Source organism: Glycine soja, chromosome 6, assembly GCF_004193775.1.
Source record: "Glycine soja cultivar W05 chromosome 6, ASM419377v2, whole genome shotgun sequence".
NCBI lineage: Eukaryota > Viridiplantae > Streptophyta > Magnoliopsida > Fabales > Fabaceae > Glycine > Glycine soja.
This window is the reverse complement of record NC_041007.1, coordinates 31,045,905-31,190,083: the sequence shown is the minus strand read 5'-3', so window position 1 is coordinate 31,190,083 and position 144,179 is coordinate 31,045,905. Positions and strand designations below refer to the sequence as shown.

Here is a 144,179-nt window from a genome sequence, read left to right as displayed (position 1 = left end):
ACCTTACCTAAATCAAATTTTATGTAAAAACAAGTTACATCAAACCTGCCAATTAGGGGTTTGTCGGCTCTTTGCAAATTGTTCCCAAGTTTTTAGATCCAGACTATACTTAGCAGATGGATCATGGTTATCTTCACCGTCTTTGTCAACATATTCATATTTAGTGGTAAGGGAGGACTTAAATTGCCTCCTTCTCGTGGCAACCGTCGACATGACCTTCTTTTTGGCAGTGGATCCTTCAGGGATGTCAAATTTACCCTACAATAATAAATTGTATTCAAACACTTACTCAACAACGACCTTTGCAACTTAATTAAACAAATAAAACTAAAATGGTTACTAAAGTGTACTTACCAAAATGTCATCCCATATTAGATTTTTTAGAGATTCGGGGACAACTTTCCAACTGGGATGTACAATAGGGATTTTTTCTTGTGCTACTACCTCTAGGTAACTATGGAATTTTTCTTTATGGGGGCCAGATCCTTTACCAATAATAGGGTTGACATTGACAGTAGGTCGTGGCTGATCCAAGCTTTTGCTAGTCAATCTTCTGAGCCGGGTAGTTTGTCTAGTCTTCTTTTTTGTAGTTGCGCTTGGAGCATCTAAAGGTGGAGGGGAACTCGGGGGTGTTGCCATGGCTCCTGCAAAAATTAAAATAAAAATGAAACACAAGTTAATTAGAACAACATGTAAGTATGAAATTGTAAATAAAGACAATTAATTGTAAATAAACCAAATATAAATTTTCAACATGTTAAACATTATTTGTGTATATACCGCAGTTATGTAGCCGTATTCTCCCATAAACCTTCATCATGATCATTACAATTTGCATGCACATCTTCCTCCTCATTTTCAACATTTCTGGAAGGCATCTGTGGGGAAAACATAGGCATCTCGTTAACATCAAGTGTTGAAGCATCAATATTGTAAGGGATACCACTTATTTTCCCTTGTAGAACAACTGACCATCTAGAGTCACTCGGATCTTGAACATAAAACACCTATCTTGCTTATGCTGTCATGATGAAAGGCTCATCCTTGTAACCAACCCTTTCAAGGTCAACCAAAGTAAACCCCATTTTGTCTTGACGGACACCCACATTTCCATTAACCTACTGGCACTTGAAGACAGACACTCGACATTCACCATAATCAAGCTCCCATATTTCTTGAATCACTCCAAAATAAGGCATGGACGCTCGAATCAGATTATTATCTAATGCACTACTAAAGTGATCCGAATGAGCATCAACGGTCACCCCACTATTCTGCATGGTACTTTTATCATCCTGTGACGTTGTGTAGAAGGAATAGTTGTTGATATCATATCCCTTCCAAGTGAGGACATTGAGATTTGGGCCAACAACTAACAATGTTAATGTTTTAGAAGCACTGTCATTAGCGAATATTGTTTTTCTAAACCAATTAATGAAAGTCCTATTGTGCTCTTGTAACACCCTCATCATTTTCATGTTTGGGTGAGTAGCTGCGACATTTTCTTTGTGAGAATGTATGTAAGGGATAACCTCTGCTGTATTGTTAGTACATATAGATGTGCTTGTGAGACCTACTGGTGATCCATGGTTACAACATTGAATCCTTGTGTTCCCCTACCTTGCCGTGTGGACTCATGACGACTTTCAGGAAGGCCGACAAGTGTAGCAGTTTCCATGTACTCAGAACAAAACTCAATAGCTTCTTCTGCGACATACCTTTCGATAATGCTAGCTTTCGGTTGATATTAATTCTTCGTATAACTTCTCAACACCTTCATGTACCGCTCAACCGGATACATCCACCGTAGAAAGACGGGTCCGCATAATCGTATCTCTCTTACAAGATGAACAACTAAGTGAATCATAATGTCAAAAAATGATGGTGGAAAATACATCTCCAATTGACAAATGATAATGCAAGCCTCATTTTCCAAATCATCCAATTGTTGAGGGTCGGTGACTTTGCTGTAGATCGCATTGAAGAAAAAAACACAATCGAGTTATGGCAACCCTAACTTTCTCAGGCAATATATCGCGAAGGGCTACAGACAATAATTGTTGCATTAAAACATGACAATCATGAGACTTCAACCCAACCAATTTCAGATCATTGACGGATACAAGGCTCTTGATATTTGAAGAGTATCCTTGTGGGACTTTAACATTTTTAAGACAATGAAAAAAACTTTTTTCTCTGTCATTGACATTGTATGACATGCTGGGGGCAAATATGTTCGATGACCTTTAGATACTGGATGCAACTATTGTCGTATACCCATTTCTACCAAATCTTGATGATATTTCAAACCATCTTTTGTCTTGCCTTTAATGTTAAGAAGAGTGCCAATTAAACCATCACACACATTTTTCTTGAGATGCATAACATCTAGACAATGTCGCACATGTAGATCGCACCAATAAGGCAGATCAAAGAATATTGACCTTTTCTTCCAAATGTTCTTGTCGAACCCATCCCTTTTTTGCGTCTTCCCAAACATAGGTATGATGTCCTTGACCCGATCAAAAACTTTGTGTCCACACAACAACTTTGGTGCACTATCAATCTCAGATGTTCCATTAAATGCTTTTTTCATTCGCTGATATGGGTGATAATGTTTTAGAAATCTTTGATGCCTTATATACAATGTCTTCTTTCCATGCTTTAGTTGGGTGATAAGGTTTTAGAAATCTTTGATGCCTTATATACAATGTCTTCTTCATTTGCCATCATACACATCAACCCCTTCTACCCATAATTTTGTCAGGTCATCAATCAAGGGAGCAAGATAGACATCAATGTCATTTCCTGACTGTCTTGGATCGGCTATCATCATAGACAACATAATGTATTTTCACTTGATGCACAACCAAGGAGGAAGGTTGTAAATCATCAACAAAACAGGCCATGAACTATGGCTGCAACTCAAGTTACCAAAAGGATTCATTCCATGGGAAGCAAGACCAAGCCTTAGTTTTCTTGGATCTTGTCCAAATTCCAAATACAATTGATCAATTGTCTTCAATTGGGGAGAATCAGCAGGATGACAGATCAATCCATCATTTATCCTCCCATCAGCATGCCATGTTAGGTTTTTTGCGTCATGTGCATGTTAGTCGTCTTATACGACTAACTTTTGTACAGAAAACTTTTACAAAATGTATATATTTTCCCCAATTTATGGTTCTTTTTGTAGGATTGTAAATAAATTTTGCTTTGTTTTTATCTATGCTCAGTAGAAGCCTTGTGTATGGAATTAATGTCAATTTCTCTTCAATTTCAGGCAAAAAGGAGTTATTTTGAAGAAGTGCTAAATTTGATGTCTCGCTAAGCGAGCTCAATGCGCTTAGCGTGTGAAATCTGCTAAGTGAGGCATCAACGCGCTTAGCGATTAGGAGGAATTTGGAAGGGAATCTGTCATGCAAGCATGCGCTCAGCGCGTCATCAACTCGCTTAGCGAATCGTTTGTCACCTTCCAGGCTTAGCACAAGTTTGGCACTGAGCGAAAGTTCACTTACTCGTGCTAAGCGCGAGAATGGGGCTAAGCGCGGTGTTGAGGTCAGTGAGCCCTTTTTAAGCTTGGAATAGCAAAAGAGAAAGGGGGGGGTGAAATAGAGAGCGCTGAATAGCCATCAGAGCTTGAAGAGTGAAATACACAGAGGCAAAGAACAGAGCAAAGAATCCAAGTTTTGATCTTTTAGGAAGATTTGTGAGTTTTTGAGTGATTGTGAGGTTCCTAGAGGTGGAGGAGACATCCCCACTCCTTTGTAAGCAAACATTTTCTCTTAATTCCTCTTCTTCATTGTAAAATGAGCTTCCTTGCTATGGAAGACTAAACCCTCAGTTGGGGATTCTTGTTGAGTAATTGATGTAAATTCTTTCCCTATCTAATTAAGGTTGTTTTATATGTTCATTGTTTCTATCGGTACTTTATTATTGCACGCTTGTGGTTTGGTCACCCATATGTGTGTACTGTTAGGGGCTTTAGCATTGAAAGATGTATTGTCTCCTTAGAACTTGATAGAGCAGGATTAGGTTACCGTATGTCTGGACACGGAGTGCGGTAATTTAGTTTTTATTATGTTGTGATCATAAAGCTGTTCAATTAAGCTAAGTTCAACAAGAGACATCTGTGAACGAAGTTTAATTAGAATTAGGCTAAACTCACGAGACATCGGTATTTAGTACTTGAGCCTTCAGCATAGAACACATAAACATCTTTAATTAGAGAAACATCCTTAATTGCATCAATTAGCTCAGTAAGGGGACCTGATGCCTTTAGATATCTATTTTCACTCTTGCTCACGTTTATTGCTTTGTAATTAGAATAGAACATACTTTTACTTTCAGTCACAATCATGATTTTTGTTTGCAAATGCCTGCTTATTGAACAAACCTTTACCAAATGAACAAGTTCCATAAGTTTGATACTCGGTTCACACCGTTTTAATTATTTACTTGACGACCCGGTGCACTTGCCGGTAGATTTCGCATCCACACAAATAAGTAGTATTCTGGAGAGTGAAACAGTGGATTAGTAAACAATCGCTTAAACCTTGGTATTACTAGAAGATACCAACACATTTTTGTTGGATGATCGCTGTATACGGTTGCATCATCATTGCATTTGTCATACTTCACTTTGTAGCATGACAGCCCACATGTAGGGCAGTTGCGCATTTGGGCAAACTGATTTCTATACAAAATACAATCATTAGGACAAGCATCTATTTTCTGGTATTTCATACCCACAGGACATAATATCTTTGCCTCGTAATGATTCTTCGGTAACGTGTTATCTATAGGAAGCATATTCTTCAATAACAAAAGTAATGCATTAAAGCTTTTGTCACTCCACCCAAATCTTGCCTTCAAATTCACCAAAGCTAACACCCCCGATAACCGTGTGAAGTTTGTGCATCCCTGATACAATGACTTCTTAGAATCAGTTTCTAATTTTTCATAATAAGGTGCATGTGCTTGCCTAAAACCCTCTTGTCCAAGATCGCATAGCATGTCTTCTATACGATCACTGACTTGTACATCAACTGCATTAGTCGGAGGGACTATTGACGTCTGTGGTAACTCACCATGCCATATCCATTTTGTATAAGTAGGACTGATACCATCACATATAAGATGTGTTTTAATGTTGTTCAATGATTGTCATCGCCCATTCATACATTTAACACATGGACACAAATATACTCCACCCATTTCTGGTGCATTTTGTTGGGCAAATTGCAAGAATTTTTCAACCCTGTTCTCATACTTGTGACTTATGCATGTTGCTTTCATCCAACTTCGATCCATCTTTTGTACTGTCATACGGGGTAGATTATCCGATATGCATGACAACCTCTCTTTTTCATAAAAAGGTGTGACCCTACCCCTTTCGGGAAGACAATTTTTTACTTGATTCACACAAACAAGTTAAGACGGTTATGTTAAATTTGACAAAATTTTGGCAGCATTTCGCTTTGCTCTCCAAGTACACGACATGAAAGTGGTGACATCAATTCACCATGATCATCTATGCACCCGGAGAACAAAGCAACATGCACTAAACCAAAATTTAGTCAATTTTAACACAACATACTTAACCTATAAGTAAGAACTAAGTAAAAATAATTAGTCTTCCCAAACTGTCCAAACAGACAATTCAAGATGGAATACAACAATTAATCCAAACTGTCCATATTAATCATTGTATTCAATCTCAAAGGAGGAACTATGGTTTGCTCACAATGTAGAAAAATGTAATATTAAACAATAGTCACATGTGAACAACAAATGTAATAATTAACGCCGATGATTAATAAATGAGTGTATCTTCAGTGAACCAAGAAAAAGTTATTTGGTAGCCTTAAGAGACGATAAACGGTTTAATAGTACTACCTACAAACAATACAAGTAGTTTAACACCAAAGTAGGAGTACAATTGTGAAAACAAAATTAATTCAAACACAGATGATATATGTGTTTGTCATCGACAAAAAGGAGTGGATATGGATTTTCAAAGAACGACATTTTTGTAACTAGACATTAAAATACAACAAATTATGTTAATAAGAAATACATATGACATAACTATTACTTGCCTTCCTTTATTATGTACAGTTATTGGTTTGTCATGATAAGATTACATACTTTTTGTTAACAAAGACAATAAAGCGATGACTCTTATGTCTAGTTCTATAAGTATATATATGTTATCTCAACTAGAATTATTTTTATTTTGTTGTTGTTAAGAAATTGGGGATTTTAATAAGGTGATCATCATTTCAACCTAATCTAATTAAAAAAAACTGTCTCACCAAATATGGCCATTTGTGTTAGACTAATGTGAGGCATGCTCAACCTACAAATAAAAGATTTACAAAAATAATGATAAGAACTAACAGATACTATAGAAGAGTGTGTGCACGAGACCAAAGTTTTAAAAGTAGAGGTAGCCTTCTATACATAACACAAGCAATAACACAGAAAAACACAAATGTGCACCTGATTCACTTTAGTCATCCTCTGCTGTTAATCCATTAAAAATAATTATGCCTATCATAATAAGGGGTCCAGCCACATTGCATATATATGTATGATTTCCCTATTCAATTGGATTAGTGATGATGAATCAACTGTGCAACAACAATGTCTTTCATGTATCATTGACACATGAGCATGGAATTATTGGTCAAGCAATTTTAATTCACATGGAAGTGATTTTATCTTGTAATACCTAATTCTCTGGTTATAGCTAAAGAAGCCATGAAGCTATGCAATCTGAAAAATATATTTAAAGGGTTTCTAGCTAGTAAATTGGGAGGAAGATGTATATATACTTGTGGGCTAGCCTTCTAGAATCTAGCTTGTCAACCAAAGATGTATACTATTATATTTTGGACTGGTTTTTCTTTGTTTATGATCAATCCTATAATTATGAGCAACAAGTTATCCACAACTGAACTCTTTTCTTCCACCAATCCTAACATACCTATGTCCTTGGTTATCCACAACCCCAAGAGCACGACCAAGATGGTGTGAAGCACCAAAGTTTGATACCGTAGTAAACAACATTTCTAGCTATTGTAGTGGTGAGACAGTGGTACCTCCAGCTTAAATCATATGCTTCAATCTACATAGCACATATGATAAGAGCTAAAGAGAAAAAGGCTGTTTTTGAGGACCAGTGACCTCCAAAACAGAAAAGAAAATAAGAAAAGGCAATTTCCATTCATAACATGCTTGATTATTACATGCTTATTTATACTATCCCTTGTAATAGAATTTGTAATCTTTGTGCCTAAGGGAATATTAACTTGTTATGCCTGCCTCCTAAGGTCTGACAAGCACCAAGCAAGAGGATCACTGATGATTTGTTGCTGAATTTCCCATCTCACCCTTCAGACAAAGTCCTTGAGGTAAGATGGCTTTGTTACTACCCTCTTGGGCCTTTCTACTTTTTGCACCTATGTTGCATGTTCTGCTACTCTTGTTTCTGCTTTAGCTAGTTCTTCTTCCTTATCACTCTGCTGTAGAAGCAAAGCTTCATGGTGAATCAAAGGTGATTCAAAGGAGTTTTGATGATAACAAAATATGATGACAAAGGTGATGACATAAAGCTCAAAGATCAATCAAAGAACAACTCAAGTAAATCAAAGAGCAATCAAGAACAATTCAAGAGTTCAAGATAAGAATCAAGAAGAATTCAAGACTCAAGAAGAAAGTCTAGAGACAAGAATCAAGATTCAAGATCTCAAGAATCAAGATCAAGATTCAAGACTCAAGATTCAAGGATGAAGAGAAGACTCAATCAAGATAAGTATTACAAAAATTTTCAAAACTTTGAATAGCACATGAGTTTTTGACAAAACCTTTTACCAAAGAGTTTTTACTCTCTGGTAATCGATTACCAGATTGTTGTAATCGATTACCAGTAGCAAAATTGTTTTGAAAAAGTTTTCAAATTGAATTTACAACGTTCCAATTATTTTCAAAAGGCTGTAATCGATTACAATGTTTTGGTAATCGATTACCAGTACCTTTGAACGTTGAAATTCAAATTCAAATGTGAAGAGTCACATCTTTTCACATAAAAGCTTTGTGTAATCGATTACACTGATTTGGTAATCGATTACCAGTGACTATTTCTGAATAAATCAAAAGATGTAACTCTTCAAAAGGGTTTTAACTTTTTCAAATTGGTTTTAAGTTTTTCTAAAAGTTATAACTCTTCTAAATGGTTGTCTTGACCAGACATGAAGAGTCTATAAAAGCAAGGCTTTGTTTTGCCTTTCAAAATACTTTTACACTTATTCAACAATCCTTTACAAGCCTTAACTCTTTTTGAATTTCTTTCTTCTTTGTACCAAAAGCTTTCTGAAGTTTTCTGGTTTTCCAAACCTTGAAAACTTGTGCTATTCATCTTTTCATTCTCTTCTCCCTTTGCCAAAAAGAATTCGCCAAGGACTAACCGCCTGAATTCTTTTTGTGTCTCTCTTCTCCCTTTTCCAAAAGAACAAAGGACTAACCGCCTGAATTCTTTTATGTCTCCCTTCTCCCTTGTCAAAGAATTCAATAAGACACAGTCTGAGAATTCTTTTGATTCTTCCCTTTCCCTAATACAAAAGTGTTCAATGGACTAACCGCCTGAGAATTCTTTTGTATCACCATTCACAAAGTATCAAGGGTTAACAGCCTGAGATCTTTGTCTCAACACATTGGAGGGTACATCCTTTGTGGTACAAGTAGAGGGTACATCTACTTGGGTTTGACTGAGAACAAGAGAGGGTACATCTCTTGTGGATCAGTTATAGTGGAGGGTACATCCACTAGGTTCAAAGAGAACAAGGGAGGGTACATCCCTTGTGGATCTTTGCTTGTAAAAGGATTTTTACAAGGTTGAAAGAAATCTCAAGGACCGCAGGTCGCTTGGGGACTGGATGTAGGCACGGGTTATTGCCGAACCAGTATAAAAACTCTTGTGTGTTTGTTTCCTTCTTCCCTACTCTTTTACTTTCTGCTGTGCATTTAATTTCCGCCTTTACTTTTTGTTAAGATTCTCTTCTACTCCTCATTCTCTTAACAATTTAGTAAAAGCCTTAAAAGAGTAATTTTTTAATTGGTAAAGGTTTAGGAATAATTAATTCAACCCCTCTTCTTAATTATTCTGAGGCCACTCGATCCAACATCTGTGGCCCTTGGAAAAGCACCTTGTCCTCAAGGTGGTAGGTATTCTTGACAAAACTGAGACCAATCCTCGCAGGAGGTGTCACCAGGTGATAATCCATGCCATTGGACCAATACCTCCCATGTAGCGTTGGGTGGGGGTTTAGTTCTTCGATAATCTAGGATTGCCATTGGAGCTATGATAGGTTTATGATTTATAATTTGATTTGGCAATGTGATTGGTGCATCTTCTGGGTCCCCATGAAATGGCTTCAGCATGGAGCAGTGAAAAATTGAGTGAATTCTTGCTTCTACCGGAAGTTTGAGATGATAAGCCACTTTGCCAATGTGTTCAATGATCAGAAAAGGGCCATAAAACCTTTTTGCTAGTTTACCCGAGAATGCTTGGGAGCCTTTGGCAGTGGATTGCCGGTGAGGATGCAGTTTCAACAATACCCACTCCCCAAGATGACAATTCACATCACGATGTCTCATGTCTGCTTGGTTCTTCATTGAAGCTTGTGCCTTCAATAGCCTCTTTCGAATTAGCTGAAATACTTCATCGCGGTTAGTCATCATGGTATCAACAACATCAAGGTTAGAGGTTCCGGTGATGTATGTCAGAAAATTGAATGGCTTTCGGCCAAATGTGACCTCATACGATGTGGTGCCTGTTGCTGAATTCCAAGACGTATTATAGGAGTACTCTGCCCATGCAAGAAACTTGCCCCAAGTCGATGGCCGGTGGTGAACAAAGGACCGCAAATATTGTTCAATTACGCGGTTTAGGACCTTAGTCTGGCCATCACTCTGAGGGTGTTAGGCTGAACTCATTATTAATTGTGTCCCATTTAGACGAAAAAGCTCCTGCCAGAACTTGCTGACGAATAACGGGTCTCTGTCGGAGACCAAACTCTGGGGTACCCCATGGATCTTCACAATTAGCTCCAAGAATAGATCAACTACAATGAGAATGACAGTGCTGCCGTGATAAGGTGGGAGACTGATGTGTCATCATTTTCCCCTATTTCTTAACCCTTTTTGTCACCATTTTAATTATTGATTAGCCTTAATTGTTAAATTAATTGTGTAGTTTTATCATTTGGGCCTACTGGACTAATTTTGTGTTTTTAATTTAATTTCAGGAGAATTATAAGCAATTGGAGTTGAATCCAGAATTGGGCTTGGACTTGAAGAGAGCAGACAATTTTATTTTATCAAATCTTATCTTATCCATATTTTATCTCATCTAGATATTATTTCATCCAATCTTATCTTATCTTATCTAGATTTTATTTCATCTAGATTTTATTTTATCAAATCTTATCTTATCTTGTCCATATTTTATTTTATTTATGGGCTTGGACTTAAAACAGATTTGTAAGCTTGGGGCTGAGAACCTATATGATAGCACCAAGGTTTTAGTTTAGGGAGTCATTTTCATTTAGAGAGAGGAGAATAATTTTAGGTTTTGAAATTCCATTTTTTACTGTTCATGCATACTATTCACATAGCAATAAAATTCGTTTTCTGCTTCATTCTACAATTTTGTTTTCTGCTTCAATCTGCAATTTCATTTTCTATTGATTAATGGAAGGCTAAGTCTCCAGTGTTGTTTTCTCTTAAGGATCAAGCACAACTCTCTTTAAGGTTTTATTATTACTATTGAATTCTGATCAGTTTTTCCTCTTCACCAATTACTCTATATTTGTTGCTATTAATCCATGCATGCTCAGTGCTTGATTAATTGTTTCTATGCTTAATTTACGTTCAAGCTTAATGATCAATTTTGTTCATGATTAATTGGTGTATGTGTTGCTTAATCACATAATGACAGCCTTATGTTAAATTTCGCTTAGTAATTTAATTTAGGGTTGGATTAAGTGGTTGAACTCATAAAGGATAAATTCTCTTAACTTAGGATAAGAGACTTGCTTGTGAATCAATGGGAAACGTGTTTTAATTCTGATATTTTCTAATTAAATTTGCTCGCTGTTTAATTTACAAAAACAAACAACCCCCCCCCCAATTCGTTACTGTTTAATTACTATATGTTATAAACGTTTGGTTGACCATTGCTCGTTGGGAGGCGACCTAGGATCACTTCCCAGATACTGCATTTTTAATGTTTATTTGATTCGGGTACGGTCTCGATCAGAGCCCTGTGATGAAATCCAGGGAGAGGTCTTCCCAGGGCCGATGCGGCACCGGCAGGGGACACAATAACCCAACAAGCTTCTTGGTCTCATATTTAGTGCACTGACAGTTGAGACACGTGGCTATGAATTGAGTGACTTCACTCCTCAGACCAGACCAGTAAAAGTTCTCAGAAATTCTCGCAATTGTCTTTGCGATCCCAACTTGTACTACAGTAGGAATAACATGATATTCTAGTAGCAACATGGGGATCATTGGGAGGTCCCGCAGAAGCCAAATTTGACCTTGGTGGAGAATCATGTTGTTGGCAATGGAGAAGTCAGAGTGGTTTGAGGGATTGTCACTGATTGCAATGCGTTGCTGGACATACCTTGAGTGAGCTTCTAGTTGGTGCCGAAGTTCTTCCAGGAAGGCCAAACAAGGAACCGAGAGGATCATAGAAATTGACGGTTCTTGCTCCAGCAATCTCGATAGCACATCCGCGGCTTGGTTGTGAGCACCGGTGCAGTACTGAATCTGGTAATCATAGTCCATAAACCTAGCCAAATACATGTGCTACTCAGGTGTTTGAATGACCTGAGTGAGCAGTTCCTTAAGGCTACGATGGTCAGTCAATATGATAAACTGATGACCAAGCAAATATTGACGCCATTTTTTGATGGTCGCGGTAATCACGGACAGCTCTCGCATGTATGTTGATGATCAGAGTAACTTGGCACTAAAAGGTTTGCTGAAAAATGCTATGAGGTGGCCTCGCTGTGAAAGAATGGCACCCATACCAACTCCTGACGCATCTGTCTCGACTGTGAAGGGAAGGTTGAAGTCTGGTAAAGCTAACACCGGAGCTGTTGACAAGGCATGTTTCAAAGTGTCAAAGGCTTCATGTGTCTCCGATGTCCAATGCAGGGGTTATTTGGTCGTGGCTTTGACTAATGGGGCCACAACAATGGCATATTTCTGAATGAACCTGCGATAAAAGCCAGCAAGGCCCAGGAAGCTCCTTACGGCCTTCGTTGTACGAGGAATTGGCCATTGCTGAATTGCAGTGACCTTTGATGCTAAGGGCTCCACTCCCCGATGCGAAACCAAATGTCCTAAGTACTCTACCTAAGACTGGGCAAAGAAACATTTTGAAAGCTTCAGAACAAATTGGTTTGCAAGCAATACTTGAAAGGTGAGCTCCAAATGCTTCAAGTCTTCATCAATGGATGCACTATAAATTAGTATATCATTAAAGAAGACGATGATGAAATGATGGAGGTACGGCCAAAAGATCATGTTAATAGTAGCCTAAAATGAGGAAGGCGCATTGCATAACCCAAATGGCATCACCTTGAACTCATAGTGACCATGGTGGGTTCGAAAAGCTGTTTTAGGGACGCCCTCAGAATGCATACTAATCTGATGGTACCCCTGCAACAGGTCGAGTTTGGAAAAACACCTTGCACCTCCTAATTCATGAGGAGTTCATCAATCATCAAAATTAGGAACCTGTCTCACACTGTCAGAGCGTTCAAAGCCCTATAGTCAACACAAAACCGCCATGCACCATCATGTTTTTTGAACAACAATACCGGAAAAGAAAATGGGTTGGTGCTGGGTTGGACGAGCCTTTTTTGTAGCATGGAATCAACTCAAGCTTTGATTTCTTGCTTTTGATAATGAGGGTATTGATATGGCTTGACATTGACTGGAGCTGCTTGAGGGAGAAAATGAATGTGATGATCAGTCTCGCGAGCCGGCGGCAATGTGTGTGGTGGCTGAAATAGAGCATCAAACTTGGTCAGTAGAGTGCAAATTGTGAGAGGGAGTTCCTGCGAAGTGGAATCATTGTCCGAAAAAAAGTGATGTGGTAATAAAGAGCATCACTATGTCTCTGGCAAAGCCGCTGAAACAAAGAGATAGAGCTAAGAGAAGCATCCATGTCACTCTGTAAAGTGACCAGGTTACCCTCATAGAAGAATTTCATTGCCAAGGTGTTGTAATCAGTCAAGACCGGCCCTAAGGACTTGAGCCACTGAACACCAAGCACCACGTTCGTGTCGGAAATGGGTAGGATGTAAAGGTCAACCCAAAATTATGTGGCCTGAATACTGATGGAAATAGCTTCACAAATAGAATTACAATCTAATTGTTGACCATTGCCAACCATAACATGTAAAGGGGTGGTGGGCCGAGAAGGGAGACCCAATTGGGTGACCAATTGCTGCTGAATAAAATTGTGGGTGCTTCCGCCATCCACCAGAAGCACCACGTCACGACCAAAGATGGTGGCGACAAAACAGAGTGTTTCAAGGGCAAGGTGGCCTGTCAGGGAGTTTAGACTTAGTTGGGCCGGGTACGGGTCATGGGTTATGGGCGGGTCAGGAATCGGGTCGAGGCTGGGGTCCAAATTGGCTATAAGAAGCGGGTCAAGCGGTTCGTCTTCTTTTGCTAGCAAAAGAAATACCCTAGAGGCACAGTGGTGACCTCTATGGTATTTCTTATTGCAGCTAAAGCAGAGCCCTCGCTCACGGTGAGAGGCAATTTCCTCAGAGGTCAGTCGTTTGAAGGGTGGTGGCAGGTTTGGTATTGGGGAAGAAGAGGGCATAGGTGGGGATTATCGAGGGGAAGGAGGAAGTAGGGTTAGGTGAGGGTTAGGGTGAAGGGGTCCAAGGTTTGTCAAGGAGGGTGGTCGAGGGCGAGGCGGGGGAGGTGATGGACGATGGTCAAAGAGCTTCTCCTCTTGGAGACGAGCCAAACTGGTGGCCTGAGTGAAGGTGAGAAGCTGATGAGCCTGCACCTCATGACGAATCTTTGGAGTGAGATCAGAGACAAAGCAGCTAAGGAGGAACGAAGGCACAACCCCCACAACGCGGTTGGCCAAATCTTCAAACTCCGACTGGTAAGCCACCGCTGATCCTTTCTGCGTAAGTTTACATAGGGCCCCAGTAGGGTCCTTGTACTCTGATGGTGCGAACCTCGTTGGCCAAGAAGTGAATTGACCATTGCTGGTCATCCACTGGAACCAGGCTAACACTCTGCCCTCCATGTAGAATGAGGCAATGGTGAGGCGATCATACTCTGGGGTACCATGGTACTCAAAGAATTGGTTGATCTTGAAGATCCAACCAAGGGGGTCAGTGCCATCGAAACACGATACATCTAATTTGAGTATGTAGTTTTGTGCAAGTGGAGTGACAGGGAAGGTGCGGGGAAGAGATGAAGGGAAGGTGGGAGCAGCGTGGAACGAAGGGGAAACATGTTGAATGAGGTCATTAATTTTGTTGGTTAAGGTGAGCAGTTTTTTGGTAAGGCTAATGAGGATATCCTCTAGCTTATCTGAAGAGGAAGACGATTTAGCAGGGTCGGCCATGGGGAGAACAACGAGAGCACCCGTTGATAAGAGCTAAAGAGAAAAGGGCTGGTTTCGAGGACCAGTGACCTCCAAAACAGAGAAGAAAATAAGAAAAGGCAATTTCCATTCATAACATGCTTGATTATTACATGCTTATTTATACTATCCCTTGTAATAGAATTTGTAATCTTTGTGCCCAAGGCAATATTAATTTGTTATGCCTACCTCCTAAGGTCCGAAAAGCACCAAGCAAGAGGATCACTGATGATTTGCTGCTGAATTTCCCATCTCACCCTTCAGACAAAGTCTTTGAGGTAAGATGGCTTTGTTACTGCCCTCTTGGGCCTTTCTACTTTTTGCACCTATGTTGCATGTTTTGCTACTCCTGTTTCTGCTTCAGCTAGTTCTTCTTCCTTATCAACATAATTACTATTCACAAAAAAGACAGAACCTTCATAATCTATTAAGAGTCAAAAGCCAATTGCATAAAAACCATCAAAATTTTGTAGTTGAAAAATAGAAAAGTCGGACAAAGAAGTCATTATTGTTTAAATATTTTAGCTCTTGATTCTTCCCATATAACTATATTCAAAAAAATGAAAAAAATAAAGCTGTGTATCTATTTATATGTTGTAATACTCACGAGCTAGACTGTCAGTATCATCATCCAGACTCTTAGTGTTCAATGAAGTGCTGATAGATGCTGCTTTATTTGTGCCAGCATTATCTGTAACAAGTTGAGATATGAATGATTATTAAGCCAAAACTAATAGAGATAATAATATGAATGATTATTTGTGACTTGTGGTTGTTATAATATGAATGATTATTAAGCCAAAACTAGTAGAGATAATAAATATTAGTCGGGCTCATGCATAAGTGATTATCCACAACTACTTAAATTTTTTTCGTAAAGATGATTAGAAGTTAATTTGTGGTTATTAATTGTAAGTAATTATTACCGTGTAGAGACGATTAAATAGTTCATGGTTACATTACTCTTGCTCATTTTTGGGTTAATATCTAGTCTTCCGAAATGACTTAATTCATCTATCTCTTCCCTTGTTTTTAATACAACCCAAAATGGGGCGAACGTGATAATTTTCCTCTAAAGGAGATAAAAAGAGAAACAAATGATGAAATAAGTAACTTAATAAACCAAAAATAAGCGTTATTAATTAAAAGGTGTGGTGTAAAAAGTATGAGTATGGTGCAAATGGTAGCAATTTATGCAAGAAGTTGCGCAGGATATATATGAAAAAATTAAAAATGCTTGTGCTGGAGACGAAACATGAAGCATGAAGTGATGGAATCGAATTAGCATTTAGAAGTTAGTAAATTAAGAGGAAACAAATAGGCATATGATAATATGGTGATGGAATTATCTATTATGAATTAATGCAAGGGAAGCAAATTGTTGATGAAAGAGAAAAGTAGTGTGTACGTACCGATGGAAGTGCTGAAACCACCCACGAATGAAAGTGCAACACCAAGCAACACCTGCAAATCCGTGACGCTAAGGAAGATAACATATGTTTTCTTTTTTATTAACCAGAATTGGAATGGAACACTGAAATGAATTTTGAAAAGGAAGGAGAAGAAACAAGTGCAACTAAATGTGGACTCCATGGAGACCAATATTTATACAGTTATCAAAGTTATCATTATATTATTTTTATTTTAAACGAAGGTCTCGGTGGAGGGAAAGCCAAACTAGAGGGAGAAGAAAAAACAACCAACTCAAATTAATTAAGAAAGAGATGAATTGCATCGTTGGTCCACGACACACAGCAACGCCAAAGTTCGAGTAAAAAGTCTATCCAAGCAATGTAAAGTTATTAATCCATGCACCACCACCAGTCATCTATCCAATCAATCTCATGCATCATTTAATTTAATTAATATAAAGTGAAGTATTGTTAGTAAGGTAATCTGAATCCTCCACAACCAAACCTCATCTTTCCATACAATGTAAGATATTATTTGGTCATTTAATTTTAAAAAATACAAAAATGGGTATTATTAGCAAGAATGGCACTACTACAAAATATAAATTTAACATGCACGATTAACATCGGTTTTTCAAAAAACCGATGTTAAGAAAAACACAATGGCATTTTTGTAAATAAGTTGAGTTAGTTAACATCGGTTTTGTCAAAACCGATATTAACATAATATAGTTAACATTGATATTTTAAAAACCGATGTTAACATCAACTGGTTAACATTGGTTATTGAAAAACTGATGTTAACATCAACTAGTTAACATCTGTCTTTTAAAAAATCAATGTTAACTAGTTGATGTTAACATCGGTTTATAAAACCGATGTTGGGTTATAGATAAATTAAAAGCCAGAAGGTTCTCCCCCCGCGCGCTAGCTCAGTCTCAGAAACAAAAGCCTCTTTCTCCCTCACCGTGAAGACCTATCATTGTGGTCTCCTCCACACCATCGTCGTCGCTGGGGTTCGTGACCGCCATCGGGGTTCGTGACCGCCATCGAGGTTTGTGATCGCTGGGGTCCGTTCACTATTAGAAAATACACTTTCAACATCGCTTATTTATGGCATTCTACATCGGTTTTAAAAATGATGTTGAAAGTACCGATATTGAATGTATTATTGTTAACATCAGTTTTTCAAAACCGATGTTAACATAAAAATGATAACATCGGTTTTCTAAATACCCGATGTTATATACAAAGAACTACAACAAAATAAGTGTATGCATGATAAACATTAACATCGGTTTTCTAATAAAATCGATGTTAATGTAATATATTAACATCGGTCGGTTTTACTAGAAAACCGATGTCAACGTTCATCATGCATACACTTATTTTGCTATTGTTCTTTGTATATAACATCGGTTATTTATAAATAACCGATGTTAAGGTGCATGTTGACATCGGTTTTTGTAAATAACCGATGTTGTTTACTATATTAACATCGGTTTTTGTTAATAATCGATGTTGTTTTCAAGTTTTTTTTTATATAAACTTTCTATTTTTACAATAAACCCAAAATTGTACTTGTAAAATGCAATTTTAGACCCATTTCATAGCAAATAAACATTTTATTCTGCTTTCAAGCAGTTTTAATCATAATAAACATTGAATAATTTATTTATCATAAACAACGATCAACAAATGAATTCAATGTTCAAATTACATAGGAAATGTCAAAAATGTTAAACCGAAGTAAACTAAGCTAAACTTAATGTCCCTAAATCCTAGGTCTGGTGTCTAACTCGGAGATAATACTGTGCCCACTGGATCCGCAATGCCTTTAATCTCTCTGGCTCCAATGGTCTAGGATCCTTAAAATACTGCATGATGAAATAAATGATAATAAGATAATAATGTAATACAAATTATAAAAAAAATCGAATTTGTTTGAAATAAACATATCGCTTCCCAGTTATTCCTAAAACTTTCTAAAATGATGGTGGACATCCAGTGCATGACATAATAGTCGCACTCAGTACTTCCTTTTTGTCTATTACACTAAATACATAATGAAATTTGGATATTAATTAAACAATTAGTGTACAGACACATAAAAAAATATATAAGTGAAAGTTTTATGTAAATGATGTACCTTGACGAAAATCCACCTAGCAGGAGCCTTTGATTTAGGCTGTGGAGCATCATCAAGACCTCTTAAAGCATTGTTCTAGGCGAGTAACAATTAAAAAGTGGTGTTGTTGAGGTATTTGAATGCAAATGCATTGAAAAGAACACTGACCTGTTAATTATCCCCTTAAGGTAGTTGTCTGGCCTGTTATGCAAGGAACAAAACCAGACAACTAGGTGTTCGTTGGGCACAACGACCACCATCTGCCAGTGTCCGCTGCAGTGGGGATGAATATGGGTTAGTATATCAGTAAACATTAATTAAATTCAATTATTTTGTGTGACTTACCCATTCACGTAGGCTCCAAGATAGACATTACGTTTTGAACTCTGCATCCAACTCTTTATGTAACTTTCAGTCTTAAACTGCGATTGCCCAGACCTCTGAATGGACTGTGGCTCGAGCAATCCATAGATATCAGATATCCCCGCTCGCATACTTGTTTCAGTCAGATGTCTGTTTATGTTAAGTCAAAGTTAAATATTTATGAATTGAAAGCAATAACTTAGGTAATTAAAACTAATCTAAAATTACTTACAGAATCCACAACTGTAACGCTGATATGCTGAGACATTGACCACCGTGTGCAATTTCAGAGAGGTCTTCATGCTTTATGTAGAGCGGGAAGTATGGATTAAAGACCCCGAACACAGTGGCATCCCATGTAACCTGGTAAGGCCTCAAGAAAAGCTCTGGGACGGTCAATGTCATCAGATAAAGCGGATCATCGACCTCCGAATCCGGCTTTTGAGGTGGTTTTGCTGGGGACATAGCTGTCTGTTTATGAAACAAAGTTAAATGGCCTAATTTGAGGCACGCTAAATGAATTAATTCAAAAAGAAGAAACATATAGTAAGAGTAAAGTATCTGCTATGATAAAGACTTGACCAGATGTGTCGGCCAAGCAAGGAAGGTGTGAATTGCCTGCCCCACTAAGGAAACCTCATCAGTGGGTACAGGAACTGGAGCATATGCATCTTTAACCTCCTCCACACCCACCTTTACTTGGCTAGGAAACAAAGGAGTGTTATGAACGACAGTGGATCCCTCATAAACTCTCCCTAAGGCAACCAGGCGGGCATGATCTACTTCGATGTACAAGCCGCACCTATCTGAGTCACCCGTCTTAGGATCATTTCCTGAGAGATCAACACAACTCCCTTTTGTGCTTACTCAAGGACCTGAGGGACCAACCAGAGGCTCTGGAGGCAGTGCAAGTCCCTGAGATTGCATCTGGGACTGCATCTGGCTAAACGATGCCATAAGCTGCCGCGTCAATTTTTCAGTGATGGACTCCTCCAGCTGGTCCTTGATTTGCTGGGTCAGTAGCTGCAATTCTTCAGGAGGCAGGGAGGAAGAGCTGCGGGACATCCGTGGAGCCGATCCGAAGTATTGCTTGATGATGACACCAACTCCAGCAGCACGGACACGTCTAGGGTGCTCTAGACATCCAATAGCAGCGGTGAGAACATCCTGACGTCCATGGGGGATGAAAGATCCCTGTGTCGCCTGCTCCTCAAAGGAATCCTACACAGAAAACACACAGTTGTGCATGGAATTCACAAAATATTGAAATATAATTCTAATGGTTAGTTGAAAATGACTTACGATCTTCTCAGTGATTTCCTTTGCGGCCTCAGCCGTCATCTCCCCTGTTTTCTTCGTGCGGGCCATCTTCCACTTCACGTGGCGTCTGACCGGGGATGAAGGGTCGATGACGCCATCATCTCTTACTGACTGTGCAGCTTCCTCTAGCTTCTTCTTGATCTTCTCAGCCAGGAGCTTCTGCTCCAAATATTCATAACCCCCACGAGACAAAATGTGGGGGGCAATGTTCTGTTTCTGGATGGCCTGTGCCTTTTTGCGCACATCCTGCAAAAATAAAAAAATAATCTTTCAAATTGCTAGAATGAAGTATAACAAGTTAATGTTTTTTGACAATAACAAATAAGGTTTATTTGTTACAACAATGTATTTTTTGGCTATTAATTAAACAACATCGAATAAGAAAAGAAAAATACCTGAATATCCTCCCAAATCAAGTCCTTCTGAGCAGTACGGACCTCCTTCCAGTTCTCGTACGTGACGTCCACCTTATCACACGCCACAGTCCCCAAATATGTTCTTAATTTCTTCTTGTGGGGATCATCGGCCTTGCTGGTAGTAGGATCAACGTGGACCACTGGTCTGTCAGCACCAGGTGGTCAGGTAGGCAAGGATCATAGACATGAGGCTTTGCGTGTCCGCTTCACAACAAACGGCGAAGCTGATGCGTCTGAAGGAGGAGGAGGAGGAGGCGAGGCAGGTGGAGAAGCCATGATCCTTTATACATCATGAAAATGTAAATTTCGATTACAGACAAATATCCACATCAACAGTTCTTTATGTAACTAAATTGGAAATCTGGGTTTCGGGGGTGCTTATGCTTTATTATTGTAGTTGGGTATGTGTCTTCTTTTGTGAATATGTTAGAGGTTTGACAGATTCATTTTATTTGTGATTCGTTGTTATCTGATGCTTTTGGATTGGAGAGGGACGGTCTCTCGCTCTGTGTGTGTGTGTGTCTCTATCTCTCTCTCTTTCTCTGTGTGTTTACTTACATTTTTATTAAAAGAAAAACTCAACTAATAATGAAGAGAAGTACACACCTTTGCCTACTTTAATATATTTTGTGATGATTTAAGAGTAAAGAACCATATTATGCTCCTCGCCATAATGAAATGACAAAGAAAGAACATATCAATTCTTTAAATAACAAGATGCATGATGTTAGGGGTCAAGTAGTCTAAAGGCCCAATTTAAGCAACAACAAATGGGTGGTACAAATCAATTGTGTCAACTAAGATTTGGCAAGAATATACTACAAAGGATGGGAAGGGAAAACAGCGAAGGTGACTCACAATTCACAAGTAACTAATGGAAAAAAGGTCTTGTATAAGACCCTTACAGGGAGGGAGGGAGGGAGGGAGAGGCTGCTTTGTGACTCTATTTCTGCATCTTGAGGCTGTAAGCTAGCCATAGGTGCAACTTCCCACCTCATTTTATTCTTCATTCATCTTGTTTTCCACTCTTTCAAACTTAAAAGCTAGATTGTGTGACTCAGTCCCTTTAAAACTCTAATTGCTTAAAATTATTCTAAATTTTTTGTAAAATTAGTCCTCTAGTTGTTAAATAATGTTCGAACACGACTCAATCAGAGTTTTGTCAAATATGTTATTTGTAGATGAAAATCATTGTACAAGCGCAGATTATAATTAAATCCTTAAACGAAAATTGCAAAAGAGCACAACATTCTATTTTAGCCTTCTCTCATTCAATCAGCTTGGCCTCCAGGATATTGCAAAAGACGAATAGAAACAAAAAATTGGTAATTCATACCTAGCAACAAAAAATGTGGTGACTAATATAGAATTGCAACTACCTAACTAAAAAGGTGAGCAACTCAATTAGCTTGCTCCTACCAAAAACTTAAAACCAAAGTTTGGATAAGAATTTAATCTATGTTTACACATTTAATCTATGGAAAATCAAAGAACAATATGTCAATAAGATTTATGTTGAGTAACCTGATTGCAAAAGCAGTGTGGGCAGCAAGGTCAATGTCTGGAGCTAACAAGAAGATGATTGAGGCACTAGCTGCTAGGAAGAAGGAAGAGTATCTGAAGAAGGAAGAGTACCTGCAACAATTTAAGATGAACAGGCATAAGTTCCATTTTCAAAGCTTTCATCAAATATATGCATGTTTTCAATAATGCAATTAGTAAACCAATCACACAAACCAATCATATAATAACCAATCACATATGATTGGTTTGTGTACACTCTATTTAGTTTCAATGTTTTATTCTAAATAGAAATCTAGTATTGATTTGCTCCATTTTATGGACTGATATTAAATGTCAATTAAATATTAATGAATTTGAATTATGTGTATGACTTATGTAAATGAATCTAGAAAAATCAAATATATAAATAGAAAATTACATTAGACGATGTTAATTAATTCTCCTTCATCATGATCATTATAATTAGCATGAACGCCATCACCTTCTTCTTCTCCGACAACGTTAGGAGTGATTTGTGCGGTCAAAGGACTAACATAGGTGTCCATGTATGAATCATCATCTTCTACATTAACACCAATTGTTTTGTCCTGGAGAACCACGCACCACCTTTCATCACAAGGGTCTTGCATGTAAAATACTTATCTAGCTTGTTCTGCCATGATGAAAGGGTCATTGTGGTAACCATGTTTCTTTAAGTCTACCAACGTAAATCCTATATCATCGGTGCACACACCGGTGTTGCTATCAACCCATTTACATTTGAAAACACATACAGTAAATTTCACATAGTTAAGCTCCCAAATTTCATCAATGAACCCAAAGTAAGGGATGGAAGCTACACAGGGATTGACGTCATGCACACTTGCGAAGTGTTGAGATTCTGCCATTAGGGTGATCCCGTTGTTATGCATTGTACTTTTGTCGTCTTGTGCTTTTGTGTAAAATGAATACCTGTTTATGTCATATCCTTGCCAAGTTATAACATTTCTTTTAGGCCCATCTGCTAGTTTTCTTAATGTTTCTGAAGCATTCTCATCTGCAAAGATTGTATCTTTAAACCAATCACAGAAAGTCTTGTTATGCTTTTTCAACACCCAATTCTTTGACATTTTTGGATTATTCTGTTTGACTAAAGCTTCATGCTTAAGTATGTATGGCAAAACTTCATTACTGTTGTACAAGACATACAAGTGAACTTGTAACAAATCTTCTAGACTTGGAGTGATCACATGCAGTCCTCTTGAACCCTTACCACCCACTATGTCATCATGCCGAGACTCAGGATGGCCAACAGGTTTAGCCTTCTCAATGTATTCTGAACAAAATTCAATGGCTTCTTCTGCAATGTACCTCTCAACAATAGATGCTTCTGGACGATATAGATTCTTTGTATACCCTTTTAAGATCTTCATGCATCGCTCAACTGGGTACATCCACCGCAGATAAATAGGACCATAACATTTGATTTCTCTTACCAGATGCACAATCAAGTGAATCATGATGTCAAAGAAAGCAGGGGGAAAATACATCTCCAACTAGCACAGTATAATTGCGGCCTCATTTTCCAGCTCATCAAACTATATAGGATCAACGACTTTGCTACATATGGCATGGAAGAAAAAACACAGGCGAGTTATGGCTAACCTGACTTTGTTTGGCAAGATGTCTCATATAGCCACGACTAACAATTGTTGCATGAGCACGTGACAATCGTGAGACTTTAACCCTACAAGCTTAAGCTCCTTCAACTGCACAAGGCTCTTAATATTTGAAGAGTATCCTTGTAGAACCTTCACCCGACAAAGACACTGACAAAAAGTGATGCAATCCTCCCTAGGAAGGGACCAGTCACTAGAGCCATGAGCAAGAGGCTCCAAGAGGATTGGGCTAGAGCTGCTGAAGAAGGCCCTAGGGTTCTCATGAACCTCAGGGTAGATTTCTGAGCCCATGGGCCAAGGTTGGGTCCTATTATCTTTGTACATATTAGACTAGTATGTCATTATATTTGGTCCTTGTATTTAGGGCTCCATAATGTAGGTAGGGTACCCTAGAAATATAGGATTTTTCAGCCCTTGTATTTTAGAGCACCTAGACTAGTTTTTGTATTAGAGGTAGTTTTGTAATTTCGCTCGTACTAAGTGAATATTTGATGTGTGTGTTGGGAAATAAATTTAATTGAATTGGTAGAAGCTCAATCCAATTAAATTTTAAAGGGGGAGGTGAGCATTTGCGTACTACATCCCATTGCCACATCATATAGTCACACTTTGTGCATGTCCTTCATGCTTTACATGCCTCATGACACCTAAGCACATTTAGTGGAGAATCTTGGAATTGATCTTGGATTAGTGGGTTAAACCATAACTGGAATTCACTAATCATAATTAGTGAAATTTTGGCTCCAAAGTTTGGCTCCACAAATTCAATTTAAAATTCAAGTGAAATTTGAATTGAAATTCAAATTTCCCTCCAATTTTGTGTGACACTTAGGCTATAAATAGAGGTCATGTGTGTGCATTTTTTGGGACTTTGATCATTTGAAAATTAAACTTCAGATTTCAAAGCTCTTTTAGAGCACAAAATTTTGTGTTCTTCTCTTCCTCTCCCTTCATTAATCTCTTTCTTCCTCCAAGCTCTTATTCATGGCCTCCTATGGTGGTGAGCTTCTTCTAGATTCATCTTGTCCTTGAAGTGGCATCTCCTCTCTCCCTTCCTTCTCCATTCTGCTGCCATTCATCTTCCAAGAAGCAAAGGAATCCATTGATGAAGAAGATCCTAGGCCTACAAGCTCCAATGAGGCTTACACCATGTGGTATCAAGAGCATCTTCATCTAGGTGATGTTCTTTTGTTTCCTCTATCTTTTTGTTCGGTGAATTATCTTTAATTCCTTGTTCTTCATCTTATTCTCCATGTATATCCTCCATTGTCTTGTGGTTTGGTGCTGTTTAGAGTAGATTAAAAAAACCGATTAAATCTTAGATCTACACTTGTTCTTGCATTTCTATGGTTCAAATTTTGTAGATCTACTCTTGAATCATGTTTTTGTGTTGATTTTAGGTTCTATCATTTTTCATTCATAATATTCTGGTGCTGAACCTGAGATCTAAATTTTCTTTCAAAATATTGATTAGAAAAAAAAAACACAAAAATCTAAGTGTAAATCACTTAATCCATGTTGTCTTAGAGTCATGTTTAGAGGGCAGAAAATAAGAAAAAAATAAGAAAAATCACACAATAACAAGTTGGCAGAAAAATCACACAAGTTGGCAGAAAAATCAGTGTCCAGGAAAAAAAAAGTGAAAGGGAAGTGTGCTTGTGGTTTTGGCTCAAAATTTGTTCTATAATTGGTGTCTATTTTATACCAATCCAGTTCTGAAATTTCAATTGAAAATTATTGTGAAAACAAGTGCCAAAACTAGAGGTTTCTTGAGTCTTTTTTTTTTAGTTTTTTCTACTCTACTCTAGAGCCATTCTAGGTTTCTCTTTGAGTCCTTGCTTGCTTTTGTGTGATTTTCATTGCTTTAATTGTTGAATAATCCTTGAAAATTTGTCTTGTTAAAAATCTATTGGTTTAGCTTTCATTTCATTTTTTTTTGTCTTTGGTTATTGCTTGTCTCTTTGTTTCCTTGCTTGTGAGTTGCCATATAGGGAATTGGAAAGGAGGATTGGTGCCATACCTTGAAGAATTTGAGTTAAGAAGCAAGGGGCCAACCACCTTAAGAGCTATTGGACTAAGAAGCACTCCAAATTGAGTGAAACACCAAAGAGAGAATAGCCACCACAATTGAGGACTTTTTTTTTTGTAATTTTGTAATTGCCAATTTGCTTTGCTTTCAAATTTTGTAACAAAGAGGCCTTTCATTGGAAGTAAGTTGGGAGCCTCCAATAGGTCACCCTACTTCCATTTGTGTGTAATAATTTTAGGCAATTTTCCCTTAGGATAGTGAGTGTTTTGTTGGGAACCTTAAATGAGGTCATCCAAACACTCTTAGGATCCGCCTAGTTTGCATTTCTTGCACTTTAATTTCTTGCTTACTTTCATAGCTTATTTTCTTTACTCTCCATTGTCAAACCGCCTAGATAGCTTGCCTTTTACCAATTAGTTTTTGCCTTATCTTTTGCACCTCTTTTAGTGTTTATTTTGGCTAGTTTCAACCATAGTTACTTTTACCTTTTGTTTTCAAACCCCCAACAAGAAAGAACCATCACTTAGGAACCAACATGAGTCTTCATTCTTCATCTAGTGTTAATGGTGAGGGTTCTACTCCTAAGGACCTCTTGTATAAGATATTAGATGAGTTGAGATCCCTTAACTTGTGGAAAGAAAAACAAGAGAGAGAAGAAAAAGGTAAAAAAAGAGTGGAAGAAATAAGTCAAGATGAAAGAGAGAAAATAAGAGAGGAAGAGAGAAGAAAAATAATGAAAGAAATGAAAAGAGAAAAACATGCCTCCTATAGTAGTCATGACTCTTGCAAGAGTTTAAGTGAAAAACTTAGCGACTATTATAGAGGGCGCCATAGTTCACATACTAAACATCACTCCCAAAGAAAAGAAAAGGATAGAAGGCCTCAAGAGGTTAACATTAGCCTCCCATATTTCCATGGAAAAGATAATGTTGAGGCCTGCTTAGATTGGGAAATGAAGGTTGAATAACTCTTTGCTTGCCATCATATTAGCGAAGAGAGAAAAGTTCCATTGGCTACCCTTAGCTTTCATGGGTATGCCCTCTATTGGTGGACTTCCCTTGTTAGGGAACAAAGGATTCATGGGGATCCTCCAGTAGAGTATTGGAATGATCTTAAGAGTTCCCTTAGGAAGAGGCACATTCCCTCCTACTATGAAAGGGAGCTTATGGACAAGCTCCAAAGATTTAGACAAGGGAGTATGAGTGTTGAAGAATATAGACAACAAATGGAACTACTCTTTTTAAGAGTTGGACTTAGGAAGGAGGAAAGAACAAGCATAGCTAGGTTCCTTAGTGGGCTTAATATGGAAGTGAAGGATAAGGTTGAACTTCTTCCATATAGGGACCTAGATGAGCTAGTCCAACTTTGTATAAGAGTGGAGCAACAAAGAAAGCCTTCTTCAAAATCTTATGGCTCTCACTCTTATCCAAGGAAGGACCAAGCCCATGGAATTTTGGGGGCTGCACCTTCAAAACCCAAGGAAGATAAGGGTAAGACCATAGAGAAATCCACCCCTAAGACTAGTTCCCAAGAAAGGACTAGCAACATTAAATGCTTCAAATGTCTTGGGATAGGTCACATTGCCTCTTAATGCCCCACAAAGAAAACTATGATTATGAGGGGTCAAGACATTTATAGTAGTCAAGAGGAGACTACTTCTTCCCTTTCCTCTAGTGGAAGTGAAGATGATGTAAGGGGTGAAGTGTCTAGTGAGGAAGTCTACCCCCATGAAGAAGGTGACCTCTTAATGGTTAGGAGGCTCCTTAAAGGTCAATCTTGTGATCTATCTCAATCCCAGAAAGAGAACATCTTTCATACAAGATGCAAAATTTTAGATATAACTTGTTCTCTCATTGTGGATAGTGGATCTTGTTGCAATTGTTGTAGCACAAGATTAGTTTCCAAGTTGAACCTCACTATCATTCCCCACCCAAAACCTTATAAACTTCAATGGCTCAATGAGCAAGGGGAAATGATAGTTAACTAACAAGTGAAGGTACCTTTCTCCATTGGGACATATAAGGATGAAGTTAATTGTGATATAGTTCCCATGGAGGCAGGACATATTCTTTTAGGAAGGCCGTGGCAATTTGATAGGAAGATCATTTACAATAGCCTAACTAATGAGATTACCCTCACCCATCTCGGCACTAAATTTGTGTTGCATCCTCAAACACCTTCACAGGTGGCCAAAGATCAACAAACTATGAAAGATAAGAGGGATGAGGAAGAAAAACTAGAAAAACAAAAGAAAAATAAGGATAGTAAGGCCTTGTCTTCAAAGGCCAAGGGGAAGGAAAAAGAGGGAAAGGATTCCTCCAAGAAGATTGTTAAGAAGGAAAATCATTTTGCAACAAAAGGTGATATTAAAAGAGCACTCCTTCTTAAACAATCTTTCTACCTTCTCCTATCAAGGGAAACATCCCTTAGCACTGCCACAATTCCTACATTTGAGACCTTACCCCCAAAGGTCCAAGAACTCTTGCATGAATTTAGTGATATATTTCCCAAAGAGATACCCTCTGGGCTACCTCTTTTAAGGGGAATAGAACACCAAATAGATTTAGTCCCAGGAGCAAGCCTTCCTAATAGGCCAGCCTATAGGACTAACCCTCTGGAGACTAAGGAGATAGAGTCTCAGGTTAAAGAATTGTTAGAGAAGGGCTGGGTCCAAGAGAACCTAAGCCCATATGTTGTGCCAGTGTTGTTGGTGCCCAAAAAGGATGGTACGTGGAGAATGTGTATAGATTGCAGGGCCATCAACAACATCACTGTAAAGTATAGGCACCCCATTCCTAGACTTGAAAGTGGTTATCACCAAATCAGGATGAAAAAGGGTGATGAGTGGAAAACCGCTTTCAAGACCAAGTTTGGTTTGTATGAATGGCTAGTGATGTCTTTTGGTCTCACTAATGCACCAAGCACCTTTATGAGGGTTATGCATCATGTCTTAAGGGATTTCATAGGTAGATTTGTAGTTGTTTATTTTGATGATATTTTAGTGTACAGTAGGAGCCTAGATGATCACTTAGGACATCTCAGGCAAGTTCTTTCAGTCCTTAGGAAAAACACCCTCTATGCAAATATAGAGAAGTGTATCTTTTGTGTAGATAATATAGTTTTCTTAGGTTTTGTAGTTGGTAGAAATGGGGTCCAAGTGGACCCTGAGAAAATCAAGGCCATCCAAGAATGGCCCACCACAAAAAGTGTGGGAGATATCAGGAGCTTCCATGGGTTAGCAAGCTTCTATAGAAGGTTCGCTCCTAATTTCTCTACAATTGCATCACCTTTCAATGAGATGGTGAAGAAGAATGTGGCATTTACCTGGGGTGAAAAACAAGATCAAGCCTTTGCTTTGCTCAAAGAAAAGCTTACTAAGGCACCTGTTCTAGCTCTTCCTGACTTTTCTAAAACTTTTGAGCTAGAATGTGATGCCTCTGGAGTGGGAGTTGGAGCTGTATTGTTACAAGGTGGGCACCCTATTTCTTATTTTAGTGAAAAACTTCATAGTGCCACCCTCAACTACCCCACCTATGATAAAGAGTTTTATGCCTTAATAAGAGCCCTCCAAACTTGGGAACATTACCTTGTTTCCAAGGAATTCGTCATTCATAGTGATCATCAATCACCTAAGTACATTAGAGGGCAAAGCAAGTTAAACAAAAGGCATGCAAAATGGGTAGAGTACCTAGAGCAATTTCCATATGTTATCAAATACAAAATGGGAAAAACAAATGTGGTAGTTGATGCCCTCTCTAGGAGACACACATTGTTTTGCTCCCTAGGAGCTCAAATTTTAGGATTTGATAATATTAGGGACTTGTATGCTTTAGATGAACCTTTCTCTCCCATTTGCAAGAGTTGTGGGAAAAAGGCCCAAGATGGATTCTATTTGGGTGAGGGGTATTTGTTCGAAGAGGGGAAGCTTTGCATACCCCAAGGATCCATTAGGAAATTACTTGTGAAAGAGAGCCATGAGGGTGGGCTCATGGGCCACTTTGGGATAGACAAGACCCTTGTCTTACTCAAAGAAAAGTTTTATTGGCCCCATATGAAGAAAAATGTCCATAAGCATTGCACTATGTGTGTGGCTTGTTTACAAGCCAAGTCTAGGGTGATGCCTTATGGGCTATACACACCCTTACCCATCCCCTCTGCACCTTGGGTAGACATTAGTATGGACTTTGTCCTTGGGCTTCCTAGAACCCAAAGAGGTGTAGACTCTATCTTTGTGGTGGTGGATAGGTTTAGCAAGATGGCACACTTTATACCATGCCACAAGGTGGATGATGCTTCCCACATCTCAAAACTCTTTTTAAGGGAAGTTGAGACTCCATGGTTTGCCTGGGACCATTGTGTCAGATAGAGATGCTAAGTTCCTTAGCCACTTCTGGAAAACCTTATGGGCTAAGCTAGGAACTAAACTTCTTTTCTCTACCACTTGTCATCCACAAACTGATGGGCAAACAGAGGTAGTGAATAGGTCTTTATCCACCCTTTTAAGGGCTCTTCTGAAAGGCAACCATAAGTCTTGGGATGAGTATCTTCCTCATGTAGAATTTGCCTACAACAGGGGGGTTCATAGAACCACCAAGCAGTCCCCTTTTGAGGTTGTCTATGGGTTCAATCCCCTAACACTGTTAGACCTCATTCCCCTCCCACTGGACACTTCTTTTATACATAAAGAAGGGGAATCTAGGTCAGAGTTTGTAAAGAAGTTGCATGAGAGGGTTAAGAACCAAATAGAGAACCAAACAAAGGTGTATTCAACTAAAGGCAATAGAGGAAGAAAAGAGCTAGTTCTTAATGAGGGTGACTGGGTTTGGCTCCGTCTTAGGAAGGATAGATTCCCTACTAAAAGGAAATCCAAGCTTAGCACTAGAGGGGATGGACCTTTTCAGGTTTTGGAGAGGATCAATAACAATGCCTATAGGTTGGACCTCCCAGAAGAGTATGGAGTCAGCACCACTTTTTACATTTCTGATTTAATTCCTTTTGCAGGTGGAGTTGATATTGAGGAGGAGGAACTAACAGATTTGAGGTCAAATCCTCTTTAAGGGGAAGGGGATGATGCAAATCTTCTAGACTTGGAGTGATCACATGCAGTCCTCTTGAACCCTTACCACCCACTTTGTCATCATGTCGAGACTCAGGAAGGCCAACAGGTTTAGCCTTCTCAATATATTCTGAACAAAATTCAATGGCTTCTTCTGCAATGTACCTCTCAACAATAGATGCTTCTGGACGATATAGATTCTTTGTATACCCTTTTAAGATCTTCATGTATCACTCAACCGGGTACATCCACCGTAGATAAACAGGACCACAACATTTGATTTCTCTAACCTGATGCACAATCAAGTGAATCATGATGTCAAAGAAAGCAGGGGGAAAATACATCTCCAACTAGCACAGTATAATTGCGGCCTCATTTTCCAGCTCATCAAACTATATAGGATCAACGACTTTGCTGCATATGGCATGGAAGAAGAAGCACAGGCGAGTTATGGTTAACCTGACTCTGTTTGGCAAGATGTCTCGTATAGACACGACTAACAATTGTTGCATGAGCACGTGACAATCGTGAGACTTTAACCCTACAAGCTTAAGCTCCTTCAATTGCACAAAGCTCTTAATATTTGAAGAGTATCCTTATGGAACCTTCACCCGACGAAGACACTGACAAAAAGTGATGCAATCCTCCCTAGGAAGGGACCAGTCACTAGAGCCATGAGCAAGAGGCTCCAAGTGGATTGGGCTAGAGCTGCTGAAGAAGGTCCTAGGGTTCTCATGAACCTCAAGGTAGATTTCTGAGCCCATGGGCCAAGGTTGGGTCCAATTATCTTTGTACATATTAGACTAGGATTTCAATATATTTGGTCCTTGTATTTAGAGTTCCATAATGTAGGTAGGGAACCCTAGAAATATAGGATTTTTTAGCCCTTGTATTTTAGGGCAGCTAGACTAGTTTTTGTATTAGGGGTAGTTTTGTAATTTCGCTTGCACTAAGTGAATATTTGATGTGTGTGTTGGGAAATAAATTTAATTGAATTGGTAGAAGCCCAATCCAATTAAATTTTAGAGGAGGAGGTGATCATTTGCTTACTACACCTCATTGCCATATCATATAGTCACACTTTGTGCATGTCCTTCATGCTTTACATGCCTCATGACACTTAAGCACACTTAGTGGAGAATCTTGGAATTGATCTTGGATTAGTGGGCTCAACCATAACTGAAATTCACTAATCATAATTAGTGAAATTTTGGCTCCAAAGTTTGGCTCCACAAATTCAATTTAAAATTCAAGTGAAATTTGAATTGAAATTCAAATTTCCCTCCAATTTTGTGTGACACTTAGGCTATAAATAGAGGTCATGTGTGTGCATTTTTTGGGTCTTTGATCATTTGAAAATTAAACTTCAGATTTCAAAGCTCTTTTAGAGCACAAAATTTTGTGCTCTTCTCTTCCTCTCCCTTCATTCATCTCCTTCTTCCTCCAAGCTCTTATCCATGGCCTTCTATGGTGGTGAACTTCTTCTAGACTCATCTTGTCCTTGAAGTGGCATCTCCTCTCTCCCTTCCTTCTCCATTCCGCTGCCATTCATCTTCCAAGAAGCAAAGGAATCCATTGATGAAGAATATCCTAGTCCTACAAGCTCGAATGGAGCTTACGTCAAAAAATTATCTTCTCCTTTTTGGACAAAGTATGGCAAGCTGGGGGCAAGTAAATTTTCTTCCCATCAGACCTTGGATGCAACTATTATCGTATCCTCATATCAACTAGATCTTGACGGGTATTCAAGCCATCCTTCGTCTTGCCTTGAATGTTAAGGAGCGTCCCAATCACACTGTCACAAACATTTTTCTCCACATGCATAACATCAATACAATGTCTAACTCCTAGAGCAGACCAGTACGGAAGATCAAAGAAAATGGACCTCTTCTTCCATATGTAACTCTTACTTTTATCCTTCTTTTGGGTCTTTCCAAATACAGTATTCAGTTGTTGAACCCGCTGGTATACCTGCTCACCAGTCAACGGTATCGGCGCAATATCGTGCTCTTGACTTCCATTAAAAGCTTTTTTTAGTCGTCTGTAAGGATAATTGGCTGTTAGAAAATGGTGATGCCTACTGTAGACTATTTTTCTTCCATGTTTTAGTTGTATTGCTCTTGTTTTCTTCACAGGTGGGGCATGCATGATGACCTTTAACACTATAACCGCTGAGATTCCCATATGTTGGAAATTCATTAATGGTACAAAAAAGCATTGCACGCATTTCAAACGTCTCCTTGCGAAACGCATCAAACACTAAAACCCCCTCGTCCCACAACTTTCTCAGGTCTTCAACCAACAGACTTAGATAAACATCAATGTCATTTCCTGGCTGTCTTGGGCCTGATATCGTCATAGACAACATCATGTATTTGCGCTTCATGCACAACCAAGGAGGAAAATTGTAAATTACTAGCAGAACTGGCCATGAATTGTGTTGAGTGCTTAAGGTGCCATATGGATTCATTCCATCACTGGCTAGTCCAAGTCTAAGATTTTGTGGCTCTTTCTCAAAATTTGGATACAAACCATCAATCTTCTTCCACTGCGAGCAATCAGCCGGATGACGGACGATTCCATCAGAAATCCTTCCATTTGCATGTCATGTAAGGTCTTTTGATCGTCCTCGTTAGCAAAAAGACGCTTAAACCTTGGAATGATTGGAAGATACCACAAAACCTTTGCTGGAGGGCCCTTCTTTGAGTTTTCATCAGAACTGCTTTCCTCTTCATCCTTCACTTTGTATCGTGAAGTCCCACATATAGGGCATTTCAACATTTCTTGGAATTCATGCCTGTACAGTATACAATCATTGTGACAAGCATGAATCTTCTGATACTCCATACCCATCAGACATAGTATCTTTTTCGCCTTATAGTAATTTTTATGCAGTGTGCTGTCCTCTGGAAGCAGATTGTGCACTACCTCAAGCAGTGTGGTAAAACTTTTGTCACTCCACCCATACATGGCCTTCACATTAACCATACTTAACACTGCAAACAACAGGGTTAAGGAATTCTTGCACCCTGTATACAAAGGCTTCTTTGAATTACTCTACAATCCTTCATACATAGGGGCGTGTGCTTGCTGAAAAGACTCTTGTCCAAGGTAACGAATCATGTCCTCCAAGTGATCTCCCATTTCTACATCAAACGATTCAGCTTAGAACCCACTCTGCATGTCTGTCACTTCACCATGCCATATCCACGTCGTGTAATTATTCTTAATCCCATCACACAATAGATGCTCAACGCCATCCTCATATTCTAGGCTCATGCGACTTTCATTCATCCAACTTCGATCCATCTAAGCAATTCCATGCATGAAAATCTCACTTTTATATTTATAGGTGTGGCCCTATCCCATTTAGGAAGACTGTCTTTTATGTTAGCTTTATACGTCAGGGTTAGCATTATTTTGAAACTTTTGACTAAATTTTGGCAGCATTTCGCATTGGTCTCCAAGTACACGACATGACATCGGTGAAAGTAATTTCCCGATAATCAAGTATGCACTCAGAGAACAACTTGAAATGCATTCAACCGAAATTTCATCAAATTAATCAAAATAATAATAACCTTAACAAATGAATCTAACATAAAAATACCAGTCTCCCCAAACTGTCCAAACAGACAATTCAAGACTAAATACAATGACTAATGCAAACTGTTCGCAAGAATAATTGCATTCAGTCTCAAACGGGAATCTAAGGTTCACTCGGCATGAAGAACAGTTGTTTATATAGCAAATTACATTGATGACGTACAACAACATACAAAATCTAAATTTCGATTAAAGACAAATATCGACATCAATAGTTGTTTGTATAGCATATAACATTCATGACATACAAGAACATACAAGGACATCAATAGTTGTCTGTGTGTGTCTCTGTGTGTGTGTGTAACTCTCTTTATGTGTTTGTGTGTGTGTTTGTGTGTGTGTGTGTGTGTGTGTGTGTGTGTGTGTGTTTGTTTATGTGTGTGTGTGTCTGTGTCTCTGTGTGTGTATGTGTGTTTGTCTGTGTGTGTGTGTGTGCTTGTGTATCTGTGTGTGTGTGTGTGTCTGTCTCTTTATGTGTGTGTGTGTGTGTGTGTATGTGTGTATGTGTGTGTGTGTGACTCTGTGTGTGTGTGTGTTTGTCTATGTGTGTGTGTCTATGTCTCTATGTGTGTGTGTGTGTGTTTGTCTGTGTGTGTGTGTGTGTGTTTGTGTATTTGTGTGTGTGTGTGTCTCTATGTGTGGGTGTGGCTGTGTGTGTATCTGCGTGTGTGGGGGGTCATTTGAGGGTACCAAAGGATCATCATATTCTAAACATCATCAGCCACACGATGCACTCCTATATTGAATAGTTACTAAACCAATGAGGCCAGAACAAGCATTGTAATCAATTCGCAGCAACATGAATTGACCTTCTTTGGAGGACACTACAATTATGCCATGTATTATGCAACTACCAACGGATAACACTCAGATTCTCAAAAGCTAAGTTAACAAGGATTCAATCACACTCCAACTATAAACACTTCCATCCATGCTCATGAGCAATTTCAATTGCTGGCATAGAGAGATTCCCAGAGAGAGAAACAGCTGCTACAATCTCTGAATTGATATGGTTTACAAAAAAGTCATATCCTATCAAATCAATTCTAATAGGTAACCCTAATGGGCTAATTCTGCTCGTTGTAAGAGTTATAGTTATTTAGTCATTGTTAGTTAACTTTCTAACAGAATGTGACAGAGATAGGCTACTAAATAGATTGGAAGAGAAGACTAGATTTTCCCTTATAGTAAGAGATTGGTCTTGGGAATGGTCTTGGACCCTCAAAATACTGACAATATACCAGAATGTTGTTGTTGCTGCTACAAAACCCTAAATAGATTGAGAGACTATTGAAGATCCGCAATGGCAAGTAGTGACTAATTAAGGTTGCAATCTTTAATGTTGGAAGTTCTGAATGCATTCTAGTTTACGTACAAACACAATTTTAGTATATGAAGCACTTGGTTCCTTTGTTCTATGGTCGTTGGACAGCATTGTTGCAGACCTTGCCAGTCATCATGGAGTTGTTAAGGGATATAAGAAGGCAGTCCAACAATCATCATCGAAACATTTGACAACAACAAATTGATCGATGAGGCAGCTTTCTTGTTGTGGACATGGCTGAGGCATTTGGAGAAGGATTTCTCTTTGCATTTTAACCAATGGTCTAGTAACCTTAGAGAAGGGATAGTGTACTAGTTAAGAATAGAACTTTTGATTAGCAGATTCTGTCACTAATATGGTGTGGCTTAGTTGTGGTTCCTAATAGACTCCATTTAGTCTAATCTGGAACCATTAGCTTGGGCAACAAAACATTTTTACTTCAGTACCTCTAGTACTCAATTATCTATATATATATATATATATTATTGTTGCTGATAAAAATAAATCATCGAAATCTCAGGTACCCTTTCAAATCATAACATTATATTTGGTGTAGTCCTTTTAAAGGTGTTGCATATAATATTTTAAATCAAACACCAGTATGCAACATTTTAAATCAAACACCAGTATATAACATTTTAAAGCAAACACCAGTATATAACATTTTAAATCAAACACCAGTATATACATACTAGTTCCTACGTACGTACCTGGAGTTGTTATAACCCTAAAGAGCTTCAACAACAATGCGAATTAAAAGTAGTATATGATAACCTGAAAAAAATTAACCATAGTCCAAGTGATACGTTTCAAATTGAAATCTAGTTATATAGATGATAAGGACAACCTTGCAATATACTATGTGGTCAATTATCCAATGCCTAATCAACTCTTATATAAGAAACTTTTTTTTTAACAACAAAACTGCAATTGGTGGAAAATGTAATTTATTCTGCAAACTTTTAGGGTACGATTGTGTTAAAAACAGTTTTGGAACTTCTTAAATTTATAAAATTATTAAGTTTATTATCTGTATGGTTATTATTAACTGTATTTATCTTTTCTTGCATAGAAACTACACCTCAAATCCTGAAACTAAAGTTTAGTTTATGATTGTTATTGTTGATTGATCGTACAGTTTTCTAGAAAAGAAGAAGGGAAGGGCATTGTTTGATTGTGTGCTCTGTCATTCCTGCAAGCTTGTTTGGCTTGATTACCTGTTCAAAAATAGATATTTTAATGTATGATTATGAGGACAGTGATTTTGGAGGCGTGCTTAGTTCAAATTTTTGTTTTTGAAATCTTTATTGAAGCTGTTCAAAAACAGATATTTTAATGTTTGATTTTGTGTTTATCTTGAAGCTATTTTTGTTCTCCCTTAGCTGCGGGTCATGAAGAACAGTAAGGTCTCAAAGATATACATTTCTTCCTTTTACCTTTTTCTTTATTATCTCTTGAATCTTTTAAATGGTGATTATGATGTGGTTATTACATATTCTTTTGCTAGTTAGTCTTCACTCTTCATAAATACAATTATCATTCAACTTTGCCTGTTAGTCTTTCTAAACAAAGTTGAACCATTCACAACACACTATGTTTTTGCTCTTGGAGTTTTTGGTTCTTGAGTTGTGCACATTGGATCCTCCAGGTTTGTCAAAATTTGAACTCCTCTAAGTTTTTATCACCTAATTCTGGAAATACATATATGGATTTATTGTAATATCCCAAAGATGTTTGGTATGGAGAATTTCATATTTAAAACATTGGCTCTACCGCTTGAATGTTTCTGTATGACACTTCTACTTAAAACTAATTTACCACACGACGATAGGGTTCTGATGGTTCCTAAGGAGAGTTGTTGCATAACAATTTTGGCATCAAGATCTTTGCATTGCTAGTTATATCTTTTGGCCTTGTCAACCATTAATATCCAATGATAGATAGGCCTACGATATACTTTGGCCTAGTTTTGATTACCTTTTACCTTATGTTAGCCTTTTAGTAGTAAAACTCTATAGGCCAAGAATGTCGAGCTCTATTATGTTGGTAGGTGTTTTCTTTTGATGTTGTGGATTCTGATGGTGGAGAAATTGGGGCAACTTGCTTCAATGCTGTGGCTGATCAGTTCTACAATGTTATTCAAGCTGGTAAGGTATATCTAATTTCCAGGGGAAGCATAAAGCCAGCTCAGAAGAATTTTAATCACCTTCGCAATGATCAAGAGCTGACCCTTGATGTGGCATCAATTATACAACCATTCCTTGATGATAATGACTTAATTACATCACAGACATTTAATTATCGGCCCATTAGTGAAATTGAAAGTTTGGAAAACAACAGCATTGTGGATGTGATTGGTGTGGTGACTTCTATTAGGCCTACAACATCAATCATGAGAAAAAATGGCACTGAAGTTCAGAAGAGAACTCTCCAGTTGAAAGACATGTCTGGCCGAAGTGTTGAGTTAACTCTATGGGGAAATTTTTGCATTGTAGAAGGACAAAGGTTGCAAACTATTTGTCATGCTAGGGAATTTCCAGTTTTGGCTACAAAAGCTGTCAGATTAAATGATTTCAATGGGAAGTCTGTCGAGACTATAGCCACTAGTCAGCTATATGTGGAGGTTGATTTTACTGTCCATGCAGATACAGGATCACACTTGCATAACATGGAATTGGATAAGTGTTCCTAGAGTTAAAACTTAAAATCTTGGTTCTTTGCCTTGCCTAACCAATTGAAGACATCCACTTATTTATTTAAATTCTCCAAGCTTGATTGAATCTGTATGTATAACGAATTCTTATTAATGGATTTCAATTTTAGGTAAGGTCTATAAGGGTACCATGACAAAGAATCTGAATGTTGCAATGAAGCACATAATCAATGATGATGGAAATGTGGACACTTTTGTCAGACTAATTACAAGCTTATCTCATGTTAGACACCCTAATATCAGCAGTTGCAAGCAATCACAGTTTACTTGGTGCCAACTTAAAGTGGAATTAAATAGGGAATATACTTAAAGTGCATAAAAAAGTTAAATAATGCTCAAAATAGGCAATCCTAGTTTAAATCTTACCCTTTCCTTGATGTCACCCAAATTCGGCAAGTACAGCTTATAGAATTCCTCTCTGAATGCAACCACAAACGTAAATAAAGTTTAGAAACCAACAAGAATAAGACAATTAGAATATGTGTCATTTGTATAAATTTAAGGGACAACAAGATACATCTACTATATTATAGTATTTTCACTTTTAAAGGACTAAAGACGAATTATTGATCATAATTGATATATTAGCATTTGTATATCACTAACTCGCTCTTACCTAGTCTGTCTCTCAACTTGCAATTACAAATTCATTGCAACTCAACATTTGTGTAGGCTTTAAATACCTGATATAGTTAACAAATGTATGATGGATCAAGCTTAAGCTTCTAAGTTCTAAGAACACGATGCAATGACGCAAATTTCATGATTCATATGCCTTATAACTAGTCAAACACGATTTGGAATACTACTATTTATCAACTGTACTGTACACTTAAATTTCTATAAATAGCACACACATTGTTTCCCTATCTGCACAGACAAACTAAATCTAACATAGTTTTACTCGGAGGAACAAGAGAATTTCAAAGAGTGACAGATGGAGAACTTCCCTGTGATCAACTTGGAGAATATCAATGGTGAGGAGAGAAAGACTATGTTGGACCAAATTCAACATGCTTGTCAGAACTGGGGATTTTTTGAGGTAACCAACAACCACAAACTTCTTTACAAAACCTTTGTCATACTCACTCAAATTTATTTATATCTATACATTTGCACCTAAACTTTTCTTAATGTTGTTCATTTTAATTATGTTAACTGTGTTGGTTTCCTCTAGGTTTTGAAAACCATAATACTTCACTAGTTTTTAAGTTAAACAGAGAATTATATGGGCTTAAGAAAGCACCAAGATAATGGTTTGATAGACTTAAAACCATTCTTTTGCATCTTGGCTTCTTTGCAAGCAAATGTGATTCATCTCTCTTTATCTTCAAAGATGATTCTCATATCATTTATGTTTTTGTGTATGTTGATGACATCATAATAATTGCTAGTTCTGCAACCTTAGTCCAACAGTTTACAACCAAGTTTCATTTTGATTTCTCTTAAACAACTTTGGAAGCTAGATTACTTCTTGGGTATTGAAGTCAATTCTATGGTTGATGGTTCTATTCTTGTAACTAAAAGATGGTGAAATCCACTAGATCCTTTGGTCATAATTGTTTGCAACGTGAATCAGTTTGAATCCCCTTTTTGGCAACGCATGAAAATTTCTTGATTGCTTCATATTAGACCACCCCATCCTTAGAAGCAGTGAATGAAATCCCCTGCTACGTAAATTACCTACAATATGTCTTTGATGAAGACAGAACTTACGTAGGGTTTCAGTCCATTTTTTTGCAAGAACAAATTGCAACCTCAGAAAAATCTTATTATTAGTTAGTGAAGACATATGAATAGTTTTTATATATCATCGTTTTGGCGTAGAAATTTTCTGTTTATTATATATCTGACCCCAACACTGGAGTGTCTATCTGAATTCAGTCTAAACATAGGTTATCACTTTTGGGATGTGTAATATTATTGTTTGATATTTTCTCTTTATGTCCAAAGTTTGAGAGAGGACTTATGCTCAAAGGAAAGGAGTGGAAGCTATTCTGGAGAGACCATAAAAAGGCAAAGGGGTTTTGACCTAGAAAGGCCTGCTGAGAGAGACATTTTTTATGGCGGCTATGATGAACATGAGGCAGGACTTACCTCCTACACTACACTAGAGAGATGCAAAATAAGCAGCAACAATGATGATGGTTATGATGAAGACATGGAAGTGGATTTGACTCTAAGCATAGGAGGAGGAAGCCAAGTTAATAATAGCAAGAATAGTAGTAGTAAGAAACCTTATCTGCTTCCATTAGGGTGCTCAGACTCACCCAATAGGAAAACTAAGGACCTAAATTCTTCTGTCTCTTTCCAATCCTACAGGGTGGGAGATTTCAGTGACCCTACCACCCCTATGAGCAGCTCAAGTGTGACATTTGATCAAGAGAGAAAGGGGCCACATTGGCTTTCTCAAGGTTTAAAGCTTAAATAGGAGACAATTTTAACTTGTTTGATTGTATTATGATGTATCCTTCCTCCTCTCTTAACTCTACATGGACCACTAAATTTTTATGGTTCATGTGTTCAGATTCCTAGACTAGATTTTCTTTTTTACTTTATTCCAATAAATGGATAACTTATACTCCCATTTCTAACTGTCCCTTTTGTAAATAGGTAGACAAAGTTTGATGTGCCTCTTAGTTCTTAAGTTACTTTCTTGTCCTACATATTATTTTCAAACCTAAATGCTATTTATTGTAAAAGCAGAACCTAGTACTACTTGGCACTATATGTGAATTTAAGTATACAAGGAGTGGCCTTTGTAATAAGACTATATCAAATCAAAATGGTTAAGGTTCCCTTTTGGCCCAAATTTTTGCTTTCAAAATCATGTTATTCTGAACCTTATTTTTGGAAATAAAAATAAATGCACCACCACCAAGTAGGATAAGAGAATCAAATGGCAAGTGGCAACTTCTCAAAAATGGATATCAACATCATTCAGTACCCAAAACACCAATGAATATCGTACGATTCATGAACAAAATCAATGAAAAACTTAAAAATAAATTATTCAGTACCCAAAACACCAAAACATTTGTTAACTAATACTTAAATTTCACATGTCATTAAGGAAATAGTAAACTCCAACATAAGGTATTATATTGTATTATGAGGCATTGTCATTATAGTCTTGTTTGCACAGTCAATTAATGCAGGTACTGAACTAAACTATGGGCTTTAAGTGTTCTTTTTTTTTCTGTTACAAAATTTCACATACAAAAAACCAACAACTATCATATTTGGGCTTGTAGAAGCTCTTGTTCATGGTCATAAGTATGATATTTGGGAATCCAGACCCTATAATAGAGACATACCTTCAGCCAATTGGTTCAACACTTGTTGTACAAGAGAAGTATGTTGCAAGTCCTTTGGCAGATAATCCAACAGTGGCTCAGATTACAAAGTGGAACGAAACATAACCTACAAATATAAACGCAAGACCTTGTGAATGCAAATAACTGATTAGAAAAGTTGAAATTGATGAAAGCATGCAAATAACTTTCAGAGTCTCAAAAGGCTTATTGTACTTACAGAATTGACTCTTTGTGCCTCAGATTTCCAATCTTCACCACTCCTCCCCAACGACAGGACACTTTAAACCTCAACCAAATTTGGTTAGGCTTGGCACCTCCTTCTATTGGTCAAGCATGTACTTTGACACTAAAGCTTTTGTTCGCAACTGCACTATTTGTCAGCAAAACCAATACCTGCCACACCAGAAGCCGGGTTACTTCACCAAAGCTTTTGTTTTCTGACCCAAAGTACACAAAGCCCTTTGTGTTCTCCTAACTCATCAAAATCCCCAAAACCATCCATTGTGCCTAACACCTCTAAAACCCTTCTGCCCGCATCTCCACCATTACATTCCCTTTCCCACTATCAAATAAATCTTATGGTTAGGAAAACAACTCACATATATAACCACCAGCCCCTACCCCATTATCAAAACATTGAATGAAAAAGCAACTGAATCTACGACACCCCAGGATAGTAGACCAACTGCAAATAATTTTCAAATAGATTCAAAAGAACAAAAAATGTGAAACGAGCAAAGCAAAAGAACAAATAGGTCAAACTACTTCCGATCAACAAGGTAACAGAGACCCGTACGCCAACCAAAAAAAAGTTCAATGACAACAATGTCCTTATAAAAAGCAAAGAAAACAGAGTCTAAATGCAATGAAAAAAATGAAGACATAAAGCTGACCTCGAGTGGCAGCCACAGGCAACTCAGAATGGGACTGAGAAAGAAGAGTCACGACCAGTTGTAGATGACAATAATGTGGTTGTAGTGACGATAGGGTTTCAGTGGCAGTCGTAGCTGACAACAATGTGGTTGCAGTCACGAGCAATTTGCGGCAGTCAGTGCTCAGGCGAAAGGAGAAAGGAGAAAGTAAGATAGGGTTTTAGCGCGCGGGAGGATGAAGTAATTCAGGTTTTTAATTTATCAACAACACAACATCAATTTTTTAAAAATAACCGATGTTGACCTAAGGTAGTTAACATCGATTTTCCAAAAACCGATGTTAACCGCAGGTAGTTAACATCAGGTTTAAAAAAACCGATGTTAAATACCCAACATTAACATCGGTTATTTAAATAACCGATGTTAACATCAGGTAGTTAACATCGGTTTTGACAAAACCGATGTTAACGAACTCGACTTATTTACAAAAATGCCACCGCGCTTTTGTTATCATCGGTTTTTTAAAAAACCGATGTTAATCTTCTGATGTTAATTCTATATTTTCTACTAGTGGTTGGAGTCCGACTTCAGCATTCAACACTAACACCAACACTGCAGTTTCAACATTTTAGGAACAAGAACAAGAATAGGAACCCTCATAGTTCATAGTTTCTCAGTTAGGTAATTCCTTATATGCAATTTCTTGAAATGAGTTTTGTTAAGTTAAACCCTATATGGTTGTTTTTTGTAACACCTTGAAATATTATAAGTTATAAATCGATGTTTAATTATATTTATTGTGTTGTTTGACTATATGATAGACTTGAATGAGTTGAAGTATGCCTTGAACTATTCATGTGTGAATTTCTTGATATGGATGTTGAATTATGTGGAGTTTTGTTGAGCTAAGTTGAAAGTATGAGATTTTAGATTTTGCCAAAACCTAGTTCAATGAAATCGCAATACCGGATTCGCTAACCATTGGATCGTCTTCAAATTTTGTCTGGATATCCATATGATATGTTTCTACAGTCTGACCGTTGAGATCTTGAAAATAATAACTTTTGGTCTCCCGCTAAGCGATAATGGTGCACTAAGTGCAATTCCAACCGAGGGGAATTGCGCTGAGCGGCCCAAAGCTGTGCTACACCCAATTCCAACCGAGGGGAATTGCACTGAGCGGCCCAAAGGTGCGCTAAGCTAGCCCTAGTACATATGAGCCTAAACACTTGTGCTTGAGTGAAATAATGACTATGAGGCTTTGGTTGATGATCCTTCCTTGATGTTTGCCATTCTTACTAGCTTATTTCAGTTGTGACTCTAGTACATATGTTCCTATCTTTGAAAAGCTACATGTTTTGTGAAGTTACATTGATTGAAGCATTCCATGATATTCATTTCATATGATTAAATTTTTCTATGAAACAAACACCACTTTGATTAACCACTATATTTTGTCACTTGAGGACAAGTGATTTGTCCTTTCTTTGCTTGAGGACAAGCAAATCTGTAAATTTGGGAGAGTTTGTTAGTCGTCTTATACGACTAACTTTTGTATAGAAAACATTTTCTAAAACTTGTATAATTCCCTAATTTATAGTTATTTTGTAGGAATTTGTATATAAATCTTGTTTTGTTTGAATAACTGTCTTTAGAGTATCTCCCATGTGATTTAATGATAAAATTTGCATAATTTCAAGTCAAAAGAGGCTAAAATCTTGAAGTGCTAAAAGGAGCAGTCATGCTAAGCGAACCCTATGGGCTCAGCGCGCATCCACTGCTAAGCATAGCTTCAATGCGCTTTGCATGACAAGGGAATCTGGAACAGCACAAGAATCAAGGTCGCGCGCTAAGCGCGAGATCAGCTTGCTAAGTGAGATGTTTGTCTTTAGCCAGGCTTAGCGCACAATTGGTGCCAAGCCCAAATCCACTTACTCGCACTAAGCGCGATGTCGCAATTTCAGAGCCTATTTAAGCCTGAATTGTCAGAATTAAGGTGACAATTTTGAGAGACCAAAGCTGTATATTTTTGCACAGACTTTGAGAATAGTGCTTTGGAGGCAGCAAAGAGGAGCAGCTGTGTAGAGAAGCCTAGGGTTCTACATTTTTAGAGAGATTAGTGAGTGTTAGAGTGATTGTGAGGTGCCAAGAAGAGGAGGAGATCCTCCTTCTTGTGTAAGCAACAATTATTCTGTACTCTCTATCTCATTTGTTAGGGTTTCTATGTATGGATGACTAAACACCCTAGTTGGGGATTTCTAAGGAACAATTGATGTAATTATCTTTAATATATAATTAATTATGTTTTGTGTGTTCAATGCTTCTTTCAATGCTTAATTATTGCATGCTCTTGGTCTGATCACCCATTTGTGTGTACTATTAGGTGACTTTAGCATTGGGAAATCTACTGTTGCCTTAGAACTTGATAGAAGCAGGACTAAATAACTACATTACCAGGGATGGATTGTGGGGTTTTGGTTTTCTGAATATGTTGTGATGATAATGTTGTTTAAGTTAAGCCTAGTCTTACAAGAGGGATCTGTGGACGAAGCTTAGGTTAAATTAGTCTAAGCTTATGAGGGATCGAGGTTTAGTACTTTAGGCTACAACATAGAACACAAGAACATGATTGATTAGAGAAATATCCTCATATGCATCAACTCATTTGTTAGAAATACCAAATGCTTTTTACCTATTGTTGTCAACTTTTACTTACTTGCATTTACTGTTTTTACCATAGAATTAGTTTATTTCTGTTTTTAACCATGAATTATCAAAGTTTGTTCCAACAATGCATTCTTCTTAATAGAACTCTGTCTAATAAGCAAGTTCCCTAAGTTCGATACTCAGATTACTCCGTTTTAATTTTAAATACTTGACGACCCGATGCGTTTTCCGGTATTTCATTTCCCTTGAATATATTTGTTAAAAATTGGGGAAAAAGGAACCATATCGGAAATTGAACACACATCCCTATTATAAGCAAATTCAATTTGAGGTAAGCAAACTTCCCAATTTTTAAATTTCTTTTTCAAAACGGTCCTTAGCAAGGTACCCAAAGTCCTATTCACGACCCCCGTTTGTCCATCCGTTTGAGGGTGACTAGTAGAAAATAGTAACTTAGTACCCAACTTTCCCCATAAGGTCCTCAAAAAATGGCTTAGCTGTTAGATCGAGTGGCCTCAGAATAATTAAGATGGAGGGTTGAATTAATTATTCCTAAACCTTTACTAATTAAAAAATTACTCTTCTAAGGCTTTTACTATGTTGTTAACAGAATAAGGAGTAGAAGAGAAACTTAACAGAAAGTAAAAGTGGAAATTAAATGTACAGCGGAAAGTAAAAGAGTAGGGAAGAAGGAGACAAACACACAAGAGTTTTTATACTGGTTCGGCAACAACCCGTGCCTACATCCAGTCCCTAAGCGACCTGTAGTCCTTGAGATTTCTTTCAACCTTGTAAAAATCCTTTTACAAGCAAAGATCCACAAGGGATGTGCCCTCCTTTGTTCTCTTTGAACCTAGTGGATGTACCCTCCACTAGAACTGATCCACAAGAGATGTACCCTCTCTTGTTCTCAGTCAAACACAAGTAGATGTACCCTCTACTTGTACCACAAAGGATGTACCCTCCAATGTGTTAAGACAAAGATCTCACGCTGCTAAACCTTTGATACTATGTAAATGGGGATACAAAAGAATTCTCAGGCGGGTAGTCACTTGAACACTTTTGTATTAGGGAAAGGGAAGAATCAAAAGAATTCTTAGACTGTGTCGTTTTGAATTCTTTGACAAGGGAGAAGGGAGACACAAAAGAATTCAGGTGGTTAGTCCTTTGTTCTTTTGGAAAAGGGAGAAGAGAGACACAAAAAGAATTCAGGCGGTTAGTCTTTGATGAATTCTTTTTGGCAAAGGGAGAAGAGAATGAAAAGATGAATAGCACAAGTTTTCAAGGTTTGAAAAACCAGAAAACTTCAGAAAGCTTTTGGTACAAAGAAGAAGAAGAAGTCCAAAGAGATTCAAGGCTTGTAAAGGATTGTATGAATAAGTGTAAAAAGTGTCTTGAAAAGCAAATCAAAGTCTTGCTTTTATAGACTCTTCATGTCTGGCCAAGACAACCATTAGAAGAGTTATGACTTTTAGAAAAACTTAAAAACCAATTTAAAAAAGTCAAAAACTATTTGAAGAGTTACATCTTTTGATTTATTTAGAAACAGACACTGGTAATCGATTACCAAATAAGTGTAATCGATTACACAAAGCTTTTATGTGAAAGGATGTGACTCTTCACATTTGAATTTGAATTTCAACATTCAAAGCCACTGGTAATCGATTACCAAAACATTGTAATCGATTACAGCTTTTTGAAATTAATTGGAACGTTGTAAATTCAATTTGAAAACTTTTTCAAAACAATTTTGCTACTGGTAATCGATTACAACAATCTGGTAATCGATTACTAGAGAGTAAAAACTCTTTGGTAAACATGTTTTGAGAAAAATCATGTGCTACTCAATTTTTGAGAAAAACTTTTCATACTTATCTTGAATAAGCCTTATCTTGATTCTTGAATCTTGAGTCTTGAATCTTGATCTTGATTCTTGAGATCTTGAACCTTGAATCTTGATTCTTGACTCTAAACTTTCTTCTTGAGTCTTGAATTCTTCTTGATTCTTATCTTGAACTCTTGAAATGTTCTTGATTCACTTGAGTTGTTCTTTGATTGATCTTTGAGCTTTTTGTCATCACCTTTGTCATCATCATTTGTTATCATCATTGTTATCATCAAAACACCTTTGAATCACCTTTGATTCACCATGAAGCTTTGCTTCTACAGGAGACACAAAAGAATTCAGGCGGTTAGTCCTTTGTTCTTTGGGAAAAGGGAGAAGAGAGACACAAAAAGAATTCAGGCGGTTAGTCCCTGGCGAATTCTTTTTGGCAAAGGGAGAAGAGAATGAAAAGATGAATAGCACAAGTTTTCAAGGTTTAGAAAACCAGAAAACTTTAGAAAGCTTTTGGTACAAAGAAGAAGAATAAGTTCTAAGAGATTCAAGGCTTGTAAAGGATTGATTGAATAAGTGTAAAAGTGTATAGAAAAGCAAATCAAAGCCTTGCATTTATAGACTCTTCATGTCTGGCCAAGAGGACCATTTAGAAGAGTTATAACTTTTAGAAAAACTTAAAACCAATTTGAAAAAGTCTAAAACCTTTTGAAGAGTTACATCTTTTGATTTATTCAGAAACAGTCACTGGTAATCGATTACACAAGGCTTTTATGTGAAAGGATGTGACTCTTCACATTTTAATTTTAATTTCAACGTTCAAAGGCACTGGTAATTGATTACCAAAACATTGTAATCGATTACAACTTTTTGAAATTAATTGGAACATTGTAAATTCAATTTGAAAACTTTTTCAAAACAATTTTGCTACTGGTAATCGATTACAACAATCTGGTAATCGATTACCAGAGAGTAAAAAACTCTTTGGCAAACATGTTTTGAGAAAAATCATGTGCTACTCAATTTTTGAGAAAAAAATTTCATACTTATCTTGATTAAGCCTTCTCTTGATTCTTGAATCTTGAGTCTTGAATCTTGATCTTGATTCTTGAGATCTTGAACCTTGAATCTTGATTCTTGACTCTAAAACTTTCTTCTTGAGTCTTGAATTCTACTTGATTCTTATCTTGAACTCTTGAATTGTTCTTGATTCACTTGAGTTGTTCTTTGATTGATCTTTGATTCACTTGAGTTGTTCTTTGATTGATCTTTGAGCTTTTTGTCATCACCTTTGTCATCATCTTTTGTTATCATCATTGTTATCATCAAAACACCTTTGAATCACCTTTGATTCATCATGAAGATTTGCTTCTACATTAGGAACTTGGAGTCCCTATCACTAACAATGCTTCTTGGTAATCCATGGAGTTTCACCACTTCTTTTAAGAACAAATCCACCACATGATTAGCATCATCAAATTTCCTACAAGGGATAAAATGAGCCATTTTAGAAAACCTATCAACAACAAAAAATATGGAATCCTTACCATTACTTGTTCTAGGCAGCCCTAAAACAAAGTCCATTCATAAATCAATCCTTGGAGAATTCGGAATTGGCAAAGGGGTATACAAACCATGAGGCATTACCTTTGACTTGGCCTTTTTGCAAACAATACAATGCTCACAAAATTTCTGCACATCTTTCTTCATATTAGGCCAATAAAAATGTTCTTTCAATGTATCTAAGGTCTTTTGGACCCCAAAATGCCCCATCAACCCACCTTCATGGGCTTCACACATAAGCAAGTTTCTAGTAGAACACTTGGGCACACATAATTTATTTTCTTTGAAAAGGTAGCCCTCATATCTATAAAAACCATCTTTAGAAAACTTTTCATAATTTTTGAAGATTTCACCAAAGGTGTCATCTCCTTCATACATTTCTTTCAAGCAATCAAATCCAATCATTTTTGTTACAAGCATAGAAAGCAAAAAGTGCCTCCTTGGCAAGGCATCTGCAACAATATTTTCTTTTCCCTTTTTATTTTTAATAACATAAGGAAATTGCTCAAGAAATTCCACTCATTTGGCATGTCTTTTGTTTAGCTTTCCTTGTCCTTTTAAGTATTTTAGGGACTCATGGTCACTATGGATCACAAACTCCTTGGGATAAAGATAGTGTTGCCACGTTTTCAACACTCTCACTAAGACATACAACTCCTTATCATAAGTAGAATAGTTAAGGGTAGGTCCACTTAATTTTTCACTAAAATAAGCAATTGGATGACCTTCTTGTAACAATACAGCCCCAATACCAACATTTGAAGCATCACATTCAATTTCAAAAGATTTTGAAAAATTTGACAAAGCAAGTATGGGGGCATTGGTTAACTTTTGCTTAAGAGCATTGAAAGCTTCTTCTTGTCCCCCCCCCCCCCCCCCATTTGAAAACAACATTTTTTTAATTACCTCATTCATGAATTCTCTCAAAACATGGTTCATTAATCTCATAAAATTGCTTGGTGCATTAGTCAAACCGAAAGGCATAACCAAACATTTATATAATCCATATTTAGTTTTGAAAGCGGTTTTCCATTCATCTCCTTCTTTGGTCCTTATTTGATTGTAACCACTTTTCAAAATAATTTTGGAAAAGAAACAAGCACCATGCAATTCATCAAGAAAATCATTAAGTCTAGGTATTGGATACCTATGTTTAATGGTAATATTGTTTAAAGCTCTACAATCGGAGCACATCCTCCAAGAACCATCATTTTTTGGAACCAAAATTACCAGAACAGCACATGGACTCATGCTATCTCTTACCCATCCCTTACCAATGAGTTCTTCCACTTGTCTTTGGATCTCCTTGTCCTATAAGTTGGCCTATTAGGCAAAGAAGCTCCCTACATGAGATCAATTTGATGCTCAATTCCTCTCAATGGTGGCAACCTACTTGGAACACTTGATGGAAACACCTCTTCAAATTCCTGCAAAAGAGTTTTCACACTAGAAGGCAATTCAAAGTTGTCAAAAGTGTTAGTGGTCAAAACATAATTTTTGCAAATCAACAAGTATAGGAGTTGTTTTGAATGAAACAACCCTTTGACCTCTCCTTTTGTAGCTAGAAAATTCTCCCTCACTTCAAGTATTTCACTCATCTTTTTCCTCTCTTGTGTTTCCCTTTTTTTGTCCTCACTTTTTGAACTCTCAAGGGTTTGACTCTCTTTTTCTTTTTCTCTATTTTCTTGAAGAATTTTCTCTCATTTTTCTTTGATCCTTACACACTTCTTGTGGACTCAATGGTTTGAGCACTATCTTTTTGCCTTGATACGTGAAAGAGATCTTGTTGGTGAAACCATCATGATTAGCCCTCTTATCAAATTGTCATGGTCTCCCCAAGAGTAATCCATAGGAACAACATCACAAAGAAACTTATCATTGTACTTTCCAATGGAAATATTCAACTCCACTTGCTTCCTTACTTGCACCTCTCCATCCTCACTAAGCCATTGAAGCTTATACGGCCTAGGATGTGGTTTTGTGACTGAATTCAATTTAAACACAAGTCTTTCACTTGCCACATTGGTACAACTCCCTCCATCAATGATCACCATGCAAACTTTGCCATTGATCAAACATCTAGTGTGGAAAATGTTTTCTCTTTGACTTTCCTCCATAGACTTCAATTGATGGCCAAGTAACCGCCTAATCATCAACAATTCTCCCTCCGGTGTTTTCTCCACTTCCTCCTCATCATCCTCACTCTCTTCTCCCTTTTCAACTTCAGACTCACTAATGTACTCTCCATCTCTAAGAATCATGGCTTTCTTGTTAGGGCACTCATATGCATAATGTCCCAAGCCTTGGCAACAAAAGCACTTCACATCCTGGCTCTTTTTTTAGGATTGTTCTTGGAATTTTGGAGGAGTTTTTGATGGTATAGGTGCTGCATTAGAGGTGGCAGCCCCTTCACTCTTGTCCTTCCAACTAGAAGAACCATAATTAGTGGAACTCCTTTTGGCCACACCTTTCCTCTTCAATTGTTGCTCTACTTGAATTGTTTTGTGAAGCAAATCCTCCATTTCAACAAATTACTGCAGCTCAACAACATCATGGATATCACTATTTAAACCATTGAGAAATCTAGCCATAGTTACCTCTTCATCCTCTTCTATCTTGGCTTGAATCATGAGCACCTCCATTTCTTTATAGTATTCCTCAACACCTTTGCTACCTTGGGACAACTTTTGTTGGCACATACCGCTTCCTCATGATCTTTTTCATCTCAACCCAAGTTTCCACTAAAGGCTCCTCATTTCTAGCTCTCTCCCTTTGAAATTTGTTCCACCACACAAGAGCATAATCCGAGAATTCCGTGGCTGCTAGCTTCAATTTTTAGGCCTCCTCATAGGTGTTACATAAGAAGATATGCTCTATCTTGAGCTCCCACTCCAAATATGCCTCCAGAGCACTTTTGCCTTTAAAGGGAGGAATGTTGAGCTTGACTCCTTCAATTTGGTTTGGCCTTGGACAACCACCATTTCCTCCTCTTCTTTTATCCTCATGACGTTCACGATTCTCTAATCGCTCAATTCTTTCATACAACACCTCGTTGTTCTCTCTCAATAGTCTTTGCATTTAAGCATTGAGAACATCCAAAAAGAATCTTTGTGCCCTATCCAATTGATATTCACCACCACCTGACATGTTCAAAATAAAAATAATAATAGTTATAAAGAAAATAGAACCTCACCACGCTCAAGTGTATCTCTCAAATATGGCTTTTTTTTTAATTTTGTACACTCTTGCCTTTTTCCACTCTAGAATTCTCCTTGAGTTCTAAAGCAATTCAAGAGAAAGTTTACACAAAGTTCAACCACCAATTTGTGACAAGGAAAAGGCTTAGGGTTAGGCTAACAAAGGCTTAAAACATGGACAAAAAATTCCAGCAACTACACAATGGGATTTTTTTTATGGAATTAAACTTCATAATTTGGTAATTCAAACCTTCTAACAACCAATTATATTACCGTCAAGAATTTTTGAAAGCTATTATAGCATGAACCATTCAGCCCAAATATATTTTTTTAAAAATAAGTTTCTGCCTTTTTTTTAACAAGAAATTAAAGGCCTAATTTTTGCAATGGTTTGGCCTCATTAAAAAAATAGCATGAACAAGGTAATATAAAATCGCAAGGAAGAAATTAGAAGGATGTTACCAAGAAATTTCAGCCTAAGCAGTCTTGAAAAACCCTTGAACCGGAGCTCTGATAACCAAAATGATGTAAACCCATTTGCACAAGGTTTGAGGATGGATCTTTAAAGGTTGTTCTTTTTTTTATGAAATTCAGAAAATGGAATGGATAAGGAGAATGAAGAAGGTGGTTGGAAGAATCACTCCTCCAGAATTGGTGTCACACACAAGGTGGTGTTCCTTGATAAACCAATTTCTTGAATCACTCAAGTAACTAAGAGATTCACTCTCAAACTTTAGAAGGTGATTAAAACTCAATTCAAGGTCTGTTTTTTATTAGAAAATGTGCAACCCGTAAATAGGAATGGCATCAAGTTGGTTACACAAGTGAGAAGATGAAATGATCATCAATAACAACAATTGATGGTGTCATTATACCTAATTAAAACTAAAATTAAGACAAATGATCACCAATAACAACAATTGATACCTAATTAAACTAGAATTAAGACACAAAAACATGTGGAAAAATGCTTAGCTCTTGGTCAACCAAGAGGCAGCCACAAGCCTAGAGTTTCCATCTTATTAAACCTTAATTTCTTTAAATTAAAACAAGCCCATAGGTGGTGAAAATCAAAAGAGAATTGACATCCACTTTAACACAAGTTTGGGCCTTTATTTCAACTAACAAAATGCTAATAAAACCACTCAACAAAGGTGGCACCCTCTACTCTTCTTGGAACATGGTGCAATTAACAATCCGAAGCTTCTCCACTTGTAACTTGGGCCTAATTTCAAATAGCATGGTTAACACTTGTTGAAGAGCTTCCTTAGTCTTCTTTATTTTAGCCTTTGGCATAGGCCCTCCAAGTCCTTCTAAAGGTTCCTTGCCCTTAGTCCTTGTCATGTCCTCATCAAACACTGTATAGTGCAGGATTATTGTGTTAGTTTGGCTAACATAGTGTGTTTATATATATATATATATATGTGCATGCAGGATATTGGTGTAGGAAGATTGTTTCTGCAATTTTGCTGCCTGAGAAACACCTGAAATTAACTCTGGTGATTGTTCTACCCCATCTACTTATGGGAACTGTCAATTTTAGCCCTACGAAGGGCTTCAACCGGAGCTCTTCTTCAACATGTCACATTAGATCTATAACTATGGAGAAGGTATGCTATATTAATCAACATTAATTTACTTGTCACATTTCTCTTGTTTTGCTCTTCAAAGATGTTCATCAAAGCAAACAGGTTATAGGTTAATTAATCATGTCTAATGGAGCAGGTTGATAGGAAAAGTGGCGACAGATCACAGCCACAAGTGGATATACAAAGAGGCTAATGATGAAGAAATCAACTTCTTGACAACATGGCTTATTTTTAAGACACAAGTGGATATACACAAATTCTAGCTAGATGACATTGTTTGTATCTGAAACTTCTAGCTGATTTTCAAGACCTGACAATTGTTCTTCTCTTTTATTTGGGAGAGGGGGTATGCACAAGTTTATTTTCTTCCTATTGTTAAACATGTCTAGAAATTTTCACTCCTATTTCTTAATTTACCTGTTCAGGTCTGTGACAAATGTCCAAATGTTAAATATGAAAGAGATGGTCATTTCATCACTGTTGATATTAAGAAAGGCATTCAAGATGGGCAGGTAATCTTTCAGCAAAGTTTATATATAAAAACTAAGCAATGGGAAATAATGAATAGTATCATGTCTTACATCCCTTTTTATATAAGCTCATCTCTATAAGGTGTGAGGCATAGTCTCAAGCCACAAAATAAGGTTTGGAATGTGTATACACAAGGAAGGATAGCAAGTTGGTTTTGGTAGTTAACACAATTGGTTACAGCAACAGTTAGTTATAAATTTGAGTTAAGGTAGTAGTTGTGAAGAATAGGAACAGTTGGACTACTTGTTAGCTAACTGAGTTAATCAGTTTGAAGGGCCACTACTACCTTGAGAGTTTTATCTCCTTGTATCTACACATAACTGAATTAACAGAATTTTTCATCTGTGTCTTTATTCATCACTTTCTTTCCAATTTTCGGTCTTCACATCTAGTTTAGGTTCTTATCACAAGGTAAGTCAAATCTTGTCCATCTAAATTCTGAAGACACTAGGACTCCATTGGATAATAAAATTGGAATTAAGATATAATTAATGAGTCTGATCTTAACTCTATTAGAGTTTGCATTGATTCGAAATCATTATCATACACCATTGTATGTTTGAATTGTACTCTGAATTTTATAAATTCCGTTCCACGATTTCACTTCAATTTCAACCCATAAATCCTGCAAGAATTACAATGTGTGCAAAGTTGTACATTTATTTATTTATCAACATTAAAAATAAGGGGAAAAGATCATCAAACACATTTTTAGAGTTTTCTGATGACCATTAGAGCGCAAACAGGACAGTGGCTCAATATAGGCTAGCACAAGAAAATTTGGATTTCACTATTGAAAATATGGGTGCACATGAAAAGATAAAATGTAACTGTTTTAACTATTTAACACATATGAGTACATGCATCAAATCTGATTGAATGATGTCATCATTCGTTGTATATCGATTAGTGGAGCCGTTTGTTGCTAGAAAAAAATAAAGTGTTCGAGCAGGGGTTGGTTATCCAAAAAAATGTTTTTCTTTGCTTGTCTGCTTGAAATAGAGAGATCTATATAGACAGAGCCCATGGAAATAGAAATAGAGAAGTTAAGGGATTGTTTTAAGTGCATCAAATTCTAATTTTTGAAGAAATACCAAGATGTAGAAGGCCAATTTCCGATTTGAAAGGGTGTTTTAGATTAAGCTGAAAACACAAATTAAGGTGGTGTTTGAAGGAAATGATGAAAACACCAACGAGTTGTTTTCATCGTCTCCTTTATAAAATTTGGAAATATGAATCTAAATGAAGGCATGTTCAATTTTTGTTATTAATAAATAAATATCAACCGAAAATGAAAAGAAAAGTCAAACCAAATACCCCTAAAATTGTATGGACTTGCTTGGTGCAATAAAAATGTGCTTAGGAATGTATTTTGTTTCAATTTCATCACAAAAATTTATTTACTTTTCCTAACCATGAAAGTTGAGCAGAAAACCATTTTGCTTCCTCTCCAATCAACGAGTACTCAACGAGGACAAATCAAAAGCTTTCACTCCATTTTCACACCCTCTATTTTGTCATAATGGTGTGCTAATTGTTAGTGAAGGAAGCTTGCTAAAAGCATCCCCCTTTTCAAATTTAAATTTGCATCATTAGTGGTGCAGTTGAGTCACCAGCTTTTGTCCTTTTACAGGAAGTGCTATTTTTTGAGGATGGTGAGCCCATAATTGATGGAGAGTCTGGAGATCTAAGGGTTAGTAACTTAGTTTTTTCATGTTTTTATAACAACTGTTTTGTATGCATGGTAACGTGCAGTTTGCTTACATTATATATGGTATTTTGAGCAGTTTCGTATCCGCACAGCAGCCCATGACCTCTTCAGAAGGGAAGGCAATGACTTGCACACCACTGTCACTATAACACTGGTAAACATTACAATAATTCGCAACTTTGTATTGTTATCAAATATCAATTGCATGATCTGTACTATGTTCCTAGCTATATTGGACAGGTTCAAGGCATGTAACCGTAGACTAACAGTATTTTTTTTTTGCGTAGGAAAGTATACTAATCTATTCGAGGAATTAAAACATTTTGTGATTTTGAAAACCATTAACTCGTCTGTTGTTGTTCTTAAAATTCTACGTGCATTTTTATTTTTTAAAATATATCTTCAGGTTCAAGCATTTGTCGGCTTTGAGAAGACTGTTAAACACCTAGATGAGCATCTGGTGGACATAAGGACGAAGGTGAGCATAAAGTAACCTTGTTGCAGGTCACATTGGAATTGATACGAAATTTAACTTTGTGTAAGAAAAGGCACATATCTGACAGACTTCTTTTGATCATTAGGGAATCACAAATCCAAAGCAAGTGACGAAGTTCAAAGGAGAGGGCATGCCAGTGCATATGAGCACAAAGAAAGGAGATCTTTACGTCACGTTTGAGGTTCTGTTCCCAAACTCACTAACAGAGGAGCAGAAAACAAATATAATAGCAATTATTGCTTAGAATACAGGATACGTGTTATTTTGAACATAGAAGACGACTAACTAATTGTCAATATTATCACTAAATCATTTAATAAATTTTTAACTTGAGCAATAAGAATTAATTTACATGTAATCAATTCAACAGATGTAAAGATGCAAAATTTAGATTTCTCCTTACTCAAAATATTTTTTTAATAGTATGTGTCTACTTTTAGTTTCAACTTTTAGTGTATAGTTTTATAAGTATTTCTTCCATTTTTATTTATAAGACTTAAGGTTCAGATAATGATTTGTCTTACAATCTATTCTCACTTATGTTGTTATGAGTGTTTATCTTCTTCCCTTAATGATGAGCTTTAACATATGTCAAAATATTATTGGTAGGGAACAAATGGGAAAGGAATAAAGTGGTTGTCTTGGGACAAAATTGCTATCGGTAAGGAGAATCGAGGGCTGAATTTTGGAAACCTTGGTGCCTTTAACTTGGTTGTGCTTGGGAAACAAGGGTGAAATTTTTTCTCTAACCCCAATGTTTTGGTGTCTACATTTCTCAAAGCTAAACACTTTCCTAAGGGGGATTTTATGGGTTTGACTTTGGGTCATAAACCTAGTTTTTATTTCGTGAAACATTTGGAGTCCCTGGGATTTGCTTAATATATATGGGTTTGAGGTGGAGAATAGGGGATGGTGAAGGTATTAATATGTGGCAGCAGCCTAGGGTTAGAAGTGAGAATAACACAATGCATGATTAAACGATGAAGCCTTGACCTTCTGACCCCTCAAATCGAAAACAAACAAACACAATATCACAGATGTAACATTCCAATTTTTTTTAAATAAATTTAAAAAACTTTTTAGTAAAAAAATAAATAAATAAATAAATATAGAACAAATAATAGGCTGAGTACTCTAGGTATAGATAGTAATATTAAGTCAGGTGCCTCCTCTTCCCCTCATTTTCGTTTTTCTCTTTTCTCCACTCAAAACCCTTTCTTTTTCGCGCAACCCACCAAACCTGTTTCAAAAAAACGATGATCTTGGACTCGTTCACCGTTGGATCGTCATGAAATTTGAGCACCACGTTTCTAACCCAATTTAGAGAATTCTCACCATTGGGAATTTCGATATCATGTTTGAGCTGAGAGAAATACCTTTTGCATCATAGTCTTTTTCTTTCCCGCAGAAACCTAAAACGGTCTCAGTAAAACTATGATCCCGGTTTTGTTAACCGTTGGATTTTCATGAATTTTTTATATGTGGTTCGAGGTTCAGTTCCGCACACCTTCACCGTTGGGATGTGCGAGATAATAGTCAGGTAGAGAGAAAAAGGAATCACACCAAGACAGTACAAGCGGAGGCTTCAATCCCTTCTCTGTCTCTCTGACGTTTGGGAACTTTATCGGAGCAATTAGAGGAAAAAAATGGGAGGAATGTCAAGGAACCGCTAGAGATGCTGCTATCGCTAGCTGAAGACACATGAGCCCGCTTAGAGGTAAGGGATGAGTTATTCACAATTGGGGATTAATGAGAACATGTGTAGGGATCCTTAGAGATATCAATTGGAATGAGTTTTGGGGTGTTTTTGCAATTTTCATTTTATCCTTATAATTATTATAGTGAATTATATTTGTTTGATGAATCAGTTGATGTCCCAATGAGAAATGATTGTGAGATTGATGTGTTCTTGTGTTGAGTGTGAACCCCTTAGAAAAAATTAAGCTCTTTTTATTAATGTAAATTATATTTTAAATAATATTATTCAATGACTTATTTTGTACAAGTTATTATCTTGTTCTAATTTTTCTACGACGATGATCAACATGTTATGTGTATATAATTATTGTAATACTAGAATAATAAATTAAAGAAAATTGCAAGGTTAATGCCTAGTGGTAATTTCTTTTGATGTAATATTAAATTGTTATAGAAATCCTTTGATTAAAAACAATGTAGTTTAATTTACTATATACATATACATATATATGTTTTGTATCATGCAAATATTATTATTGTGTGATGTATATATGAATTATAAGGTGTAATAAGTTATTATAATGGTATTATAATATTATTGTGAAGATTGAGTAGTACAAAGTTGAATGTGTCAATTTTCGGGATACATGTAAAAATGAGATGGTTGATGTGATATTATGAGATGTTAAATTGTGGGCATGATATTTGATTGTAAATAAGTGTGTGTGTTTGACACTTGATGTGACAATAATTATATTGTGAGCTATGAATTATACAATAATCCAACCAGTGTTATCTTGAGAAAAGCGTTAATGCACAGTGTTAAGAGAAAGTGTAGGTTTCCTATTCAGGAACCAGTGTTAAATTGTAGCACAATGTGTTAAACGTGTTTGAAACAGGAGTGTGAGGTCGTGGGTATTGTATAATTCATGAGCAGTGCTTATAAATGAAATATGTGATGAATTGTGGAATAATATGTTGCCTTGAGATTATAATATTGTTATTGACATTGAGTAAAAGTGTAAAGTAGAACAAGTGTTGAATTGTGAGATACGTGAAAACATATGATGGTGGATTATGACATTATGAGATGTGAAATTGTGAATTAGTTTTGGTTGTGAATAAATGTGTGATTAACTCTTGATGTGACATTATTTATGTTGTAACCTATGAATTGTACAATAACCCGACCAGTGTTATCTTGAGAAAAGTTTAAATGCGCAGCATTAAAGATAAAGTGTAGGTTTCCTATTTAGGAACCAGTGTTAAAGAGAAAGTGTAGGTTTCCTATTTAGAAACCAGTGTTAAATTGTAGCGCAATATGTTGTACGTGTTTAAAACACGAGTGTGAGGTCGTGGGTATTGTATAATTCACAAGCAGTGTCTGTGTGCTAAAATGATTTTAGGGGTTGGACCTGAATCAGGAGGAAGAGGCTCTGACGGACTCTTCGGAGTGTAGGCCTTGGGGGTCACCGGGTTTGAGTGCTCCTTTAAGCCTATGCTGGTCCCATATGGTTGGAGCATTCTCACAAAACATCGTGACCCTGACTGGTCTCCCTATGATCTTACTTAGTGAGAGTGACCTGACAAACCCATTGTGTGGTGTGTCGTGTTATGTACTCCTAAGCGCCCCAGGGTGGTTTTTCACTGACATGGTACCACATTGCATATAGGCTTGAGTCTTAGCATAACTGTCTCATGCGCTTGCTAATTATTTATTATGAAATTGAGATGTCATTATGTCTTGATCAGAGCGTGTGATTCTTGTGTAATGTGATTGATGATTGAAAAGTGTGATTGATGGATGAAAAGTGAACTTTGAATGACAAAGTGGTGGAATTACGTGAATTACGTGTAAGTAAGTTTTATTTGGTTTATATGATGTGTATATCTAGTTGTCTTGTTTATCTATTAGTTAGGAATGTGATAACTCACTCCCAATTTGTTGTTTGTGTTTGGATCCTGTGATGATCTTGAACTTTGTGTTCGGGGGAGCAGATGACTAGGTGAACTGCTTTAAGGAATATTGTGCTGAAGGACGTCGGGACACAACGCTCTGATAAGATGTGACATTGGGATATAAGTTTTTATATTAATTTTATGATGCTAGTCTATTTTATTTCACCTCACTGATTTAACAAAATATTTTTGTAAATTTTGATGACCTTATTTTGAGCCAAATATGTTTTTAATGAGTTTTATTTGGTAATTGAAGTGAATGTAAACCTTTTACCCATGTGATTTTGTTTGCCAATATATTTTTATATATCTTATTTAATTATATATATGTCGGGGTAGAGGGTGTCACAACAGACAGCAAATTCAAATGGCATCGCAACACAAAGACATTACTGGAGTAAAATGCACTTACCTGTCTGATGGCGGCCGGAGGAGACACTCGGGACTCACAGGAACGAGACGCCAAATTGGGGCACCAGCTGTAGGACCAAGGACACAAACAACGCCAATTGCAACGTCGGGCATGAGCTCTCAACACAGGGTGTTTGAGCCACCGTGAGAGGCACCAGATTAATTAATTAGGATAACAAAAACAAAGACGGTCCTTCAGCCAAAATAGTCTTCGTTTAAGTTTCCCATAATTACAAAAATGTCACGCACTAGCATTCTAAGATGGAATGCACGACATAAAAACAAAATACATTGCCCCTAATTATAAAAATGTCACTGTGTCACATTCTAAAACGGTTATTCAGTGCGTCATAGAAACAACGTTTTCCAGTAGTGTAACTTGTATGTTATTTCAATGTGGTCTTTTTTGTGCATTTGAAGATGATGATTGATTTTGTAGAATATACCAAATGGATGGCCTAAAGAAGTACTAAGTGATGTTGAAAACCTTAGAGAAGAAAAGATAGATGGTGTTTTGAATAAATTTCTAGAAGATTCAAAAGAGTTCATTAGAAACCAAAGGTTATTGGCCCTTAGTTGTGCCTACATGTACTATATCAAAAGTTGTTGGGCCTACACAAGGATTTTGGCCAAGAAGTACCCTTCATTTTACATCAATGTTGTTCCTCCTGGCCATGTGAAAAAAGATATAAACGACAATTCTGGTATGCTAGCACCTAATGAAGGTGCTAAAGCTATTGTGAGGTTGGCATTGCTACCTGATGGCGGTCCTTCTGGCCTCTTAGAACTGAAGAAAAATCATTTTGATTAAGGATTGTTATTGCTAAAATTTGGTTAATGCAATAATATATGAAGAATAAGTATAGTCATTTTTCAAACTAGTTTTTTACTTTATAATGTGATAAGGAATCAGGTATTTGGCAGTAATGTTTTATTTGTATCAAATAAATTAGTTATATGTTCTTTCTAATGTGTTAATTGTGTCTAATATTCAAAAATTAAATTGGATGGATGGAAGGAAAGTATGGCCCTGAATCAAGTGTTCTAATCCATTTGTATTAATTAATTACTATAAGTGTATTATGTATATATGGTATATATACTTGGTCTTGTGCCATGTTATTAAGATCGAGAATGAGTGAAACTCCCTGATAGATTGAATAGAGGATCCATCAAAAATGAAAAAAAGTTGGCAACAATACATATAGATATTTCCTATATATAGCGAATTGGATAAAAAAACTTACCCCAAACTAACTTCACTAATGTCTCAATTACTCAATAATAGAAAGCAATAGATTTTAACAGAAAATCTAAATGTCCAATGCTTCCCCTCATGTTGAAAATTGCGATATATATGTATAAGAAACCCAACTTGGAGATTAAGAATGTGACAAAGATTTTTGTTGTGCTTTTGTTAGTGACTATATGTCAATATTGTTTGATCTCTCACTGCAAGATCACATGCTGGTTTTATTGCGGATTTACATTCACAAAACACTCTTACACAATGGACACAAATTAAGGCTCATTTGAGTTGTTAAAGCCAAATATATTAAGGTTGCCTAGGCTTGATATTCTGCTTCAACGAAACATTTGGCTGTTGTAACAAATTAAGGGTCTTTTGAGTTTTTTATTTTTATTTCCAAGTGATCAATGCATTGCTAAGGTATATAAACAAAACAATTGTAGATCTGTACCAGACAAAGCAACTCCCCCAATCTAATTGAATATGAAGATGCAGGTGACACAATAGCCAACCCAGAAGAGTGCACTCTACCTTATAAGTAAGAACTAGTTGCAGAATAGTTTATGGAGTGAAAATTGGGGCCAAGCCTAGACACTATATAAGACTGTTCAGTTATCTTCTGAACAACTGATGAATGCTAAGTCCACCAGTAATTTATTTGTAGATTACTCTTCAATTTTAATCTATTTTTGTTTAAAAAAAACTGTTTTAACAGGTGCTTAATTTTCCCAAGACTGATAATGTTAGCAATAGCAGAAGAAATCAGGAGAAACAACTCATAACAAGCGTTATATTATAATTTCCAAGAGTAAAGAGTAACTAAGCATGCTATACTTTTTTTTAAGCAAAAAGGAGATGAATCCCAGAGAAGGAGAGATTGACATTCCGACTATGTTGACACTCCAACCCCTACAACCCCAAACAAACCCATATCATAATATATTAATGATGAAAAGCAATTACAAAACACATGGGAGGGTCGAACCACATCTATGGGCAAAATTTAAGGAAATCTATAAAAATGTTGATTGTTGGATGATGGACGATAAAGATAGGGTGAATGATAATACCGGTCGACTAATCCAACACTCTTGTCCTTCTGTATTGGTCATCCAGTTTTTAGTAATCTGTGGAGCATCAAGTCTCATAGAAGGAAGCACCTAGTCTAGGTGGTTCATTAATATAAGTTGTGTTGTAATTGAATCTATTTTCTATTTTTTTGTTATAACTGTTTTCAGTTAGACAATTAGTTGTTTGTCTCCTTTATAAGGAGCTTTGTACTTTTGGGTTCAGAGAGCTTTAGAGTGTCTTGAACCTTTCATTGTAATTTTGTTATTCACGATAAACTAACATTTTGTGCAAACTTTGTCTTCTCCTTCTATCATCTGAACTTCTATATCCATATTTGAGTAGAATTTCTCAAATCTCCCAACAAATTGGTATCTAAAGCTTCATTTCAAGATCAGTTCTGCATATGATTTGTGGTAGATCAAGTCATTAGTGATCAACCATTTTGTTTATTATATGTTTGTGTTGCATCTTCAAGATTTAATCAATGAGATGGTCAACAGAATCAAGATTAAGAAATTCACAAGGAAGAGTAGTTTCAACCTATGATGCATCAAGATGTGAGCCTTGTTGAAAGAACATGGTATTTGGGCTTCTTTCTCTGGTCAACCATCGAAGATTGATAAGTTAGTGCTTGAGTTACAAGAGGAAAAGGTGCATTCACTAATTCCCTTATCTCTTTCTGATGAGATTCTTTATGGAGTTTTTGAAGAACTGATTGTTGTTGGGCTTTGGCCGAAATTGGAAAAAATCTTCATGACAAAATCAACTTGCAACAAGTTTCTTTTGAAAAAACGTTTGTTTGGCCTTCGAATGAGGGAAGGGACGCCATTGAAGGAACATCTTGATGAGCTAAACTCTATTCTGATGGAGCTATGTGAAATTAATGTCAAGATGGAAGACAAAGATCTGGCAATGATTTTGTTAGCCTCTCTCCCTCCTTTCTATGAGAATTTTGTGAGTTCCCTTAGTGTAGGCAAGGACTCCATTTCACTTGTGGAAAGTCAAGTCCAATCTCTATTCTAGATAGCTTCGACTAAAGGTGTCTGAGAATGGTGAAGAATCCTTTGCTTCCGGACTATCAGTGATTAATTCTGCTAAAGGGCAGAAGAAGAAAGGGAAAGGTGGCAAGAAGAGCAAAGTCAATCTTATGGACATATGCAGTTACTGCAAAGAACCAGGTCATTGGAAGTGAGATTCTCTAAAGAAAGCAAAGAAATATTTTGTTGCTGCTCTTGTTTAGAATGACTCCTTATCTAAAAATGATTTGGTTCTGGATTTTGGTGAACAACTACATCATCACTTTGAACAATGGATGTTGGACTCAAGTTATTTTTATCATATGTGTCCATGCAAACATCGGTTTATGTCATATGAGAAGAAGTCTGGTGGTAATGTTCTCATGGGTAACAATAATCCTTGTAAGTCAGTCGATATAGGTTCCGTACAAATCAGAATGAATGATGGTGTTGTTAGAACCTTAAATAAAGTTCGTCACATTCTAAAGCTTAAGAAAAATTTGGTATTTGTGGGTGTCATGGATTCAAAAAGTTTTTCTTGCTAGGTTGAAGGTTGTGTCCTGTAGATTAGGTAGAAAGGGAAGTATATGGTAATGCATGGGATCGAGTAAGGAAATTTTTATACCCTTCAGGAGCCCACTATGACAGGCTCTGCCTATACTATTTCATAATCTGAAAGTTATGCGTCCAGTGGCTCATATGATAATTCTTTGTGGCATCTACGTCTGGGCCACATAAGTGAAAAATGTTTGGATATTCTGAGCAAGTGAGACTTACTTAGAAATGTCAAGGTGAAACCTCTTTAGTTTTGTGATCATTGTGTCTGTGGGAAGCAACACCAGACGAAGTTTCCAAAGGCAGTGCAGATGACTACTCCAAGATGACATAGGTATTCATGATAAAGCATAAATTTGAAGCTTTCAATTTTTTCAAGCATTGAACAATTCATATGAAGAATAAGACAAGAAAGACAATTAAGCGTCTTAGGATTGACAATGGCTTGGAATTCTGTTTTGTTGTATTTAATGAATTTTGTAGGGATGAAGGCATAGCAGGACATCATACTGTATGCTATACTCTACAAAAAAAAAATAGAGTAGTTGAAAGAATGAATAAGACCTTATTGGAAAAGTTCAAATGCATGTTATCTGATTTAGGCTTCAATAAGAGTTTATGGATTGAGGCAGTTAGCACATGCTATCTTATGAATCTCTCATTGTCCACTGCCATAGACTTTAAGAATCTTATTGAGGTATGGTCTAACAAACTAGTTGAACACTGAATGTTGAAGGTGTTTGGATATCCGTCATATTATCACATAAGTGAAGGTAAGTTGGAACCCAGAGCCAAGAAGGGATTCTTTATGGGTTATGGAGATGGGGTAATGGGATTTCAAGTCTGGTCTCCATCTAAAAGAAAGGTCATTATGAGTATAGATGTTGCCTTTGATGAATGTTCTATGCTACATTTTAAATCTGGTGAAGATTTGGGCAAGGTTGAGGATGTCACTGTGCAGGTGGAGTTTGAAAGCTCCACAATTAGAAACATTAGTGATCAAAAGTAGTTTGAAGCACTTGATGAGATTAATCAGGATCTTCAAATGCACCCTTAACATCATAATATAACACTAGTTAAGGGGACAAACAAGATGAGTAAAAACCATCTAAAGCAGCCCAAAACCACAACACCCAGAAAGTCACAAAGACAAATCAAAGCTTCTAAAAGATATGGCTTTGATATAGTGTCTTATGCGCTATAGGTAGCAGAATACATCGATTCATTTGAACTGTCCACTTATCAGAAAGAAATTTCATATTTTGAAGCTGAGGAGTGGACGGTGGCTATGAATGAAGGGATGAAATCCCTTTAGAAGAGCCAAACTTGGGATTTAGTTGAGCTACTTGAAGGTAGATGAGTGGTGGGATGCAAGTGGGTCTTCAAGAAGAAATTTGGATCATCCATTGAAGAAGTCTTCCATTATAAAGCATGTGTGGTAGTTAAAGGCTATAGTTAGAAGGAAGAAGTGAACTACAACGAGATATTTTCTCTAGCAGTTTGACACACCTCCACACGTGTTTTGTTGGCCTTAGTGGCAACTCCAGACATGGAGTTAGAGCAAATCGATGTCAAAAATACCATTCTCCATGGACGACTAGAGGAAGATTCAAATTAATTGAAGTTATGTACAAGCACTGCAGCTTTTACAAAAATAAGCACTACAACTTATTTAAGGCAGAAATTCTACAGCATTTGCAGTATGTGGGTGGAAAAAGGGTGGGAGTGGAACTTTAAATGGAGAAGACACTTGTTTGACAGAGAGCTTGAGATGGCAGATTGTTTCCTTAATGATGTTGCTGGCAGCTGTATTCAGATTCACAAAAAAGATTAGTGGATCTGGAAAACAGACCCTACTGGACAATATTCGGTAAGAAGCGCCTATAATATGCTCAGAGGAGTGGATGTTGAGGAGGATAATGTGTGGGTGTTTGAGGAGTTATGGAAGATTTGAATCCCAACTAAAATCACTATTTTTGCATGGAGGTTATTAAAGGAGAGACTACAAACAAAGACAAATTTGAGGAGGAGAAGGGTGGCAATTAGTGACACATTATGCCCATTCTGTGGGAATTCTGAGGAGAATGAAGCACATGTATTTTTGACATGTGATAGAATACTTCCATTATGGTGGGAATCTATGACATGGGTCAACACTCATGGAGCTTTTCCGCAGAAACCGTGGCAGCACTTTTTCCAGCACGCGTTCTGTTTGCCTAGTAGAATTTGTCTTAACCGATGGAGAAGTTGGTGGCTGGCCCTCACATGGACAGTGTGGCAGCACCGAAATAAAATCATCTTCTCTAATGAAACTTTTGATGGTAACAAGTTAATGGAGGATGCTATTTTTACACTATGGACATGGCTGAAGAACTTTGAGAAGGACTTTGCCTTCACCTACAACTATTGATCGTCTAACATAGCATCAGGATTTGTCTTTTCAGGGGGTAGAAACCATAGACAGTGGGTATTGTAGGTCTTTGTAATACCTAGCTTTGGTTCCTTGTGAGACTGATCTCAGTCTGAGCTTGGAACCATGTTGCTGGCAAGTCAATCTAATTCATGTACTGTTTTGTACCTCTGGTACTCACAATATATATAAATATAATTTATCTTTGCTGATAAAAAAAAATGTGGGTGGAAAAATAAGCATTGCAGAAGGTTTTCTGTTTTTTACATCAATTCATTTCCTAAGGAACTCAATTCCTCATTCATTGAAACCAGTATGCAACATTTTACATCAAACACCAGTATATAACATTTTAAAGCAAACACCACTATATAATATTTTAAATGAAACAGTAGTATATACATACTAGTTCCTACGTACGTACCTGGAGTTGCTATAACCCGAACGACCTTCAACAACAATGTCAATTAAAAGTAGTCTATGATAACCTGGAAAAAAAACCAATGGTCATGGACATGGCTGACACATTTGGAGAAGGATTTTGGTATTCATTTCAACCAATGGTCATCCAATATCAGAGCAGGATTTAATCCTTTAAAAGAAATGGAAGCCATTAAACCAAAGTCAATACTCATGAATGCTAGAACATCCATCAAGAATGATAACAAAGCAGTAATTTAAATTAAATTCATGTTAGTTTTTCTATTTTATGATCACTCCCGATTGCTGGAATGGTGAAGGAGTTGCATTAATGCAGAAATTTCCAAGGTTGTATCAGATATCTAGACAGCAACACAACCTCATCCAGCAAGTGGGAAGTTTTTCTGATACATCCTGGGAATGGAATCTGACCTGGAGAAGGCAATTATTTGATAAGGAAGCTGACTCTGCATACGAATTCATGAGGGAGCTCTCACAGCTGGTAATTCAACAACAAGTACCTGATAGATGGGTATGGAAACATGAGCCTAATGGACTTTATTCGACAAGGACTGTATATAAAAAACCAGCCCTGGTGTTTAAGGTGGATTTTGCAAAGGCCTATGACTCTGTCTCATGGTCCTTTCTGGATTATATGATGGACAAAATGGGATTTTGCCCCATATGGAGAAAATGGATCAATGCATGTAATCAATCAGCTACTATATCCATTCTAATAAATGGCAGCCCCTCAAAGGAATTTGCTCCCACTAGAGGTTTGAGGCAAGGGGACCCCTTAGACCCTTTTCTTTTTAATATTGTGGCAGAAGGCTTGACTGGTATGATGAGGACAGCTTTAACCAAAGGTCTTTACAGAAGTTATCTAGTAGGAAAGCAGAAGGTGCCAGTAAACATTCTGCAATATGCAGATGATACTGTCTTTGTGGGAGAAGCCTTATGGGATAATGTAATTATGATGAAGGCCATGCTTAGGGGGTTTGAAATTGTATCTGGGTTGAAGATTAATTTTTCCAAAAGTAGTGTGGGGATATTTGGAGTTGATATCAACTGGGTTCATGATGCAGCTCATTTTCTCAAGTGTAGGCAGATGGAGACTCCTTTTCAGTATTTGGGGATTCCTATAGGGGCTAAGCCTTCTAGCTGCTTGGTGTGGGAACCATTGATTAAAAAATTTGAAGCAAAGCTGTCTAAGTGGAACCAAAAACTTCTATCAATGGCAGGGAAGGTCACATTGATAAATTCAGTTCTAACTGCTCTACCAATATATCTCCTATCTTTTTTTAAAATTCCTCTAAAAGTAGCTCAGAAAGTGAACTCCTTACAAAGGAATTTTCTGTGGGGGGGGGCTCTCAAGATCTCAAGAAAATTGCGTGGGTGAAGTGGGAGGGCATTTGCCTCCCCAAGGAGTTGGGGGGTCTTGGGATTAAGGATATTACTAGTTTTAATGCAGCTTTGCTGGGAAGATGGTTATGGGCTTTATCCTCTAATCAAAACCAGCTATGGGTTCGAATTCTAACTTCAAAATATGGTGGCTGGGCAGACCTTAATAATGGCAGTGATAGACCTTGGCATTCTCAATGGTGGAGGGATCTTCGAAAACTAATTAAGCAGCCTGAATTCAGCCCTATTCATCATCACTTGGTATGAAAGGTAGGGGATGGGAGCATAATCAAATTCTAGAAGGATAAATGGCTGGGGGCTGATTCTAACCTTGAACAGCAGTATAACCAGTTGTTTCTCATCAGTGGGCAGCAGAACAGCACTATCTCCAACATGGGTAGCATATCTAGCCTGATTTTTTATAGCTATTAGTCTATCTAAAACTATAATTATCTTGTATCTTTAGTACCACTGGTACTTTTATCTATAAAATATACTTTTGTTGTTTTAAAAAAAAAATACCAACATTACACTAACAACTGTTCAGCTTGCCAAAATTTATATAAAAAAAGAATATAATCCTCATACAAATACAATCATGCAAGCATATTTGAAAACTTAAAATACGAATAACTCAAGTTAAAACCAATTCATTTTTTACAACTGTGAACAAATTAACTAAGGTATAGTAGGCAAATTTGTTTTCACTAATATTAGTAGGTCATCACCACTGCAGTAGAATTTAAGTTAAACTTAGATAAGTACCTTATGAAGAGGCCAGCTACCTTGTCACAGCTAACAAGTCAGAACTGAACAAATTTCTGCATGTATAATTGAATAAATTTGTTATCAAACTTGTGTGTGTGTGTGTGTGTTTGTATGATGAGTGTGTGTGTATGTGTCATTAGTGTGTGTCTGTGTGTTTCTATCATACGTGTGTGTGTGTGTGTGTGTCATTAGGGTTTGTGTGTGTGTGTGTGTGTGTGTGTGTGTGTGTGTGTTTCATGACCAATTTTTCTTACTGGCAATTCAGTGGCAGTGTATTGCTTAGGCTTCTTTCGAAATGAAAGGAAAATCAGTGAGTCTGACAGGACAACTTCAGTCTTCACTCTTCACTAGTTGAACACAAAAAAAAAAATTAAACTACTTCAAGGATAAATAAAAAGGTTCAGAAGCAGCAAACCTAGATTGTCTAAGCTATTTTATAATGGGCAGCTATAGTTACAATGATGATGAAATGAACTATAGAAAAAAAAAGTATAAAATACAGAAGAATAAAAAAAGAATTAAGGGCAGAACTCAAAAGCTTTTAGCCATTCTGGTTGGAATTTAATCAATGAATCAATCATGTCACTGAAATTTGGAACATAAATGAACTTCTCCCTTACTATCATTCTCTTTCTCTATTTTTTCTCTCTCTCTAGCTGCCTTGTTATGTTATATATCTATCTGCATATACAAATGATACTCTCTTTTTACTTCATGGTGAATAATTAACCTACCTAGGTCTAGAATGAGGGACTGAAAGTTCCAAGAGAAGAGTTTGAATCCAGAGAATATCAGTTGTGGCAGCAACTAAACTTCTATATTTTGCTGCAGGGGCCACTTCTATATCAATTGTGGCTTTGTATCTATTGATATTGCCATCAGAATTAATAATGATCAAGCAAAAAAGAGAAAAGATGTTATTTCATATACATTGACCTAAGGATTGATCTACTAACCCGTGTGCTTAAGGACCATATACACTACATTGGTTAAAAGCAAATGTTGCATAGTGGTTAAAAATTGCTTCTTGTAGCCTAAACCAGTTTAGCATCTTGTTCTCAAATTACTGGTTTCATAACTATGCTACTGGCTTGTGTAGCATAGTGGTTAAAACTTGCTTCTTATAGCCTAAACCAGTTTAAGCATCCTATTTTCAAATTACTGGTTTCAACTTTCTACAAAAGCTACATACAAAAATTCTTAGGATCACTTCACAAACAAAAATATGCATAAAAAGCAATCATTGGAACTATCTTAACTTTTAGACCAAAATACTGACATTGTGTTGGATTAAAAGAATGAGCTGATAAAAGAATCCTAACTAAACTGGGAAAGAAGAGCATAAGAAAACAAATGAAACGGCACTCAAACCAAATAATGATAAAGTTATCATTCAAAAATGCGCACAAAGGGAGAGAGGGGTAAGGAAATGAGATTCTGGTAAGACAATCTGCCTCTACACCAAAGCAAACCAAGTAGGCAAGTATCATAATTTACATATCAATACCATAGAACTAACATAATAGTCTCCAGTAAAAATGTTTAACCATTTAGGGTAACAATGGTCTGTGAAAGAGATAGAACGACCAATATTAATATAAACTCCAATAATAGGCGTGAACTCTTAAATTTTATAAGTCCAAGCAACACTTAAATATGAGGGACTGAATTAATAATCATCAAGCAAAAAAGAAAAAAGAAATGAGAAAAAAGAGAGCGTGAGGGAGAACAATACAAAAAAGGCAACTAAGTCATCAAGTGGAATCAAATAAAACAACATGGTGCAAGGAAGTTGCCCTGAAGCACAAATTACCATTCTAAGTTGCCCTCAAGCACAAGCATAACGCATGTGCTGCCCTGCTAGATCCTTTGTCTGCAGCACCACATATGGATTCATTTTTTCGTGGATCCATTCTTCAATTACTGGTTGCTAAGATTAACAAAATCAGTGATACAGAAGTGGAATCTAGCCCTATGAAGCCAGAAAGATCACGGAAATCAAATTTCAGTGAAGGAAGCAGCAGCTTCAAGAGCTTGTCGGACATGGGCTCATTTTGAAGGATTGTCGGCCGCAATTCAGATGACAAATGAAAAGCAATGATGACAAGAAGCATGACATGAGGACATTTAGTCAATGACTTTGCAATTTCTTTAGGATGTTTTATCAAGGAATCTATGGAAATAGAAGATTTTCTCATTGGTGTCAAAGTAGTAAGACAATGTATGTTCAAGTTTGTTTTCAATCGTGTGATCCATACCCAAAATATGAAACACTAAGTTGGATCATCATTTGTGAGAAAGTGTGGAATGCAAATATGAAACACAATAGCAAGTACAAACAAAACACTAAGAGACATGGGAAGATTTCATGAGTTTCCAATGCGGAGCTAAGTTACCAAAATTTTCAACAAATGATAATTTTGATGTCTCCATTCAGCAAAAGGGTACTGGCATAATATAAGAGGCATGGGAAGTTCTGGCAGCAACTTCCCTTCACATTCCAAAAGTCTACGAGCCTTACATCACTGAACAAAGAGTTGTACAACAGTTGAAAGCTAGGAACAAAGATAACTATTGTGACTATGCTTTGATGGGGGGTGTACTAATTTTGTTCATAGTTTTACTTACACTCACAGATCTACGAACAGTAGCTAATGAACTAGCTAGACTAGATTTGTTGTCAAGGAATACAAGTCCCGTCCTTGGTTTTGGATGATGTTTTTGCCTTTACAAAAGAAATCATTTATTCATTATGATCCAAATATACTTTTTTCAAGTGAACCAATTATGGATTTTACACAGATTATGAACAGAAAAGGAATAAGATAATATTCTCTAATGTGGACTTGGCTGAGAAATTTGGAGAATAATTTCTCTACTAATTTTTATCAATGGTCTACCAATCTTAGGGAGGGGTTTTTGTATCAATAGGGGACCAAAATAGGGTAAGAATGAGCTTTTAAAATCATGATAGGGCTCGACAGTGGTTCCTATCTAGACTAAATGTAGTCTGATTTGGAACCAATTGCATGGGTAACCAAACATTTGTAATTAAGTACCCCTGATACTATTTCTTTATATATATATATATATATATATATATATATATATATATATATATATATATATATATATATATATATATATATTATCTTATTTTTAGAAACTCGACAACTAAGATTGCATTAAGAACGTAACCATAGGCCTTAGACAAAGGTTCTCCTAATCCAACAATGCTTACGAACCCAAACACTTCCTACCAAGGTAACAAAATGACAACTGGTTACCCATGTATGCAAGCTTTCACAGTAATGTAAAATACACAATATCCAAAATCATACTAATTATACCTCAAGTTTTTCTCTTTTGGAAAAGATACAACTAATGAGACGGTCACCTGGAAAAATAACAGTAATCCAAATTACTCGTTCAACATTCCTATAATCCTGCAATCATGAGGCAGTGAGGCACACACAATTCAGTAGTGCTTTTAGAAACAAAGTACAACAAATCCTCCTACCAAATCAATAAAAAATTATAAGGGTAATGTACCCACACATAGGACATAAAAGGCACAGCAAACAAAGGTATACTAGATATGTATAATCTTAGTTGTGGCATAGCTTTGCCTGTACTAATTACTAAATGTCACAATAGCATTCTTAACTTTCTCTCAAATTAAACAACACCTACTCTACAAATGACACATGGTGGTCCAATAAACCTAAAATACAGAGTGCAATTCTCAGCCCTGAATTTTCAGTTTTTCAACATACTTATAACCATGATTCGAGTTTATCATAAGCTAAACTAAAGTACAGACCATCAACATAGCTTATTTATATTCATAATCACTTTTCTTTGTGTATAAAGAACAAGCTCAAGAGGTTGCTCTTGTGTGTATAAATAACAAGCTCAAGAGGTTGCTCAAGAGGTTGGCATTAACAGATCCACTTAAACTGTTACAAGAACACAATAAGGGTAAGGGAAACTTCACTAAGGAGAAGAAGCACAGAGTTGTCACGATGCTCGAGTTAAATATGAGATACCCTAGCCATGTTTAGTTCACTAAGTGTGCAATACATGAATGCAATCAAATATTTATACAGGATTAGACCAAACATACCTACGTGAGGTGGCGAAGGAGAAGAAACACAGACTTCTGACGATGCTCGAGTGCGACGAACACGATGCTCGACCTTAGACAAAACAATGGTCAGATGGAGAACATACAGCTTCAAGGTAGATGGAGAACAAAGAGAGCAAGAAAGCTTAGATGGAGAAGAAGACAGAGAGAAGGAGAAGACAACGCGAAGGAGACGAAACATACCTAGGTATGGTGGCAAAGGAGAAGAAGCAGAGACTTGTGACGATGCTCGAGTGCGACGAACACGATGCTCAGATGCAGATAGGGACCTTGAAGGTAGACGGAGATTAGAAGAAGAAGAAAGCGTGAAAGCTTAGATGGAGAAGAAGACAGAGCGCGAGCTTTTTAGGGCTCACCATATTTTTTAAAATATAAGTTCAACATCGGTTTTTAAAAAAAACCGATGTTAACAAAATGATGTTAAGGTTAACATCGGTTTTCTGGAAAAAACCGATGTTAACATATCAAACGTTAACATCGATTTTCTAAAACCCCGATGTTAATAAACATATGTTAACATCGGTTATTAAAAAACCGATGTTAACTAATAAATGTTAACATCAGTTCTCCAATAACCGATGTTAATGAACTTCGTTAACATCGGTTTTTCACAAAACCGATGTTAACGTATACACGGTATTTACAATTATGCCACCGCGCATATGTTAACATCGGTTTTTTTAACAACCGATGTTGAATCCGCTTTTTGTAGTAGTGTTAAGATGAACTTAGTTACTTGTAATTCAGAAATATTATTGAACCAAGGTGGAGATTGTTGATTGTTGGATGATGGACGATAGAAATAAGATGGACGATAGTACTGGTCGTCTAATCTAGCACTTTTGTCCTTCTGTATTGATCGTCTAGTCTTCAGTAATCTAGTAAATCGTCCAGACTCGTGGAAAGGAGTGTCTAGTCTAGGTGGTTTATTAGCATAAATTGTATTGTAATTGAATTTGTTTTTTGTTTTTCTATTATAATCATTTTTGGTTCAGAGTTGAAAGTGCCTTGAACCTTTTCATTGTAATTTTGTTATTTGCAATAAACTAACACTTTGTGCAAACTCTCTCTTCTCCTTCTATCATTTGAATAAATTTTTTTGAATCTCCTAACAAAAAAAGGATGCCCTTATCTGTACTTAAGCATGTTATACAACCTTTAAACACAAAAAAGGTTTTAGGATAGGCTTCCAAGGTTGTTAATGAAAAATTATCAATGTGAACTATCGTGGCTAAAGAACCTAATTCTGCTGATTGTAGCAAGGGAATGAAAGATGATATAACTCTCATAGTGTAAGATTTGGAAAAGAAACCTCATTCTGTTAATCAATGTAGTGAAGGACAGGGCCATTAAAATTTGGAAAAGGAACCCAATTCTGTTGGTCAATGTGGTGAGGAACAAGGCCATTAAGATATGGAAAAAGAACCCCATTTTGTTGGTCAATATGCTGAGTGACAAGGCCATTATCTGATAGGACAATGTCATGAATGCTTATTCTTTTTCCTTTATCGCCTCAATGCCTAGCGAACAAAATACTTTTGGGCATGACTAGCAACTTGAGTTGGGGTTCTTGTTTCAACAATTCTTGAAATGTTTATCCAATCTCCCCTTCCATGTTTTTGAAGCCCAGACAAAAACAACTTGTGTTCTTCTTCGCTCAATCTCTTACACCTATTGGACTTTGACGAAGTTCCCTTTTGTGGTAGCAAGTGATTGTCATTGATTTGACAACTTGACAACTCGACCTTTGTCGGTGACATATGAGTAACCTGATTCGTTGTATTGTCAAGAAACTGTGTTTGGAGGTATGATCATGAGTGTTGTTCCCGCCAGTAATGTTATGTTGCATTGGAAATTGATCTTGGAGGCTCGGATGAACATTGTTGGTGACGATGTTCTCAGACAGAAACATGATCGATGGGGCAATGTTTTGTTGCAACTTTGGGTACATCGAAAGTAGTAACTAGTTGAAGCCATCATCACCACCATGAAACTCGTTGATATTATTCCCTGCTAACATTCTTTCTTGATCTTAGAGGCTCGGTTGTACATGAGTGACGTCCTTTTCTAGCGGCAACATAGGAGGAATTGGGTGGTGGTGTTCTCTGACGACAATAAGGGAAGAACCTTAGGGGTAAAGTTCTCTGATAGAGATGATAAGTTGGGAGAAAGCTGAACGAGGGTGTCTTCCTACTCCAACTCCTATAGCTTCAGGTATATAAAAAACAGTGACTCTTTGTCGAGGCCACCATCACCACCGTGAACATGGGTGATGTCCTCCATGTTACCAATGGTGTTCTCAGACAAAAACATCATCGGTAAGGCAATCTTCTCTTGTAGCTCCTAATATATCGAAAACAACGTCTCATTGTCGAAGACACCATCACTATCGTGAAATGATGGAGACATTGGTTGAATGACGTTGTCCATCTCCTCCTCCCAGTCCCACTCCAGAGGGTACGTCCAAAGTTAGGTCCCGACATCAAAGCCATACTACAAAACTTGTCATTCCCTCCCATGATTCTTTATTGGTCTTTCTTTCAACGTTAACTCAATATGCACAAAGTCCTTTCTCTTCTTTCTTTTTATAGAACTCTTCTATTCTTTCTTTCCAACTCACCGATGCAGAGTATGCCTCTCTTATCTTTTCTTTTCCAAACCTAACCTTTGCATTAGGCACGTAATCTTCTTTCCTCCAATTTGTCTAACGACTATTTTGCCTTTACCCAATCAATTGGCGCTAAACTAACCAATCTAGAGAAGAAAATATTCACCAAGAGCATTCAGTTAGAATTTTAAAAAGGAAGGTTTTAGACTTTTCGAATATTCAACTTGGGAGAAAAGGATAAAGTAAAATATTATCTATTTCTTAAATGTGTTAAAATTTGACAAAAAAAAAAAAACTTATATTAACTACAAAAACATGAATGAAAAACGATATACTTAAAAAATTTATGACACCAAGTCATCACAAAATCAAGTGATAGTAATGGATTACATTTCATTATTTCACTCAAAATAAAAAATAAAGTTATCTCACAATAAGCATGTATATGTAAACATTTTTATAAAATCAATTTGTGCAATTGAAATCTTTAACGGCATAATTGCAACCCCTAGAAGATCAAAAGTGAAATTATGCCTAAATTTTTAAAATAAATGTTGACTGATTTTTATTTTAGTCTCTATTATTTAAGAAATATCAAGAACTTTTTGGATCTCTACTCAGGAAAAAATTCTCATGTGAAGGACCGAAATAAATAAAAAAGGAATACAAATAAAAATTAATTTTAAAAATATCAAAATAAAAAGTAATTTTATAAGAAGGAAAAGCTTATTTTAAGTCCAATATAATTATATTATTCTTCAAAATCAAATGCTTTTGAGTTAAATCATATAATTCAATCAAAATATGTCATAACTTCTCTAAAGTTAACAAACTTGTAAAATATTACAAGTTAGAGTTTAATGCTTATATATTAACGGTGTAAAATAGTTTTACAATATCATATAATCATAAATTATCATTTGAATTATTTAAGATAATTATTTTAAAAATTAATAAATTTATCATACATGATGGACTAATTTTGGATCGGTCCAACAATATGTGAGGTCTAAAACAAATTTTATTTTTTTTAGTTAATGAAATAGTTATATATGTCAAGCATTAAAAAAAAATATATGCCAGATCCTTTTTTTATCAACAAAGTCCTTTTTCTAACATATGAGGGTTTTTTTTTTCTTTATAAAATTAGTAGTAAATATTTTTTTTTGTTGGTGGACTAAAACTTGTATTTTAGTTGTTTTATTATTAAATTGATTTGATTTTCTAAATTATGATATAATGATTTTGCAAAATTTTTATGTATAGCTTTTTTCTCATAAAGTTAAGGAAACTTGTAATCATGGTGTACGTCTTTTACGTTGCATTAAATCACTACACAAAATTTTAATTACTTGTATGTGATTGGCAAGAACTCTCATCACCTAGCCTTTTTGCCCCCGCATAACCGAACCATACCTTTCCACCACGTCAATTCAAATTAGTTTTTGAATGCCGACAAAAACTAAAATTGATGTAAATTGGCATGAAACACCAGATACCTAGTATACACTTATATATAACGTAAAGTAGAATAAACGTGTCATAACTTTCCTTGGAAAGTGTCACTTCTATTCCTTTCCCCTTGATTTTTCAAGTATAGTTTTTTCCCCTTGGCCCCCCTTTTTGATAGAAAGAAGAACCAGCCACCAAATAGGAAACTCCAATGATGGTACCCACTCTTTACACCCCACATGTCCCCGCCATGATTTGCTTTATTCCCCATTAATACTCTTCTTTATGAATGGATATTGAGAGATAGAACCTGATCAATAATAATATAACTTGTGTGCAACAAACACCCCGTGTGTGTTGTTCTTCTTTCACACAACACGGTTCCAATGTCTGAGTCTGAATTAGTCTCTTCTGATGATCAATCTCCCCCATCCTCCACATCAAGTATTCCAACCATCCAAATGGTCTCAAAATCCTTCTCTGAAAGGCTTATGGGGAAATTCTTTGATGTCTCTCAATTCGATTTTGTGTATGAACAAAGTGGGTTGTGGTCTCCTCCTGTAAGTAGGACTGTGTTTTTGGCCTCACCAGGTAACATTTGTTCTCGGGATGAAATGTTGAGGAAGCTCAAGAAGGCAAAGAGGAATTGGAAGAAATCACCCATGTTATGCATCTTCAACGTATGCATTTTCTGGTCCTTTAATAAGTTTTTTTTTTTTTTTTTGGTAATGATACTTGTGTGAAGTATGTATCGATGATTAATCTTTGTTAAAAATTTTAGAAGATTTTAATGTTTTTCTTCTATCATTCACAAATTAAAGCTCATACATGATACCTTACTAAGTAGTCATCCAAGTCCAATTTTACTTGGACAAACAATTTGTTAGCTAATTAGTGTTATGTTTAGATATTTCTAAAAACTAAATTCAGTTCTTTAGGTAAAACTCAAATTGTTCTTTAATCAAAACTGAAATTTTACTTTGATAATTTATGTAAATAAAAATTTGCATTAAATTACTTAAGCGAAACTCTAATTCTCATTGAAAAACAACACAATATTATATAAGAAAATTTATTTAAGTTTCAATAATATTGATTTGTCTAGTTGTTATTTAGAGTTTTTAAGTTATGAGACAGAGCAATAACCTTATGAGATGCTTCTGACTTTTTCAGGTCTTTTGGTGCTCTTCAAGTTGATCATGGCAGCTAAATGCATAAAGTGCATATGCCAACTATAATCTCTTTTGGGATAAAGTCGTCTTTGTCTCAGAATATAAATGATCTGTACTTTTCAATGTGCATATGACAAGTGAGTGCTGCTGCTTTGCCTACTATGTGATCCAATGGAATCATGATCTTGATTCGTAGGAGACCCATTAATGAGATATTATATAAGTACTTGATAGTTACAAGTCTTTATCCCAAACTTTCATATTTTAATTTCATGTTTTTAATGCAATATTGATGTGTATGCTAACTTAATTTTCTTAAACACAACATATAGTTCACGGAAATCCGATAAAATTGTTTATCAATTTCTTTGTGTAACTTATACGTTTAATCATAATTATCTTGATTATGTTTACCAACTTTCTTAATTATTTTCTTCGGCCCTTTTCGTAAATAACTTACAGATTTAATTTTATCTGCAAAAGTACATACACATAAAATAGTGCATTCCAAACATATTTTTATTATATATATATATATATATATATATATATATATATATATATATATATATATTTCACATATAATTTCCTTTTGTGATAACATTTACATCTCGATCAAAAAAGGCTGGGCCAGACCTTTTTTGCATCTTATATATACCAGTATAAGAAAAGAGAAACTCAATAGGCATATCGAAAGTATTCTAATTGCACAAATTATTTTTAACCATTGTGAAGCAGATTCTCGTATAAATATCTATGTATACAAAGTAACAACCTAAGTGATCAGCTTATTTGGTAACAGAATTTTATTCTCCTAACACAAATTAAATAGATAATCATATTAGCAGAGTATATAATGGCGTTGCTACTCTAAATAAATACACCTCCAAATGCATGCATGTCTGTTTTGTACTCTTTAAATTAAAATATATATTTCAATATTTTGAGCCTACCGATGGAGTAGAGAATATAACTACTGACTGTACAGTGACCCATCATCAGTTAGACATTCTTTGAGACAAGCTATCTGCATTTGGGAATAGTAAACATTTGGGAAGTATCTAGAAATATATAGAATGATATGATATGTAAATACACAATTTTGAAAAAAAAAAAAAAAAGCTAAGCTATATTTTCTTTTATTAGTAAGAAATGAACATGATACTAATAAAGAGTTTAAAACACTCATAAATCATGCTGAATCAATTAACTTTTCTTGCTAAAATTAAGCTATATGAATGCCACAATAATATTAACTAAAATATAAATATATCTTTATATAATTATATACAATATTAAATAAATTATAATAGTTTTAACTAAATCTTGTTCAAAATATATTTTATTTTAAAAAATAAAAATAAAAATCATTAAAAATAAGAGCGCATTTTCGGAGATACATCGATCACGGGCAAATCAATTACTTTTTAGCAAAATTACACTTTTGATCCCCTACTTTAACTCCAATTTCGCATTTGACCCCCCGATAATTTAATTTACAAATTTGGTCCATCTGTTTTATAAAATCCTGCAATGTTGGTCCCGGATGTTTCAGTTGGACGTTGACTGTTAGCAAATGATGTTGACTGTCACATGTCATATTCTTATTGGATACTGTCACCTGTCATGTTCTGATTAGATGTCAACTCCATGAAAGATGAAATGCATTTTGTTTTCATTGACTAATCAGAATATGACACGTGACAGTTATCATCCAATAAGAACGTGACACGTGGCCGTCAACATCACTTACTAACAATCAACGTTCAATTGTGGTCTGAAGGATCAACATTGCACAATTTTACAAAATAGAGGGACCCAATTCATGAATTAAATTAATGAGGGACCAAATATGAAATTTGAGATAAAATGGGAAACCAAAAATATAATTTTACTTTATTGATATTTGTAAGCTTCTATTTTCCACGTAATTAACTCTGATATTTTCTTATATGCTAAGTTTATATATATATATATATAATTTGGCAATATAAGAAGACGTACTAATGATAATGATAATATTGTCTAGGTGTTACGTTATAAATTTGAAATCTCATGTCCAGAGCTTCATTATGGTGTTAAGTTTAACATGTAATTTTTCATAGACTCATAACTCATGAAAACTATTTATTGGTCATTTATTACCATTATTTGTCCAGAAACTCAGACTTCGTCATTTAAATCATGAAAAATAGATTTTGACTTCAGAAAAATCCAAGAAATTTACACAACACTCTTGCACGTCCATATATCAACATATATTTTTCCCAAAGTCCAATTCATCGTAGAAGTATTTTTTTACCAACATATTTGTCTCCTTTGACCAAAGGTCTATATGTAACACTTTGGTTTGTGAAAATTATTTTCACTCCTCTTCACACTTTGTCAATTTTTGTGAGTGTTTCCCATGGCTAGGGAAAGGTTCCCACCAAATGGCTCCCCCAGATTCAACTCACATAAATTATGAAAAATTAAAAACATTCCTAGGCAGATTTTGAGAAATACAAAGAAAATTTATAATAAAATAATTAGGCTACTCAGAAAAATCTGAAAAAAATTGCCACAAGCTCTAGGGACCCCAAAAAATATAGAACAGTGCTTGAAACACAAAAACCCTTTTCAAAACTCAAGTGAAAAATCAAAACAAGTTTTAGTAATAACAAGCTTTTTTTAAAGAGAGCAACAACAAGCTCTTTTCCCCTCTTCAAATCATGAGCAAACCCAAATACCGTTTTCATGTTTAAAACACCCATGAACAGTCCAAACTCAATACATTAAGCATGATTTATTAGGTCAATTGAAAAATTCCCGATGCTTTTGATATTAGAGAGAAAAGATGAAGAGAAAAGCCCAAAAAAGGAGGAAAACCACCTTGGAATTCAACATCGCCTAATTAACCTCCATTGTGACAAAAATCAATTTTAAAAAATACGTGATGACATTTTTGTAAATAAAATATTATTTTTACTATTGATTTTTAAAAAACCTTGATGACAGAATGTTAACCTTTGTTTTCAAAAAATTGATGTCGGTTTTAAAAAAAAAATTGATGGTGTGTTTTATTACTTAACATCCTAAAACTGATGTTGTTATTTATCAATTAACATCATTTTTTTATTAAAAACTGATGTTTCTATTTTGATGTTTTTCATTTTCTCCGCCCCTATCAAAAAAAAGAGAGGGGGAGAACTGGAAGAGACATTGCCCCTTGGCTAGTTCCTCGAGGGAGAAGCCAAACGCCCCTCAGTCAGTTCCTTGGCCTCAAACTCCCATCCTTCTCCTCTGTTGCTTCCACTTCTGCCACATCCCATTCCTCCACCTCTTCCCTCGTCGTTGGCACCATCACTGGTGTCTCTCTCTAATGCTAATGTGGCGGTGGAGCCATTGAAATTAGGGTTGGAACCATAGAGGAATTGAATCCCTTCGATATCTTCCCTTGCCAGCACCACCTTCTTCTACGAAGAAATCTTCAAAAACATAATTGTTTCTTCCACTAATGACTGACCTAACCCTAGCAAGTGCCCCCATCTCGTGCATCGCCACGGATTCCAATTCCACCGCGGTCGACAGTGATGCAATCCTACCCCCCAAGGGCATTGGATAGAAGACTCCAAGAAGATTGGGCCAAAGATGCAGGAGAAGACCCTAGGATTCTCATAAGCCTTAGGATAGATTTTGGACTCATGGGCTCAATATGAGCCCACTTATCTTTGTACATATTAGATTAAGGTTTCAATATTTTTGGGCCTTGTATTTAGGGCTCCATAGTGTAGGGAGGGTACCCTAGTAATGTAGGATTTTTCAGCCCTTGTATTTTAGAGCACCTAGACTAGTTATTGTATTAGGGGTAGTTTTGTAATTTCACATGCATTAAGTACACTATTTGATGTGTGACTGTTGGGATATAAATTTAATTGAATTGGGAGAAGCCCAATCCAATTAAATTTTGGACCATCTTAAGGGGAAGGTGAGCATTTGCTTGCTACACCTCATTGCCACATCATATAGTCACTTTGTGCATATCCTTCATGTTTTACATGCCTCATGACACCTAAGCGCATTTAGTGGAGAATCTTGGACTTAATCTTAGATTAGTGGGCTAAATCATCACTAAAATTCACTAATCATAATTAGTGAAATTTTGGCTCCAAATTTGGCTCCATCAATTCAAATTCAAATTCAAGTGAAATTTGAATAGAAATTCAAATGTCCTTGTGTGTGCATTTTTTCAACTTTGATCATTTGAGAAATTACACTTCAAAGTTCAAACCTCATTTGAGGCATAAAGAAAACTATAAAAAAAAAAGACTCAAGAAACCTCTAGTTTCTATGGAGGCTGGATCTTTGAGTTTCAATGAGGTCCTTCAATGGTGATTTTTAGTCATGAAGTTGCAGCAAAAGATAAAGGAGAAGAGGTGAGAGGATGCGTCATCCACTAGGGAATAAGCCATGGAAGAAGAAGCTTCACCACCAAGAGAGTGTCTTGGATAAGAAGCTTAGAGATGAAGCTTCAATGGAGGAAGAGAATGAGAGAGAGAGAGAGTGGCGTGGGAATGAAGGAAAGATAGGCAGAGAAGTTGAACTTTGAAGTGTGTCTCACAAGACTCTCATTCATCAAAGTTACCACAAGTGTTACACATGCTTCTATTTATAGTCTAGGTAGCTTCCTTGAGAACAAAGAAGCTAGTGTTACACCCCTCCAATAGCTAAGCTCACCCCCATGCCAAAATACATGAAGGAAGAAAGCTTCCTTGGGGAGCAAGTGTTACACCCCTCCAATAGCTAAGCTCACTCCCATAGGAACACACACCCCTCCAATAGCTAAGCTCACCCCCCCCCCCCCAAAAAAAAAAAATACACAAAAATACAAAAAAGTCCCTACTACAAAGACTACTCAAAATGCCCTGAAATATAAGGCTAAAACCCTATACTACTAGGGTAGTCTTAACTTAAAGTGTAGGGTGCCCTTAAAGTGTAGGGTGCCCTCAATGAGTAGTACTACAAGTATAGAAAAATATGAGACAAATCTTTTGTAAAAGTTTGTTAAGTCACAGGAGTCCCAAATTTTCCTTATACTTGGTGGAGTGGGCCACTTAGGAATGACCTTTATTCTCTTAGGGTTCATGGGAACCCCTTGATCACTATTTAAAAAATTAAGGAAAGTAATGCAATAAAACATACCTTTTTTGTATTTTCATATTGATTACTCCTACCAAAAAGTACAACAAACTTAAGGTGTCCCATATGAGCGCCTAGGTTTGTATTGAAACCAAAAATAACAACAAACCTACCTAATAAGTCCCTATGTACGAGAATCATGAAGATGTTGGATGCATGGGTGATTTTACAAAAGAGGGTTGCACCACTCAACACAGTCATCATACCACCTATCATAGGGATTTGATGCCTCATAATACTTATTTTCAGCACCAACAAAGCACAAGGATTTAAGTTCTTACGAACCAAACCCTCATTCAACAACTCCTTTACTTGAGGAATAACCTCAAGCTCAAGAGGTATGGCAGTGCTAACAAGTGTTCTTTTACAAAGGAGAAGATGTGGAGGTAATCTAAGAAGGGAAATTTCTTTAATGTTTGTCTTTATTGCAAAATGACTTTCCTTCTTAGCTAACCTCTTAGAGGAGACACTTACCTCATTACACTCCTCCTTAACCATTAAAGGTTGTTCTTTTTTTCTTTTTCTATTCTTTCCCTTATCATCTTTGGGCTTAGAAGGTGCAACCCCTAAGATGCCTTGACCTTGGTCTTTCTTTGGATAAGAGTAAGAGCCATAAGATTTTGAAGTAGGATTCCTTTTAAGTTGTTGCTATACCCTTATGGAAAGTTGGACTAGGTCATCTAGGTCCCTATATGGAAGGAGCTCAACCTTGTCCCTCACTTCCATGTTAAGTCCACTAAGGAACCCAGCAATACTTGTTCTTTCCTCCTCCCTAAGCCCAACTCTCAAAAGGAGTAGTTCCATTTTTCGCCTACACTCTTCAACACTCATACTCCCTTGTCTAAGCCTTTGGAGCTTGTCCATAAGTTTTATTTCATAGTAAGAGGGGATATGCCTCTTCCTAAGGGTACTTTTCAAGTCATTCCAATACTCTACTGGAGAACTCCCATGAATCTTCTTTCCCTAACAACAGAAGTCCACCAATAGAGGACATACCCTTGGAAGCTAAAGGTAGTCAAAGGAACCTTCTTTTCCTCACTTGTATGATGGCAAGCAAAGAGTTGCTCAACCTTTATTTCTCAATCTAAATAAGCCTCTACATTGTCCTTCCCGTGGAAGTATGGAAGGTTAATGTTAGCCACTTGAGGCTTTCTTTCCTTTTCTCTCCTATGGGACTGAGGTCTAGGATGTGACCTATGCCTTCATCTATAATAGTTACTAAGTTCTTCACTTAGGCTCTTGCATGAGTCATGACTACTATAGGAGGCATGTTTTTCTTTTCTTAACTCTTTTAGTATTTTCTTTCTTTCTTCTGCCCTTATTTGTTCCCTTTCATCTTGACTTATTTTTACCCTATCTTTTCCTTTTTCTTTTTTTTTCTAGATTTTCTTTCCATAACTCGAGGGAACTCAACTCATCTAATATTCTAGATAGAGGGTCCTTATAACTAGTACCCTCACCATTAACACTAGTGTTAGACCTTGTGGCCTCAATAATCTTAAGAGGGATAGGCTTAAAATGCAGAAGAAGCAACAATAATCAATTTAATAATGTTCTATAAATATGCAAGGCAAAATTGATTGCAATAACATAAATGAGATAAGGGAAGAGAGAATGCAAACACAGTTTTATACTGGTTCGGCCACAACCCGTGCCTACGTCCAGTACTCAAGCAACCCACTTGAGATTTCCACTATCTTTGTAAAATCCATTACAAAGTCTGAACCACACAGGGACAACCCATCCCTTGTGTTCAGGAATCCTTTACAACAAGAGACTCACAGTCTCTTAACCAATCTCATTGAATAAGAAGAATGGAAGAAGAATTCTCTCTTCAAGAGAAGAATATTACAATGAAGATCATGTAAGAATCCTTATAGATTTTGCAAGTGTTTGATCAAGGATTTCTTGAGAGAGCATTTGACAATGAAGTTCTTTTGGAATCTCTCTCATTGTCTTTTGAGAGGATAAGACATTTTTGCCAAGCAAAACTCTCTGCATAAAATTCGTGCCCAAGTCACCTATTTATAGGCCTTTGATGGCCATTCACAAATCTAATGAAAAGATATGACTGTTGGCGATATTCCTTGAAAATCCTCTCTGGTAATCGATTACAGAATTAGTGTAATCGATTACACAGTTGTTTTTCTTGAACAGTTGTGACCCTTCATTTAAAATTTGAATTCTCAACGTTCAGAGTCTCTGGTAATCGATTACATATGATGTGTAATCGATTACACACTTTCAAACCATTGGTAATCGATTACATGTATTGGTAATCGATTACATGTGCCTTGAATGACTTGAAACCTTTCATTTTGAGGCAAGGCTTGATCTTGAAGAAATCTTGAATCAAGGCTTTGTTTGTTGAAACAATCTTGTATTAATCTTGAAGCAAAATGAGCCTTGTTTGATTCTTCTGAGCCTTGTTTGATTCTTCTTTTGACATCATCAAAATCATGTATACATACATTCACATTCTCTCCCTTTTTTATGATGACAAACATGTGATTTCTTCTCAACACCATCAAAGCTTGCATGATTTACATTCTCCCCCTTTCTCAAGAAAATTCTTAATTCTTCTTGACATCATCAAAATCTTCATGATTTACAACTAGATGAATGATGACTCATGTTGGTTCCTAAGTTGTGGGTTTTTCTTGTTGGGGATTTGCAAAAAGGTGAAAGCTAGGGTTCAAAAGAACTCAAGATAAGTGTGACAAGCAAGAAGAAAGTATTATGCAATAACAAGATAAACTAGGTGTGACTAGTAAAGAAAATAACCTATGAAATTAAACAAGAAATTAAAGTGCAAGAAATGTAAACTAGACGGATCCTAAGAGTGTTTGGATGACCATATTTAACGTTCCCAACAATACACTCACTATCCTAAGGGAAACTTGCCTAAAATTATTACACACAAATGGAAGTAGGGTAACCTATTGGAGGCTCTGAACACACTTCCAATGAAAAGCTTTTTTGTTACAAAATTTGAAAGTAATGAAGGTAAATGTACAAGTGTCCAATTACAAGTAAATTGTCAATTACAAAAAAAAAGTCATCAATTTTGGTAGTTGTTCTCTCTTTGGTGTTTCACTCAATTTGGAGTGCTTCTTAGTCCAATAGCTCTTAAGGTGGTTGGCCCCTTGCTTCTTGACTCAAATTCTTCAATTGATGGCTCCAATCCTCCTTTCCAATTTCCTATATGGCAACTCACAAACAAGGAAACAAAGAGACAAGCAATAACCATAGACCAAAAAAATGAAATGAAAGTTAAACCAATATATTTTTAACAAGACAAATTTTCAAGGATTTTCAAAAATTAAAGCAATGAAAAGCACGTAAAAGTAGGCTAGGACTAAAAGAGAAACCTAGAATGGCTCTAGAATAGAGTAAAAAAAAACTAAAATAAAACACTCAAAAAACCTCTAGTTTTGGCACTTGTTTTCATGCTACTTTTGAATTTAAATTTCAGAACTAATATTGGTCTAAAATAAGCACTAATTATAGAACAAATTTTGAGTCAAAACAACAAGCACACTTCCCTTTCACTTTTTTATTTTTATTTTTCCTGGACACTGATTTTTCTACCAACTTGTATGATTATTCTTTTTTTTTTCTTTTATCCAAATCACTTGGTTATATTTTTTTCTAATTTTTTTCCAGATGTCTAGAAAATGAACTAAAAATTTTAGCTCAAAATTCGCAATGACCAATTCCCAGTAAGTTTTACAAGTTCGTATGTTCAAGTTACCAGCACCAGCGACTTCAGACTTCAAATTTTTTTAAGCATGGTATATTGATTGCCTCAGGCTTACTTTCAACCTTCCTATGTATGTTGAACTCACTAGGCTTGTTTACCACACTTTTAGGAGTTCAATATTCACTAAGGATCAAAATTTTAGCCAGAAATTCAATCACCAAAACTCAAATTCACAATAGACACAAGCATAAGGAAACCTAAAAGTTCAAGAAAAGGTTCACAATCAAAGACTCTCTAAAAATTATGCATGAACATGTTAAGGACTAATTAACATGCAAGATTTGACTCAAAATTCAAATGATAGGCTAAGAATTGCAAGAATACATAAACAAATGTATGTAGAATTCAATCAACAAAATTAAAATTCAACACAAACTTAGAACATAATTTGACAATTATTATGACTAAACATGACTCTAAGACAACATGAATGAAGTGATTTACACTTAGATTTTTGTTTTTTCTTTTCTAATAAATATTTTGCAACAAAATGGAGATCTAAAGGTTTAGCACAAGAAGATTATGGCTGAAAAATGATAGAACCTAAAATCAACACAAAAACATGATTCAATAGTAGATCTATAAAATTTGAACCATAGAAATGCAAGAACAAGTGTAGATCTAAGATTTAATCAGTTTATTTTTTTTAATCTACTCTAAAGAGCACCAAACCACAAGACAATGGAGGAGATACATGGAGAAGAAGATGAAGAACAAGATATTAAAGTGAATTGACCAAACAAAAAGATAAAGGAAGCAAAAGAACATCACCTAGATGAAGATGCTCTGATACCGCATGATGTACCTCCATGTGGAGCTTGTAGGCCTTGAATCTTCATCAATGGAGTTCTTTTCTTCTTGAAGATCAGTGACAGCGGAATGAAGAATGAGGGTTGATTGGAGACACCACTTCAAAGAGAAGATGAGTCAAGAACAAGCACACCACCATAGGAAGCCATGGATAAGAGCTTGAAGGTAGGAGAAGATGAGTGGAGGGAGAAGGAGAAAAGGAGCATGAAATTTTATGCCTCAAATGAGGTCTAAACTTTGATAATTTGAGAATTACACTTCAAAGTTCAAACCTCATTTGAGCTATAAAATTTCATGCTCCTTCTCTCGTTCTCCCTCTACTCATATTCTCTTACCTTCAAGCTCTTATTCATAACTTCCTATGGTGCTAAGCTTGTTCTTGACTCATCTTCTCCTTGAAGTGGCATCTCTAATCACCTTTCCTCCTTCTCTATTCTACTGTCATTGATCTTCAAGAAGAAAAGGACTCCATTGATGAAGAAGTTCCAAGGCGTACAAGCTCCACATGGAGCTACATCAGACAACGTCGACTGCGTCACGTCACCAAAAACCACCAAGTCCTCGGCAGCATCCAGGTGGAACCTCCCATTCGTCGGCGAGAACGAGTGTGCTAGCATCCCCAAGCTCCCATCGAACGGCTCCCCCTGGCCGTGGTCGCCACTGAAGAACCCGATCCTAATGTCGGTGCTTGTTTATAAATAAGCGCAACAAGTTTTTCTTTCATTGTGTCTCTCTTGTGCGCCTTTTCCATCTGCAACAAAGCTTGTTCTATATCCTTTTGGTTTGATTAGGTTTTCTCTTTTTTTGAAACTTGGTTTTCTTCTTCATTGGTTTTTTTTTCATTTTTGTATATGGATCATGTGATGAGAAAAAAGTTGCAACAATATGATTGGATTCGTTCCATGATTCATAGTATTTAAGTCTCTAATGATTAACTCTCCATTTTTTAAAATTAATTTTTGAGTTCTTTTTGTGTTTTCTAAATATCCATTTTTTTTCCTTAGTGTTTGATTAGAGTGAACAATCAAGAGAGACGATGATGTTTACATTGGTCCATGTTTTCGAATCACCATGATCGACAACCCTTACCCATTTCTGATCTCAAATCGCAAATAATTTTTTGAATTTCGTAATCTTTTTAGTTGAATTTTTATGTGGCTTTGGCTTAGTGATTTTCTGGCTTAGCGCAGTATACACTATTATGATTCGATAATGTGAGTAGAGATATCATCTTAGATGAGAGCCTCTATCATTCATGTTGTTCAAAATCTCAATTTCGTTTTTTAGATCTCAATTTTGGTTTTTTAAGTTTAGGTTTTGATTTTGTGTTTTGCGGTGAAGAATTAGAATCAAATTCACATGTTAGAGATTTTCAAATCAATGAGAATGACAATTCTATTACTGAGCAACTTAATTCATTATTGAATTTATGAAATCAATTTTTTTATTTAGTAATTTTTTGTATTGGTGGGAGATTTCTGAGGAGTCTCATGCTTTTATGTAGAGCAAACTTATTTTATGTGGTCACTACCTAATCTGTCAAAGATGTAAAATACGGTGGATTTTTTCCACAGTGCCTTCAGGTTTGACATGTGATAGCTGCAATTTAACTAGCCTGAAACAGGCATCTTTTTTATCGTAAAATTGTATAACGATTGGAAAGTAGGATTTTTATTGGTGAGAAACTGCTATAAGGATTATCTTTCTGTAGACTTCCCGTTTGACTCATGTACATAAGATTTCATAGAGCCAGAGATGGTAGTGTCATCATTGAGTTTGGGAGCCTCTATGAGTATATTTAGTTCTCAAGTTTTGTTTGAGTTAGAAGACTAAGCTACACTAAGATAAGTAAGAGCTAACTGATAAACTTTTCTTGCCCATTTTATTCAATTATCTGATTTATATAGAGATGTTGTAGGTGAATACTAAGCCAATCATTGGCTTGATTACAATAGGACAAACTCTGTTATGGGAGAATAACAACAATAGGTAGTGGTGATAACTAACTTAGTGCTTCTAACTAATTGACAGAGCAAGAATATACTGAAGTGAGAAGGAAAAGATCACTCATAATCCTCGAAATGTGTAGGCCTCCCAAGTGTCCTCTTGGGCCTGCTGCTGAGTGCTTGGGTCATATTGCTATCAATACCCTCCCCTGGAAAATCAACCTTGCCCTCAAGGTTGGAGGTGGCCTGCAGGTTTTCCCAGTTCAAAATGTCTAATATGAACCTTAGTGCATTATAGTCATGCGAAACACGAGCTCCCCTTTGGGGAAAATCTTCCAAAACCAATGTGGAGAGTGTCTGTATTTCTTCACAAGCAGTTGCATGGACCTCCCCATGTAACAACTTTATCAAGCTAGGTAAAGTCTTCGTGTCTAAAAGACAAAATGTGGTGTTTACACTGCATACACTCCCATGTGCTGAACATAACGCAACATGCGATGATCTGAAAAGCCAACAACAATCAGTTGGTTTGGGAGCAACTGTGAGTTTTGGAGTGCTCATAGAAGGATCACCAATGAATGTTGCTGCTCTTGCCTTTGTCGTGATCGAACCAGTGTTCAGAGAATCTACAATCAAAGGGTATATTCCATGCTTAACCAAATCTCGTTGTGACTTGATATTTGTAAGATCTGCATGTGAACCTGAAGAGTGCACTAAGAGCATTTTCTTTTGCTTCCATTTTCCCAGTTTTCAATATGCTTAGGATTGCATCAAGTCCACTCAACTCAATCAACTTCATAGTGAATTCTTGTTCGGATTTTGGCTGGTTAGCCAGGAAACCAGCAGCAGCCATCTGCACATTGGCATTTTCTTCATTCTAAAAAAATCCAATCAAGGCTTCAAGTCTTCTAGGCCTGAAGAGGTAGTCAACTACTTCTTTCGGCTCGTGTTGAGAGAAAAGAAAGAGTAGAATTATGGAAGTCTCCCTGATTTCTGAGTCAGAATCATCAAGGAGTGGGAGAATGAGAGATACACCATTGGCTGCAAGAATTGCTTTCTTAACCAAACCAGTCACAAACTTGTAAATGCCAAGAAGTGCACCCAGTGCAGTCATACAGATGTTGTGACCTGAGTTGGAAGTCTACTGCAAAGCTAGCAAATTGGTGATGATGGAATCCAACTCAAGTCGTTGCCCTTCTTCATCAACAAAAAAATCAATTTCATCACCATCACAAGAAACCTTCGCAATGATTTCAGAACATTGAATGATAACGAGTGTCTGTGATCGAGGAGAGAACATTAAATCTATAATAAAATGGACTCATCCAGATGCAACAGTAATTCCCTTATTGGCGTGAGATCCTGCTAATTTAACTAAGGCTGACAACGACAAGTCTTTTGATTCAATATTGCCTGTCAACATTTCTAGCAAAGGAGGTATAGTGCCTTCCTTGCTAAGAAGTTTTAAGTTTGGATCCTTCAACTCCAAATTAACTATGGCTTTTGTCCTTGCTATTCTTGAATCTGGTCCTTGAATCATGATATCAACAAGTGGTTTATACCAGCCAAAATTAGCAGCAATAGTAATGGTGTCCTCTCCCTCCGAACTCTCCTTGTTTTCAAAATATTCAGAAATCTGTAAGTATTTTCCTTTCCTGTACTTGTCCCCTTCGTTGTATTCATATGCAATACGCTTATCCAGTAATGTGTTTCCTACTTTTCTTATTTACTATTGAATTATATATACAAATTTTTACCCTTTTTCCAGGGGCAGTTCTTCAGATGTTGGAAAAGCAAATGGGTCCTGAATCTTTTCGTAGAGTAAGAGTCCTCGACATTTGCATTATTTGTCCTCTTGACCATTTTTCATATATGGACGTGTCTTAATTTGTCATTTGGTTCATTTTTGGTGGCCATGTATATTTGTAATTTCTTTTGGATATTTGTTGTTAGACTATCTTATTTCATGTTTACCTTTCCTATCTACTTATTTGATGTGAGAATTAGGTTGGACAAATATACTATTATATTTCCTCTGTCCCTACATATAAGACACTTATAACTCATTCTCACATTAAGATAGTTGGTTAATTTAGTTAAATAACATTAAATTTGTTTGTAATTGTAATATTTTTCAAATTACCCTTAAAATTATTGAGACTAATTATATCACTTTTCCACCTAAACAAGGAATTTATGGAGAAAGAGTAATTGTACTGGAATTTTAATTTTTAAAAGTAAAATTTTCAATTCTCCAATTATCATAAGAGAGAAACACAATCCATGGCATTTATTATTTATGGAGTAAAAAAGGGTATTTTGGTAAAAAAATAATTAACTAAAGGGAAGGCTAGAAAAGAGTCATATAAAAAGGGAAAGGAAACTTAAAATAAGTGTCTTTTATTTAGAGGGGCGGGGGGAGTATGTGCTAAATTAATATATTTCGAAATAATTTTGTCCTCCTCTCTTTACTGATTCAATTAGTCAATGACATTGGTTTTGAAAACATCAATGTGCTTGTTCACTGAAAAGTAGAAAATTGGGTAAATGATATGTGACAAGTTACTTGGGTTCTGGTTATTTGTTATGCATTATCTGTAGGCTATGCTGAAGAATGTTCAGATGATGGTTGTCAGATACTCTCACAGATGTCAAAGAATAGTTGTGGAATCTAGTGTGCAAGTTCATGGTTTTGCCTTAACCTTTTGTTTTTATTTTATTTTTGCCATTACTCATGAAGTTTTTTCCCCTTTTATTTTCCCCTTGGAAGTTATATGTTTGAATGAGAGGTTTGATGATACTATTTTCCTTGTTATCAATGTGTAGATTTTGCAAACTACAGTTTCTCGTGCTCAAGATAAAACATGATCCATAAAGACTCTTAGTACTAAGGAGGTAATCTGCTTTTGGTTCTGTAAATTCTGTGACTTATTACATGCATGTAGCTTCTCTGAAATTATCTTGAAGATAGAGAGCTGTAAAACATTTTTCTGAAATTAGCTTTATTTACAAAAACAATTTCCTAGTTTTCTTTGTAATCTCACTTTAAGCCGGGAAATATTAATTTAGTTTAATCTTCAATGTTGTATTAGCTGAAGCATCTAATTCTTGACAGGTTTTGGTTTTGTCAATATACTGTGGATTTGATAATTTTTTTTCAAAATGCAATTTGAACAATTTGCTAACAGGGTTGGGAATCTTGAACGCCTATTTCTTAAAGATTTCTTTCCTTGGTGGGTCGGTTCCTGTGGATGTCCCGTTTCAAGGTATAAAATAAGGATTTACTAGTTACTATTTATTTCATTTTTAGAATGCTTTTTGCTCATGAATTTTGATTAGCTACTTGTTGCTAAGGATGGGTTTTTCCTATAACAAAAGGAAGAACATGGTTGAATTGGCCGTGTTGGGGGGATGTACAACATTGCAGACTTCAAGTACATCCACTCTTGATATTAATTGGATGGGATGGTATAATGAGCATAAGTACATGATCTTGATGGTATGTATGACCATCCAATTCTACCAATGGCTGGAGAAGCATGGCAACTATTGGAAATACAATGCCACTCAAAGCTTGCTATACTAGACACTTTCAGAAGCCCAAGAAAGGTTTAAAACTTGATGGCTCTGATGATAATGGTGATGTGCCTTCCATGGATATGCGATTGAAGTATAAATCAGTTTCCTATTTTTTTTCTTTTTCATTCGTGGTTGTTGTCATTGAGTTTTTGACAATTTCTCTGTTATGGCAGTTTACTGAGTCCTAAGATTATCAAACTCAAGAGTTTACGCAGACTCGTGAGAATTTCATAGACTTGACTCGTGACTCAACTCGTAAACTCGTACGAGTCTACTTCATATAAAAATAATAACAAAATATGTATAAATAATATACTAATTAAACATTTTAACAATATAATAAAATAAAATAGTAAATCGTAATGTTCAGAATATTTAAATAACCAAGTCTAGTAATAATACATCACTACCAGATAATAACTTGCAGAGGTTATAGTAGTGGTAAATCATTCTCATTGAGAGTTTGATGTTATTAGAGAACAAGGGTTTGATATTATTAAAGGTGAGAATTTTGTATTTGAGAATAATACACTAAATGAAGGTATGACGAATGCTATAAAGACCAAAAACTAAAAAAAATAACTTACATTTTGGTCTAATTTTTTTAACTTGCTAACTCGTTGACTCGGTGGTAAACTCAAGAGTCTACCGAGTTTACTTAAGAGTTTATAGAGTTTGCCCAGAGTCTGCTAAAAAAAGAGTTTACTCAAGAGTTAATTCACAAAGGACAAGTGGACTCGTAAACTTGTAAGAGCTAGCACGTTAATTTGAGAGTTTGATAACCATGCCGAATCCCCTTTATTATGGATTAAAGTAGATCCTAATATGGAGTGCCTTGTTGAGGTTCATTTTAAGCAACCAGTTCAAATGTGGGTAAGGATAAAATTGTGGTAGACTGATAGAGGTGCTACCAGTTGATTCTTTGAAGTTATTGTGATATAGTATTTTGCTATCCTATGAGAGGCATCGCATATGTTCAATTATTTAGGTCCTCTTTCTGGATTTATGTATACAACTAGTTTACTTATCCTATGATAAGAATCTTTGGAGAACCACATAATAAAATCTAGTTATGGTAATTGAAGAGCCTAGGGCCACAACAAACCCCACACCATAAGCCCATACTTCCAATTTGGGAAGTCCCATACCCTGCAATTGAATCCTGACATGGAGAAGATGAGTGGAGGGAAAAGGAGCATAAAATTTTATGCCTCAAATGAGGTCTAAACTTTGAAGTGTAATTCTCAAATGATCAAAGTTGAAAAAATGCACACACAATGCCTCTATTTATAGTGTAAGTAACACACAAAATTGGAGGGAAATTTGAATTTCTATTCAAATTTCACTTGAATTTGAATTTGAATTTGTGGAGCCCAATTTGGAGCCAAAGTTTCACTAATTATGATTAGTGCATTTTGGCTATGGTTCAGCCCATTAATCCAAGATCAAGTCCAAGATTCTCCACTAAGTGTGCTTAGGTGTCATGAGACATGTAAAGCATGAAGGACATGCACAAAGTGTGACTATGATGTTGCAATGGGGTGTAGCAAGCAAATGCTCACCTTCCCCTTAGGAAGGTCCAAAATTTAATTGGATTGGGCTTCTCCCAATTCAATTAAATTTCTCTCCCAACACACACACATCAAATAGTGCACTTAATGCATGCGAAATTACAAAACTACCCCTAATACAAAAACTAGCCTAGGTGCCCTAAAATACAAGGGCTGAAAAATCCTACATTACTAGGGTATCCTCCCTACACTATGGAGCCCTAAATATAAGGCCCAAAAATAATGAAACCTTAATATAATATGTACAAAGATAAGTGGGCTCATACTGAGCCCATGGGCCCAAAATCTACCCTAAGGCTCATAAGAACCCTAGGGCCTTCTCCTGCATCTCTGGCCCAATCTTCTTGGAGTCTTCTATCCAATGCCCTTGGAGGGTAGGATTGCATCATTCTAGAATCGATGTTAAAAATATATTTTCTAGTAGTGTCATGGCTTTCTCTCACCAGAAAATCACCAAAAACTCTCTCCCTCTCTTTCTAGAAACCCAGGGTGAAGCAAAGGTGTTGAGAGGCTCACTTTAGCTTTTTATATTGGGTCTCCCAACCCTAAGGACCAAGTAACAATTTTCTAAACTTGTGTCATTTTTCTCAACTTTTAAGTGATTTCAAAATTATCCCTCTTTTTAATTTTTGACCAAAAATACAATATTCATTTTCCAATTGCTACATTATTCCAATTTAATTAAATTAGTCATTAACAAGTTATTTCATTAATATCTCATTTTAAAATTAATTATAGGCAATTAACTCACTTAGACAATTAAATAAAGCAATATTGGTATTAAGCACTTCATATAATTTTTTATTACCTTAATCACATATAATTATGTCATATAATTAAGTTCACAAGAAACACAATTAAATACAATCATTCCATAAATAAAAAACAGGTAAACCAAATTAACTAAATGACATAATTAAGACATTAATCTCATTTTTATTTTCTTTTCAAAACTTAATTTAGTTTGATTAAACTTAATTCCCATAAGACTACATGCCCCTTAAGGCTCCTCTCGCCCAGACTTCCTTATAAAAACCCTCCTATCAAGGGAATGAAATAACTTTTGACATAATCTAGAACTAGAATAGATCTACTACTATAGAGATGTTAGCTCTCTCCTCTCTCTTTCTCTCTTTAGATCTTCATCCTGTATGACCTGAGCAAGATTTTCTTCATCGCATCAGAAGCTCACCTCCGCCACCCTTACCGCACATTGGCATCATCTTTGGGAATAGTCTCACCATAGAAACCTCAAACATTCTAGCATTGACTTGCTAGCTTGAGTTAGCTCAAAAATTTTACGGTAAAAAGGTGGAAATGCGTAATCACAAGTCTACAACAGTCGACGAACAACTTTTGAAGCAACAAGGAAAGGAACAAGCACCTCCTACCTCTTCCAAAATCATGTGACAACCACTGCACCCAAACACAAGCATGCACAACTGATGAAACTCTTCAACAACGACCAGATCCAATGTCATTGGCGTAAAAATGATGAAGGAAACATATCCATCAGTCGCAACCCTAGCCTCAATGATCCAACAACAACGAACCATGTTGGAAGCACAAAACAAAATCATCATCGAGCTGCAAAGGAAGACAACCAATGGAACATGCATCATATTCCAAATCCTAGATCCTTAAGCAAAGAAGTCATGTCAGAATCAATAATTAAGATCGTCAAAGGTGATATAGTTTTCATCGCCAGAGTGAGAGATTTTAAATTCTACCTTTCTATGAAAGATTCATGGACTTATGGGTATCAAGGTTCCAAACACACATGCAACATCTCCCGATGATGGATCAATGCGATAGATCTAACCATCTAAACGATCACCTAAGTTTTTAAATCCACCCTGTCATATCGTGAAGCTTCTACCACTCTGATGTGCAAAGCATTTCCTTTGTCATAAAACAATTTTCACTGAAGTGATTCTAGTCTTTGGCATTGTGATCCATAGACTCTTGGGCGCAATTAGGAGAGATACTCAAAGTTGCATTCGCTATAAGCAAAACCAGGCGGAAAACCAAGGTAGATCTAAAGTATATTAAACAAGGAAAGGACAAACCCCTCTAAAAATATGTCACTAGGTTTAACAAGGAAGCTAGGGAAATCTTTGGCATCCTCCCGGGCATCATCCTTATGTTGGTAAAAAATAGAGTAAAGGAAGGCTCATTGTTCCATATCTCAATTTCCAAGTTTCCTCTTGAGGAATTCCTCAGACGAGTAGAGAAGTATATTAATTATGAAAGTACGATAGAGACAGGAAGACTGGCTAATTGCTACCTGAAGATCTGAGAAGGAGAGATCCCGCCAAGAACAACAAGTAGAACAAGAAAGGGTTCCTACACCAAAACAACATGCTCATAGGAAAGTCGAAGAGATCAAGGCGTGGTCATAAGCATCACTAAAACTACATGCTCAAAGGCAATCAGAAAGATTAAGACATGCTGATAAGCATCACAAAAAAATGACATGCTCTTAGGCAGCTGGGAAGATTAAGGTGTGCTCACAAGGGATAGCTAAAAAAACAACATGCTTATAGGCAAGTCGGGAAGATTAAGGTGTGTTGATAGGCATCGCTAAAGCACTTGCTCATAGGCAAGTCAAAAAGATTAAGACAAGCTCATAGGTATCATTAAACCAACTTGCTCATAGGCAAGTGAAAAGGTTAAGCATGCTTAAAGGCACCATTAAAAAAACATGATTACAAACAAGTTAGAAAGATTAAGGCATTCTCATAAGTATTGCTAAAGCACTGGCACACAACCAAATCGGGAAAACTAAAAGGCATACATTGACTTGGCCAAAACAACTATAGAAAAAAAAAACTTCAACTACAAGAATAAATGGTCCTACTCACAAATACAACAAGCTTTGATGATAATGATATCAAAACAAAAACAAAACAATGTCATCAATAGTAGCAAGCTGCAACGATAATACGTTGAATACCATCAACTGAGAACCCTCAAGAAAAAAATGCCTGATTGAGGAATAAGGCAGAACCGGTCGACTGAAAGCTGCTTTGACATGGTCCCGATAGAGGTCTCAAGTATACATGAGACTCGTGATGGCAACAACGGACACAAGCCTTCAATGATCTGATATATCCTGAAGAATTTTGGTGCTTATATAACTAATGTCAGGTCTAGATGACCACTCGTCTCATCCACCTTGGATTTTGATGTATAACAATAACTATAAATTATTGATGTTCTAATGAGTTTTGACAAGTGGACAAGATCATAATGTTAAAGGAATTTACAATATTTAGTATCGTCCACAATCAAAGAGAGAATGTTATGTTCTTATCTAGAGTCCAACATGCTATATCCATAGAGTGTCCACCCTTGTGTAAATCAGTATAACACATTGTCATTTGGTTAACTCGTGTGTCTAGTCTCAAAGACTGAGTATGACGAAAAAGAAAAGTGCACGTGTTCTATTTTATTTGAATTCTATTTGTCTCTCTTATTTTTGAATTGCTAACATTTGAATTAAAGAAAAGGACAATATAGAAGAGAATAGAAGGTTTTCACAGACTATTCCCCTAAGATCGCTTTCGCTACGTACAAAAAGCACATGGCACTGTCTGTACTATTGATCATTCCTTTCTATTCAGAGCATGACACATCGCCTTATCCTTCAGTGTGGACAACGATCCTTTCAAGGAATCGACATTGATCTCGTAACAGATCCTTCACTAAAGTCTATAAAAGGTCGTCCCATCGAGGAAACAACTGACGAAAAAAAAATTATTACAAGAGAGCAAGAAAATACTTGAAGCAAAACTCTGCTGAAATCACTAGATGACTAATACGCAGTTTTCATTAGTTTATTCTTTGGGAAGCAAAGTTATTTTGTGTTTGAGCTTAACTGCTTATTCACTCATTGAGTGTTAAGAATACTTGTATTCATTCAAACTTTTGTTTGTGAAAGTCAAGAGTGACTTAGTGTTAAACAATACTTTGGTTCTTAGATTCAGGGGAGTCTAAGAGGTACCAGAAGTGGTGTTAAGAATACTTGTAAAGCTAGGAGTGGAAGGTTAGAATAATTGTTTTGTAATCAAGATTTGATTAGTGGAACCCTTTACTAGTGAGTATAGGAGAACTGGACGTAGCTCGGGTTGAGTGAACCAATATAAATCAAGTATTTCTACTTCTCTTCATAATAGTTTATTAGGTATTCTTATAACACTCTCTATCACCTTTTTAACACCAAGTGTTTATTTGAAAAATTGTTTTAAGAACTTTCTTTTATCCGTCACTGGGCAACCATATTGATCTTCATTAAAAATCAGCTTAATCCTCAGTGAACGGCCTGTTTTGATACATTGCTATCTATATTAGCTTTTATATTGCAAAAGTTTATATTTTTTATATACACACTATTCAATCCCCCATTCTTAGTGTGTTTCTTGTTATTTCAACTAACATATCGAGAAATGAAATGACGACAACGACAACCTAATTCTTTGCAAACATTTTACAATCGTGCATGGTGGCATACTAAACTTGTTTGACTGCAAGCACATTAGAAATCACAGAAGCAATGTCATCCCACCTCCTAGGAAGAGGCCCCACCCAATGATAGAGTATTTAGGGAGTAGCAAACATAAAGACCATTGCTAACAAATGCACTGCAATCGAGACTCACATTGAGGGTAGTCATGGTCCTCGAGGCACGATTAAAGGTCCTGTCTAAGAACTAGTGTAGATCTTAGCCGGGAGCCACCTAGCCGACACCGACTTCAAGGCAGAACAACATAATTGACATTATAGGAAAGCTTAAGAAGCACAAAGGATAGAAGCAGGATTGATCGACAGAGAATTATCTGATAAAGTTGCATGCTGACAGATGTTTCAAGCCCACACGAGGCCTCAAAGAACTCCATCTAGCACAAATCATCAATTATTCGATATAACTTGAATATTTTGGCGGTATTCTTAGACTATTGGCAAGCGTACCAATGTTGTCATAGGTTACAAATTTTATGAAAGAGATCGTCTCTACATGGACTTGAGTTACTTAGTTTCTCTAGATAAAAGTAAATAGTTCAATAGTTATGTACAACAAATTTAATTGAAATCTTATTGGTTTAACGAAAATAATAGAAATAACAAATATAGAGGAAATAACAAAACTAGTGCATCAAAAATACAAAATTACGAAAACAAGTAAAATGAATTTAATTAATTCAAGAGAAATGTAGGATTGAATTTCATCGTTCTTACCCTCAATATCCAAATAATATTAATACATATGAATCATTTTCTAACATCACTGATGCACACATTACAATCATAATCTTGTGTTATTTGCAATCAAAACGTTATGCTTTATTCCTAGCAACATAATGTAAAAAGTAAATTCATTCAGTTCAAATTCTTCGAGTACTTTCCAGTCAAACTTAAAATCCAATATCATAAAACTAGTGATCAAATAGAATTAAGCATTACGAACATAATGAAATCACTAGTAATGAGTAGAAAAAATTTATATATATATATATATATATATATATATAAATTTTTTCTACTCAAAAGAGACACATAAGGGTACAAAGATTGCATCCAATCCTTCGGAGAAACTAGTCGATCATTGTGTAGTGCACAAGATCAACAGAAAAAATGATGAAGGATGAAATCCAAGGTCACTTCTATGCAGCTCCAGCTTCACTTTTTCTCTCTTCTCTCTCCTTGTTCGTGTTATTCTTCCTCTAGTTCTTCACTGCTTGTTGGTTTTCTCATGAATTTTGAACGAAATGGTCCAAGAGGTGCTAGACCAACTCACCCAGGCGAGTTGGTTCCTTTAAGCAGAAGTAACCTCACTAGCCCACGCGAGTTGATTGCTAGCCTGGGCGAGTGGCACTCTGAAATTCTTCAAAAATGACCCTTCTGCACTCCATCTTGTCTTGGTTTCTGAATCCAACAGACAACCATCAAAATGTAAGAAATGCATGGATGAATCTTTCATATTTAAACAAAAACATTTATAAATGTTCAATATATAAAACAACTAGAATTAAGGGTAATTTATAAGAAAACTATTAAAATCAAAAGATAAGTACTAACACTCTAATCCCAAAAATAACTTAAATATGACACTTGTCAGGTATGTCGACTTCAATTACCAGAATAGTTTGTTATGTCCGAAACATTCAGGTTATATCAGATAATTGATGTCGATACATAACCAAAGTTTTGCCTATGGAGTTGTTAGACATAGGATAAAGGTGAATGACCCATGACCATGAGCTAGGAAGTGAGTGATTGGGTCAAGAAATGAAGTCACTCTCCCTAAATCCAATCGCTCACCTTAACAACAGGGACACAAAATCCCTTAATGAATGGATCTACTCTCATTTGCGCAAAATGATTGAGTAAGAAAGGGATTTTGGAGAATGCTCTAATCATATGCCCAAGTGCCTTAACAACGTCCAAGCCAAGGCATCTTAAACAGATGACCAAACGAAATACTCTCACAAATGCAGGATAACCCATGGACAACAAACAAAGAATACATTTGTGGCAAAAAAAGAGGCAAAACACCAGGGTGAACAATTTCTACCCAACATAAGTGTCTTATTTATAGCAAAGGAGCAAGGAAGAACTGCCAAAACCAAATAAAAGCAAGGTACGAAGTGGTTGGAAGGTAATAAAAACACAAGGAAAAACACGAAAACCATAAAGCAATTCAACAAATAATAAATCTTTCAGTTGAATGAGTCAAAGCGATAACTATGGACTAAGCCAAAAGTATAACTAGTGTTGGAAAATTAAAAACATAATACACAGAAACAAAAAGATGGAATAAATGTTACAAAAAGGATGAGATACAAGAAAAAATGGCATCTCTACCCTTCTAACCCTGCTCGACTCTCGTCATTCCTTGATCCCGTACCTCGAAATCTCTTTAACATTAATGTCAGAAGTAACAACAATAGGGTGAGAAACATTGATATTAGGTTAAACATCGACAACGACGACATTGTTGTCATCTTCGACATCTAGAGTAGAAATTGGAGCCCCCTCGACCCATTTGCCCTTGGTCTTGTCATACACCAACCACACCTCATTTTTAACCTGGCATCTCAAATTCATGCTTGAAAGGTTCATGATCAACTGCACCAAGGGAATGAGAAATTCAACTGGGTCCAAAGCATTCTTTGATCGAAGGTAGTTTGCACAAACGAAGCATGAATGCACTCACTCTTCTTTACAACCGCTTTCAGCTCTTATTCCAAGCCCAGAACCTTCGCTAGCAATTCCTTATTCACTAGCTCAAGACCTCGGCAGTTTTGGAGACCTTGTCGGCAATAATCTTTTGATCACGGAGCTATCTTTTGAGTTCCCCTTCTTCTTCATCAAATTTTCTCACGACAACTTGGCCGCAACAACCACTCCAAAAGGGCCACTTACACCATGCTCATTTTTAAATTTGATACAGGAAACCATCCTGGGAAGGATTGTATTAAGAAACCGAGAGAAAATGGCATTTTGGGCACCCATGAATGCCATATGGTCAAAGGCTTTCGAGAACATGGGGAAACCCTCCTCTTGGATCGATTTCCAATCTCGGATTGTGAGAATCACGTCTAACATCTTAAAGCTATTCTGAGGAATATCCCATATTGGTTCCACGAGATGTCCTCGAGATAGAGGAGAAACCGCCTGGGCACGACTGCTTTGCTTAACCATAACTGCTTGGCAAGAGGGAGAGGAAGGAGCAAACACGACAGGAGAAGTCGCCCTAGGCCTCTTCTATGATGATCCATCCTCATCGCGGCTCTTATCAGTTAAGGCAACACAACTGCCAATGTTTGGAACAACACCCGACCTAACATCTAGGTCAACCATCTCTGCCTTGTCTTTCAGCACTTTGAGATTCTTGTGACCCCTCTTCTTGCTCTCTGGAGTCTAGAGCACTCCCATACTTGTCAGCAACAACGACAAGACAGTCTTGGTGTCCATCTCTTTCTGTTATTAGTCTATGGGAAAAAGCACCACCACATCAACAATTGCTAAGAACGAACGAAAAGGAAGCACCAAACACACAAGGAAGGTGAAGAGAGAACATAACATCAACCTACACCCCTGGATTTTCAAAATGATGGGAGAAAACCACCTCAAATTCCGTAAAAAGTGAAATAGATGACAAGAGACACGTGGCACCAACTGCCAAAAAAGGATTGGGCTAAAGAGCTCACCATGTGCCCAAAAGTGCGGAACGACCCCATCAATAAAAAAGAGTTGACGTCGAAAATCATTGTCAGAATCAAAATGCCAAAGGAAGAATTCAACCAACTATCTCAAAGAACAAAATCAACATTGCTCCACGAACAATATTGGTCTAAGGGGACTACTATTTCGGGGATATCTTGGACTTGAACCCAAAAGGCCACACTTTCTAGCTGAAAGTAACTCACCTAGTGGCAATGTCCTCAATGGTCTCTCCCGCCAAAAATCATCTTTAAAATACTTGGGATTCAACTAAGAAGTAAGCTTCTCTAGAAGCACTTCTAGAAGAAGAAAATAAGAAAAAAAAATGAGTTTCTCCATTAGCTAAAATGAGTTTTTCATTAGCTAATTTGTAGATGTCATCTCATCTTTTAGAGAAACTATATTTGCGAGCTTTTAAAAATTAACTTATGGAAAACTTATTTTTGTTTATACAAAAACTCATCTCATCTTTTTTTTTTCTTATTTTTTTTTAGAAGTGCTTCTAAAGAAGCTTATCCAAACAGACCCTTAGACTCATTCTGGATCCAAGACCAGATCTAGACCATAAGAAATTAATAGATCTTGGGCAACCAACCGCCTCAGACAACAAGACCAACATTGCTCTTATGGACAATATCAATTTGGGGGACTACTATTGTGAAGGTATCTCAAATAAGAAATACTCGAGATCCTCATCTCCATAGAAATACTCATCCCACAAGATCGTGTGCCCCTAACGGCTCCTCCCGCCAGAATTTCCCTATAAAAGTCTTCATATTAAGGGAATGAGACTACTTTTGACATAATCTAGAACTAGAATGGATCCAACTATTGTAAAGATCTTAACGCTCTCCTCTCTCTCTCCCTCTTTAGATCTTTATTCCGTACGACCTGAACAAAATTTACTTCGCTGCACCGGAAGCTCACCTCCGCCACCCTTACCACACACAAAGTAATATTTTGGCTTATGTTTAAAATTTATTTATTAAATATATTTTTATTAAAAAAAATTCAAACTAGTTTATTAATAACAATATAAATTAGTTTAATTATATATGGTAAAAATAAAAAATATTATTCGTTGGAGGAAATCCTACCTGAGACCATTATGTGTGACAAAAGCATGTTCTTGGAGTATTTCACATAAGTGCTCACCAAAGACTTAATAATAGCATGAATTAAAATAATTTATGATAGAGACCACAAATATTATTTAGTGAGACAATTTGCTCAAGATGATAAAATTATTTCTTCGAGTAGTTCACACAATTACATACCAAAAACTCATCAATATTTATTTTTACTTTGAAATTATATAAAATCATTTTTTACATAAATATATTAGAATTAATTTATTAAATATATTTTTAAAATTATTTATTCAATAATATCATAAATAACGAGTATGATTCATAAGAGACAATCCTTCTCCACACTATTATGGGAAAATCATTATCGAGAAGAACTCTGTATCAAAGACTCAAAAATATTCATTTTAAATTCAAAATCCTATAAAATCATTTTACTTAAAAATCATATTAAATAAATTTAAATGATTTTATAAATAAATATTTTGTTGATTTATATTTATATTATATATTTTGTTGATTTATATTTATATTGTGGTTGAAATTTTTATACTAAAAATTAATTTAAGGTCAGTTATTACAAAATATTTATTGCAAAATATTATCTTGACTTACGAAAATTTTGTTGATAAATATTACAAAATATGTTTTATGCTTGAATACTTTCTCTCCTCTTTCTACAATTTTAGAGGACTTAATTGACTAATTATATTTGTTTTAAAAATATATTTAATTTTATGAACAAATATATTCTAAACATGATTGAAATCAAGAGTAATGTGTGCCAGTTATAAAAAAAAAAAAAAAAAACCACTAACCCGAGTTTGTTATACAACATTAATCATGAGACAATCCTAATTCATCACGAAATCACCATTCAACAATCAAATAAAAAATGATACAAGAAATTAAGTAGATATTTACATAAATTTACAATAGTATGTAAATTGTAAAAAAATTAAAATATTTAAAAACAAAAATATTTTTTGGATCACAAGAATAACAAGTTGTTTTATAATTAAAAAATAAACACTAATAGTACAGTACATCACAAATGCTCGGTGAAACATTAACAAAGATTGAATTTACTTGGGGAGACTAGTGAGTGGTGAACAAGTAAGAGAGAGGTGTGCGCGGCATACCTGCCTCATCAATGACACTGTCTAGTGTCTATAGTACTCACTTGCTCCAGCACACTGGCAAGACGATCAAGCTCTCTGAGCATGTTCCTGCTTCTCCTGTGAGACACAAATCAGGATCACACAAGCAACTGAAACAAGAGCCATATGATATCACAGTGCTAAACAAACCTGATAGAACCAAATACTAATAATGTCCACTTCGAAACCCATATCCCCTTTTCGACTCACCTCCCTCCTCCGTTCCACGAAAGACCCCTCCCTCGCCCTCCAGCTCTTCCTCAACCCTAACCCTAACCCTAATCCTAACCCTCGCCCCCTGCGCCACTCCCTCCGCTCCTACGATCTCCTCATCACCAAACTCGCCCGCGCCAAAATGTTCCCCCAAATGGAACAAATCCTCCACCAACTCCAAACCCTAACCCAATTCCCCGTCCCCGAACCCCTCCTCTGCCGCGTCATCATTTCCTACGCACGCGCCCGCCTCCCCTCCCGCGCCCTGCGCACCTTCCTCTCAATCCCCTCCTTCCGCTGCACCCCCACTCTCAAGTCCTTCAACTCCCTCCTCCACGCGCTCCTACTCTGCCGCGACTTCCCTTCCCTCCCGCGCCTCCTCCCGCGCCTCCGCCACTTCTCCGCCTCCGGCCCCGACGCCTGCACCTACAACATCCTCATCCGCGCTTGCTCCCTGAACAACAACGACCTTGCACACGCACGCAAACTGTTCGACGAAATGCTCACGCTCGGGGTTCGTCCGACTCAAGTCACGTTCGGAACTCTGATTAACATGCTCTGCAAAGACCCGCATTTGAACTTGCGGGAGGCGTTTAGTGTGAAGGAGGACATGGAGAGGGTTTTTAAATTGAAGCCTAATGTTTTTGTGTACACTAATTTGATCAAAGCCGTTTGCGAGGTTGGGGACTTCGATTGTGCGTTTAGGTTGAAGGATGAGATGGTGAGGAACAATTTGAGGCTGGATGTTGTGGTGTACAACACTTTGACTTCCGCAGTTTTTAAAGCGGGGAAGAAGGGTTTAGGGTATAGGATTTTGGAGGAGATGAAGAGTGGCGGGGTGAAGCCGGATGCGGTGACGTGTAATGTGTTGATTGGGGAGTTTTGTAGGGAGGGGAATTTGGTGGAGGCTTATAGGGTTTTGGATGATGGGGTGGAGGGTGTGAAGCCTGATGTTTTTGGGTACAATGTGGTTATTGGATGGTTGTGTAAAGAGGGAAAATGGAGGGAGGCGGATGATTTGTTTCGGGACATGCCAAGGCGGCAGTGTGTTCCTGATGTTGTGACCTACCGGACAGTGTTTGATGGGCTTTGTCAGTGGATGCAGTTTGAGGAAGCTGGGTTGGTTTTGGAGGAGATGGTTTTTAAAGGCTATGTTCCGTGTTCCTCAAGTTTGAATGAGTTTGTTGGCAGGTTGTGCCAGGAAGGGGATTTTGAGTTGTTGGGGAAGGTTTTGAGTGGTTTGGGTGGAGGGTTTTTTTGCAATGAGAATGTGTGGAAAACTGTGGTTTCCTTGGTTTGTAAGTCAGAGAAGCTGTCAGGGGCTTTTGAGCTTTTAGATGCATTGGTGTTGGCATGAATTGTAGATTTGGTTCCACCAAATGCACACTCAACGTGAGATTCTGTTCCAAAATACCTGAAAGGTAAATCCAAAGTGGAGATGAATATACAATGAAGAGTACTTGCAACCAACAATAGAGATTTTAAGAAGGCTTGGAACATTGTCTGGATACTGCTTTTGTTGAAGGAGATATGCTCATTGAGGCCTTCTTTGCTTGACCCCCATCAAAAAGGAGTCATTAAGTCTGCTACCTTAGCTTCCAATTCTACTACTTGTGGTTGTGGATGCTCCCAAACCTGGAGGTAAGTAGCTTCAATCCAAGTTATTGTGCATTTGTGCATTATACTTTTAATCCAATAGTATGTGTTGATTTGGTTTCTATTAGATTAAGGGGCTGAGATGCATCTAATTGCAATTGAAATAATCTGAAAATGATACATAAGCAGGTATATGGACTTGCTTGCTTGGCACTCCCATTTCCATTGTAACAAGCTGAAAATACTTGGCTGGCTAATTAAGTTGATGATGCATGGTGTAACATCAAAATGGATGATGGTGTTCTTAAAATGTTAAATTCCATATAAACTACTTAGAAAATGAATGGCAGGTTATTATTGATCTAATTTGATGGAAAATAAAATGATTCCAAGATGATAGAAATATTCACTATTTTTGTTGACTTGCCATTGTTAATATCTTATTGTTGGTGCATCTTATTTGTCGTGATAAATATGGGTATGATTTAAATATTAAAATTTGAAGTATGCTAGTTTAGGTTTATGAGATTATCTTTATGTTTGTCCTAGAACCTACACACACATAATTGAATCGAAGATAGTATATGTTTGCTCCTGCTTCAAGGAAAGAAGGAATTCAAGTTTCAACATGATAATTCTTTAAAGGCAAATGCTAACCAGTGCCCTTAGGGCATTGGTTAAGGAACTAAAAGAAGAAAGATTTTTATTGGGATGCACAAAATTGTGGGAAAAGCTTAATTCATTTTATCAGTTTTTCTTTCCCTACAAATTCTTAATGAGAAGTTTTATCGAAACAGGTCCTAGCTCATGTGGTCTTGGTGCTACAGCTGCACCCATGATCAGTTAGTTTACTGGAAGACTGGTTGCTTTGGTACAAACTCACATTCATGCCTCTGTAGAGATTTTTTAGTCCCAAAATTGAATTAAGGTGGGTAATTTTGTTTTATTTGGAAGTATTAGTGTGAACTGTTGAGTAAGACCCTTCTTTTCTTAATAACCCAAACAGTGGAAAAATACAGAAGATGGAACTACCACAGTTAGTATTCTTCCTGAAAATGGGAAGGGACACCCTTCAATCTCTACCAAATCTTTGGACACCTGCACCCCAATGTTGGTTTGGTTTTCAGTTTCAATTATTTCTAGGATTTATATTTTTGTTAATTCAAATGTTTTCTTTGATTTGCAGCCACTTATTTTAAATTTCTTGATTGCTGTGATGTTTGTATACATTCATGTGATTGAACATGATCAGGAAATAATTACACTATGGTTTCATCTGCTTGAAATTTTCATTGGTGATTCATGTCATTGAGATGCTAAGTATTAAGTTAGTTATCAAGTATCAACTTCCTGACATGTCCCTCTTTTATTTTTTCAGCCAAACTTGGGACTGACTATGTTAAAATTTCAAAGGTTTACTTGAAATTTTATTAGAAAAAAATACCCGAGATTTATGAGCTTTTGCTGATTTATGTTTTATACATGTGGACTGGATCAAAAGATATTTCAGAAAAACCTAGGTGTGAATTATTTAGTGGTGTAACTGTAGCACATTCATTTCAGCATTTCAACATTCTCAGCTGCTTGATGCATTTGGAATATGAAAGTTAAATAATGACAAACAACAATGTTGACCGTCACTGTCTCAATCGTTGAACTTGGATAAAAGTATTGGCAGAGTTAGTCAGCTTAGTGGCATCATTTTCTTGTCATGTGTGGGCATGTCCCTAAGCTTGCCCACAGGTAAAAAGATACATGTTTTGCAGAGTACCCTGCTTTGTCATAAATCTTTGTTATCATTTATAACAACCTCCTATATAGAGGTATATATTGTAATTTTTTTCAAACAATTAAGGGGGTTAATGTAATGTATAAGGAGTGTCAATATAATGTTTTTCAAACAATTAAGAGGATTAGTGTATAGACATAGAAAAGGAAAAAATATTGTGCAATCTGAAAAAAACTTAGGGAATGTCAGTATAATTTATTCTATTTTATACTTTTTGTGATCACTCTTCAGCATGATGATACTACATCCTGAGCTAGAACTTGTATATGGGTTAATTATTTGAAAAATGGAGAATGTAGATAAAAGATTATTTAAACATCCTTAGGGAGATCCTGACTGTGAATGAATTCATAAACATTTTGAAGGGAGATTGGGTGGATTAATTATTCTTTAAAAGAAATCTGCTTTCAAGTCCTTTCTAGTTAGAGTTTTATTGGCGAATATGGGGAATGAGGACAGAGCACAGAGCTTATTAAAACGCATTATGGTCAAAGTGTATGCATCATAATGTTTGGCTTTGAAAAGGAAGATGTGGGATGACTGAAGCAGGTATTATGGATGATTTCAATAGGAAAGAACAATGAAAAGAAGGCTTGAAGTTCAAGAGGATAGAATTGAAATGCTTGAGTTTCAACCATTAACACTTAACAGAAGACTGATTTGATTGATGCTCCTTTTCTAGGACTATGCTTGACATGGTACAAGGTAGGTGGGCAAATCAAACCAAACGTTGGTGTCATAAGTGACTGATCAGGCTGAGGGGAGGTCCTCGTGGTCATAGTGAAACTTTAACCTGTTTATATGTGTACTCATTTTGAATTATATACATTTGATTTGATGCATTTGTTTTGGATTCAATGAAAATTCGATTATTTTATTCATCTAAATTATGGTTAGTGTGCTAAGCAGCAAATTCATTATCATATATGGAAGGTGATTATCATTTATAAAAGACCTAATGACATGATTTGTATAATTATATTATCAGGCACTATGAAAAAGTGATAATGGAAGGGGTTTGGATATGGTGTTATCATAGAACCTTTTTATGTACTTAATTGGCGTAAGTAATAACTTTAATATTCATTTATTTCTCTTGGATATCTAATTACTTATATATATACTTTTTATTTGCATATTAATTAACTATGAAATATCGATAATTAAAGAAAACATCGTTTAAAAATACAACTACAAATCAATTATAATAATATACAATGATCTTTCATAAAACATTACGAACACTAGAAACTATTATAAACATTACAGTAAATATACAAAATAACAATTTATATACTTTCAGGTTTGATGTAGCAGCGGTAAAACCCCTATTCGAAACAGTTAAAACCGTTAGGGTTTTCCCTTTAGGGTTGGTTATCCATACTCCTGCACAAATTCTTAATATGCTAAGTCCCATTACTTCTATTTCCTTCACGAAATCATGAGATTCAAATACACTCCTGCACAAATATTTAACCCTGAGATATTCTTTAGAGGTATATTTAAACGCTTCTGTGAGATTGAATGGGACTTGTGTGAACCAACCATATGAGCTAGTTGGTGTAATACAATTCAATATTCTATCCCCATCACCCTAAAGCCATGACATACCACATCTTGACAGATCCATATAAAGATGAATATCTTCTATATAGATGATATTAGAATGGTTTTCTCCTTTAGCTTGATGGCATATGAAGCTGAAACAGATTCTAGACATTGAGAGACAAAGAGGAATCCAAGAAGATCACATAGGAAATCTGGTTACTTTTGAAGCATATCCCTTGGAAGAAAGCTATCGAAACCAATTGGCAAGACATGTATGCGAAATTAACAATTATTCATACAGACCTTTGGATCTAGATTTATCAAGTTCATCCCAAAGGCCAAAGGATTTTTATCCTACTGATAGGATAATACTTCAAAATACTAATGATAGTCAAATTCGAACAGAGATTTATGTTCCAGATCCCAAGTTTCAAAAAGTGGAAGATTTAGCCAATGACAATTCTCCATTAGAACAAGACTTGGAAGATTACAATGCTCAATTGATGGAGGAGTTGTTACACAAAAAGCGATACCCTTATCATCACCTAGTATACAGAAGTCTCACCAGGTTAGAAGTACAACATTACAACTTGTCATTATCCACTAGATCAAATTAGTGGATTGTTGAAGGAATCTTGTATAAAGGTGTGCAGTAGAGAGAGTAACTTTCAAGATAAGGATGATCGTAATCCTATCCTTCTCATTGTATTTGTGTGCCACGTGTCAGTTGTTCAGAAACTGTCTTATCTTGAGTCTACTTAGCTTTATCTTACTTTTAAGAAAGTAAATTCTATGTTATCTTCTATTGTAATAATCTTATCCTTACCCGGATAAGACTTTGTATGTTAGTGTTCATTCCCCTCCTATATAAAGGGAACGAGTCTGTATGTTTAGGCATACTGAATCAAATAATACTCTCTTCTCATTAAAATGACTTTTCTCTAAACTCCCTCTTCCCTGAAACTCTGAGTTATATAATAGTTATCATCTAAAACTCTCACCAGCTAGTATGCTCTACACTCGTCTCTTCTGAGGATCTTGTGTATCAGAACGCCGAATATTAATATCAATTGGGGGGTTATCTCTATGGTCTGTAGAAATCTTGATTCGAAGTTATCCTGAGATGTTTAATGCCTTAAGAAGTAAAAAAATGATAATGTTAAAATTAATAAAAAAAAATTGAATGAGATATATGAAATTTGAATGATATAGGAAGAAAACATCATAATCTAAAAAGTCAGAATCCTAAAGAAAAGTCTAGAAAAGCTACTTAAAAAACTAGGGAGAAAGGGTTTAAGCCCAAATAAAGCTAAGAAGTGAAAAACATAATTTCATTGCCCAGGGGAACGTGCATTGGTGTGCTGATTTCTTTCACGGTCATGCAATTCACCCTCCGTTTCTATACAAGATGAATTATTTAATTCATTAAGATTTAAAAAATGATTAATTTAATTGATTTGTCTTAAATTTATAATTTTTTAAAAATTATTCTTGTAATTAATATTCATCTCCCTTATAATTATTTGTTAATATATTTCCTCTATTCTTTAAATTAAAATTATTTTTAATCTAAAAATAATTAATATAAAAATATTATAAATTGGGTTTAGCATAGTCAAAGCTGGCACGGACATGCCAATCTCTTGCACGGTCAAGCATAGCTTTTTGGTTCTCCAATGACCTTCCTTTTCTTCCACAAGGACTCCAGTGCTCCAAACTTCCATCCCCAAGGTCCATAATGCATTCAAATAACTTATTGACACCTCAAATCATGGAAAAATCCTCTCCTATAAGATAAAGATACTAAACATATAACAGGTTCGACAAAACATGAAATATAACATCAACATGCAAAGACTAAGTCCTAAACATTAAATAATGCAGATAATTCTAACTAAAATGACACCTAATGATAACTTAAAATGCTATATATCAAAATAGATATTTCGTAAACTTTTCTCCATTCAAACTTTTGTTCATACATACTACGCACCTAAACTTCAACTTTGTTGGTAATTTTTCAACACTTTTAAACTGCATTCATCCTTCATTGTTTGAGTTTTAGTCAATAAATAATTTATACATTTTCATACTTAGCCAAATCAAAAGTAAAAATTATTCCACCAACAATCTACATTTTGTACTAACTCTACTTGATTAATTTATTTTTTAATGTTTTAATATTTATTTTTATCTGTTAATTAAATTAAAAATATAATTAATCAATATTTGCCTTATCTAATAAAAAAAGACATTGTGAACAAAAAAAATGAGAAAAATAAGATAAGAATTGACTTTTTAATCCTTAAAAAAAGGACATTGGATGTCTATTTTTCATTCCCTTTTAAGATTGGGATGGAATCAAAGGCTAAGAATAAGAAGGCAAAACCTATTGTTTTTGGATGTCCTTAAAAAAAGGACATTGGATGTCAACCTTTACCGCTCAGTAGGCCTTTTGTTTGGGCTTTTTTCCTTAAGGGAGAAAATGAGTTAAATATTAAAAAAAAAAAACTCTTAAAAAATTAAGCCACTTAACTTTTATAAAATAAAAATAAAAAACCGTTTTGAAAGCAAAAATGAAAAAAAAAATGAGTGCAGCATATGCTTCACGTTCATTCCTATTGTAAACTCTCGTTTAGGTAATCTCTCCAGTAATTAGTTAACTTTTTTTCCCCACTCTTGCTCACCTCACTCTCTCTTCTATGTCCTTCACCTCAACGATTTCTATTCTTGTTTCCTCTCTAACTTTGATGATGATGATTCTTACTTTGACTTCTTCTATATCTAACTTGACTTGGTTATATGAAGAAAAGAATGCCAAAAAATTTTAAAAAATGAACCCAACTTTAAAATTAAGAGCATCCTAACTGTCAAATAACTTCTATTTTATTTTTTAAACCTTTTATTTTGAATTTTAATTTTAAAATAATTTTTAACCCAAAAAAGAGAGATAAACACAACCTCAATTAAACCTGTCATAAAATCCCTTATCCAATAACTATAATTATCAGTTGGAAACTAACTTCAACTTTATACCAATTATGTTCCTTAAACTTCTAAAATTCTTTTGGGGGAGAAGGCATCTCAGATTTCTTCAAGCCATTAGTAGCATATTGAACCAATTGTCACCCTCATCAATAATTTATTTAAATTATTTGATATCTTAATATTATTGACATATGTTAACGTGCACTTCAAGCTATTCAGAAATTATAATAAAAATAAATAAATAAAAAGTATATCAAAATGCACCTCTCAACATTTTTTTGTATTGTAGAAAATTATATTAAATAAGAAGTGAAACTCACTATTTACTATGGTTCACATAATTTTATTTAATAATAAAAAATTAGAAAATGAGTTACTTATATTTTTTTTCAAAATGTTATTAAATTAAAAAATTATTTTCTATAGTAGTTTAAATGCAAAATAAACTTAATATTTATCCTAAGCTCCAGTAACCACACATTAATAAATTCTGATATATATATATATATATATATATATATATATATATATATATATATATACACACACCTGAAAAATGATGCTTTGCACTAATTGCTACTTGCAAGTATCAACGTTGCGTTATCTACTTACATTGTCCTACATTTATCATGTCACTGTTATCATAAAGTTTGTCATGTCACATAAAATAGAAAACAAATCCCTTTAGTCAAAGTTCCCACTCGATCACAATGATGCATTGATGCTCTCTTATCATTCACCTTTAAAGAAAATCACCTACCCTTCATATTACTATGATTTTTTAACCAAGATATTGATAGAAAGTTGTTCTGAATGGAAGTAATGATAACTCTATGTTGGAAATCTTAAGAGTATATAAAATGAGTATTTTCTTTTCAAAATTATTTATTTAATATTTACTGGTCAATCAAGATTTAAATTATGAATTACTTGATTAAGATTCATCACTTGACAAATAATATCGGATATTATGGTAAAAATTACTTAAATCTAAACTTTGCTACATGGGCTAAAGGTGATCAAAACGGCAAGCTAAAATTTACCCCACAATTATTTTCTTAAAAAGCATCTTTTTTTAAAAGAATTTGAAAGCATGCCTGATACTACACAAAATCTATGACACTTTCCACATATACCCATATGAACCACACAACAACCTACTTCATCTGTTCCATTATTAAATATTTTGTAACGGCTGTATGTGATACAGTGAAATACAAATCTCGCATGAAGCACAGCCTTCTTTATGAGACATGAAAACCTTTTTTTTAAAATAGGATTGGTTACATTTCTAGTCTTTATATATTTATTTTTTATTTTAATTTCTTTAAATTTTATTATTCACATTTAAAATTTAAAATTTTTATTGATTAAATTAAGTTTCTTATTATAAAATTCTATTTAACAATTAATAGAAATGTAATAGAAATATAACATATTATTGATTTTTATAAGTTAATAAAAAAATATGTAAAAAATTTAAATAAAACAGTTAAGAAACTAAAATGTAAAAAAATATTTTGAGTAATTTGTATGTGTAATATATATTGTCAATCTATAGGAATCAACGGTATTTTACATTGCTATTATATTCTATTAGATAAAAACTTAAAATGAAATTTAATTTAAACAATTATAAAAAATATAAACGTGACTAAATAAAGTTAATAAACTAAAATTATACATAAACTAAAGTAAAAACAAAGAAACTAAAATAATTAAGGTTTACAAATATTGTCTTTACGTGCCCCTTTTATCACCGTGCCCATTGAATAAAGTTGGTATCGTGTGGGACCGGACCTAATTAGCTTTCAATTCTTTCAGGAGCCAAATATACGTACCATATATATATATATATATATATATATATATATATATATATATATATATTCGCATTTGGACATAGGCAAAAAAAAAAACACAATTTTATATGGTCTTGTATCAATTTTTCAATGTTCAAATAATCAAACTGAATTTTTTCATGTGCACACACAACACAACCAAGGACCATTCAATAACAAGAATAAAAGAGAGTAATGCTCAGTTCGTAATTGAAAGATAATAGGAAATTAACTTAATCCATTAAAATTTCTTTACTCTTTTATTATAATAAATTTCTTTACTTTAATTTGGTTATATATAATGTAAAATAATTATTTACTTAAAGCTAACATTAATATTCACAAATGGAGTATACTACATATTGAAACAATTTTTTGAAGGGACGTATTGAAAGACAATTAATGCTTACTTTAAATATTGAAAAATTAAATGAGTCTATTAAGTTAAAATCTAGTTAGTGTCCTCACGCATTATCGAAAAATTAATTTGAATTCTTAATGAGAGAATATTGTCTCTTCTATGTCCCTTTCAAATATCTTCAATTAAGTTGTAAAGGCATCCAAGGCTAAACACATGACAATTAAAAAGAATTAAAGAGAATCACATTTCATTCTTCTTTTTTTTCCATCCTTTTTCTTAGAAAACACATTTCATTCCTAAAGAAATGTTTCATTTATAATATATTTTTCTAACTTTTTCTTTAAAAAATTATAATATTTTTAACTTAAATTGAAAATATCATATTTTCCATAAAAAGTTTTATATTGTACCCTTCAAGACGCAAGCATTCGGTAATCGGTCATAATAGCTCACAAATTCATAGCATTCACATTTCACATTTGTTCGTGTGTATCGAGTATTAACTACTAACAATACTGCCAATAAAATTCAACACAATTGATAAAAGTTAAATTTTTTATGCTTGTCATTGAAGGTTTGATATCTCAATGTGCATACAAAAAACTTTATTAAAAGAGATAAAATTAATTTTAATCATTTCTATATTTTGATAAAACTTACTCTCAAACAATTGATTGAAAGATATTTTTGTTCAAATAAAAAACCCTACTAGCAACACTTCGTTCACACCTACATGTTTTTAAAAATTATCACCTAGACAAGAGTGCTAGAAATATTCCTTTAACACACTCTTTCAAGCACATTCTTTATAATCAGTTAAAAATTATAAATTAAAAAAATTATCAATAAATATAATATGAAACTCGTAATTTTTTATCATTTTAAATAAATTTTGACTAATAAGAGAGTATGGAAAAAAATGATAAAAAAATGTTACTAACATTTCTCTTAAAACAAAAATTACATCCAATCTATCCGAATCCTTACCACTAAACTGATCTTAGTAAATTTACATTTATAATCTTTAATTTAACATGTTTTAAAAAATCATATATTTTAAAATTTTACTAAAGGGCTTCAAATTTCAAAACAATTATTTTTCTTTATTCAATCTCAAACAAAAAGAAAGTTACTGGAAAAAGAAAAAATGCTAGTCCCCATTGTTTTAAAATTCATTTTCAACTCTAGCAAGAAAAACTATTTTTAAGAATACAGCCTATAAAATTAGTAACGAAGTCAAAGATGGAAGGAGTAGAACAAAAGAATTTTTTTCTTTAAGATATTAAGTTTTACCAACAGTTTCCATAAATAATAGTGACTTATGTTTCTTCATCAGTTGGAAAATTCAATTTCTGATTGATTCTTAAGTATTATATAAATCACAGTTCCAAAATTCAATTTCTGATTGATTCTTAAGTATTATATAAATCATGTTGAAAAAAAAAATATTTAACTTATGTCTATTCAAAGTCTCTAAAAAAGATTAATCACTATTTTTGACATAACTACTTTATCCCAGTAACATGATAAAATAAAATAAAAAGGGAGAGAGAAACTAAAATGATCATAATAAAATTAACACCAACAACATTATTATGTACATAACATATGCATTGTCTGGTAAAGATGCATTCCAGCTAGACCATCCCTGCCACCGGCCTAATATCAACAAAATATGGGGGCAAGCATTTGATTAAACTACATAACAAAATAAATTTAAAGAAAAAAAAACATTCTGAACAAAAGGGGCATTTCCCAATGCAACGGTTCACGCGCTTCCTTTTCAAAATGGCCAAAATACAAATGGACAAGAAAAAACAATGCCCCATTGAACCATGGCAGTGTGAGTCCCCACAAGCCATGTCCCTCCCCAAAAGTTTCAACTCAAAACATTGGCTTCCACTTCAACACAATATAACAACCTATTGCATGCGGGGGTCAGTCTCTGATCAAAAAACACTACTTACTAGCTTTACTTTTTTTTTACTACCTTTGCTTTGTAGATGTGAAATTTTTTACTTGGTGCTGTGAGAGGTAAACTTGGCACTGTATCACAGTTTTACCAATCCTAAACCCTGGAACCACAGTGAAAGCAACTTGTGGCTCAGACTCCACCACTGGCAATGCTGCTTCATCATTTTCATTCACACTCTCCATGTACACATCAGAGAATCTACAACACCCTTTTCCCACTTGAAAGATTGAAGCTTGAGGCTCAAAGGAGAAGGCCAAGCAGTGCAGGAGCCATACCCTCTTGGCCATCTCAGCAAATGAAGTGAAGAAATTTGTGTCAGGAAACTCTCCAGCATTCAGAAGGGTTCTCTGATTCAGGTTGCCAAAGAACGATGCCTCCATCTTGGGATGAACAAGCCTCAAGTACTTGTTCCTGCAGAATTTTGCAAAGGGTGATCTTGGTTTCCCTGCAAGAAAGTCCTTTGCTTTCACTGGTTTTAGCTCATTGAACCTCCCAAAGAAAAGTTGCCTCTTGTTCTTATCTGGTAGAGACTCATTTGGTAGGGAGAAGTTAGGGAAGTTGAATGAATCAAACATCTCCCTACACACAAAGGACTCAATTGCAAAACACTTGTGATCTTCTTTCAAGTAAACCACATTCTGTTCAATAATGGCATTGACTGAGGCATCAATATCCCAACCAGCAGATCTCATTTCATTTACTAACAATTTCACAAAGCTCCGAATGGACCTAACTGTGTGGCGAAGAACGGTGACAAAATGGCTAGGACTTAGTCCTGACATATGGAGATTATCAAGAACTGATAATGATCCACTTTGATTTAACCTCTTCTCAATTGACTTATTGTGCACATTAGCTTCCTCTAGCTTTTCTTGGAGAAATATAATCTCAGAGTCCTTGAGCCCTGCCTGCGATTCTAACTTCTTCCCTGTAATCTCAAAGGTTTTGTTGACACTTTGTAGCTCCTTTAATTTAGCTGCAAGAATTGCTCTATCTGGTAAAGGATCAAATTGTTTTTTGAAGTAACATTGCTTTAGCTCAGACAAGGTCTTGAACTCTGAGACTATCAATTGATCAGCAACTTGAATTCCATCAGGGTCATAAGGAGACTGAGCATTCTGTAGCTGAGCATACGAAGCTTTAACTGTTGAAATGCTAGCAAAAGTTTTTGCAAGCAAAGCTTCTGTGGCCTTTCTTTCCTGAAGCTCTTCATCTTCTATGTTTATTGCACTCTTGCACATATTTGCTTCATTGCTGAGATCCGCATCAACTTTAACATTCTTCAGTCCATCAACTGGTGCAATTCCAGTCACTGCTCTAACGTGAAGAACTTTGGCAAAAGTGCGAGCCAATTTGCTCTTGCTTGGTGTCACTGCTGATGGCTTAACAGATTCCATCTGCAGAAACATTACAATGTTGCAAATGAAGGTGAAAATAGTGAAGTATTCAAGTGTTTAAAAAGACAAACAAGGGCAATAAAGTCATAACAATGGTGACCATGATGAGTATGTTTAGAAAAAGAAAAAAAGTAATATGCTTTAATGCTTAGATCGAGGCCTTTAATGGAGGCTGGAATTTTTCTTTTTGTTCTTCATCTATAAAAGTTTCTTGCTTGCCAACTTTCAAAGACGGCAAAAAGTCATTTCTAACTAAGCATATTTAGAAGACAAGGATCCTAAAGAATAAAGAATGAAGGACAAGATCAAAAGATGCATTAAAATTCATTAAGTTATAGTATATCCATATAATACTAGACATCATGTCCAAGGTGGCAATTAGCAACGTGAGTGTATAAATGGATCCATGGTTTTCTATATCAAGCAAAAGCAGAAAAGATAATCAAGTAAATGAACCAACTTAAGAATGTGTACACAATATTCTTTAAAAAAGAAAAAAATTTACTTTTATCCTAGAAAAAAGCAAAGCTTTAAGCCCAAATTTAACACCAACTAGCAGACAAAAACACAGGCCCTTATTTCTACATATTTTATTCTGATCCTACAAGTTTAGTTTCCTCAAATTTTGATTAGAAGAGTACAAGAGAATTGGCCGCCCGTCAGTCAAATTAATCAGAACCTCTTTATAAAGTGACCAGATTAGTAGATTGAGTATCTTTAGTACTCATTGATTATGAAAGTAATATAATGATTACAGTCATGATCAACACTAATCCAATTCACTTCTCATGAGTTACAAAGGCAAATTCAGTCAACAATAAATCCATAACCTCAAATGAATAGTTAAATCCAAAAGTAAATTCATGTGATTTACCTTTGTTGAACAATCATTACATGATGCTAAATTAATATTTTAATTACAAATAATTCAGTAACCATTTAAAAAAAAACTGACAATTAGTTTTGTTTCTGTTGATAAAAAAATATAATCGTCTGATTCATGAACCCTAGGATTCCCTGAGTTCCTCATATTCATCATGTAACAGATCAAGCCTAGCAGTAACTCAGCAGTTGCCCATGTGTCTGCAATATAGGTCCCATAAAAAAAGTGAATATCTGACATGGAACTTTTCAGTTCACTATGATGACAATGAGAAAAAACGTATCAACCCTATTAGGCATCATCCAATCACTACATGGTAAAAGAGATACCTATGTTATGCCTAGAAGGGACCTATATTACCTTTCAAATGAAATTAAAAATCCACAGTTGTAGCTCATAAATATCATATTCAATGGAACTGAACTAACAAAAACAATTAACGGAATAGAAATACTGAGACTGTACTTCAAAGAATCATTCAACTTCCAAACAATCGAGGGGTCTAGCTCAGTTGATTGGATAGTATGCATGAGTGTTGTAAACCCCGATACCTATCTTTGATAACTACGGATCCGAAAAAAAATTCAACTTCAAACTGCGACTAGTGTGTTTGGTTTGCATTTTGGAGCTAGAGAACGGGCATTCACACTTTCCTAGACACGTGTTCGCATAGAGCGGTAGAGTGAATGTGTTTCCAAACACACCCTAAAATCACAATACTAAAATTGTGTAACTGAAAGGGTAAAAAACACTATACAAGAACAAGCAACATTTATTCACTGCCCATGACTCCTTACCCCCACTACTGTCATTTCAACTTCCACTACTAGAGACACTCACATGACTATATATTAAAGAAGTCAAAACAATAGAACATTAGATTCTCTGGTGCTTTCAAAATCCACCAGACGCAGGACATGTTACCTTAAGAAAGCACAACACTATACCATGGGGCCTCAAAAAACATTAACCCAGTTCCTTATTTCATCCAAAAAAAAAAAACACCAACCGCCTACAACAGTCCACAACAAACAAAATCAGTTATTGTTGCCAGAAACCTTGCATTAACCATGCCATCAACAACCATAAACATCAAACAAAAGCGCCAAAACAAAGCATCTTTATGCTTCTGGCAATCAAAATCACAACTTTTATGCTTCCCACTAATGGCTACAACCACAAATCCTTTTTTATTATTGATGGATGCTTTTGCTAGCTAAACACTAAGCAAGTCAAAACCCAGAAACATTAGAGGAACTGCTAAATTCAGGAAAAAAAAATCACAAAATCAAACATTCATGGCTTAACTAGTGATTTGACACACCAAGAGATTTCATTTCACTGTACCTTAAAAAATCTTCGGAGAAAAGAATACACAACTAGTGTGTTAACTTCTCCTCATAGTGAAACGTAAATCTCACGAAAACAGAGACAGAACAAAACAGCTCAAATATATGCCAACATATATCGTTTTTCCAAGCGCAAACTTCAAATACCTGCAAAACAAAACGCCCTCGGTGAAGAAAAACCTTCAAAAACAAGAAAAATGGCTTAAGTTTTTGTTCTTCCAAAACACAAATAATTAAAATAAAAACACCCGAAAGGCAAAAGATGAAAACATACAATCAAGCTAATATATAAAGTCAACAAAATGTTCACCAAAACGTGTTTGCAACGAAAACGCGTTAAAAAGATAATAAAAACACCGACTTTACATATTTTTTCCTTCAAACGGGTAGCACCAAAAGTTTCTTATGTTTTTGTTTTAGTTTCTGTCTCCTCGTAAATACAAAGAGAGGAAACGGAAACAGAAACAATCAATAGCGAATAAATGAGAACAACCAATAAGAAAGAAAGGAAAGAAAAAAAAAGGGGGGGGCGTAGTGACATAATGAAGTTTCCTCAGCTTACCTGAACAAGAAAACTGAACAAATGAAGAGAAAAAAAAATTGAAAATGGCCCACTTGACCCTTTGGTCCAATCTCTTCAAAGACTTGTTCTTGCTATTATTTGTGTTGTGTTGATTTTTCCTGGTTTCTTCTTGTGAGATTCTCTCTTTGGTTCTATTTTTCTTCTAAAATAACATAGAAAACCTCGTCGCTGGGTTTATGGGTTATTGTTTTGTGTGTGTTTTATTTCTATATTTTTTAATTAGCGTTCCTTTCGCATTGGCAGAGACAGAAATACGATAGGTGTAAGAGAGAGAAAGAGTGATAGGAAAAAACCTAGAGAGAGGAGAGAGAAAGTGATTGGGATGACGAAAAGGGACAGGGGTTTGAGATATGTTCGGAGATGACAAGACTCTCTCTCGGCATTGGGAATTTAAAATATCGCAGAGTGTCGTGTCGCTTTCGGTAATTTTGAGGCTGTTTTTTGCCCCTGGGGGAATGCGATATTACATTTACGTGGTCCGTCAGGGCGGGGGACGGGGTGGTGGGGGGGGTTCGAGGGCGGGAAGGGTACGATTGGAATTTCAACAGGATAATCGTTCCCGTGTGTACAGACTTGGAATTTGGAAATTCCTCTTTTTAATTGCATGCTCTCAGAAATAAAAATTGTGATTGCGTAAAATTAGGATATTATAAGCCAGCATGTTCGGTGTGATACACTACGTCAACTTTCTTTTTAAGTTTAATTGTAAATTTTATGATTCAATTTTTATTATTTTATAAATTTTTTCACTTAAGTTTTTAATTTTTATACATTTGATAACAGTTGATAAAAGATGAATAATTTTAATTTTTATATTAGTTGTAATTATAATTGATGTAAAAAGTTATTTTTCTATATTGATTATAACTACAACTAAACTACAAAAATTTAGAAACATATCATTTTTTTATCAACGTGCTGGTAAAATATATCAAAATAAAAATTTCAGATAATAAAATTTATGAAATGTTAAAAGTTGAATGATAAAATTCATGTAAAAAACTTGAGTGATAATATCCATAAAATTATGAAAGCTAGGTGGTAAAATTCACAAAATTGTATTTGAGTGATAAATTTTACAAAATAATGAAAGTTTGATTATAAAATTTGTAATTAAGCATTTTTTAATCAGGAGAATCAAAAAATGATATCAGGATTTATAATAATTCAAGCACAAACTAAGTTATGTCATTTTAACCACGTCAACTTCTTTTTATATTGTCTTCTATTCTTTTATAAGTTTTACTTAATTAGTATTTTGTTTCTACTAATAATCATATCAAAATTTAATTATTTTAATTGGATAAATATTCATTTCCGTGCTTGAAAGAGTGAGACGGTGATAAGTTAGTCCTTAAAACATGGAAAATTCAAGTTTAGTTTCTAAATGTATAAAAAGTATGACAAATTAATTATGACAAATTGATTTCTAAATTTTGTAACTTAAAGTAAAATTGGTTCTCAAAAAATATAACTTATTGTGAAATTGGTCTTTGAATATTACAACTTAAAGACAAAATGGTCTTAAAATGGTCCTTGATTTTTTTTTCTTTTAAGGACCAATTTGTTACTACTTTACACTTATATGGACTAAAATGGATATTTATCCTAATTTAATTAGTAGCATTAAATTTATTATTGATTTGTACTATTTTTCAAAATCATTGTTTTTACAACCGTTATCGCTCAGAGTATTTTAGTTAGCCGAATATTGTCAATTGATATTCGAGTTTGTAGTTAAATTATGAGGATAATGATAAAGCAAAAAAATTCAAAGGTATTTTGAATTATTTGAGTTTACTATCATTAAGCAGTTACGATTTGACATAAGCATAGCCAACCAAAGTAAATAGAAAACCTTCACTCATCATGCAATAAAAAAAAAGGGACGATTAGCAAAGTGGTTAGGAGTGAAGTTTCATATACAAAATAAGCTTAACTGAGTGTGTGCCTTGAAGATAGTACCAAAAATAGGAGCAAAAAAGGTGATTAGTTGAATCACATGTAAACTAGTCGAATTGATAGTTAAACAGCCTAATAGTGTCCCGACATGGACAAACACAATTTTAGGTAGTTATATATTATATTTGTGCATAAATATGTCTTTAAAAATGTTTGAAAGGACACAAAAAACCAATCAATAAATAAAATTATCTTTTTTGGTTATTTTTCTTTCAATTTACTAGTTTTCCATCTTGCTATTTTTCAAATTCTTTTATCTTTAAGTCTTGTTTATCTCTAAATTTTGTTACAATTCACCTTCAATCAAGTGCTTTTGAAGTAACTTGAGAACTCATTACAGTTGAAAGGTCGATCGCTTGATCACATATTCAAATTTTGGAATAGTGTTGTAGCAAAAGTTAAACGAATTGCATTTGGCTAGCCTTGCTTATTCACGCAACAACAAAATTGCCACACTTGTTGGGACTAGAGTTGGTGCATTAATTGAGTAGTTTGAATCATAGGCTAAGTCATACCAGTTTATGCATTTGCGCTCTGTAAGACTACATGTGAGATGGATCAACAAATGAAAAAAAAGAATGGTTCAAAAACAAGTAGAGAATACATTGGGGATGCCTACATCCTTGATGACATGCCCAATAGCAACAACATTCGCCAATCCTTCAATTGGTAATAATTTTGTTGTGGTATCTATTGTCGCTTCATTGCCTGGCAAAACGCCTATAATTATGACTACTTCATTCATTCAACAACAGATAGACTTGGAAATACATGACATTATGTATTAGGTATCTGGGCAATTAGCTAAAATAGTCAAACCTATGGTGCAAAATGAAATGCAACAAACTAAAGAATTAGAAGTGAGAATGATGAATGCTAGCAAAAATTATGCTTCTTCAATGACTAGAAATCATGAAGTGTCGAATCAGGTAATTAATCTTGATTCTCTATATCTAAATGGGCCGATTCAGGTAGGACCAACACCATTGGTCCAACCGAACATAGCCTTTTTTCCTTGATGGCAGGCGACTCAGCCAAATATGATTATGTCAGGAATATTCAACATGGTTCAACCGATAAGCAACCAAGTGGGGTTTTACCCTAGACCTTTGGTAGGAAATACAAGTTATATGCCTGTCAATGTGAGTAATTTGTTTGTCGCTACCCCTAAGGGCAAACAGGTACAAATGAATATGCTAACTAATATTTTGCTCCACAGGTAGGACTAGCTAAGAGGCCAATAAATGATGCTGGTCATATTGGCTTGCCTTATATTGCACCTTTGTGTTGCCCTTTTCAAGTAGCAACAAGGCAATAACTGGGGGAATTACCAATTGTAAAGGCAAATATCACAAGAAAGGGGGTGCATTGTGATTTTAGAAATTTGTAAAGCCTTTTTGTAATTATAACTATTTCCCACCTGAAAGAAAACCTTTGTCAAAATAGATAACAAATTTTCGAAATCATGGTCAGACGATGAAAAACAATTTTCCAAAGCATAAGATATTTTCAAACGTTAAAAAACAAATTCAAGCCCTAGGTTAGTTAAAGTAGAAAGAAAACAAGTAAAGATCAGATGCAGTAAATTATATTGGTTTGTCTCTACCCTGATACTACGTCCAGTTCATGGCAAACCACCAAGTTCCACTAACTTCTCACAAGTTACAAGTATTATGTCACGACCACTTCTAGCTCTATAAATCAACCTCTACCCCATCTTTGATCAACATCCAGTATTCTTTGTCCTACCAAGTCATTGTTGGCTCTAAGCAAATCCGAAAAGATTTGTTGTTTGAGTTTGCACACTGACTAATTTTGTGATCGTCTTATAAACGAATTTACAATCAACACTTAGTCTTTTCTCTCAATATGTTTAAAGTGTTTTGAGAGCTTTTGAACTTTGTCATACCCTAATTTCGTCCGGGGACTATCGTTTGTTGATCTTTTGATCCTTGCTAGTCGACTTGCGGTGTTAAATGCCAGTTACAGTGCGAAACAGATGATCATTCAATGTTTTGCTCAAGGATGCGAAAATACCCAAAGGGGAAGGCAAAATGGTCATTTTAAGGCTTTTTTTGAATCCTGACTCGCCCAGACTAGCCTCTGGCTCGCTTGGGCCACCAAATAACTTCATGGTGAAGTAACCAGCTCGCCTGGGCGAGCAAGGTTGCTTCAGGATAAAGTAATAGCTCGCTTGGGCGAGCTGTCATGACCCCAAATACCTTGTTTTGCTATAAATAAGCGTGAAGAGGGGTTGAGATGGAGGTTCTGAGGTTCAGAGGTGAAGGATTAGGAAAAAACAAGAGAAAAGAAGAAGGAAGAAGAGAAAAAGAAGCTAAATCGTCGCCGAATCGCGACTGCAATTGATTTATACATCGTTCTTCGGTCGTTCTTTGTTCGTTCTTCGTTGTTCATCTGGTTAGTGTTTATCTTTAAGGATTTGAACATGGTTTATGGACCCTTAGGGGTCCTCTCTATTGTTTTGTGCATCTTCATCTCCTTCTCCAATCATCAGTGGTCGCTTTTCTTTTGTAAAGTGAGTTTTAACCAATCATTAGTGCCGCAATTTATCTTTAAAAAATAGGTTGAAGGTTAATAAGCAAAAACCAAAATAAAACCAACTCATAAACTTCTTCATTTCATCAAAAATATTGAGATCGTTTCAAGGTCCAACGCCTTAACGATCCTCTCTGCTTTTTAAAGTTTAAAACATTGTTTCAAGGTCCAACGCCTTAAACGAGTTTTGTTCATAATTAAAATCAACCTTTCAAAAAACATAAAAATAATGTAACACAACAAACATTCAAACTTATAGAACTACGTAGGTCTGAATTCCTCATCGCACTTGAGGATACGTAGGAGCAAGGGCAACACCCTTGTCGACCCCAAAAAAAAATATAAAAAGGGAAAATACATAAAAATATAAAAAAAGGAAAATACATAATTTTGAAGTCATGTTTTTCACACTCGATTAGAGACTGTCATCCCTTGTGACGAGCGGGTGGAGTGCTAATACCTTCCCCGTGCGTAACCAACTCTCAAACCCTCATTTTCAAAATACGCAAACCTTCACCTTTTTGGGTTTTCTAGTGTTTTTCTCAAATAAATGTTGGTGGCGACTCCGCTCGTTTTCTCCCTTGGAGACGAAAGCTTTGGCCCATTGTTTTGGCCTTTTTGCTCCCCCGCTGAAGGGTAGGTTGCGACAAACTTTATAAGAATATACAAAAATCTTTTTACATAAAGAATAAAGGATGTTTTCAACATTCGTCTTGAAGTGTCTATTGTCTCACAATGGGTTGTTCTTCATCTAATGACAATGTTCGTTGGAGCATTTAATGCTTCCATTAAATTCACATCTTTTCTTCATGCAGAGAGTCCACTCTAGTTGGATTTTGTGTCGTGCACTTCAGTAGAAAGGAGTTTGGCACAACATGGAGTCAGAGTAGGTCTGCACAACATGGAGTTTGGCACTTTCAGATATTGATCTTCATTTTTTTCTTCATAGGATTTCGATAGATCCTAGAATAATGTCTCTACAAAGTGCATCTCTGACAAAGTATTAAATGAAGACATAAATGCCAACTCTTAATGCTGTATTAGATCATGGCTTGAGCTTGCTATTGTCTGATTCTTTATACGCAAACTCGCATAACATAATCTTATAATGCATCAAATGCAACTTTTAACATTGTATTTATTTGTATCTAATCAAAATAATTAGGAGTCTTGATTTGTCTTAAGACATAAATGTCTTTTGACTTATCACCAATGGAGAAGTATCTTATGTGAATAACAATGAAGGCTTAGGGGGAAATGTTATGGGTCAAATCAGCTATTAGCCGCTAAGAACCACTACTATGCAACCGATAGATTCAAAAGTGATAGTCGAAACCATGAGAAAGTACTTTGGCCTTCAGTTGAAGCCAACAGAAAGACCTATGTATAAGAACCCATATTCAAAATGGGTAGATCGAATAATTCCTTTTCCAAAAGGTTCAAGACACTAGATTTTTCTACTTTTTTGGTGAAGAAGGAAATCGACTATTGAACACAAAGGGCAGTTCACAAAAAAAGCAGTGAAGCTGCTCAAAATAAGTTTAATAAGTTGTAGTTATTTCCTTTAGCTTTAACAAGAGTGGCTTTCACTTAGTACTCAAATTTGCCTTCAAATTCAATACAAAACTAGGCAGACACGGAGACATGTTTCCATGATTTATAAACCTCATCCCAATGTAGCTATATCCAATTTGATGAATATAAGGCAAATGGTTGATGAATCAACAAAAACTTCATTGAAAGGTTTTGGAAAGTTGGAAGCCATTGTTCAGTACACTTACCCAAAGTGGAATGTTCAACTATGGTAACAGGAAATATGCATCCTCAATTGAAAGAGAAGTTGGTGGCTCAAGAATATGGTGATCTCAACCAATTAGCCTCTAAAGCTAACCAAATAGAACAATCCATACATGAGAAAGAGTTGAAGACAACTAACAAAGGACAGAGATCCCATTTAATCTTGTTAGACAACATTGATAATAAGAATAGTGAGGCTTTTGAAGAAGTAAAATTTGAAATCATGGGTGCTAAAAACTTGAGAGGAAAGTCTCACTTATGTCCAACTCTGAAGCCTGGAAAAGACAAGGCATTGCTAAAGATGGGAAGGCCGAGTATGATTTTGACATATTCAAGGCAAATCAGATTTTCGACCATCTAATGAAATATCAACAAATTCGCTTGAAGGATGAACATAAGATACCATCTTTAGATGAAATTAAGGGAAAAAAATATTGTAAATGACATAATTCCTACAACCATTTCACAACTAATTGCATCGTATTTCGACAAGTTGTGCAAAGGACTTTGAAAAAAGGTTGATTTAAGTTAGCCGATAGGGGTGTAGCCAAAATGGCGGTGGATACATATCCTTTTCCAAATTTAGATATTAGCATGGTCTCATATGAGGAGTGTTCAGAATGTCGGCAAGTGTATCGATTCACACAAGCAGTATAAAACGATAAGATCGAGTATCGTATCCTCAGAGAATTTGTTTCACTCAAAATTCATACATTCAGTATGCAAACATTTATATACGACTAAAAGTGAAATAAATATCAAGTTGGTTTTTTGTATTAAAATCTAGTTAACTATAAATTAAATATCTAAAGTTTGAGAAGTAAAACAATCAAGTAAAAAGCATTGGGTCATTCTAGTGAATTTTCCTTGATGTTGTTATGTATTTTTCTCTATTTAATGTTATCCTAGTGTTTTTATGCTAAGAAATTACCCAAATCAAGATCCCTCTAGTGAATGAGCTTAACTCTCTTTAAACCTCGTCCTTGATCCCTCAACAAACTCAGCCTAAAAGAGTTGCATTAAGTCTACAACATAATATAGACTAGATCGATGCACTCCATTCATAGACATATAGTTTTCTAGCTTGCTCTACCAAGTTCTAAGGCTTTGAAGCACTTCCCAATGCTAAAAATCCTAACTATACATACAAATGGGTGATAAAGCCATAAGCATGTAAAAATAAGCATGGATAGAAGCAATGAACACATAAAAACAACATTAAATAGATAGTGAAAGAATGTTACATGAAGGGTTCAGTAGAACTTCCCAACCAAGAGGTTTTGCCTTCCATTACAAGTAATGAGCTTTCAATACAAAGAAGAACAAAATTTGAGTGAAGGAAAATGGATAAGAAGGGTTGAGGATGTCTCCTTCAACCTCTAGAACCCTAATTTCACTCCTCTAACCTAAACTCTCTTGGTGGCTCCATTTCTGTCGCTCTAGCTTCTCCCTTGGCTCTGTTTTTCGACTCCTTTTTAGTTTCTGCCAACTTCAGTGTTTTAAAGGCTACTTGGATGTTTTAGCTTCTGAAGGCTCGCTTAGCGAGACTGGCTCGCTATGCGAGAGTAAGTGAATTTTGGCTTAGCGAGCTGGGCGCACTGAGCCCGAGAAGAGACAAATGACTCACTGGGTGAGCTTGTGGCGCATTGGGCCAGCACATCTCTGAATGATCCTCTTCTAGGGTTTCCTAGCACGCTAAGCGAGCTGCATGCCTCGCTTAGCGGATGCCACTCGCTAAGTGCATATGCCTCGCTTAGTGAGATATCAGCTGCTTGAACCTTCTCTCCTTTTAGCTTGAAATTGAAGTGGTTTCAACATTAATTCACAAAATGGGAGTATCTACAATATAAAACCAAACTAAACATTAAAATATGTACAATCCCTACAAAAAGAACCATAATTTGGAGGAAAGATGCCAATTTTATGTAACTATTCAATACAAAAGTTAGTCGTAAATAACGACTAACAAACTCTCCCAAATTTACAGTTTTGCTTGTCCTCAAGCAAAGAAATAACATTTTGCTTGTACTCAAGTGACTGAATTCATAGTGTTTACTAAAAAAAATGTGTTTGTTCTAAAGCATTCAATCACATGACATAAGTGGCAAGCAATACCTCAACCAACAGCTCTTCATAAAGATATGCAGAGTTTCAAAAGATATTGACATGATTTTTAAGTAGTGTGACACCCTCTACCCCTCACATATATACTAATAAGGAAAAAAATTCAAATATTAATTAAAAGCATTTTTAAAACATTTTTTTTACAAGTCTTTCAAAGGGGAAAAAGGCTCACATTCATTTTCTTCTACATCATATTCAAACTTGTCCAAATAAATAATAAAGTATTCTCAACTCAAACAAGGTCGTCTAAGCTTCATACAATTAATATAGAACTTATATCCTAATGTTACATCCTATCAGAGCGTTGTGTTCCCGTGCCCTCTAGCATGAGGTTCTTCATAGTCATCCACCTATTCATCTGCTCCCCCGAACACAAGTTCAAGATCATCACAGGATCCAAACACAACAACACACAGGGAGTGAGTTATCACATTCCTAGCTAATAGAGAAACAAGACAATTAAATATACATATTATATAAATGAGATACCACTTGCTTAAACATAGCTCACGTAACTTCACCACTTCGTCATTCAAAATTCACTTTTCAATCATCAATCACATTACACAAGAATCCCACACTTCGATCAAGATATAATAACACATCAATTAGCAAGCATATGCAACAGTTATGCTAAGACTCAGTCCTATATGCAATGTGGTACCATGTCAGTGAAAAACCACCCTGGGGCACTTAGGAGTACATAACAAGACACACCACACCATGGGTTTGTCAGGTCACTCTCACTAAGTAAGATCATAGGGAGACCAGTCAGGGTCACGATGTTTTGCGAGAATGCTCCAACCATATGGGATCAGCATAGGCTTAAAGGAGCACTCAAACCCGGTGACCCCCAAGGCCTACACTCCGAAGAGTCCGTCAGGGCCTCTCCCTCCTGATTCAGGTCCAACCCCTAAAATAATTTTTTTGCATGCAGACACTGCTCATGAATTATACAATACCCACGACCTTACACTCGTGTTTTAAACACGTTCAACACAATTGCGCTACGATTTAACACTGGTTCCTAAATAGAAAACCTACATTTTCTCTTTAACACTCGCATCAACGCTTTTCTCAAGATAACGCTGGTCGGGTTATTGTACAATTCATAGCTTACAACACAAGTAATTTCACATCAAGTGTTAACTACACACTTATCCACAACTAGAACTCATTCACAATTTCACATCTCATAGTGTTACAATCCACCATCACATGTTTACACGTATCTCACAAATTAACACATGTTCAACTTTACACGTATACTCAATCTCAATAACAATATTATAATCTCAAAGCAACATGTTATTCTACAATTCATCACATACTCACAATTTGAATCATCATTTCATATCCTCAATATAACAATTTATATAAAAGACTATCACAACATGAGGACTAAAACCCCTCAAATAATATTACACAATTATATCAAAATCATAGGTCGAAATATACAAATATCAAGAGCACAATTTATCAAGCAATTTTCATTAGGACATCAATATTTTATTTATAATCATAAAGGAAAAATTGCAATTTAACAAACATCCCAAAATAAAACCCCAATTTAATCCTCTAAGGATCCCTACACATGTTCTCACTAATCCCCAACTGTGAATAACTCATCCCTTACCTCTAAGCGGACTCACGTGTCTTCCCACAGCGATAGCATCGTCTCTAACGGTTCCCTAAGATTCCTCCTGTTTTTCCTCCAAATGCTCCGATAGAGTTCCCAAACGTGAGAGAAACGGAGAAAGGATTAAAGCCTCCATTTGGACTATCTTCATGCGATTCCTTTTTCTCCCTCGGCGAACATTATTTCGCAAATCCCAACGGTCAAAGCGTGCGCAACGGAATTTCGAACAACATATCCAAATTTTATGACAATCCAGCGGTTAACGAAACCGGGATCGTAGTTTTACCAAGATAGCTCTGAGTTTCTGCGGGAAAGAAAAATGCTACAATGCGAGAGGTATTTCTCTTAGCTAAGACGTGATATCGAAATTCCCAACAGTTAGAATGCTCGGAATTGGGTTGCGAACGTGGTGCTCAAATTTCACGACGATCCAACGGTGAATGAGTCCAAGATCGTCATTTTTCTGAGACAGGTTTGGTGGGCTGCGAGAAAAAAGTAAGGGTTTTGAGAGGAGAAGGGAAAAAACGAAAATGAGGGAAAGGAGAGACAGCGTCAGTGTGAAAACTGACCTAACACTATTTATAGCTAGGTTTACTCTATTTATTTATTTATTTATTATTTTATAAAAATAAACTCTATTTTATTCTCTATCAAACAAATAAATAAAATACCCTTTTTATTTTCTCTCAAATCATTATTTTAATTGATAATTATATCTCCTTATTTATTTATTTATAAAATCTCATCATTTTTCTAAAACTTTATTTATTTAAAAAAATACAATCCTTTTTAATCTAGATTACAAAAATTGGGATGTTACAATTTCACCCCTCTTAAAAGAAGTTTCGTCCCCGAAACTTTGCTGAAAGATCAAGAAAAAGATATTACACATATAGTTTTCAATATCAAGTTGTGTGCTTTGTTGAAACACTTATCTGTGACTTCGATCATAAGAGTTTTCTACACTTGACGATAAATCCGGTGATCCTCGTTCCCTCAATGATAGTTTTTCATGAGTTAAGTTGTGTCGCAATAGTAACATCTCAACGATAATAGAATGTGAATGACATACTATTTGGAGTATAATAATATCATAGGAGACGCTAATGACAATTTGAAATGAACAAACAAACACAAGAAGACACGACTGATCACATGGTCAACTCTTTTTCGAACATCAGACGTTTCAAGAAAAATAATGAGTTTCGACTCTTTTAACTACCCTCAAATCTATCCCTCTTCCCTGAGCATGATCTTCCTTACTTAGGTATACTTGACTCATAACTCTCACTTAGGTCCAAGAATTGTAACGATTCAACTCTAAGGTTGCCTACCTGATACTAACTGGGTGCTAATTAGATAAGCCATATAGATTACTCCCTACTTCTGTAAGTTTGTTCACCTTAAGGTAATCTTCACACATATATACTCATGTCACCCTATAACTTTGCACTTGAACTTGAGGTTTCGATTGTTGTTTACAATATCTAACTCTATAACTAGGACACAAGTCATATCATCGGTTTCCTATTCAAGCTCTAACTACTAAGCTAGTTCTAACGTTTAAAACCAAACTCACAACAAGATTCTTGAGAATTTTACCCATCTCTTTTATCTCGGATTCAACTCCAAAGATCCTCACAATGTATCAAACTAACGGTAATGTCTCCCAAAATATTATGGTGAACCCCATGGTTACCTATTCTAACTCACATATAGGATAAATCTTTTCATAAGTCTTAAGTTGTCAAGAAACATTGATCACTATTTGTCCTCCTACAAGCACTCCTCTGAACTTAAAAATTATTTCAAATATTTTACTACTCCAATAAGGACCTACGCAGCTAAGATAGCACTCAACAGTTTACAGTGGTCGACTTCTCTATGAACTTATGGCTTACTCCTTACAAGGATCTCACTCAAAAACTTAAACTTACTTGAGTTATCTCCAGCAAGCATTAAGGTTAATCCAATGAGTCCTAAAATAACCTTTTGGTTTGACTACTAGTTAAGAGCATTTCATCTTAATCTTAGGTCTCCTCTCATCTCAAAACAACTTCTGCCCAAGAAGGATTTGTAGTTATCTTTCACCTAGACGTAGCATACTCTAAGGGTCATCTTCATCTAACTAAAATGCATAACAAAACTCTTAGCTCGGAACATGATGCCCAAGGGTCTATAACCACCTTATAATGCACATCATAATTCAACTTAACTGGAACATACTAAACACTAATCATCAAAACCACAACAAGAGATAACTCAGGGTGAGAGATCATGTCACACATTCCACGAACACACATGGACATCAATCATATTATGACATGACCAGGTACACATAGAGGTCACAATAGGTACTAAGGTATTTCTTAAAGCATCCACAAACTTTTTCCATATTAAGGTAAAAAGAACTAATATTTATCTTGCTAATCATATAACTATCTTCAATAATCTTTTAGGTCACCTACCTTACGCAAGAACACTCACTCTTGAATCCTTCTATGCTTAACAATTAATGTCTTACTAACTACCTTACTCTCTTCTTAAGGTTCCACATTAAACCTCTTAACTATACTTCATAACTTTTCCAACTACACTATGTTCTCCAACAACTCTACACTAGATATTTCCCTTGAACTACGGTTACAAGTTTCTATGAGTACTACACTTATAAGATTCTCAATCTTGCACTTAGGTGGTAACTAAGCATATCCTCAAGGAACACAGGTACACGTCTTACTAAGTTTGACTTTCGTCTATAGGTAACAATGATCATGTCTACTCAAGTATTTCCTCTCAAAACATCTTAACGTGATTGTCAAAGGCGAAGTCTCTCTTTATTCGTATTAGAAGTAACAACAAGAAAGATTATCAAGCATTTTAACTAGACATGATTGGAAGATGAGCAGCCAATAATAAGATGAACACTCGATTGATTAGGAGACAATAATTTTAAATCAAGAAGGATCACTCATCTAGAATCAATAGTAGATACTCCAAATGAATTTTAGAAACGAAAACATAATCACCGTGTACGCACATATGGAGACATCAATTATCACTTGATTGTGACAGAAACATCAATAATCCAATTGTTTGATGTAGGCTCATAACACAAACAACGAATTATACTCAAGCTTGCAAGTGAAATCGAATTGGACTAGGCCATCTATGAGATTTGGCTTGAGATAATGGAGCACAAGTCCATGTCCATCTTCATCACCAACCCATATACTAACTTCGCCTTGTCCATATTAAGATTGGACGTATGAGAGGTGGGAGCGAGGTTGGAGTATGATAACACACTCCAAGTCTGCACCAATATGGTGAGATCCTTCCTTAGGAGTTTCCAGGGCACTCCCTCAGCATTCTGTACAAAACCTCACCCTGGAATACATAATCTGTCGGCAAGCTCCTGAGGGTCTGAGTGCGAATGGCAGAACCTGGAGTAAATGGAGTATCGCTCCCCTGGCTCCAAAACCACCAAGGTCTCCAAGAAGGTGTTAAGCATCTCAGCATCGAACTTTATAAGCTTGCCCCGTACTCTAACTTGCCTTGGGGACTTATCCTCTGGATCAAATAGATTTGTATAAAACTCCTTGACCAGGGCCACATCAATGCGACCATCAGGCTGCCTGGTCAAGGCTTTATGCCATTGGCGCTTCTCGAGCTCTCGGCAGAACTAGTCATACTCTGTGATGTGGAGGTTAATATTCCTCTCGGGGAGGATGTTCCACGAATGGACGTTTTGCTCATAACGCTCCCAAGCGACCTCGGAGATGAATCTCATCGTGTCATATGGTTCCTGAGGTCGGGAGGCGGTTGATTTCCTTTTCCTAGAGGCCATCTGCATAAAAAGAATCACAGGAAAGCAAATTAGACAGATTTTATTCAATACTGAAAGCAGAAAAATAAAATAGAAAAATGGACTGGGCGCTTAGCGAGACAGACTCGCTTAGCACGCCTTTAGAAAATTACAGGGTACGCTTAATGCGCAGGGCACACTTAGCGCGACTACAGAAAAATAAAGACTCTGGCTAAGCGAGACACCCTCGCTTAGCTGACATAGGACAGTGGCTAAGCGAGCGTGGCTCGCTAAGCCTTATTCTCCAACAGAGAGCTAATTGTGCTTAGCGAGACAGACTCGCTTAGCGCAACACACTATACAGGCTTAGCGCCAGGGGGGAGCTTAGCCTAACTTGACCACTGGGACTTAATTGGCTTAGCAAGTAGGCTCGCTAAGCCTTATTCAAAAATAGAGAAGAAATTGCGCTTAGCGAGCATGACTCGCTTAGCGCATGAACAAAATTTCAGAGCAACTAAATTGCCTTGGGCTTAGCAAGACTGACTCGCTTAGCCCAGGTTTATTCAAACAATAGAGACATGGTGGCTTAGCGAGCGTGGCTCGCTTAGCCGTAACCAAAATATCAAAAGCCTTATAGACTCAGACCTAACTAAACTAACTTGCTTAGCACGGCATGTCAGCTTAGCGAGTTCATACGAACTCAGAAATTAAAAACTGGGAATTTAAATGCTCGCTAAGCCGAAGTGCAGTGGCTTAGCGAGTTCATACATATAAGCAAAAATTCAAACATAAATGATGAACACGCTTAGCAGGATAGGGCCGGCTTAGCGAGTTCATCAGAAAACCTAGAAATTCATCCAAAATTAATGAACTCGCTTAGTGAGCAGGCTCGCTTAGTGAGTACATCAAAATTTCCAGAAAAAATTGGGGCTTCGAAGCCCCTACTTTCCAGCTAATTTCAGGCCTAAGAATTCTAAACGAAACATATCAAATGAACCTACATTACCTATGAAACTAAAGCCCTAACAACATATAATCAAACTATGGAAGCAATGCCTTCCAAGGTTATTTTGATGATGCCAAAGAATCAAGAGTCAAGCAAAATCCAAAAGATTCAAGTTTCAAGAATCAAGATTCAAGAATAATCAAGATCAAGATTCATGACTCAAAGATTCAAGAATCAAGAAGAAGACTCAATCAAGATAAGTATTAAAAAGTTTTTCAAAACATTGAGTAGCACAAGAAGTTTTCACAAAATCATTACCAAAGAGTTTTACTCTCTGGTAATCGATTACCTGAAGGTAGTAATCGATTATCAGTGTTTTTAAAATGTTAGATTTCAAATTTCAATAGTTTTAAATCATTTTAAACTTGTGTAATCGATTACACAATACTTGTAATCAATTACCAGTGTTTCTAAACGTTTTAATTTTCAAAATTCAAAATCAAGAGTCACATCTGTTGATGTGTAATCGATTACACCTTTATGGTAATCGATTACCAGTGACTGTTTTCGAAAAATACATTTCCAAAAGTCACAATTCTTCAAGTGACTTGTTTCTGAAGATTCTTTCAAAAGTCACAACTTTTCTAAGTGACTAGTTTGAAAAGAAATTGCCAAGAGTCACAAACTTTGACTTGAGTCATCAAGAAATTATAAATATGTGACCATGACATGAATTTTAACATCTATCAAGAAATCTATCTTTCAATCTTCTCTCTCAACATCATTCAACTCTTTCAATAGATTTTTTATGATTCATCTTCTCTTCATCTTTCTAAAAGTTTTTGTTCAAAACTTTTTCTTTCAAGAAAAGTTCTTTGATAAAAACTTGTGCTATTAATCTTTTTCATTCTCTTCTCCCTTTGCCAAAAAGAATTCACCAAGGACTAACCGCCTGAATTCTTTTTGTGTCTCTCTTCTCCCTTTTCCAAAAGAACAAAGGACTAACCGCCTGAATTCTTTTGTGTCTCCCTTCTCCCTTTTCAAAGAATTCAAAACAACACAGTCTGAGAATTCTTTTGATTCTTCCCTTTCCCTTAAACAAAAGATTTCAAAGGACTAACCGCCTGAGATATCTTTTGTTTCCCCTTCACAAAGTTTCGAAGGACTAACCACCTGAGAACTTTGTCTTAACACATTGGAGGGTACATCCTTTGTGGTACAAGTAGATGGTACATCTGCTTGGGTTGTTATAACTGAGAACAAGAGAGGGTACATCTCTTGTGGATCAATTCAAGTGGAGGGTACATTCACTTGGTTGTTCAAAGAGAACAAGGAAGGGTACATCCCTTGTGGATCTTTGCTTGTAAAGGATTTTACAAGGTTGAAAAGAAATCTCAAGGACTGCAGGTCGCTTGGGGACTGGGTGTAGGCACGGGTTGTTGCCAAACCAGTATAAATTCTTGTGTTTGTCTTCTTCTTCCCTACACTCTTTAATTTCCATTGTGCACTTTAGTTATCACTTTTACTTTTGGTTAAGTTTTTATTTTTGTTCTTTACTTACTTAACTTTGTAGTAAAAGCCTAATTGAATCTAGTAACATTAAGAAGGATAAGTTTTTTAATTAGTAAAGGTTCATTAATAATTAATTCAACCCCCCCTTCTTAATTATTCTAAGGCCACTTGATCCAACACAAACAACTAAGCAATGAACAAGAACATCAATAGAAAATCACAATCATAGAGCAAACAAAGTTGTATTCTACCCTAGAGTTCAAAATTGAAATTAAAAAGATAGAGTAAGAGGTACTTTCTTGGATTGCAGAGGTTAATGAGTTGAGATGACGACAAAAGAAGCAGAGAACGAAATGCAAGTGCAGGAATGCAGGTGAATGCCAATGATGAAATGGGAGATATAATTTTGTGCACAAAGTAACTTCCTAAGGCAGTTATGCCTTATTTTTGGCAGTTTCAACTGTCTCGCTTAGAGCGAGTGACTCGCTAAGCAAGCACTCAGTGACGTTTGAATTTTCAGATTTAAATTCATGCACTTAGTGGGACAGGCTCGCTTAGCCCAATTCGGAAATTAGAAAACCCGAGAAGGTTTTGGGCTTAGCACACAGATGCGTGCTTAGCGAGCTCTGCAGCTCTGATTGGTCGGCAACTTCCGTTAAGTGGGACACAACCGACTTAGTGAATTAAATGCCTCAAGATGCAGTAGTGGGGTCACGCTTAGCGAGATGTTGCATCTCTGGCCTAATCTTCTTGGAGTCTTCTATCCAATGCCCTTGGGGGGTAGGATTTCATCATTCCCTCCCCCTTGAAAAGGATTTGACCTCAAATCCAGAGGTTCTTGAAGCTCTGGGCTTCGTCCCTCGACACCCGTAAAAAGAATAAAAACATATATATTAGTGGTGTTTGGTATGTTGGAGTAGGGTAAAGTCTGAAAACCCTTTTCCTGGGCATCTTCCTATGAGAGAACATGGCTCCTCACCAGCTCAATGAGAGGTGCTATAAGTATAGAAAAATATGGGATAAACCTTTTGTAAAAGTTTGTTAAGTCATGGAATCCCCAAATTTTCCTTATACTTAGTGGAGTGGGCCACTCAGGAATGACTTTTATTCTCTTAGGGTCCGTGAGAACCCCTTGATCTTTATTTAAAAAATTATGGAAAGTAATGCAATAAAACATACATTTTTCTGTATTTTCATGTTGATTATTCCTACCAAAAAGTACGACAAACCTAAGGTGTCCCATATGATCACCTAAGTTTGTATTGAAACTAAAAATAAGAACAAACCTACCTAATGAGTCCATATGTATGTGAATCATGAAGATGTTGGATGCATGGGTGAGTTTACAAAAGAGGGTTGCACCACTCAACACATTCATCATACCACCTATCATAGGGATTTGGTGCCTCATAATACCTAATTTGGGCACCAATAAAGTACAAGGATTTAAGCTCTTATTAACCAAACCCTCATCCAACAACTCTTTTACTTGAGGAATAACCTCAAGCTCAAGAGGTATGGCAGTGCTAAGGGATGTTTCCCTTGATAGGAGAAGGTAGAAGGATTGTTTAAGAAGGAGTGCTCTTTTGATATCACCTTTTTGTTAGACATGTGACCTCAGAAATCTTAACAAAGGGGGCGGGGGGGGTGGGGGGTGGGGTTGAATTAAGATTTTACAAACTATTTTCCAATTAAAATTTCTATACAAGTCTCAAGATTCCTTTTAAAATGAATTCCTTAATAATAATTCAAATTAAACTTACTGAATAGAAATAATAAGCAACAATAAATAAAAGAGTTTGAGGGAAGAGAAAGTGCAAACACAATTTTTATACTGGTTCGGCAAAGTCCATTGCCTACGTCCAGTCCCCAAGAAACCCGCTTGAGAATTCTACTATCTCGTAATCCTTTACAACTTCTGAAACACACAAGGACATCCCTTCCTTTGTGTTCAGATGCCATACAACAAGAGACTCTCAGTCTCTTAGTCCTTTGATCACAAGGAGAGGAAGAAGAAATGATCTCTCTTGAAAAAGACAAATATTACAATGAAGCGCTCAATTCCTTATTGAATGTCACAAGTGTTTGACCAAGGAATTGTGAAGATAAGATGCTTTGTATTTGAGAGGATAAGAACTTTGAATTCAGTGAAAAACTCTCTTAATCATTTGAGAGGATAAAACTTTTTGGGCAATCAAAAACTCTCTTAATCTCTCGAGAGGATATAACTTTTTGGGCAATGAAAAACTCTCATCATCTTTTGAGAGGATAAAACATTTTGCACAAGCAAAACTCTCATAATCTCTTGAGAGGATAAAACATTTTGAATAAGCAAAACTCTCAATCCATTTCATTCCCAAGTCACACATATATATAGGCCTTTGATGGCCATTCAAAACTCAAATGAAAAGATGTGACTGTTGGGAATATTTTTCGAAACTACTCACTGGTAATCGATTACAATCTTGGTGTAATCGATTACACAATTATTTTTCTTGAACAGTTGTGAATCTTAATTTAAAATTTGAATTTTCAACGTTCAGAGTCACTGGTAATTGATTACAATATTTGTGTAACCGATTACAAGGTTTCAAAAAACTTTTAAAACATTTTAAAGCACTGGTAATCAATTACATGAACTGGTAATCGATTACATGTTTAAAAAATCTTTTCAAAATCTTTTGAAGGCATTTTAAATGTTTTAAGCCTCTGGTAATTGATTACAATATGTTGGTAATCGATTACACATTTTGAAAACCTTTGAAAAATGTTTGAAATGATTTACAGAAAGCTTGTATGCTTCTAGTAATCGATTACAGTCTCTAGTAATCGATTACCAGAGAGAAAACTTTAAAATCATTTGTTTTGAAAGAAAAATAACTTGGCCAAATCTTTGTGCTCTCAAATCTAACTTAAGAATCAATCTAGTCAATCTTACTTGAATATCTTGGATTGCTTGATGTTTACTTGAATTATCCATGAAGGACAAATCTTTCTTGAAATCAAAATCTCCTTGAATTATCCATGAAGGACAAATCTTTCTTGAAATCAAAATCTCCTTGAGTTGGTCTTGGATATGCTTGACTATTGGCATCATCAAAAACTTCTTGAAGCATTGCTTCTACACTTTTGTTGCAAAATGGTTTTCCTTCTTAACAATCTTCTTGGAGGAATCCTTTTCCTTTTTTTCCTTCCCCTTGGCTTTTGAAGACAAGGCCTAACTATCCTTCTTTTTCTTTTGTTTTTCTAGTTTTTCTTCCTCATCCGTCTTATCTTTCATAGTTAGTTGATCTTTGTCCACTCGTGAAGGTGTTTGAGGATGCAACACAAACTTTGTTCCAAGGTGGGTGAGGGTTATCTCATTAGTTAGGCCATTATAGATGATTTTCCTATCATATTGTCGTGGCCTACCTAAGAGAAGGTGTCCTGCTTCCATATGAACTACACCACAAATCACTTCATCCTTATATGTTCCAATGGAGAAGGGCACTTTCACCTGTTGATTGACTATCATCTCCCCTTGCATATTGAGCCATTGAATTTTGTAAGGCTTTGGATGGGGAGTGATAGCAAGGCTCAACTTAGAGACTAATCTTGTGCTGCAACAATTACAACATGAACCACTATCTACAATGAGAGAACATGTGTTATAAAAAATTTTACACCTTGTGTGAAAAATATTCTCTCTTTGAGATTGGGTCAAGTCACAAGATTGGCCTCCTAGAAGCCTTCTGACCATTAAAAGTTCCCATTCTTCTTGGGGGTAGATTTCTTCACTAGATTCTTCCCCATTTGCTTCTTGACTTTCACTAGAGGAATGTGAAGTAGTAACCTCATATTGGCTACTATAAATGTCTTGACCTCTCATAATCATGGTTTTCTTGGTAGGGAATTGAGAAGCAATGTGTCCTCTTCCAAGACATTTAAAACACTTTATAGAGCTAGTCTTCTCTTGCATACTAGCCTTAGGGGGTTTCTTTTTTATTGTTTTCCCCTTATCATCTTTGGGCTTAGAAGGTGCAGCCCCTAAGATGCCTTGACCTTGGTCTTTCTTTGGATAAGATTGAGAGCCATAAGATTTTGAAGTAATCTTCCTTTTAAGTTGTTGCTCTACCCTTATACAAAGTTGGACTAGGTCATTTAGGTCCATATATGGAAGGAGCTCAACCTTTTCCCTCACTTCCATATTAAGCCCACTAAGGAACCTAGCAACACTTGTTCTTTCCTCCTTCCTAAGCCTAACTCTCAAAATGAGTAGTTCTATTTGTTGCCTATACTCTTCAACACTCATACTCCCTTCCCTTGTCTAAGTCTTTGGAGCTTGTCCATAAGCTCCCTTTCATAGTAGGAGGGGATATGCCTCTTCCTAAGGGCACTTTTCAAGTCATTCCAATACTCTACTAGATGATCCCCATGAATCCTTTTTTTCCCTAACAAGGGATGTCCACCAATAGAGTGCATACCCTTGGAAGCTAAGGGTAGCCAAAGGAACCTTCCTTTCCTCACTTGCATGATGGTAAGCAAAGAGTTACTCAACCTTCATTTTCCAATCTAAATAAGCCTCTAAATTGTCCTTCCCATGGAAGTATGGGAGGTTAATGTTAGCCTCTTGAGGTTTTCTTTCCTTTTCTCTCATATGGGAGTGAGGTCTAGGATGTGACCTATGTCTTCCTCTATAATAGTCATTAAGTTCTTCACTTAGGCTCTTGCAAAAGTCATGACTACTATAGGAGGCATGTTTTTCTTTTTCCATTTCTTTCATTATTTTTCTTCTTTCTTCCTTTCTTCTTTGTTCTCTCTCATCTTGATTTATTTCTACCCCCTCTTTTCCTTTTTCTTTTCTTTATAGTTTTTCTTTCCATAACTTAAGGGAACTCAACTCATCTAAGATTCTAGATAGAGGGTCCTTATGACTAGTACCCTCATTATTAACACTAGATGAATGATGACTCATGTTGGTTCCTAAGTTGTGGTTCTTTCTTGTTGAGGGTTTGTAAAAGGTAAAAGCTAGGGTTCAAAAGAACTCAAGATAAGCCTCTTTGCTGGTGCTCATCAGCCATGGAAACAGCTTCTGGTAAATAAGTCACTAATTCCCTTTATGATGGTGAGTCGGATGATGAAGAATCAGAAAAGTTAGTTTCTTCCTCAAGAATGGATGCTACTGTCCTGTCCTGTAGTAATTTTCTTCTACTCTTGGCTCTTTTCCTTCTCAACGTAGCTTCAATCTCCAAGTCCAGAGAAACTAAATTGCTTGTGGGAGATCTATGCATATAAAACACTAACAACAACAATAGTTATCAAGTTCAAGAGGAAAAAAAATATGAATTGAAAGTAAATATTCACAATTTATCAAAGAATAAAGAATAGACACCTAGGACTGAACTAACTTTCCAAATAGAAAGAAGTTCCTCAGTAACGGCGGCAAGTGCACCGGATCGCGCAAGTAGTATAAAACGGTAAGAACCGAGTATCGAACTCTCGGGGAACTTGTGTTACTTGGTAAAGCTATATTCGGTGAATAGGTGTCTAGGATGAAAAGAGATGTGTTGACTATGCACAGGTATGTAAACTAACTATTAAAAAGAAAATCACGTGAGTAATGATGTGTAAAGACAAGTAGACAACATGTTGGT

At 35.8% G+C, this 144,179-nt stretch overlaps 6 protein-coding genes, 1 non-coding gene and 2 pseudogenes across 11 annotated transcripts; 7 read left to right on the top strand and 2 right to left on the bottom strand.

Annotated features, from left to right (window-relative positions):
• Positions 1 to 40,186: 40,186 nt before the first annotated feature.
• LOC114416084 lies at positions 40,187 to 40,675 on the top strand (the record flags this gene model as incomplete). The annotated part of the gene is made up of 1 exon (XM_028380963.1): positions 40,187 to 40,675. A coding segment is annotated over one exon (489 nt), but the record flags the coding sequence as incomplete, so codon positions are not given.
• A 12,623-nt stretch (positions 40,676 to 53,298) lies between these two features.
• On the top strand, positions 53,299 to 56,268 carry LOC114416083 (dnaJ protein ERDJ3B-like). The gene is made up of 6 exons (XM_028380962.1): positions 53,299 to 53,307; positions 53,712 to 53,798; positions 55,451 to 55,510; positions 55,605 to 55,682; positions 55,935 to 56,006; positions 56,110 to 56,268. Exons 1-6 carry the CDS (start codon positions 53,299 to 53,301, stop codon positions 56,266 to 56,268), a joined length of 465 nt encoding a protein of 154 aa, XP_028236763.1.
• Positions 56,269 to 60,048: 3,780 nt separating this feature from the next.
• LOC114416082 ((+)-neomenthol dehydrogenase-like) lies at positions 60,049 to 60,903 on the top strand. The gene is made up of 2 exons (XM_028380961.1): positions 60,049 to 60,222; positions 60,532 to 60,903. The coding sequence occupies exons 1-2, from the start codon at positions 60,049 to 60,051 to the stop codon at positions 60,901 to 60,903; spliced, it is 546 nt and encodes a 181-aa protein (XP_028236762.1).
• A 16,580-nt stretch (positions 60,904 to 77,483) lies between these two features.
• On the top strand, positions 77,484 to 78,694 carry LOC114414117. Its single transcript, XM_028378464.1, has 2 exons — positions 77,484 to 77,869; positions 78,363 to 78,694. The coding sequence occupies exons 1-2, from the start codon at positions 77,576 to 77,578 to the stop codon at positions 78,384 to 78,386; spliced, it is 318 nt and encodes a 105-aa protein (XP_028234265.1). The 5' UTR covers positions 77,484 to 77,575; the 3' UTR covers positions 78,387 to 78,694.
• Positions 78,695 to 88,965: 10,271 nt separating this feature from the next.
• LOC114417531 lies at positions 88,966 to 89,045 on the top strand. Its single transcript, XR_003667794.1, has one exon. It is a non-coding gene; the product is annotated as a small nucleolar RNA Z199 (small nucleolar RNA).
• Positions 89,046 to 89,439: 394 nt separating this feature from the next.
• On the top strand, positions 89,440 to 89,524 carry LOC114417535 (annotated as a pseudogene).
• Positions 89,525 to 90,175: 651 nt separating this feature from the next.
• On the bottom strand, positions 90,176 to 91,921 carry LOC114416081 (annotated as a pseudogene).
• A 13,685-nt stretch (positions 91,922 to 105,606) lies between these two features.
• LOC114416776 (putative pentatricopeptide repeat-containing protein At1g53330) lies at positions 105,607 to 110,167 on the top strand. Its single transcript, XM_028381783.1, has 2 exons — positions 105,607 to 107,536; positions 108,289 to 110,167. The coding sequence occupies exon 1, from the start codon at positions 105,855 to 105,857 to the stop codon at positions 107,250 to 107,252; it is 1,398 nt and encodes a 465-aa protein (XP_028237584.1). The 5' UTR covers positions 105,607 to 105,854; the 3' UTR covers positions 107,253 to 107,536; positions 108,289 to 110,167.
• A 7,402-nt stretch (positions 110,168 to 117,569) lies between these two features.
• LOC114416775 (protein GRAVITROPIC IN THE LIGHT 1-like) lies at positions 117,570 to 122,541 on the bottom strand. Of its 5 annotated transcripts, none has more exons than XM_028381777.1 (3): positions 122,185 to 122,539; positions 121,621 to 121,769; positions 117,570 to 119,390 (listed from the first exon to the last, which is right to left on the bottom strand). In XM_028381777.1, the coding sequence occupies exon 3, from the start codon at positions 119,388 to 119,390 to the stop codon at positions 118,005 to 118,007; it is 1,386 nt and encodes a 461-aa protein (XP_028237578.1). In that variant the 5' UTR covers positions 121,621 to 121,769; positions 122,185 to 122,539; the 3' UTR covers positions 117,570 to 118,004. The 5 variants fall into 5 exon arrangements, with proteins under 5 accessions (XP_028237578.1, XP_028237579.1, XP_028237580.1 ...); XM_028381778.1 differs by lacking the exon at positions 122,185 to 122,539 and adding an exon at positions 121,897 to 122,141; XM_028381779.1 differs by lacking the exon at positions 122,185 to 122,539 and adding an exon at positions 121,984 to 122,141.
• Between the last annotated feature and the right edge of the window lie 21,638 nt (positions 122,542 to 144,179).

Bases quoted from the DNA above. Each gene is read 5' to 3' on its own strand.
- LOC114416083 (XM_028380962.1), top strand. The intron at 55,511-55,604 runs GTTAGTAACTTA...TATTTTGAGCAG, and splicing joins GAGAGTCTGGAGATCTAAGG to TTTCGTATCCGCACAGCAGC. The intron at 56,007-56,109 runs GTGAGCATAAAG...TTTGATCATTAG, and splicing joins TGGTGGACATAAGGACGAAG to GGAATCACAAATCCAAAGCA.
- LOC114416082 (XM_028380961.1), top strand. From the start codon at position 60,049: ATGGCATCGCAACACAAAGACATTACTGGAGTAAAATGCACTTACCTG. The intron at 60,223-60,531 runs GTGTTTGAGCCA...TTGATTTTGTAG, and splicing joins GCATGAGCTCTCAACACAGG to AATATACCAAATGGATGGCC.
- LOC114414117 (XM_028378464.1), top strand. From the start codon at position 77,576: ATGTCTGAGTCTGAATTAGTCTCTTCTGATGATCAATCTCCCCCATCC. The intron at 77,870-78,362 runs GTATGCATTTTC...TGACTTTTTCAG, and splicing joins CCATGTTATGCATCTTCAAC to GTCTTTTGGTGCTCTTCAAG.
- LOC114416776 (XM_028381783.1), top strand. From the start codon at position 105,855: ATGTCCACTTCGAAACCCATATCCCCTTTTCGACTCACCTCCCTCCTC.
- LOC114416775 (XM_028381782.1), bottom strand. From the start codon at position 119,390: ATGGAATCTGTTAAGCCATCAGCAGTGACACCAAGCAAGAGCAAATTG.